This window comes from Aedes aegypti, chromosome 2 (genome assembly GCF_002204515.2).
Source record: "Aedes aegypti strain LVP_AGWG chromosome 2, AaegL5.0 Primary Assembly, whole genome shotgun sequence".
Taxonomy (NCBI): domain Eukaryota; kingdom Metazoa; phylum Arthropoda; class Insecta; order Diptera; family Culicidae; genus Aedes; species Aedes aegypti.
The window spans coordinates 238,423,108-238,527,466 of record NC_035108.1 but is presented as its reverse complement, the minus strand read 5'-3'; the positions used below and the strand labels follow the sequence as shown (position 1 = coordinate 238,527,466).

General features: G+C 38.1%; 4 protein-coding genes and 2 long non-coding RNA genes across 15 annotated transcripts; 4 read left to right on the top strand and 2 right to left on the bottom strand.

Moving 5' to 3' along the window:
* Nucleotides 1-3,018: 3,018 nt before the first annotated feature.
* LOC5564196 (caspase) lies at nt 3,019-4,610 on the bottom strand. Of its 5 annotated transcripts, none has more exons than XM_021844534.1 (3): nt 4,408-4,610; nt 3,904-4,207; nt 3,019-3,829 (listed from the first exon to the last, which is right to left on the bottom strand). In XM_021844534.1, the coding sequence occupies exons 2-3, from the start codon at nt 4,202-4,204 to the stop codon at nt 3,303-3,305; spliced, it is 828 nt and encodes a 275-aa protein (XP_021700226.1). In that variant the 5' UTR covers nt 4,205-4,207; nt 4,408-4,610; the 3' UTR covers nt 3,019-3,302. The 5 variants fall into 5 exon arrangements, with proteins under 5 accessions (XP_021700226.1, XP_021700228.1, XP_021700227.1 ...); XM_021844536.1 differs by having other exon boundaries at nt 4,456-4,610; XM_021844535.1 differs by having other exon boundaries at nt 4,452-4,609.
* Nucleotides 4,611-30,965: 26,355 nt separating this feature from the next.
* On the top strand, nt 30,966-62,914 carry LOC110674005. 6 transcript variants are annotated; one of them, XM_021844528.1, is made up of 6 exons: nt 30,966-31,091; nt 31,194-31,564; nt 45,020-45,350; nt 45,418-45,533; nt 45,796-46,314; nt 51,852-54,267. In XM_021844528.1, exons 2-6 carry the CDS (start codon nt 31,328-31,330, stop codon nt 52,092-52,094), a joined length of 1,446 nt encoding a protein of 481 aa, XP_021700220.1. In that variant the 5' UTR covers nt 30,966-31,091; nt 31,194-31,327; the 3' UTR covers nt 52,095-54,267. The 6 variants fall into 6 exon arrangements, with proteins under 6 accessions (XP_021700220.1, XP_021700225.1, XP_021700224.1 ...); XM_021844533.1 differs by lacking the exon at nt 30,966-31,091 and adding an exon at nt 62,286-62,914 and having other exon boundaries at nt 31,098-31,564; nt 52,437-52,596; XM_021844532.1 differs by lacking the exon at nt 30,966-31,091 and adding an exon at nt 57,293-57,649 and having other exon boundaries at nt 31,098-31,564; nt 52,437-52,596.
* On the bottom strand, nt 62,529-62,867 carry LOC110675168. Its single transcript, XM_021839555.1, has one exon. It carries the CDS (start codon nt 62,865-62,867, stop codon nt 62,529-62,531), a length of 339 nt encoding a protein of 112 aa, XP_021695247.1.
* Nucleotides 62,915-67,204: 4,290 nt separating the features above from the next.
* LOC110675588 lies at nt 67,205-68,002 on the top strand. Its single transcript, XR_002499632.1, has 2 exons — nt 67,205-67,630; nt 67,693-68,002. It is a non-coding gene; the product is annotated as an uncharacterized LOC110675588 (long non-coding RNA).
* A 7,340-nt stretch (nt 68,003-75,342) lies between these two features.
* On the top strand, nt 75,343-76,168 carry LOC110675587. Its single transcript, XR_002499631.1, has 2 exons — nt 75,343-75,744; nt 75,806-76,168. It is a non-coding gene; the product is annotated as an uncharacterized LOC110675587 (long non-coding RNA).
* A 477-nt stretch (nt 76,169-76,645) lies between these two features.
* Nucleotides 76,646-88,254, top strand: LOC5564195 (coiled-coil domain-containing protein 47). The gene is made up of 4 exons (XM_001648485.2): nt 76,646-76,827; nt 77,837-78,732; nt 87,413-87,757; nt 87,822-88,254. Exons 2-4 carry the CDS (start codon nt 77,857-77,859, stop codon nt 88,056-88,058), a joined length of 1,458 nt encoding a protein of 485 aa, XP_001648535.1. The 5' UTR covers nt 76,646-76,827; nt 77,837-77,856; the 3' UTR covers nt 88,059-88,254.
* Nucleotides 88,255-104,359: the final 16,105 nt, after the last annotated feature.

The window sequence follows — 104,359 nt, the reverse complement described above, 5'->3', positions numbered from 1 at the left end:
ACAAAAATATTCAAATTTTCGTGGATGGGCTTGAGTTACCTTCACAAGATTGATTAGGATTTTGCTTAAAATCTAAAAAATAAGCACATTCGTTGAAACTGTACCGTATTCGTCCAACGTTTTGCTTGAAGTTTTAAGATCCTATCCACCGAACTATTAATAGAGTCAACATTGATATGATACATTTACAAAATCTAAATAAATTAGGTAATATCGAATGACGTCTATGAACAGAACACTTCAATAACTACTCGAAGTGTAATGAAAATTTTCTTAAGAAAGCTTAAGACGCATGTGTACTTCAGAAAGCAATTTATTTATCGGTTGATAGGGTTTAAACATTTTAGCATGTCGAAAATATATTTTGTATTTTGAATATCGCTTTATCGGTCATAAGTGAACCATATTACTGGTTTTAATTGGAATAAATAGAAATAACAGAGAACAAAATTATCGAATCAATCTTACCGATGATGAATATGTCAAAAAAGGTTCATTTTGTAAAACATAGGAGATCCACAAACAAATTAAAAATATCGAAGACAATAGTTCCTAAGTTTTAAAATGTCATTTCATTCAACAGTACCGTCGATGGGGTGACAATGGGTTAGAGATTAGATGAATTTCAGGAATCCTCACTACATAATTATATGATATTGTACAAATGATTTTTGTACTGATATACTTTGGAATCATATCCCTAATTTATAGTTATTGTGCCCTTGAAGCTGTTTTACCTAGAGAACTGTCCATCATATGTGAGTGTACCAGCTTTTAGTTTACATCTGTGAAATAGACAATTTATCTTTTGAAGATAGCTTCAAACTGAACAACTAGCATGTAACGCCAAGAGGCACAATCGGAAAACAGTTCTGTCTGATCGTACGGTCACAAAGCCCTCAAAGTTTATATTGACACATCTATTGAGTTGTTCAGTAACCCAATCCGCATGGTTTCAAATTAATTAACTCATTACGCATGGTAAAGATGGATGAATTATGAGTGAAACTATAAAAAAAATCTACGTACTCAGATGGGATTCGAATCTACGACTCTTGTATGCTAGACAAGTGATTTATCAACTAAGGGGTCTATTTTGTAATTCGAGCGAATTCACGTGACTCGTCTGTAGTCATTGTCGATCAAAGTAAGCATGCATATTACAGATGTCACCCGTCGACTCCCATAGTAATCCAGTCACATAGAGTGACAACTGTCGATAAACTCGATTGACAGAGCCAAGTCGAGCGAAATTTTTGGTCGACAGTGACTCCAGTCGAGTCGTTTTTGATCGACTCGACTTATAAAATAGGGCCCTAAGTCACTTGGTATAACAGGCAAACAGTTTAAACACTAAAGGGTCAAACACAATGCAACGGCATTACGACAAGAACGGCAAAACTGCAACACCGATTTGAATGACATATCAATGTTTTGATCAATTTCGATTAAGGGGTATATTTTGTAAATCGAGTAGATTCATGTGACTCGTCTGTAGCCACTGTCGATCGAAGTAAGCATATATATTTCAGATATCCCACATCGACTCCCAGTAATCCTGTCACATAAAGTAACAACTGTCGAAAAACTCGAGTGACAGAGCTGAGTCAAGCAAATTTTTTGGTCGACAGTGACTCCAGTTGAGTCATTTTGATCGACTCGACTTATATAATAGGGCCCTAAATTAGATTCAACATGGGCTTGACAAGTAGAGTGTAGATCATGATGGGCTTGTCGTTGTACCGTGATGCCGTTCACATTGTGTTTGTGGCTTAAGGGATCTATTTTGTAAATCGAGTGGATTCATGTGACTCGTGACGGATTAATTAGTTTTTTTTCTTAACATTTTGTCAATGTGATGAAATAATAACCGAATAAGTTTAGTACCGTAATCCGGGGTAACATTGATCATTTTTTTTTTTTTAATATTTCTCAAATATTTCGTTGGAAAATGCAAAAGTTGCCAATTTTATATTTTTAAAACAAGTACTGCCATCCATAGCTCGTGACTGTATACTGTATTTTGTTTTTTGAAAGATTTAAACATGTTTAAAAAAATGTTTTGAGCGACTTTTTGATTTAACTGATATAAGGTAACATTAATCATCTATGTGAACAACGTTCGGTAATATTATTATTATTTATTAAGGAGGTTTTAACTACAAAGTCATTCGCCTCCAGATTCGGTAATATTGAAAATATCGTTAGTTACTTAAATCATGGCCACTGAAGCCAAATATGAAGGCCAAACGCTTACAAGTCATTTACTTTTTGAGTTATTTTAAAATTAAATACACTTCGAACCAAGGAATACGCCTAAATGTAGGCAATTGCCTACGGGAATTCTGCATTCTTAACAGAAATTCGTTAATGTTGCCTAATTGAGTATACTTATGAAAGTTTTAACAACGTTTTTGGCGATGCCATTTTTAGTTAGAATCGCAGTTTTCTTGTTCATATCGTTTGCAGAACTTATGTGAGACAAGAATCTTCAGTAGTATCATCCTTAAACAATGAAATCATTGTTGCGAAAAGTTGACAAATTTACGCATAAGGTAAACGCAATTTTTGCAAAAATCTTCACTTTCATTAGCTCATGTATATGAGAAAGCGATGTGCCATTCATGATTTGGAAATGTTCCACCAATAAATGATGATACGAACTTTTTACGAGATGAGTCATTCCGATCAATGTTACCCCGCTGATCAATGATACCCCGTATTACGGTACCTTAAGATAAGTAGATGAAAGAACCTCGTAACATCCCACTTATTAAAAAATGACTTTCCATAATAAGTATCGAAAAACGAAGTATAGTTAAATTTTAAAAAGTTTTTTTTCATGGAAGTTTTCTTCTTTTCCCTTCTGGCGTTACGTCCCACCCGGGCCCGAACATGCTACTTTGTGTTCTTTCGAGCATCTCTACATTTTTTACTGATAACTTTCATTATCAATTGAATTGTTTAGACTTAGAAACCCGGGAAGTTCGGCATCCAATTTATTTTAAACGAAACAGATTTGGTAGAAACTCAATTATATATTGATTAAATAAAACAAATTATTGTTAACATAAAAATGAAAACTTGTATTTAGTACAATGGTAACCAATACTGGTAGTGTATAGCAATTAGTAAACATGATTATTCGTATGACTGTTGCACTTATCTTTGGGATGGAAACTAAGCGATTTTAAAATGATTTTGAATGCATTCTGGAGTGTACTAAATTTGTTTCTTCTATCATTAGATCTCATGATAATGTCGTTTGGCAAAGCCTTGAAACTTCGTTAGCACCTTAATAGTTAAACATTGTTGAACAGCAACAGCCTAGTTAACATAGACACCACGCAGGGAGTTTGCTTCTTCATGTGGTGATCTGGATGAACAGGAGCGTATGACTCATATCCATAAGCTACCTTCTGTACTACAAAAGTTAGCAGTGTTAGCATATCGTATCGTTGTCCGTTTTCATTCAGTTCGTTGCACAACTCTCGGATGAACCAGGAACCGTTCTTGGTGTTACGGAACGACATGTAGCCCGGAATTGTGGCAAAAGCAAACAGGAAGTCGGCATTCGTTGGGATGCTGTATCTTGCAACGCCGTCTTTTTCAACTTTGACACCAGAATCGAGGTCGTTTCCTCGACATGCTTGAATGATGAAGATTTTAGGCTTTCCTACTAACGTCCGACACCGATCCCCCGTAAACTGCGTCCAAATACTCGATATCTGATAAGGGCAGTCGTGAGCGTATATTACTTCGCCTTCATCCCCATGCGATAGAACAGCTACTAGCAGGCAGTCACTGTTGGAATGGTCCATTAAAGAAACTAAAAACATATATGTGTTACTAACAGGTATTCAAATATGCCTTATCATATGTACTGATTTCAAGCATACAAACCTTTCTCTATGACAAGGAGAATGTCTTTCAGTCGGTAATCCTTGTACAAAGTTACATCAAAATGCAATCGCTTCAGCGACTCCACCAACATTTCACAATCCACATCACTTCCATCTCTGTTCGGAAGATTTACGTTTTTCACAGCGAAAACTGAATGTGCAAATATGATGGCTTTGCCGCGGTGCTTATGATTCATCGGATAATAAGCGGAATAGCGTTCAATTGTGTAAGCTGGCGCCACGGTGGGTATCATTTGCTGCGGCGAATTGACTTCTTTACGACCAAACATAATCTTTTTCATAGTCTGTAAACCGAATAAATGCGAAACTATATTAATCCAGCGTCCAACATGATTATGCACCTCAAAAATTAGACAAAGAACTTTCACTGACTCCAAGAAGCGGTCAATGCGCACAAGTGCGTGTCCTTTCGTGACACAATTCAGCAAGTAACAAGTATCAAGTTCATTGACCATTGGAAGTATACCTATATTATGAATCATACCTTGAAAATAGTAAAAGATAATCGTTAAAAATGTTTGCAAGTACCTACGAAATTTATTAAACCACTATAAATTAATGAGGTAGAATCGGAATCAGTCTTATTAGATGGTTATCCGGCAAATATCACTACCGAAGTGAAGAATGTGACTCGTGCAAACATGAATGTGAATGAAACTATCTTGAATGACTTCATCTCTATATCTATATACATAAGTTTGGTAAAGTCCGTCAAAACAGAGAGAAACATGCAAGCATGTGTGCGATGATGACTAGTCGATACACATAAACCTAAAACATTGTTGTAAATCTTAGTTGAGGTATGGTGTATGCTTGCCAGGGACATGACAAAGTAGTCAAATAAGAAACATTAGCACTCTTCCTCATATTCATATTGGTACCCACTGCCTATGGGTGGCCCATTTCGCATAAAGGCTTTTCAAAGAGACCAAGCAGAAAAAAAACAAGACATAAATCAAACATGAACTACGGAATAAGGGACCGTTCAAATATTACGTAACGCAACAGGGGGAGGGAGGGGGTCTTACATAGTGTTACGGTCTATACAAAAATTTAAAATTTTCCATACAAAAGCTGTTACGTGACAAATTTTGCGTTATGTAATATTTGAATAAACCCTAAAAACTATCATGGTCGCAAAGAATATTTCTAGAAAACAGCAAAAAAGACAGGTGAATCAAATGACCAAAATAGTTATCAAATATTGACCAAATAGAGATTAAATAGTGACTAAAAAGTTACTTTAAAATTACAAGTTTTAGTTTGAAAAATGATTAGTATAAAAATACGTTCCATGGATATAAACCAATCTACATATTGCATATGAAGTTTATATATTAAGTTAAATATATTAATCTACATATCTACATATAAAGTTTAAATTGTTGTAATTTTTAAGTATTTTTCAACTTTTTTCTTTCCGCGGTGATACTCGGTTGCCATGAATAAATTATAATGAGAAAATAGGTTACCCAATTATAACATGTATGAAGCACAATGCAGGGAAAAATGGTGCTGATTTTAGCTGGTAGAGAACTCATAGTATTTCCAAAATCATGAAATTCGACAAATATTCAGTTCATGAGGAACATAATAGCATAATTTCATTGACTCGTTACAAACCGAAACAGATAAATACTGTGCATTAGTAATTAACTGAGCGTTGCAATAATCAATGCAAATAAAAAAAATCATCATTGATTAACTCTCAAACCCCCCACGTCTAACTTTTCCTTAAAATGAACTTTGAAAATTCATAGCTTGGTCAGTTATGGAACGATTTTGGATCTTTTGGTCTCAGACAAACCGCATATTCTACAATTTATCAATTTATTATGTTCCAGAAGAAATGGGATTGGCCACTTGGTTCCGGAGTTATTTCGGATTCAAATGGGGTTATATTCGTTCCGGAAGTGATGGTTCACGTAGATTTTTCAAGATTAGCGGTAAGAAAATTATTCATTGGGTACTTTCTGTAAGTAAAAAGCTGCCAGAAGGTCCAATGACATTGACTCTCATTGATTCTGGCCATTTCGGATACCCGGTCACCTGGCACCGGTTTCTGAATATACCCAAAAAGGACATTTTCTGAAGCTTAAAGATTAGTACCGTGCGACGGCTCAAAATTTGTAATTTTTGATCCTGAACATCACAGATGTAATGCCAAAGACCAATATGTATAGAAACACATTATGGTTATGCACTTAAAATGCTAGTAAAGAAGAAAAGAATACTTAAACTGTATTGCTTCATCTAAAATTAATTTGGAATTTCCAACCAATTGTTTTCCAAATCCTCTGATTTTTTCCTCAAAATAAACAAATTAATTATTTCACTGATTCCTCTATAAAGTCTGACAGATATTCCGTTCGGCATCCCATCTTAAAGTATTTATCGAAAATGTCGCAAGCAAATATACTTTCAAAAACTTTTTTTATTGGAAATGTTTTCAAAATCACTTGGGTTTTAGGACAAGGTTGATGTATCCTTCAACAGTCAAGAATTGCCCTGGCTCCGTCCCCAACTGAAGAGTGCGATAATATGAATACATACTTAAAAGTTTTGCTTTAGTAGAAACGAAATAAAGACGTTGTATGGAGTTCAAACTAGGTATGTACTTGTTTTAGCACTTATTTCGATCCCTCAGTGCCCAAGATTCACAGTACACTTTTCTTAGCTCTCTAGATTCTGCCCTAGTACCTCAAGCGTCATAACGTGAACTTCACGGGACATGATCAAATTTATTTTGTTTCTTATATTGACCTCGTCATATATTTTTACATATACTTTCAGCATTGAACTCAAACTCGATTGCATTTCATATATCATAGCAAACAACCGTTAGTTTGGTCCTACTTCTAAAGGAAGGTATTACGTCCAGCAATATATAGCAATCTTTCAAAACATTCGAACTCTCTGTATAAAAAGTTAAAATAAAGGGTCAAAGTTAAAAGGAAGGACATCCCTCTAGAAGTTCAACCGTTTATACTGGACGATCCCATATACGAAAAAGATGTTGGTTTTCTGATCCTGATTTTAGTCTGTTTTAGAGTACATACTCTTCCCTAGCTTTGATATTGAAGTTTTCTTGGGTAAGCTTTCTATTTTAAGCCCACTTTTAATTTGTACAAGAATAACTCACCTTAGTACATTTATGCGTTTATCGTTTTAACCTTCCATATAAAATTAGGCTTAAACTATCGATTTGTTTTAGAACCACATTCATTGATTGGATTCTGATATTTAATTCTATTACGAACGTATATGAATAAACAATCTCAAAGTCTCTTACAGCCTTAAAACATGAATACTGTACATTACATGTGAGAAAAGGGTATTTTCTTGATAAATGTGTAATGTTTCTCTGCTATTTGTAATCTTGTCTAGGAAAATTATTTTGATTTTGGCGTGGATTCGTTTTCCTAAATTAAAAATTGCATATCTTGTTGTCAGTGTTGAGTACAGTACCCGTTTGATTTTGGCAACACAATTTCTTATTGTTACAAAAATATTTTTGGTAATGAACGAGACGCCATCGCCAAAATCTATAGACAACAGTCGCACAAGACACGCACATTAACAACAACAAAACGCAACCCCTGTAAGTTACACAAAGCACTTCTAAATATTTGAACGTAATTAGAACAAATTAAAGAAATTACAGATGAAGTTGAAATATGCACCGAAATGTTGGAAAGTAGATACAAAAGGCGTTTTAGCTGCTTCGCAAGACTGAAAGAGCCGAAAAACATATTATAATTAGTTTAGTTCGTTATTCATTACTAAATGCAAATAAATTATCTTTTGGTATCACTGAAATGTTTATACAAAAAAAATGTATCATGGGTTATTCCCCAATCTTGTTAATCTCAATACTTATTTGGGTCTTTTTAAGGCTTAACATGTTCAAAATAGGTAAATTTAATCCGTGGTCATTATTACGCTGATAAAAGTATGAGTAAAAACAACTGTTCGATTTGGACACGGCTGGATATTAGCAGCAGGTTTTTTTTTTGAATGCTGCCCAAACAAAACGGGCGCTATACGTATATAAAAACGTATAAAGCCTCTTTTATATGATGTTGAAAAAATAAAATGTTGAGAGAAATTTCTAAAAATGTTCGCTACAAATTCTCTCGACTATTTCATCCTACATTTCCTTTGTGAAGTTTTCGGGAATTTGTTCGCCATGCCGATCGTGGATCGACCGAGAATTGAACCCAGACACCTTCACCATGGCTTTGTTTTGTAGCCGCGGACTCTAACCACTCGGCTAAGGAAGGCCCAGATATCGAAACTTGATTTTTTATTGAAAAAACTTTGATTTTTTTAAATTGTAATGAGCAAAAAACGTGCGCATAACATAGATATCACTATCATTCCACATTTTTTGGCACATTAACATAGATTACGGCACAGAGATTTATACGATGTTTAGTCAAAAATACAAAAATATTAAGTGCAAATAACTTTCATTCATGGTACAATAATTTTTAAGCATATATGTACTCAAACTTCAATAACATTTTAAGGGGGAACTTACTTACTACAGCGTGTCCATTCAAAATCAGTTTTCCAATTCCCGGATTTTTCCCGGATGCCCAAAAAAATTAAAAACAGATGACAAATTGATCGACTTGATATTTTCGTTTTTTTTATACAAAAAGGACAAATTTGGAGAACTTGATCTAAATTTTTCATGAATTATAAAAAAAAAATAAAATAATGTCAGAAGTTTTGAACAACAAGATTTAAAAAAATGGTGCAATATCTAAACATTCTCCTAAAATTCAAACGAAATTCAGAAAGATTTTCAAATTATAGAAACAAAGTTCAGCTCTGTGTATCTAAACATAGACTATATTTCTACAAAATCTGTACATCTAAACTGGGACTATATTTCCGCAAAAGGGCAGAGTTCAATAGCCAACCATTTAAAATGCCTTCGTAATTATGCATTGGACATGGCCCATGGATGGTTTCTGGAGAAATTCTTGATCTGGTGAAACTTATGTTGGATCTAATGTGAGATCTTTTTAACAGAAACGATATCTCAAATACATGTGTTTTCAATTGTCGGTGAACCGCGAACGAATGGCAATGCTGCCAGCTTTATTCATTTTTTAATCAGTCATACAATACAAATTCAAAGTAATAATATTTGGGTAAAATTCAGTATCATAACACCTTCCTCTGCTTTAAGATGACTCTCACCACATAACTCAATCGTCCAACTGGTAGTCATCCAGCCGCAATGGTCGTCTGACCATCCGCTTCGGCCGGTTGGTTGGCTCTGCACGCACTGTTGATGGAGGATGTTGCTCAGCATACGATGACTGGCTTGGAGAGGGGCTGAGGTGGACTGTCGGAGTGCTTTGACACCCTTCAGCAGGCTCAAACTTGATCGAAGGCAACCTATTGGCGTTTGGTGTGCTTGAAACCTGTTGATCTCGTCGACTGGCCGCACTGAGGAAGCTGTCAGCAGTTGATTCATCCTGACGGTCGTTGTTGCTGCTTAACTCTGGAGAATCCTGGTAGCCACAGAATGCCGACGTATTTGCATCCCGCACATACTTCCTATTTCGACGATAGACTGCCTCTCCTACTTGTATTTGATAATCTCGATCGTTCAGAACCTCCGCTACTCTTCCACGAGTCCATTGCGTAGTAGTTTCCGGCTTTAACTGTACATACACTTCCTGTCCACGCTGTAGTTTTGGCAACTCCTGTGCTGCACGATCATGGTAGAATTTGGACTTCACCTTCCTTGCTTCTATGTTGTCTCTGATCCGATCAGCATCAACAGGGTTCACTTGTAGCTGGTGTTGCGGAACTGGAAATATTCCTCGAGTTTTCCTGCCCATCAGCTTCTGCGTTGGAGTGTAACCATCGGACTGCGGTGTGTTGCGCCATTCCAGTAGAGCTAGCCATACATCCTTTCCTTCCTCTAACGCCTTCTTGATGAGATTTTTACCGATTTTGACCGCGGATTCTGCCTTGCCGTTTGCTTCATGGTGGTACGGAGCACTAGTCGAATGTTGAATGCCGTACTCCGCCATCAGTGTCTTCCATTCTTCGCTTGTGAACTGTTTCGCAGAATCTGTGATCACCTGGCGAGGAATTCCAAAACGGCTAAAGTTTCGCTTCGAGCAGTCAATCAGCGACTTCGTTGCTTGATTTTTGATTACATCGATCTCGAAAAAGTTCGAAAAGTGGTCTACCGTAATCAGAACGTTGAGCTTTTTGTCTGCATGCGAAATCTCTGCCAGGTCCATCGACACAATCTCATAGGGAAAAGATGGGATCCGTACGCTTTGCATTGGTTCACTGGCTTGACTCGATTTGAACTTGTTGCACGCCTCGCACTTCTTGACGTAGTTGCGGATGTGATCATTCATGTTCGGCCAGTACACCACCGAACGCGCTTTCCGTAGTGTAGCTTGCTCACCTTGGTGACTGTAGTGCAGTAGATTTAACGCTTTCATTCGACATTTGGCCGGAACCAGCAACCTTTCACCTCGCAAAATCACACCATCCTGCATCACTAGTTCGTTATGGAACGGGAAGTAAGGCTTCGCACAATCCAGCACCGTATTTTTCTCTTTCGGCCATCCATTTACTATGTAGTCCTTCAACTGTGCACAAACCTCGTCCTGCTCCGTTTCCTTCTTGATATGCTGCAACAGTTCGTCCTGTATCTCGATGTGCTCCAGAGTGCTGACCTCCTCAATCGCCTTCCACAACGCGTCCATTTCCTCTGCATCCGGTGTCTGATCAACGTTCACGTTCCGAGAGAGAGTGTCAGCCAGTATCAGCTTGCTCCCTTTCACGTAATTTACTTGCAGATTATACCGTTGGAGACTTAGGACCATCCTCTGGATACGTTTTGGTGCTGACGATATCGGCTTCTTGAAGATAGAGAGCAGCGGTAGATGATCCGTCTCTACCATCACTTGTCGGCTTCCAAAAATATACTGGTCGAACCTCTTGCAGGCGAACAAAATTGCCAGAGTTTCTTTCTCTATCTGGGCATATTTTTGTTCGGTTTTGGTCAGCATACGAGAAGCGAACAAAATCGGCTGACCGGTTTGCATTAGGACAGCTCCTAGAGCATAGCTACTCGCATCACATTGGATCGTCGTCTCGATACCAGGGTTGAAAAATTTGAGGGACGTAATCTGCGCAATCTGGTTTTTCAAAACCTCAAATGCTTCCCTACGACGCTTTCCCCAAGACCACGAATCTTCTGCTAGAGCCTCCCGGAGATCCACACTCATTTCCGAAAGCTTCGGAATGAATTTGGACATGTAGTTCGCGAGACCAAGAAAGCGTTGCAATTCCGCCGCATTGCTAGGCTGGGGCATTTTACTAATAGCAGTTGTCTTACCTGGATCTGGTTTCAAACCATCCTTCGAGAGCACATGTCCGAAAAACTGAACTTCGGATTGGTTCAACCTCATCTTCGTCCGATTCAGCTTGATTCCGGTCTGTCTGCAGCGTTCCAATAGAGCAACCAGATTGTTGTTGTGGTTCTCTATCGCCTGTTGCTCGTTCTCTCCTGTACCGAAACACAGTATGTCATCCGCAAGTACTTCGATTCCTTTTAGTCCTTGCAGCGCTTGGAACAGCTTCTGTTGGAAGATTTCTGGCGAGCACGATAGTCCGAAGGGCAGCCGCTTCCAGACATATCGGCCAAACGGTGTCCAAAACGCCGTCAGCATGCTGCTCCTCTCATTCAGCTCGACATGCCAGAAACCGTTGCGCACGTCGAACGTAGAGAAAACCTTCGCATTGTGTAAATCTGGCAAAATTTCTTCCAACGTCGTCATTTGAAATCTGGGACGTTTGATCACTTGATTGAGTTCCACAGGATCAAGGCAAATGCTCACTTTCTCTTTTCTCACCACAACCACAATGTTACTCGTCCATTCGGTAGGTTGGTCCACTTTTGCTATGATTCCTCTTCTTTCAAGGTCGTTCAGTTCACACTCAAGTTTTTCTCTCAATAGCACTGGCACTCTTCTTGGTTCTTGTTGTTTCGGCATAGCGTCATTCATTTTTATGTCCACTTTTCCTTCCAGCTTTCCATCACCGCTAAACAAATTCGCATATCTCTTCACGATTTCTTCCACTTCCTTATTCTTCACCTCTTTCTTCTCGCACTTACTTTCTTCAGCATCGCGTTCGCACGTATTGATGTCATGTATGCTCACTATTCCTAGTGCCTTGCACGTTTTGAGGCCTAGGAGCGGCATTTGCAGCACTTCCGGTAGAAGATCCACCACTTGAAACGCAACTTTGAACCGCTTATCTTTGCTCTGGTGCCTGAGGACAACTAATCCAATCGCTGGTACCATATTACCCCCGAAACCCTTCAGTTTGGTAACACTGGCCTCGAGCTTTACCGCTTTACCCACTAGCTTCTCTAGCTGATACCGAGTAATTACGTTACAGGACGCACCTGTATCCACTTGACACTGCACTGCCTTCGGATCGGCTTTTCCGTACGAAAATTTCACATCGACAGCGATCTTTTTTTCAACAACATTCACAGTCTCAATCGTAGAAATATACTCTGACTCATCACTACTGTCACTTTGTTCTTCGACTGTCTTCACTTTGGCCGTACGCTTTTGCTTCCCATAGACCACTTTCCGCTCAATCTGTTCTTCATCCCTCTTGGAGCGGCACACTTTCGCGAAATGATTAAGCTTCCCGCAGATTCTACACTTTGCATTGTTGGCCGGACAGCTGTCGCGATCACCCAGCTTATGGTCTTTTCGTCCACAAAATTTGCAAGACCATTTTTCACTACGCGCACTTTCCATTCGTACTTTCGCAATGATTTCGGAGTTTGCTTCAGCCCCAAGTGGTTCCTCTTTCACACAAATAGCCGCCATACGGTTTTCCACCAGCTTTTGTGAGCGACACACATCAATCGCATCAACCAATGTCAGATTCCGCGTTTTCAGTAGCACTTTTCTCGCCTCATCGGATTGAATGCCAATCACAATCCGATCCCTGATCAACGAATCCTTCAAGTTCCCAAAATTGCACGTATCGGCTAATTTTCGCAATCTGCTCACAAATTGATTTATGTCTTCACTGTCACTTTGTTTTGCCGAATTGAAAACAAATCGCTCGTATGTTTCATTTGTTTGCGGTAAACAATAACCTTCCAGCGCCGTGAGTATTGCCGCCGTCGTCACCTGGTCCGCCTCGGGTAGCAATGTGTTAAGCACCTTCACCGCATCTAACCCCAAAAAGTTTTTCAACAAAGCCACTTTCACTTGATCAGGTTTCGTTTCGATTTCTGCAGCTAGCACAAAAATGTCCCACGACTGTCGAAAATCACGAAACTCTTCCGCCAAATGCTCACTACCCACATTCAAGGGATTTGGTGGACGCACACCCAATACACTCATGTTTCCTGCTGGTATTTGTGCTGCTGGTAGGACGGGTCCTGCTGGCAGTTGTGGTAGTGCCGCTACTTGATTTTCAGCCATCAATCAACACCACTACTAATGCATGAACCACTGCGCTTCTTCCCGAAAACCTCGTGCCGACGCCGATCCCTTCTCCCAGTGCTTTCTAACCAGCGAGAGGCCGCACCTCCGAGTTTCCGATATCTTCCGATTCCGTCGCGAATTCCGCTTCCGGGTAACCACTTTTTCCGATTAGATTCCGACTTTTCCACGCAAAAATACCGAAAAAAGATTAACCACTTCTGACACCATGTTTTCAATTGTCGGTGAACCGCGAACGAATGGCAATGCTGCCAGCTTTATTCATTTTTTAATCAGTCATACAATACAAATTCAAAGTAATAATATTTGGGTAAAATTCAGTATCATAACAACATGTTTTTGTTCACCTATCAAGCTGACTGAAACTTTAGCCAATCTTCCAAGCAATTTAAGATTTTATCATTTTTAACAAAAATCTGGCCAAGAGTATCTAAAGGATCTTGCTACTTATTTATCCATAAAAGATCTCACCATGAATTTTGGAATGGACTTACAAGAAATTGGTTGGAGATGATTGAATAAAAATCGCTGTGAATTTGAGAAATCCATACAAAATCTCGTCATGGGCCTCAAGGGCTAGTCAAACTAGTAATCAAGGCCAGGCTGCATCAAGAATCAATATCATGAACAATCCCAGAAATCCATCAAATGGAATTCTTAATTAATCTGTCTAGGATGTCAGTAGATTTCGAAAAAAAATATGCAAAATATATTGTTTAGCTTAGCTATTTCCGACCTCTACGAATTTACTACGAATTTTAAGCAATATCAGCCAATGATCTTTTCTTGAATCCACTAAAAATCTTATTTGCCATCTACTAATAACCATTTCAATGAATAATTTTCAAGAAACTGATCAATTATCGGTTCGGTTCCCGTTAGTATTTCAGCTAAGATCTCATAAAATTGAAAAATTGCCATGAATCTAAATGGAAATCCAACAAGCATCTCGTTAAAACCCTTGCCGGGAATCCCATAAGGCTCAAGTAAAAATAGAGCAAATGTCAAAAGTGAAAACCCATTTTTCGCCGTTAAAATCGACAAATCGAAAAAAAAATAAAAACACGCGTTTCGTGTGGCAGGTACGATGATACTCTATGCCCTGGAAACCCAACAAACATTTTTGTTGAACAAGAGCTGAACAAATCATTCTTTAGCTTATTTTAATTTAATGAATTATTGTTCAGTCCAGGAAATTTCCATTATACGAAACGATGCTGAGCCAACCGGGAACCGAATCCATACACCTTCAGCATGGCTTTGGCGCGGACTCTAGCCATTGCCCCCATCATGCACTGTTATCCAGACCTTGGGGTTAAAGTCCCTCTCAATCAAACAACAACAGCACTGTTATCCCCCCGATATAATCAGAGCTGTAGGACTTTTGGTCCCAAAATGCTACCTCGAAGAACACCAGCTCTTACAGGAAGTCTTTCAGACCTGGAGTTCTGATAATTAAGCTGAAGTGTACGATTTGACAGATAAGTTTGAATTATTCTAACAATGTATGTTGGAAAATTAAAGTTCTTTAATTTTACAATCAAACCTTCATGTCAAACACTGTCAAATGCTTTTTCTATGTCTAGAAGAGCAAGACCAGTAGAATAGCCTTCAGATTTGTTGAAACGGATCAAATTTGTTACACGTAAAAGTTGATAAGAGGTCGAATGTCCATGGCGGAATCCGAACTGTTCATTGGCAAAAATTGAATTTTCATTGATGTGGACCATCATTCTATTCAAAATGACCTTTTCAAAAAGTTTACTGATGGAGGAAAGCAAACTGATTGGACGATAGCTAGAAGCTTCTGCAGGATTTTTGCCTGGTTATAAAATTTAAACAACCTTAGCATTTTTCAATTTGTCAGGAAAATATGCTAATTGAAAACATTTGTTAAATATATCAACTAAGAATGATAAGCTTCTTTCTGGAAGTTTCTTGATGAGGATGTAGAAAATTCCATCACCGCCAGGAGCTTTTATATTTTTGATTTTTTTTTAATAATAGTTCTCACTTCCTCCAAATAAGTCTCCCAGGATTTTTCGAAAACGCTCTTGATTGAGAATATTTTCGAAGTCCTGAGTAACTTGATTTTCATTTGGACTAGTAAGTCCTAAATTAAAAATGTGCGCGCTTTCAAACTGCATAGCAAATTTTTGAGCTTTTTCACAATTAGTTAGTAATAATTTATTTTCTTCTTTCAATGGCTTCTTAGGCTTTTTCAAAATTTTAGATAAATTCCAAAAAGGCTTAGGACCAGGGTCCAATTGAGAAATCTTATTTTCAAAATTTTTGTTTCTTAATTGAGAAAAACGTTTCTTGATTTCTTTCTGCAAGTCCTTATAATTTTCATAGCAGGATCGCGAGTGCATTGAAATTGCCTTCTCCTCACGTTTTTAAGACGGATCAAGAGTTTAAGATCATCGTCTATAAACACGGATTCAAATTTTACATCACTTTTCGGAATTGCAATGCTCCTGGCTTCAACAATGGAATTTGTTAAAGTTTCAAGAGCATTGTCAATATCAAGTTTTGTTTGTAAAGAAATGTTAATATCAAGATTAGAGTCAATATATGTTTCATATATATTCCAGTCGGCTCGAAAATAATTAAAAGTTGAGCTGATTGGATTGAAAATCGCTTCATGGGATATTTGAAATGTAACAGGGACATGATCAGAATCAAAATCAGCATGAGTAATTAATTGGCTTCAAAGATGACTAGAGTCGGTTAAGACCAAATCAATCGTAGATGGATTTCTAGAAGCTTAGCTTAGCTTAGCTTAGACTGACTACACATATCAATGGTTGCTATTCCGTGATTGACCGAAGTCAGTGAAAATGCACAAAGAATCAACTAGAAGTTCGGCTGGGATTGGCCATAATCTTCTTCAATGTGCATTATTCAGTGCCTCTATTTGAACAAGGTCAATAACGGCGCCGGCCACGTCCTTGCAGTCAGGTGGGATTGGGGGAAGGAATGTTAGTGTGTAACCTTTGCTATTTGGAGACCGTGTTTGCCTCTGCATCTCCACAAAGGTTACTGGGAGGGATGTTTGTTAATGGGAAGGATCGTTGAGTCACAGGATTCACTTTGATAAGCGATTAGACCATGATAAACAATGATTTGTGAGATATATACATGCTTATACGTAAATATAATATTTTCATTTGATATGAACAATTTCTATGTAGAGGAAAATTACGCCGACACTTGAGGTGACGAACCATTCAAAGTTTGTTGAACAAATACCTAAATGTAACATTCCTACTGCTGTCAGGACGAAAGCATGTGTTATTATATTTTACTCATTTGAAAAGAAACAAAAAACTCGATTGGTTGGGACATCATAGAACACTCTTATTCTTATGCCGACACTTACAGTGGCGAACCATCCAAAGTTTGTTGAATAAAGTGAACCTTTAGCAAGTCTACACTTGTAGTGTCGAACCATTCAAAGTTTTTTTAATTACAAAAATAAAGGTATATAAGAGGTGTTCTGAAAAAAAAATGTTAAACATAAATAAATCATGAATCAGAGTTTGTGTCGACACTCACAGTGACGAACCATCCATAGTTTGTTGAAAAATCATATTTACATCCCACCATTGTAACGATTAAATGTGCAGTCATACATATTTTATAGATTATAAATAGTAGCATGAAACGAGCTCACCAATTGATCCGTTATCCTTGACTGAGCAGCCACAATCCACTTTCAGCTTCACTCGTTTGCTTGGCTATAAAAAAGCACTCAGAAAAAAAATAGGCGCGCGACCCGAAAAGGAAAAAAAACGGACGACTGCTCGGGCTTTCTTGACGCACTGCCCAGGAGCAAGCGTCAAGGTCGAAGAATCAAAAAGAACGAACCGATCGCGGCACTTTTTAACGTCCTCCAACCGAACTCACCGATCACGCCACTCTTTCACTTACGAGACCGACACGCGACATGTTTGATCCTGCCCTCGTCGCTCGCCCCGGCAAAAGCAAGCGTCAAGGTCGAAAGATCAAACAAAACTAACCGATCGCGGCACTTCTTTACTTACTCCAACCGAACTCACCGATCACGCCACTTTTGCACTTACGAGACCGACGCGCGACATGTTTGATCCTGCCCTCGTCGCTCGCCCCGGCAAAAGCAAGCGTCAAGGTCGAAATATCAAACAAAACTCTCAATCGTAGATGGATTTCTAGAAGAGGAAAAACACGTAGGGCTATCATGATATTGAGAAGGGAAGGAATGTTTCTTATGATATGCGACATTCTTCATAATTTGGTATGTTTGTTTGTGTGTATGGATGTATATTATGTTTGTTTGTACCTACGGAATTTTTGTACTATAAATGCTGTCCCCCGTGGTATATTTACTTGTTTTTTGTACTATAAATGATTTCTGTACTAAAAAATTGGGGTGGGTAATGTCTGTTACATTACCGCGGGGTTCACGTAGAACTACTATGGACACAACTTCGATCAATTATGGGTCAGACTTTTACAACAGTGCGGTAGCTTTTTGCAGATGATAAATATAATGTTTTATGATAGATGATAGGTGCTGTGATTGTGAGTGTTCAATTACGTTATGGTTTAACCCTTTGGGGCCTGATTTTTTCCAAAAAACTATTATACAGTTTTTTGTACGCCTTTCAATAGTTTTGGTGCTCAAAATGCTAAACATTAGAAGAAATGATGACAAATATTTTTTTGGGAGGTGCTAGGTCTTCCAAACTGCTCTTGAGTTCATAACTTGAAGTCTATGCTTGTAATAACAACCTTGTTCATCATACAAGGTGATGAACTGTAATCTACCGTATATTCTGAACCTTCTGAGTGTTCAGCAAATATTATCAGATCATTTCGAATGTTCTAGATTATCTAACTTGTCGGGATGTTCAGTACATAAGATCTACAACGCGATGAGAGTCAGGATTTAGTGGTAATAAATTAATAACCACGAAACGAAGCACTTCCGAAACATGGTGTATTTGACAAAGTATCCAGTATCTATTGGGAAGCATCCATAAATTATGTCACGTAAAAATATACTATTTTCAACCCCCCTGCTTTTCACCTTTTGTTTGAGAACAATTTGTGAAAACGACAGTAGAGTCTAAATGCGTAAACGAGTAGAAAAAAGAAAGAAAGTATGGGTTTACATGCAAAAAACGGTTGATTCACAGGTTGTGCAGAATCTCATGGCCGGGGTTGAGGCCAAGGTGCGGGCATTTACGTATGGACTGTTAATAAAATACGAGTAAAATGGTAAAATGAAGTTTAATAGTTATTTCTCAATCCCTGAAGTTTTGATGGCAATCGGATGAAAACTCGAATTTTGCGAATCAACTCTATTTAGCGAAAAAAAAACACTGCCACAAGGGCAGATTTGAAGTTCTGAGCTCCAGGATAGTTTGGAAAAGTTTTTGAGATTCTCAGAGGTCAATAGATTCCGTTTGAGTTGAAAATATTATTATTTGCAGCGTTGCCAGATCTACGGAATTGAACACTTTCTACGAAAGCTACGGAAAATTCTCATTATTCTACGGTAATTTACGGATTTTTCCAACGGAACTCTACGGAATTGCAATGCCGGGGATCTCTCCCCCCGCTTATCACTTTTCGTCTACGGAATGATTTCCAAAGAAATCTGGCATCGCTGATTATTTCTAGCGCAAGCAACTACTGCTGTAAATTTCGAGAATTGAGCTTCGGGATAGTCTAAACGTCGTAGAATATCCCAGAACATGAAAAGGCATGTGAAGCAGCATTTTTCTTGACATAATAGGTATGTATTACCAAGTACGAACATCAATTGTATTTACAAAAGGCATTTTAAGCTACTTTTATACTAATTATTCTATTTGTCAGACTTCTGCATGTTCAGGATGTTCTAGGTTGCCAAGTAGGACATTAAGGCATACACCTAAAATTTTTCCCTGACAGGGAAGTATATTTGCAAGAACTTTTCCGAAGACAGTAAATTTTATTCATTGGTTCTTTTTATACAGCCATTTTCCGACTGCGGTCATAAATGACCGTGCCGGCCCCAAAGGGAAAACTTTGATCATTTTAGCGAGAAAAGTTACTGGAACAGGGTAGACTTGAAGTTCTGAACTCCAGGGTAAATTGGAGGGCCTGGAATATCACCAACGTTCCTTGAAATAGCCAATTGGTCTGTGAGAAGGTTCAGTGAATATGGTAGATTATATAACTTCACTCAGATTAGAAGGAAATATTACTGGAAAAATAGTAGACCTGAAGTTCTGAAGTCCTGGGGAAATTTTGAAGGATCTGCAATACCTCAATCGTTCCTTGAAACAGCATATTGATCCATGAGAAGGTTCAGTCAACATAGTAGATTATATAACTTCACTCAGTTTAGAAAGAAAAATTACTGGAACAAGGGAAGACCTGTAGTTCTGAACTCCAGGGTAATTTGGAGGGCCTGGAATACTCCAAACGTTCCTTGAAATATTTTTTTGATTCGTGAGAAAGCTCAGTGAACATTAAATAACTTCATCGTTTAGTAAGAAAAATTACTAGAACAATTTAGATCTGAATTTCTGAACTCCGGGGTAATCTGGGTGGCTCGGAATACCCCAAACGTTCCTTGAAACAGCTAATTGATCCGTGAGAAAATTCAGTGAACATGTTAGATTTTATAACTTCACGCAGTTTAGCGAGATAAATTACTTGAACAAGTGCAGACCTGAAGTTCTGGACTCCAGGGTAATTTGGAGGGCCTGGAATATCCCAAACGTTCCTTGAAAGAGCTTATTGATCCATGAGATGGTTTAGTGAGCATGTTAGATTATATAACTTCACTCAGTTTAGTGAGATAAATTACTGAAACAAATGTAAACCTGAAGTTACGAACACTAGGGTAATTTGGAGGGCCTAGAATACCCCAAACGTTCCTTGAATTAGCCTATTGATCCGTGACAAGGTTCAGTAAACTTGGCAAGTTATATATCTTTACTCAGTTTAGCAAGAAAAAATACTGGAATAAGCGTAGACCTGAAGTTCTGAACTCCAGGGTAATTTGGAGCACCTATAATATCCCAAAAGTTCCTTGAAACAGCCTATTGATGCATGAAAAGGTTTAGTGAACAGGAAAGATTTTATAAATTCACTCAGTTTAGCGAGATAAATTTCTGGAATAAGTGTAGCCCTGAAGTTCTGAGCTCCAGGGTTATTTGGAGGGCCCGGACAAACGTTCTTTAAAACATCCTATTGATACGTGCGAAAGTTCAGTGAACATGGTAGATTATATAACTTCACCCAGTTTTGCAAGAAATACTACTGGAATAAATGTAGACATGAAATTCAGATTTCCAGGGTAATCTGGAGGGCCTGGAATACCTCAAACGTTTCTTGAAGTAGCCTTTTGATCCGTGACAAGGTTCAGTAAACATTGTAGATTATATAACTTCACTCAGTTTAGCGAGAATAACTACTGGAACAAGTGTAGACCTGAAGTTCTGAACTCCAGGGTGATTTGGAGGGCCTGGAATATCCCAAACGTTCCTTGAAATAGCTCTTGAGATTCTCAGAGGTTGGTAGATTCTATTTGAATTTGTAATGTTATTGTTTTTAACCCAAACAATTACTGTTACGGTTGTAGATTTCAAAGAGTGTGCTTCAGGACAGTTTGGACGTCCTAGAACATCCCAGGACATAGCAAAGCAAGTGAAATAGTGTTTTCGTTGAAAGAGTAATTCTGTATTATCTAGCCTGATCATCATTTATGTTCACAAACAGCATTTCACGCTTCGTATGTACTTATAGTTCAATTTTCCAAACTTCAGGATGTTCAGGATGTTCTAGGTTGTCAATTAGGTCATAAAGGCATATACTTCATATTTTTCTCTGATAAAAGAGTATATTTGGGACAACTTTGCCGAAGACAGTATATACATTTGTTTATTGGTTCTTTTTTTACAGCCTTTTTTGTACTGCGGTCATATATGACCGCGCCGGCCCCAAAGGGTTAAGGGGGATCTGTCATTTGGTTTGGAAGCTTTTTCAGAGTTTCGGATTTCAAAGTAAAATAAATGTACAATGAATGAGGAAAAGTCCTCTCTTTTGTTCATGTCAAATAGTGTCTGAAGACCCTCCCCCTGTTGATTATCGACAATAAACTATTGAAAATAAGCGTCAATCGAACGTCAAAACGGACGGAACGTTCAGACAGCGACAAAACACGTAATCGAAAATAGCGCGAAAGCATTAAGGTGAAGATGCATCGAAGCCAAACCTCGAATTTTCAGGAGCACAAATCTAGAGAACCAGACAACCGTTCGTGCTGAAAATCTAATCGATTGGTCACCACCAGCGAGTGACCAGTGAGTAGTATTTTCAATAAAAACGGTTGTCTGGTTTTCTAGATTTGTGCTCCTGAAAATTCGAGGTTTGGCTTCGATGCATCTTCACGTTAACCAATGGCGTGCGAGTATCATACGGAGCGACGAGGCAACAAAGCGAGAACCCCACCACTCGCCAGCGGTGAATGAAACTGGAGCAAATAAAACCAGTGGTTGTTCTGCTCCCAGCTCATTCACAAAACGAACGGCGTCACGAACAGATCATCTGGAGCAGCAAGGAAGAGCGCGTGAAAGCCACAGCAGTGTGCGAGTAGTGAACGGAACTAGAGAGCAACGAAGCGAAAGCAACAACTGAAAATCATTCAGTGGACGGATTAGTAGTCAGCGCCAACCGTCGACCTGTTGGAAAGTAACGCCAGCGAAATATACACCATCTGCCTCTCCTTACCATTCATATTCTTGTACTTGATGAATTCAATGAAATGGTTTGGTTTGGCGATGGAGCAAAGAGTTGTTAAGAATGATTTCACTTAACAAAGAGTTGTTGATAAATATTCCAATTAATAAGAGTTGTTTTGAAAAAGTTCACTTTTAGCAGAATTTTCTTCGGAAAATTTTTGCTTTACCAAAGAGTTGTTAATGAAATTACTGCAGCATAGGGTCGAGTTTCTCCTCACGAATATTTCCGGCCAGGACCAGTCATGGAGGACAATCCATCCCGAGCACTACGGCCCCCGCGGCCACTACCGGCAACAATCGGACATTTCGACATAATCTGCAGAGTACTTGTTCAGATATACACTTTCGTTGGTGATTCTCCGTTTTATCATGGCAACCAACTGATAACATTCCGTAGTGCTATTCATCTGTGACAGCATCCAAGCTCAATCGGCACTTTTCAGCGCCAACATACGTTCATAAAAGAGTTTATTGAATAATATTTCCTGATTTATCCATAATGATCTAAATCTCCCGGTATAATACCAAACCTGAATTGGTTCACATAATTTACCCCACATAATCACATGAATTTGAGAATTTACCCGTGTACGCTGCTACAGCGCCTTCAGACCGTAATAACATCATAGTGCTTAGCATTGTATGGTATTTCCAATATCGTCGTTGATTTATCATAATGGAGAAACACTTCCTTAATTCTCAAGTACGGAAATTGGAAAATGTATTAAAATTGCGACAGATTTTAAATACTGTTCAATAAATTGTTGCTTGACCAATTGTAATGAGCAACTATTGATCTGAATTGATTTGTCTACATGTTGTCTATTGCATTGATCTGGAAAATAGGCTATATGAAATTGATGTCTTGGCAAGGGATGTACAAGATGAGCATTATGCTGTTATTGCATCCCGACGGCACTGCAGCAGCGTTCTCGGAACATCCTCAAATTGTCGTATTGTAGATTATTCGTGATCAGATATTGTATGATGCTACGAGATGAATTAAGAGATTATAGCAAGTATGTGGTAAGTACATTAGGAAATATTACTAGCTATACTGTGTTTATCACGAGAAGTTCTTACTATCTCGAAAGTGTAAATGAAATGAACCGAATCCTGTTGTTGTTATGGAGGGATTTTAACCCGAAGGTCATTCGTCCCTTAAATGAACCGAATCTGTCGAAGATAGTATGTTTTACATAATTTTAATTGCAGACGATGCTCCTCCCTTTCGTATTTTTAGCCTTCTTCTAATTGACCAATCTAGGATAAGGTACATGAAGTTGATGTCTTGGTTAGGGATTTACATATCTTGGAAAATTCACATGCGCGTTCGTATGGACACTAAAAATATGAATATTATTTTAATAGCTTACAATAAATTAAAATCACGCATGTTTTGCTTTCGTGCAAATTTTAAATATTTCTGATCAATGTTCAATGTGCTCTGATTTATATACATGTAGAAAAATTTCAGATCAGTAGTTGCTCATTACAATTGGTCAAGAAACAGTTTATTGAACAGTATTTAAAATCTGTCACAATTTTAATACATTTTCCAATTTCCGTACTCGAGAGTTCAGGAAGTGTTCCTCCATTATGATAAATCAACGACGCTGTTGGAAATACCATACAATGCTAAGCACTATGATGTTATTACGGTCTGACGGCGCTGCAGCGGTAAATTCTCAAATTCATGTAATTATGTGGGGTAAATTATGTGAACCAAATCAAGTTTTGTAGAATACCGCGATATTCAGATCATTATAGATAAATCAGTAAATATCATCCAATAAACCCTTTTATGAACGTATGTTGGCGCTGAAAAGGGCCGATTGAGCTTGGATGCTGTCACAGATGAATAGCACTACGGGATGTTATCAGTTGGTTGCCATGATAAAACGGAGAATCACCAAAGAAAGTGTATATCTGAACAAGTACTCTGCTTATATGACAAACCAGCTGAATATTTCATTCGTGCACAACAGCGGATCACAGGGATTTTGTTGAAATCTGGAAACGTAGCTCAATCTTGAAATCTTGAGCGATTTCACAAGCCAGACGCTCGATAAGCAGGCTGCTCTATTCAGCCACTCAGGGAGCTCTGGTATTGATGCCTAGCGGGTTTGTTTCTTGACTGCACTACCGATGCTGAGTTTACCACGAGTCGAAATCTAGAAGCGCGGATCGGTCAACCTAGAAATCTTGAGCGATTTCACAAACCAGATGCTGGATTGGCAGCTTGAAGATTAACAGCTCAGCAGGTTTCTAGCAGCGAAGTACTTCTCGCTAAGCAAGTTCGGAGGAGCTCATACCAGCTCGAAAGCGGAATTGGAATGAAACTGAATCCCACGAAGGAAGCATGTTTTATAACCTTAGAATAACAGAGGATGCTCCTCCCTTTTGTGCTGTTCGCTTTCTGATCGACCAATATGGGAAATGGGTATGTGCCAATAATGTGTTGGGCTTAGAATTACTTGAAAATTGCGGAGAATGCTAATGCGTGAGAAATTGGTCGAACATGAATTGCTGGAAGGGTTGACATTAACTAAATATTCAATACGAGCTATTGATAATCAATAGTTTTCTTTATTATGAAGGTAAATTTCTGATCCATGGGTACCAAAATTATTACAATTGTTCAATGAGATTGTCTTTTCAAAAGCATTCTTAATATGTCGCAATTTTATTAGGGAGACTTACGGCTTCGGCACCATTCGACTATTATCGGCAACCTAATTTCAAACGCCAAATACACAGTATTTTTCTATCAAAACACATCAGTGGAAACATTCAGTCTGCCCGCTTCCCGCTGGCGAGATTTCCGAGACGATATCGCCGGAGATGTCAATAATTCAAATGAGCACACCTCAAAATGCGACTGATTTGGAGCTGCCGAATAGATTCACCAGCAGTTGTTATGGGAAAGTTGCCGAACAGAATGAGGATGCTGACAATATTCACACTGACAAGAGAGGTTCGCAGAGTTGTAAAAACGTTTCCAAAAGCATTTTGACAAGTCTGTCGGTGTGAATCGATAGAGGATTGAGCAACGCGTAAAATGTAAATAGACAAACACGGAATTTGTCTGCTGATGTCCGAGAAAATTCCAAAAGAAGCACGGCATCTGCTTAAGTTGCCGAGAATACGTAAGTTCCCCTACATGTGATAATTTTCCTAATCAAAGTGTTCCCATAAAATATGGAACATCAAAGACGCTGTTGGAAATGCCACTCTATTTTACAATCGTTGTGAAATGTTGAGCACTCACCCCGACGGCACTGCAGCAGCGCCCGCGATTACAGTCTCAAATTGTTGAGTCATAAATTATTCATGACAAATGAAATTTTGTATGAAGCTGTGAAATTGATTTAGGAATATAAGAAGTCATAAATAAAGTCGGAAATATTTCTCTTTCAACTCTTTTCCACTAGCGGGATGTTATCAGTTGATTGCCATGGTCAAACGGAGAATCCTCAACTCAAATGTATAAATTTGAGCAAGTTATTTGCTTATACGACGAACCGAAAGTTTCGTGGCGTGGATGGCGCACAACGGTAGCACCGGGCTTAAGTCGAAATCTGATGATGGCGGCGATGATGATGGCTGGGTAAACGCAAACAAGCGGTGAACCACAAAGCGAGAATGATTCGCCCGACCGTGACCGTGTTCACAGTTCGACCGAAAATTCTTCTGTGGACTGCTTCCTCTTCTTCTTCTTCTTCTTGGCGGCGGCAGCGTTGATGACTTTGGCTTCGGACGCATCTTCTCTCGTTCGCTCGACAGTTTGATTTGAGCGAAGTAAGACAAATGGGGAGGTCCTTCGCTATCGATGTCTGTGCCTGAGAAGCACGCCCGGTCAGAGCAAGCCGACCTGCTGCCTACTGAGATGCGATCCAAGCGGAGAGTGAAAATCAAATGGCGTCAACTTTTCTCTACACAAGGAAAACGGAACGTATGAGGTACATAAGAATTTATTATGGAATAACGACATAAGAAGTATTTTGTTCTTCATTCGAGAATCTTATAACATTCCACAACAGACTTATATGAAATAACACTCATTACATAGACAGATATAATTTCATAAGAAACTCTTTTTGGTTATCAAACGCATTGATTATTGGCTTTCATAAGACAATCTAATGGAGTACGATTTTCTTAACAATATCATACGAAAATCTTATGAATTACGTGGAGCGATTCTAATAACAAAATATTCACGATTGAGATACATTAGCGCGCGTATGACAATGATTAGTAACACTTGTGAAAAACAGTCGACTTTCTATCAAAAACCACGTAAGAATTTCATACGAATTTCTTTTGGAATAAAGACATAAGAAGCATCTAATGAGACTCATAAGAAAAACTTGTGAACTTCCATCGATCATTGCGTTCATAATATAAACGGGACACTCTTATGAAGGATCATAGATATCAATTATGGAATTCTTTAGGACCATTATGTATTTAGAGAATCGCTCTTTGAATTTAGGAAAATAAAGATATTCATAAGATCTCTAATGATAACGACAAGAATTTCTAGTGAATATCGGACGTTTTGCGTTTCATAAGAATCTTATGAAAGAGAGAAAACCAGTCCAAAAATCAATTCACAAGCGTTCTCTTATGAAATTCGTACGCAATTTCTGGCTCAGTGATAGCGCCAGTGTTTTTTTGAGTGATTTTTCCAATTACGCGTTGAAAAGCAGTAACAGTTTGACTAAAATGAATTTTTTGACGATTTTTTAAGATTGACATAACTAAACATATTGAAGGAACAGCTTCATTGTATCTTCAGCAAAGTTGTAGATTTTGACGAGATGAATAAGTTTGCTAAAGACAGTTTTTGTGTAGGGTTATCAGATTCTGAGATAAAAAAAAATTGAATTTTTCGTCGAAAATTACACTTTAGTCAAACCGTTATTACTTATAAACTCGTGATTGGAAAAAAATATTCAAAAATATATGTTAAAATTCAAGATATATCTGATTCTCTGTGAAAGTTTCATTCAAATCGGTCCATAAATAACTAAGATCTAACTTACCAAAGTTGGTCATTTTGTATGGAAAATCGAAAAAGTTGCAAATGCATGTGAATAAGTTGGGGCCTTCCTTAGCCGAATGGTTAGAGTCCGCGGCTACAAAGCAAAGCCATGCTGAAGGTGTCTGGGTTCGATTCCCGGTCGGTCCAGGATCTTTTCGTAATGGGAATTTTCTTGACTTCCCTGGGCATAGAGTATAATCGTACCTGCCACACGATATACGAATGCAAAAATGGAAACTTTGGCAAAGAAAGCTCTCAGTTAATAACTGTGGAAGTGCTCATAAGAACACTAAGCTGAGAAGCAGGCTCTGTCCCAGTGAGGACGTTAATGCCAAGAAGAAGAAGAAGATGTGAATAAGTTCTCTGTTTATTCGACAAACCAGCTGAATATTTCATGGGTGCACAACAGTAACAAGGTATCGGATCACAGGGATTTAGTTGAAATCTGGAAACGTAGCTCAATCTTGAAATCTTGAGCGATTTCACAAACCAGATTCTGGATTAACAGCTCAGCAGGATTCTAGCAGCGAGGTACTTTTCGCTAAGAAAGTTCGGAGGAGCTCTTACCAGCTCGAAAGCGGAAGTGGAATGAAACTGAATTCGACGAAGGCAGCATGTTTTATAACCTTAGAATAACAGAGGATGCTCCTCCCTTTTGTGCTGTTCGCTTTCTGATCAACCAATCTGGGAAATGGGTATGTGCCAATAATGTGTTGGGCTTGGAATTACTTGAAAATTGCGGAGAATGCTAATACGTGAGAATTTGGTCGAACATGAATTGTTGGAATGATTGACATCCCTTAAATATTCAATACGAGCTATTGATAATCAATAGTTTTCTTTATTATGAACGTAAATTTCTGATCCATGGGTGCCAAAATTATTACAATTGTTCAATGAGATTGTCTTTTCAAAGGCATTCGAAATATGGCGCAATTTTGTTACATGTGATAATTTTCCTAATCAAAGTGTTCCCGTAAAATATGGAACATAAAAGGCGCTGTTGGAACTGCCACTCTATTTTAAAATCGTTGTGAAATATTGAGCACTCACCCCGACGGCACTAAAGCAGCGTCCGCGAGTACAATCTCAAATTGTTGAGTCATAAATTATTCATGACTAATGAAATTTTGTATGAAGCTGTGAAATGTATTTGGGAATATAAGAAGTCATAAATAAAGTAGGAAATATTTCTCTTTTAACTCTTTTCCACAAATTTGATGGCTCTGAAGAGAACCGAGGGCTCATTCATTTATTTCATAACGCTGAAATTGGTCATTTCGGACACCCACCCACCCCCTTGTAACGCTTTTTGTATGAATGTTATTCAATTTTTGTATGAGCCGTAACATGGTTAGGACACCCACCCACCCCCTTTAGCGTTATGAAATTTGTGAATGGGCCCCGATGGCTTAGTTAGCTTCGATGTTGTTACAGATAAATAACACTGCTCGGACCAGCAAAACTCAGGGGGCTTCTGGCATTTGTTCCTAACGGGATTGCTTCTTGACCACCAATGCTGATTTTATCATGAGTCGAAATCTTGAAGCGCGGGTCAACAGCTCCTCGGACGATGAAATTTGAGGCGGCAATGACGATGGCTGGGTGAACGCATACAAGCGGTGAATCGCAAAGCGAGAATGACTCGCCCGAACGTGTTCACAGTTCGACCGCAAATTCTCCTGTGGACTGCTTCCTCTTCTTCTTCTTGGCGGTGGCAGCGGTGATGGCTTTAGCTTCGGACGGCATCTTCTCTCGCTCGCTCGACAGTTTGATTTGAGCGAAGCAAGACAAACGGGGGCGTCCTTCGCTATCGATGTCTGTGCCTGAGAAGCACGCCCGGTCAGCCGATCTGTCGCCTGCTGAGATGCGAGCCAATCGGAGAGTGAAAAGCAAATGACGTCAAATTTTCTCTATCCACCCCTATTTATAGATTTGCTTGAAATCAACGTTCTCTTTTAAAACAGTTATTAAACTATTTGGACAGGTATTTGGGATTCAGTAAGTAAACGACATGAAGCTTTGATGTCTTGTCTTTCGATTGAGGTGCTAATCAAGAAATTTCGTTAAGCCAGCGAAAAGTTATAAACGTTTAAAATATTTCATGCCAACGTAACGCTCTTGTTTTTGAAATTCCAATTTCACTCCTGTATAGAGAAGAAAGACGTAGTTCTACGTCAAAAGTATGTCTACCGTAGGCTCAGAAGGGAGAGTTCCCAGACTGATGAACATATTATTTTAATATTTATTTGCAGGATATAAAAAAGTTAGACTTCCATTGTTACTATAGACCTAAGAATCTTCTGCATCTCCACAGTTGTCATGGAAAGTATATCGTGTTAGTGGGATAAGGTAAGTATCTGGGAGTCACATGTGGTTGGTAATGCGATCCACGATATATTCGCGTCTAAAAGGATTTGCGATATTATTCGATAAACGCATTGTACGTCGAACAGTGTTCAACGCTCTCCCCCGCAAACAAATCTGTCCTGGGAAAAAAGATCTAGGGTTTCAATGCTAGTAATGGACCCCTTAGTAGCTGAAATTCATTCTAGACGCTTTTCCGCAATGATATCTCAGACGCATATACGTTTTGTGGAGTCTAACAACAAATTCAATGTCTTTACTTCATAATACGTCTATGAAACGTACAAAATCATTCGATTTTTCCAGCGAAATATGCATTTGAAAAACTGTTGTCCGAATGCCTATTATGGACCCTCCCGGGGTCCATGATAGGATTGTTTACAAATTTGACGTTGCGTATTATGGACCCTCCATTTGATTCCCATGTAATCCGGCTCGCTACCGACGAGCCTATTATGGACCCACCTGGAAATGCGTATTATGGACCCTCTTGTGTGGTTTCATTTACAAAACTGTTCAAATATCTGTATTTATGCGTCTCAAACCAAATATTTTGCCTGAAACTGTTGACTAACAATGTAATCGAAGTTCCCCCGGTGGATTTTCATAGGAATAAAGTTGCTTTGAGTGTTAATTTTATGTTTCTCTGTAGGGGGTCCATAATACGCAAAGGGTCCATAACCGGCATCGACTCCCTATTTTTTTTCAAAAATAACAACTACATCATTAAAATTTATCAACATTCCCAAAATTTTCAGGTATACAGTAGAAGTAGCGGTCCCTTCACAAATATTTTGGGTTTACATATAACTATTCTTTAAAACTTTGTTCCCTTGCTATGTCGTCATAATAAGCTTCGACTGTATTTTAGATTATTTTTAACCCATTCTTATCCTCTAGACCCACTGTTAAAGGATAAGAAATTGATCGGCGGCTTTGAAATTTTCAGTTTCCATCATCATGACATTAGCTATTAAATTTCAAATGGCTTCACATAACCGCTCAAATTTCGAGTGATGACAGTGCTTAAGCACTAAATATGCAATCTACGAAATGTTCTAGTGTAGGCGAAACGCAACAAAAATGTTAGACAAACATGGTTCCGATGTTCGAATTGGACAGTCTCTATTGTATTGGCCAACATCTATGTTATACACATAATTCATTCACTGAGCAACGGACGATTGTCCAGCCCAATTCACCTGTGATATCTCTGCCCGGCACGTTTACACCTTCCTTCTGTTCTTTAAACATATTCTTGCTGGTGTAGTATGTACTCAGGTTGTTATATCGATGTTTCTTTTCTCCAGGAGCCAGTATTAGCTGGTAGCAGGTTGTATAAATGTATATGTAATTTTGATTCATAAAACAGTTCATTCTCTGTCTACTTAGGAGAGTTTCCGCTCTCGTCGTGATGAGTTTTTATGCTAGCTTTATTCCGCAAGTAAGTGTCAGATATCAAACAGGTAGAAGACTGACTCTCCATCCACGTATACAAATTAAATCCAATTAGCATACAAAACTAATTTTGTCGCACTTGTCTCAGGTGAACGCAGAAAGAAAGACGTGAAAAGAGTGTTAAAGTGCCTTGCCCAACTCGAGATTACGTGGATTTAAATGTAGAATCATTAACGCGATAGCTCGATAAGTTTGAATAAGTGCGTTGTAAGGTTGGAAGTGATGGATTCGAATAGGAGTACAGATAAAACTGACCGCAGTGCGATGACTAATGGTGACCACCAGCAAAACAATGCCGCAGCAATACCCACAGCGATGGAGTCCGAAAACAAGGCCGCTACCACCATTCAAGAGACCTCGCTTTCAGTGACGAATAACTTGAGCGGGACAGCAGATAAGGAAACACCCAAGACTACCAATTGGGTCAAGTTTGATGATGAAGATAATGGCGGTAAAAAGGTACTTTTTATCAAATGAAAATGTTATTTAGTGGCTTCGATTGATGTAAAACAGCCATTTAAGCTTCAGTAATTTTCCTTACATCTGCGATAAAACTTTAAAATCCATTTCAACTTTAACTTTTTTATTCAATACAAAATTTATATACCTATCTCTATAATGTTTCAGTATATTATTTCAATGCCCCAAGTTCGTTAGCTCCGGCATTTGATAGACGACGAACGTATTCAAAATAAATACGCAAAGCATACATTCCAAATCCGAGGCCAATGGAATTTCTGTATGGATGTAGTTGTTATTGCACCTTCTAATCACCTATAAAGTGCCACAGATAGGGTTGAAGTATGCATTTGCATAGAGGCTGCTGCTTACCGACAGGCCTGATAAACGACGAGCAAATTGTTTAGTCGTCACGTGTTACCATTTTTCCGCTTCATTTAGATTCATCAATGAATCAAAGTGGACGGCTAGCGGGCTGAGCTTGTTAGTGTTGTTTGTAACTATAGTCGTAGCTGCTGGAGTACTTCAACATGATTTACAATAGGCAGACAAGCAGAAATAGGTTACCTGGCGACATAGTTTACAGCAATGGTTTTCTGTACACCGCACATTTTTTTTCTTAGAATTGATTACAATAGTTATTGCAAACATTTCAATAAAATCACAATACAGTCGACTCTCTACAACTCGATATATTCTCTAACTCGATGGATTTTTCGGTCCCGTCGATGGTGGTGAGAATGGGTAAAGAAGGATATGTACGAATTGTTTAATGAATAATTATCGCAATTTAATTCAAATAAACTTCTAATTTTGTGTGTATGTTCTTTGATGGTACACTAACAATGCTCTAAAAATAATGAAAAATAATAATTCATTACGGCACTACAAGGGAATAAAAATTAATCAATCTCACCCCATAGATGGAGTGACATTGGGTCATTGTAATTGCTTTATGCTTGAAGAAATTGCTCTAGAATCTTTTGGGGAATTCCCCTAGGATTTCTCCTCAAATTCCTTTCGATTTCTTCCAAAACCCCTCTGGGATTGTTCTGGAATTCTTTCTGATATCTCTTTAAATTCTTCTGGAAACCCCACTATTCTTGAAGATATCACTCTGCGATTAGATATTTTTTTGAGGGTCTTCCAAAGATTTTCTAGGGCTCAAATAGAAATTCTTCTGGAATTCCACCGAACTCTGAGATTCTTCCGAAAATGTTTCTAAGATTTTACCGGTAATGCTCATAGGATTCTTACGAAAATGCCTTTGAACTCTAACGAAAATCATCTGAGAAACTTTCGGAAATGCTTTTGGAATACTTTAGAAAATCCTTCTGGAATTCTTCTAAAAAACCTCTGTAATTTTCTGCATCAATATTCTTATAACATTATACTTCTGGGACTCTTCCTAAAATCCTGTTGAAATTCTCCCGGATATTTTTTGAGGAATCTTCCAGAAAACCTTATGGGATTTTTTCGGAAATCTGTCTGAGGATCCTCTGAATACTTCCTACTAGATTTTTTTTTCGAAGATTCTTTCATAAGTTCTTCCAAAATTACTTCTAGGATGCTTCTGGGCATTCCTCCTGGATTTTTCAAGAAATTTTCTGTGATTATTCTTTCGAGTATCTCCCTAGGATTCATCCGGAAATCCTGCTGGAATGCTTTATACTATCTTTGAAAGATACTTCCAGATTTTTTTCTCTGGGTTTATTCCTGCTCTTCCGTAAAAGTTTTTGAGGTTCATCCGGAAATACCAAATCATCCAGATATCATTCACGGATGCTACCGGAAGTTTTAATGAGACTCTACCGTGAATCGTTCTGATATTCTTACGGTAATAACATTGGGATTCTTCAGACAATAATTCTTTGACACTTCCGAATATATTTCATGAATTCTTCTAAATCTTTCTGGTAATGTTTTTGGGATTGTAGAAAGATTTCCGGATGAATTCTGGGAGAATTTGCGAAAGAATCACAGAGAGATGTCTGATTCAACTTTGGGGGAATTCATGGAAAAATTACTTATGGATTTCCGTAAAAATCTGAAAGAGTCCCCAGAAGTTATTCAGGAGGAATACCTGTAAGATTTTTTAGGAAATTCCCAGGTTTTTTTTTAAGATTTCACTAAGACATTCGGAAAAAATCCTGAAAATTTTTAGGAATAATTCCAGAGCGATGTTCGAAAGATTTACGGAAGAACAAATAAAATTTTCGGAACTGTTTCAGGGAAACATTTATAAGAGTATTAGAAACATTCCGTAAGAACCTCAGTGATATTTTTTAAGAGTCCCGGATGGCTGTCCGGATGTTTTTTTTTAATTAACTGATAAATCACACAAAAAAAATCAAGAACATTTCCCGAAGAATCACAAAATCAGAATTCCAAACGGATATTCGAAAACTTCCATGAAAGATTTCTGAAAAAACTAAAGCAGGATTCCATTAGAATTGAAGAAGAATTTATAGAACAGGGCCGGGAGTATTTCCGAACAATTTCTGATGAGTATTCAGATGAATTTCTGAGAAAATTTTTGAAAAAATTCGGATGGATTTCCATAAAACAGATTGTTAAATAAATTCGCGAGAGATATCTGGAAGAATTTCCGGACAGGATTTCCGAAAGTATTCCATAGGGATTTGCGGAAGAATTCCAAGAATTTGAACGAAATAATCTGACAGTGAAAGAACAGATTTGTTATTATAGTTTCAGACGGATTTCCGGGAGAATCCCAGAAGAATCGGAATAATCCTGAGAGAATCTAAGAAATATTCAAAAAAGTCTCAGGGACATTCATGAAAGTCAGATTCAAAAAATCAGATGGTATAATGTAATAATTTTGGATGGAATTCCGGAAGAAATCCTGAGGGATTTTTGTAAGGAACCCGAAAGATTTCTGGAAAAAATCTTCGAAAGATATTCAGAAGAATGACAGATCTTTTTAAAGAATTCCATCCCTCTGAAAAGGAATCATAGAAACATTTTCTGCAGAATTCCAGGGAAATTTTACGGTTGAAATGCAGAAGACTTCCATAAAAATCCAAGACGACTTTGCGGGATAATCCAAGAGAAAGTCTTCCTGGTACTTTTTTTCGGAAGAATCACAGAGCGATCAGAGAGATAACTATAATAATTTCAGAAAGATTTCCGAAGGAAACTAAGAATACCTTCCGAGAGATTTTTGGAAGAATCCCAGAAGGGTTTTTCTGAAGAACCCCACAGGGATTCTTGGAAGATTCTCCGAAAGATTTGCTGTAGAATCATAAATAAATTGCAAAGGGAATCCCAGAAGCATTTCCAGAATAATTGGACGGATGAAAGTACCATATCTTCTCTTATGGCAGTTGATAAAAACTTTTGTCTATAAGCGTCTTTTCATGGGTTTTTACTATCAAACAAATTTGCTTTATTAAAACAAATTCGACAGATAATTCCTTTGCTTTAAGAGACAGAGAGGTGCGATATTCAGCAAATATTTTATGATCTGTAACAGTTATCTGCGCCATTTTGCGCCGAAGGCAGTTATAGGGGCCTAAACTACCCCTTACTTTGTTACAACAACAGATAGCGTGATGATATGTTCATCAAAAACATAAATTTTTTCATGACAAACAACTTTGTAGAAAACTTAAAAAATGTTAAAAATCTTGGAAAAAAGTTGTGATAAAAATATGATTTTTAAGGGCCATTTACATACAACGGCATATATCTCAAAAAGTATAAGAGATAGAAAAATCGTGTCTTCGACAAAGTTGTTTCAAAATGCCAATTCTACAACTTTGCCGAAGACACCATATGCCTATCTAAATGTTTAAAAAAAAATAGTTATTCTATCTCACTGCTAGGTGGATTGATCACAAATCTTTGTGCGTCAAAAAATGCGCTTCAATATACCAAGAAACTTCTCCGAACAAACTATATCGCTAAAATCAAAGGTTTTGGCGCTATTCAAAAAGCGCATGAAAACGAGAAAATAAAACACAGTGTAATCTCATCCCCTAGATCAGACAATAATTCCTTGACTCTTCCGAATATATTTCATGAATTCTTCTAAACATCTTTCTGGTAATGTTTTTGGGATTGTAGAAGGATTTCCGGAAGAATTCTGGGAGGATTTGTGAAAGAATCACAGAGAGATTTCTGAATGAACTTTGAGGGGATTTCTGGAAAAAATACTTATGGAGTTGTGTTTGATCCTTCGACCTGGTTGCTTGCTCCTGCGGGGGCGGGCGACTAGGGCAGGATCAAACATGTCGCGCGTCGGTCGAATGAAAGTGAAAAAAGGCGTGATCCGTTAGTTGTGTTTGATCCTTCGACCTGGTTGCTTGCTCCTGCGGGGGCGGGCGACTAGGGCAGGATCAAACATGTCGCGCGTCGGTCGAATGAAAGTGAAAAGTGGCGTGATCCGTTAGTTGTGTTTGATCCTTCGACCTGGTTGCTTGCTCCTGCGGGGGCGGGCGACTAGGGCAGGATCAAACATGTCGCGCGTCGGTCGAATGAAAGTGAAAAAAGTGGCGTGATCCGTTAGTTGTGTTTGATCCTTCGACCTGGATGCTTGCTCCTGCGGGGGCGGGCGACTAGGGCAGGATCAAACATGTCGCGCGTCGGTCGAATGAAAGTGAAAAGTGGCGTGATCCGTTAGTTGTGTTTGATCCTTCGACCTGGTTGCTTGCTCCTGCGGGGGCGGGCGACTAGGGCAGGATCAAACATGTCGCGCGTCGGTCGAATGAAAGTGAAAAGTGGCGTGATCCGTTAGTTGTGTTTGATCCTTCGACCTGGTTGCTTGCTCCTGCGGGGGCGGGCGACTAGGGCAGGATCAAACATGTCGCGCGTCGGTCGAATGAAAGTGAAAAAAGGCGTGATCCGTTAGTTGTGTTTGATCCTTCGACCTGGTTGCTTGCTCCTGCGGGGGCGGGCGACTAGGGCAGGATCAAACATGTCGCGCGTCGGTCGAATGAAAGTGAAAAGTGGCGTGATCCGTTAGTTGTGTTTGATCCTTCGACCTGGTTGCTTGCTCCTGCGGGGACGGGCGACTAGGGCAGGATCAAACATGTCGCGCGTCGGTCGAATGAAAGTGAAAAGTGGCGTGATCCGTTAGTTGTGTTTGATCCTTCGACCTGGTTGCTTGCTCCTGCGGGGGCGGGCGACTAGGGCAGGATCAAACATGTCGCGCGTCGGTCGAATGAAAGTGAAAAGTGGCGTGATCCGTTAGTTGTGTTTGATCCTTCGACCTGGTTGCTTGCTCCTGCGGGGGCGGGCGACTAGGGCAGGATCAAACATGTCGCGCGTCGGTCGAATGAAAGTGAAAAGTGGCGTGATCCGTTAGTTGTGTTTGATCCTTCGATCTGGATGCTTGCTCCTGCGGGGGCGGGCGACTAGGGCAGGATCAAACATGTCGCGCGTCGGTCGAATGAAAGTGAAAAAAGTGGCGTGATCCGTTAGTTGTGTTTGATCCTTCGACCTGGATGCTTGCTCCTGCGGGGGCGGGCGACTAGGGCAGGATCAAACATGTCGCGCGTCGGTCGAATGAAAGTGAAAAGTGGCGTGATCCGTTAGTTGTGTTTGATCCTTCGACCTGGTTGCTTGCTCCTGCGGGGGCGGGCGACTAGGGCAGGATCAAACATGTCGCGCGTCGGTCGAATGAAAGTGAAAAGTGGCGTGATCCGTTAGTTGTGTTTGATCCTTCGACCTGGTTGCTTGCTCCTGCGGGGGCGGGCGACTAGGGCAGGATCAAACATGTCGCGCGTCGGTCGAATGAAAGTGAAAAAAGGCGTGATCCGTTAGTTGTGTTTGATCCTTCGACCTGGTTGCTTGCTCCTGCGGGGACGGGCGACTAGGGCAGGATCAAACATGTCGCGCGTCGGTCGAATGAAAGTGAAAAGTGGCGTGATCCGTTAGTTGTGTTTGATCCTTCGATCTGGATGCTTGCTCCTGCGGGGGCGGGCGACTAGGGCAGGATCAAACATGTCGCGCGTCGGTCGAATGAAAGTGAAAAGTGGCGTGATCCGTTAGTTGTGTTTGATCCTTCGACCTGGATGCTTGCTCCTGCGGGGGCGGGCGACTAGGGCAGGATCAAACATGTCGCGCGTCGGTCGAATGAAAGTGAAAAAAGTGGCTTGATCCGTTAGTTGTGTTTGATCCTTCGACCTGGTTGCTTGCTCCTGCGGGGGCGGGCGACTAGGGCAGGATCAAACATGTCGCGCGTCGGTCGAATGAAAGTGAAAAGTGGCGTGATCCGTTAGTTGTGTTTGATCCTTCGATCTGGATGCTTGCTCCTGCGGGGGCGGGCGACTAGGGCAGGATCAAACATGTCGCGCGTCGGTCGAATGAAAGTGAAAAAAGTGGCGTGATCCGTTAGTTGTGTTTGATCCTTCGACCTGGTTGCTTGCTCCTGCGGGGGCGGGCGACTAGGGCAGGATCAAACATGTCGCGCGTCGGTCGAATGAAAGTGAAAAAAGGCGTGATCCGTTAGTTGTGTTTGATCCTTCGACCTGGTTGCTTGCTCCTGCGGGGGCGGGCGACTAGGGCAGGATCAAACATGTCGCGCGTCGGTCGAATGAAAGTGAAAAGTGGCGTGATCCGTTAGTTGTGTTTGATCCTTCGACCTGGTTGCTTGCTCCTGCGGGGGCGGGCGACTAGGGCAGGATCAAACATGTCGCGCGTCGGTCGAATGAAAGTGAAAAGTGGCGTGATCCGTTAGTTGTGTTTGATCCTTCGACCTGGTTGCTTGCTCCTGCGGGGGCGGGCGACTAGGGCAGGATCAAACATGTCGCGCGTCGGTCGAATGAAAGTGAAAAAAGGCGTGATCCGTTAGTTGTGTTTGATCCTTCGACCTGGTTGCTTGCTCCTGCGGGGACGGGCGACTAGGGCAGGATCAAACATGTCGCGCGTCGGTCGGATGAAAGTGAAAAAAGGCGTGATCCGTTAGTTGTGTTTGATCCTTCGACCTGGTTGCTTGCTCCTGCGGGGGCGGGCGACTAGGGCAGGATCAAACATGTCGCGCGTCGGTCGAATGAAAGTGAAAAGTGGCGTGATCCGTTAGTTGTGTTTGATCCTTCGACCTGGTTGCTTGCTCCTGCGGGGCGGGCGACTGGGGCAGGATCAAACATGTCGCGCGTCGTTCGCTTACCACGGTGGAATAGTATCGCGGATCGCGTTAGTAGTGTTTGATCCTTTGATCTTGTCGCTTGCTCCTGTGGGGCGAGCGACGAACACTTGTTCGGCGTTCAATGGTGAGTAATATCGCGAATCCGGTTAGGCGCATTCATTTCCAATTATATGTTTATCGTTTACCAAAACGAATCCTTTACCCAAACCTTTCCCATATCCAAACTCCCAGTGTCTACTTGTGGAAGTGCAGAGGACTCCTCGGCTTCCATAAAGCAAGTAACACGTCAACATTTCCCTCCCATCCCCAAATTGACCTGCATTCGGACGCAGCCGGCGCCGTTATTGTTTGTTATAATAATGAGAGCACCAGTACTTACACATTGAGGATGCTACTGATCCCGAGTAGTGTCTGTTGGTTCCCTGTGTAAGTACAGCTGTTCTTGCAATAACGGAGTAGCATCTGCGGGCGGTCAATCATGCTCATGCTCATGCTCATTTCTGGAAAAAATACTTATGGATTTCCGTAAAAATCTCAAAGAGTCCCATGAGGATTTATGGAAGAATTACAAATAGGTTTTTGGATGTATTTCATAGTGATAACCAAAAGAATCCCAGAAGTTATTCCGGAGGAATACTTGTAAATTTTATTTAGGAAATTCCCAGGGTTTTTGAAAGATTTCACAAAGACATCTGGAAGAATTCCTGAAAATTTTCCGGAATAATTCCAGAGCGATGTTCGAAAGATTTACGAAAGAACAAATGAAATTTCCGGAACTGTTTCAGGGTAACTTTTATAACAGTATTAGAAACATTCCGTTAAAATCCCAGTGATATTTTTTAAGAGTCCCGGATGGCTGTCCGGATGTTTTTTTAATGAACTGATTAATCACAGAAAAAAAATCAAGAACATTTCCCAAAGAATCACAAAAAGATTGTATCAGAATATCAAAATTCCAAACGGATATTCGAAAACTTCCATGAAGGATTTCTGAAAAAAAAAACTAAAGCAGGATTCCGTTAGAATTGAAGAAGAATTTCTAGAACAGGGCCAGGAGTATTTCCGAACAATTTCTGATGAGTGTTCAGAAGAATTTCTGAGAAAATTTTTGAAAAAAATCGGATGGATTTCCATAAAACAGATTGTTAAATAAATCCGCGAGAGATATCTGGAAGAATTTCCGGACAGGATTTCCGAAAGTATTCCATAGGGGTTTGCGGAAGAATTCCAAGAATTTGAACGAAATAATCTGACAGTGAAAGAAAAGATTTTAGTTTCAGACGGATTTCCGGGAGAGACCCAGAAGAACCGGAATAATCCTGAGAGAATCTAAGAAATATCCAAAAAAGGCCCAAGTACATTCATGAAAGAATTATTGATAGTTTTCTGGAAAAAAATCAGATGGTATAATGTAATAATTTTGGATGGATTTCCGGAAAAAAATCTTCAAAAGATATTCAGAAGAATCACGGGCCTTTTTAAAGAATTCCATCCCTCTGAAAAGGAATCATAGAAATATTTTCTGCTTAAATTCCAGGGAAATTTTACGGATGAAATGCGGAAGACTTCCATAAAAATCCAAGACGAATTTGCGGGATAATCCAAGAGAAAGTCTTCCTGGTACTTTTTACGGAATAATCACAGAGCGATCAGAGAGATAACTATAATAATTTCAAAAAGATTTCCGAAAGAAACTAAGAAGACGTTCCGAGATATTTTTGGAAGAATCCCAGAAGGGTTTTTCTGAAGAACGCCACAGGGATTCTTGGAAGATTCTCCGAAAGACTTGCTGTAGTATCATAAATAAATTGCAAGAGGAATCCCCGAAGCATTTCCCGAATAATCCAAAAAGGATTTTTGGACGGATCAGCTCGAGATAGGTGTATGAATGAGCAACAGAGGGATTTCCTGGTAAATTTCAGAAAGGATTTCGTATAAAGGATTCCATGAGGATTATTGGAAGAACTTCAGAGATTTTTGGGATCCCAGTGAAATTTACGGAAGAATTGATGAGGGATTCCAGGAAGAATCTCAGAAAGATTTTCCGAAAAATCCCAGGAGAATTTTCAAAACATCTTGAAGAATCCTAAAGTGATTCAATTCATAATCTCAAATGATTTCCCCGAAGAATCACAGAAAAAATGAAAGAAGATTCAAAAATAGTCACTAATGCATAAACTTTAATGTGCATGCGCTCGAGAAATGAATCATTCAATGAATCCTATGCAACAAATTATCGGCGCTATCCGTCAAATTCACTCACCAAAACCATTTTGGTGAATATAACAACACAGTTCCAGTGTTAAAACTAAAACCCCTATGGTGTTTTTGTCGACTAAGCGAACGTCAAACATGATCTCAAGTGTCAAGGTTCGTTTATGGACCCAATTTTTTAAACATTATATAGCCGTTATTGAGGCGGAAAAAAACTCTTAAGTAGTTGCAGTAACATGCTCTTTTGTGTTATTGAATAAAAACAAGATTTCATTAAAAGTTTTAGGACCCAATTCAAACGAACACGTCTCCAAATGCGACTGATTTGGAGCTGCAGAAGAGATTCACCAGCAGTTCTTATGGGAAAGCTGCCGAAGAGAATGAGGCTGCCGACAATAGTCAAACTGACAAAAGATGTTCGAAGCGTTGTAAACACGTTTCCAAAAAGCTTTTAACAGCTGTCGGTGTGAATCGGCGGATTGAGCAGCGCATAAATGTAATAAGACAAACACGTAAATTTTTTACTGATGTCCGAAAAAATTACAAAACAACTGCGGCATCGGCTTAGACTGCCGAGAATACGTAAATTCCCCTATTAGTTTTAGAAATATCAGCGTTATTAGCTGGAATATTTTATGTATTATATTTTTACGTTTTGACCCAATCTCACCCCCTAGACCCATTGTCACCCCCATCGACGGTCTCTTAAAATTTCCATACACAGTGCTCTCCGTAACTCGATATCTCTACTAGTCGATGTCACATGAGGTAAATTTCTTTCCATAGCTCTATAGGGTGCAGAACCATTTGGGCACTTCCATGATTCACTTTGGCATGGGGGGTTTTTCTCGACCGAACTGTTTGAAACTTTGCAATAAAGAGCGCTTCAGTACGACGCATATAAGGGCCAAAAATTTGCTCTGTAGCTTCAAAAAAAAACCCACTGCCGAAGTGAATCAAAAGTGCCAAGAATAGGATCCGGCTCCCTATCTATTGAAAAGTCCTGCTTATTCGGAGAAATTTCGACTAATTCTTGTTTAGAGGTAAATAAATACTTGCAAGTTGGAATGAAAGTCAAAAAACATGAAAACTGAGTGAACTCACCACAACTCGAAATCGAAGGGGTGAGTTTGAGACATGGAATAAATTTTTAATGAATGCTAGATTTGAAAAAAAAACTCCGTTAATGGACCAATGCACAAGTTCACTAATTTGACGTTTGAGTGATGCCGTATTCACTTGTTGCCATGGGCACATATATAACATGGCTCCACTTAAACGTCAAATAGTGAACTCGTGCATTGGTCCATACCTGAGACGAGACTCGCGAAGACGGTTTTCTTTTTCTGTGATTGTTGAGTTTTTTTCTTATTCCACTTTGTGTTTATACCAATTATGTGCATGCTGTTCAAATCCTCACATGAACCTCTCAGCAAAAAATGATTGAGTTTGCATCACATCGAATCATAAATAGCCTTCTTCTTCTTTCTGGCGTTACGTCCCAACTGGGACAAAGCCTGCTTCTCAGATTAGTGTTCTTATGAGCACTTCCACAGTTATTAACTGAGAGCTTTCTTTGCCGATTGACCATTTATGCATGTGTATATCGTGTGGCAGGTACGAAGATACTCTATGCCCTGGGAATCGAGAAAATTTCCTTTTACGAAAAGATCCTCGACCAGCGGGATTCGAACCCACGACCCTCAGCATGGTCATGCTGAATAGCTGCGCGTTTACCGCTACGGCTATCTGGGCCCCGTAGCCGTTTGAGTGAAATTTCATGCCAGCAAACGTAGCATACATTAGAAATAATTAATCTTCTGCTTACTGCAACTTTGGAAAAAACTTCTCCGCCGACTGAGGTTCTTAATAACAGTTTACTTAGAACACAATACTTTTCACTTTTTCAGCCATAAAAACGGTGGGCTGCATTTGACGTTTCGTGAGAGGGGAATCTGGGCTGCATATGACGTTGATATTTTTCCACTTCGCGAGTCTCTCTCAGGTCCATACTAGGAAAATAATAAACAAACAGAAGTCATTTCGTGACTCCATGTTGTTTTGAATCAATTGAAACTAGTCTAGTAACCTTTGATAATGGGCATATCAACACACAGAGAGAAAATAGCGAACAAAATCAACATCGAGATATGGAGATATCGATACCTATGAAGAGGATATCGTGATATGGAGAGAGAAATAGTATGCGGAATGAAGGGACCGTCTAAATCATCGACATATAGAGAGATATCGAGATGTGGAGAGTCGACTGTATTGGTTGTCAGTAAACATAACGTAATTCTATGAGATGAACCAGCCTAGGACTGATAAACTCAATAATTTCAAGTATTTCGTAAACAATTTCAAATAACAGTTTTCAAAATACTATGACCAAAATAATATTGCTTTCTTACAGAAGTTCATAAATGTTTTGGAAATACAGAAATTTGTTCCTCTGATTTTTTATTTTTTTTTTATTTTTTTGAGTCGGTATATTCTACAAATCGATAATTATATAAGTCAGGTCCCTTGAATATTGAATACAGTCGACGTAGTAGATCAATGAAGTATGCTCTACTTTCTGGACCAAATTCTGAATTCTGGATTTTCTGGACCACATTCTGAAGAAATTCCTCTGAGCATACATTAAAAAACACTTGTACTATCCATGCAGAAGTTCCTAAGTATGCCAAACAGGAATCTCAGGAGAAATATTTGAAATTCCTGAAGCATTCCTTTGCATATAAGAAAAATATCATTAAAAACTTGTACAATAGTCTCTGAAGGTTTCTCTGGAACATTTGAAATGTTTTATAGACATGCTTTAAAATAGTGACCAAGGCTCTGAAAAGCGACTTGCTACCTGAGAATTGCACTTTTTTGTATCTGTTGTAAGTATTGGACTGTGCACATAAAATTTAGTTTTATACGATGTAGTAAAACCATAACACAGCGTAACAAAAATGGCATTTTTGCTTGTCTCAAGGATCAAATTATGTGTCTCTAGTAGATTTTGGGTCGCTGAATTTGATGCCGTTCTCAGAATTGTTCCAGCACGTCACCATTTTTAGCTACAGGTCGCCAAAGTTGTATAAAACACAGGTTTTATTAATGTTTGCATGAAATTTAAAGTATAATTTATCAAACTTTTTTGTGATTCAATACACCAAGCATGCAAAATAGGACTTGAACTTTCAATTTAGATATAATTTGATTGTAAATTTTACCATTATATTCAGTTTAAATCGATTTTTTCAACATGCTTGCGTTGCCCATAACTGCATATTTGTCACATTCGATATTTTTGACGATTTCGAGTTAATACCGTGGAACATCATCAAATCATCAATACTTTCGACTAGCTTAATAAAATCTGTGAGATTGTTCTAGAAAGTTCGGAAAAAATACCAAGTTGTTTTGTCACATTGCTTAATATAACCGCATAACAGTCACATTGGAATTATACATGGGCCTCGTAATGTTGTGGCAAATAAATTTCTATCAGAATTATTTTCTGACTATTCAACCAATATGTGAGTTGAACTATACAAAATTTCAGCTTCATATAAGCATTGTTGAGTTCTCGGTAATTTTTTTGAAATTTTGGGGCCTTCCTATACTGACGAGAAATTCACACTTGGTGCTCCATTTACTCAATGCCTACTTTTGTCGAATGTTACAAATATGCAGTTATGGGCAGTGCAGTCTTGATATAAAATTCTTCGTTTCTCTTATATGGCATAAGACAATACTTTTCAGAACCACCAAAAAAATAACATTTTACCAGCGGAGGAATTATGAACTTTGTTGAAAAGTATTGTTTAACACATGAAGTTTGAATTTTGTGACAAATTAAGCAAATAAAATGCCATACAAGTTGGAAAACTTGCATGCAAGTTGGCTGAAATCGTCAAATTTAGCATTTTTAACAGTCAATATCTCAAAAACTAGACGTGCTGTGATATTTTTGAAAACGGCAATGGATTCAGCAACCCCAATTGAGTAAATAGTGGTATTTCGATGCTTGAGACAAAAACGTGTTCCGCAGTGTAATTGAACAATGTAACATTACACAAACCTATGAAACATGTAATAATTTAAATCGTATGGTTGTCATAATATTGTTTCAGGAATCTTCCGATCCCTTGGCACCACCTTCTACTTATAAGGCCACTGCAGCAACATCACCTGCCAAGGACGATATAACACCAGCAGTTCTGCCCACGGAATCCGTTCATGTCAATTTAGATGCCAGGATACCAAGCACACCGAAACAAGGCAGCCAAAGGAGTAGTGCTGCTCCACCATCAGCTCCGGCAAGCCTAGCACCAACGGCCAGCATCAACAAGACATCACAACCAGCAGTGATCGACATTCCGAAACAGTCCGTCAATGTTGTTCAACCGATCCAGTCAATGCGCACAATTGAACTCTCAACCGGTCGCGTTCGGGAAGGTTTCGGTAAGCGATTTGCCAATGTACATATAATAATAGACATAATCACCTGAACGATTCCATTCAACTTTAGCAAACGGCGATGTCATCGTTACATTGTTACCAACCAATACTCGCTGGCCTTGGATAACACCGGCTGTATTCCGCCCAGAGCTCGTACCAGAGGAACTAATGGCCCAAGGGTTAACGGTAAGTAATAAACAGCTTCCATACATTTCGAAAACCTAAGTCTTCCTATCATTTTTTTTTTAATTTTCTGAAGGTGAAATCTAGACAAACGAGAGAAACAGACAGCGATTTTAGCTGAAAACGTCCAATCGATCAAGTTTTCAGCTTGAACCATTGTCTGGTTCTCTAGATTGGTGCTCTTGAAGGTTGGAGGGGTGGCTTCGATGCACATTCACCTTAAAATTGTCCATGTCGATTGAACATCGTGTTGTTTCTTTTTCAGCTCACCGTCGAGGAATACGTGCACGCCATGGAAACTCTTGTGAATGACTATCGGTTCACTATGTACAACATATGTTACAAACGAGTCTTGGTTGTGTGGATCCTGTTTGCCTTCGTTGTTTTGTTGGGACTGCTATTCTCTGGCCTATATGGAATTACACTGTTCTCGCTGGGAGTTGGTTGGCTTTTCCTTAACGCTGCCGCTATTTTCTTGTGTATGTGGGTGAAGTTACGCCTTGCCCGTGGACTCGAACGATGCATGGCTCGAGTGAACAAACAATTGATACGACATAAAATCCTGCTGGCATTGGATGACCGAGGACACATTTCTTGTCACAAGGTTAACCTTTGCTTCATGTACTTTGAACCATCGCAGTGCATCAGCTATCTGAACGAGTTTATCGAAAGGAGCGAACAGAACGGAAACACCATCGAGCCTGGATGGGAGAGTCGATTGGATGTGGCTACAAATGATATCGTGATTCAAGGAGCCAACACTACTCGCCTGTCGAGAAAGCAGGTAAGTGTCTTGGCGTTTTGCATGACTGGAAAATATATGTGTACAGAGAATGATTTATGATTTTGTAAAGAGTGTTAGTCTGAATTTGGATTTTTGCTCAGTTGCCACAAACGAACTACACTTAGGATGATGGACCTTTTGCGTGAATTTTAAAGGTGTAGCTACCTATATGAAAACTTTCCATTATATCGCTAAACGTTACAGCGATTACCGATACAATCTTATTTAGCCAAATATGAAAACCTTTGTTGTAGCTAAATGCACCCAAATACGTCCAGTACGAGACATTATGAAGTACGCATTAACCATTTATCACACAAAATTGCTAAGTTTGAAGTACGATCGTTGCCAAGCACGGACTTCAGAATAAATATAGGATACATACAAGCTCAAGTTATCCATGAGGATATCTATCTATCTAACCCGACGCCAGGCGGAAAAAGCTCTTAAGAAACGCGAATATCCTACCAGAAGCTCAACACATGAAACCTTTGTGGGATCATGAACCGAAATGTTCAGGGATAAGTTTTTTTTACAAGGATATCTGCAAACAGACTCCTGAGCAGTCTTGGGAACTGTGACCACAATTCACCACAGTTCATCGATTCTGCCATTCCACCAAAACACAAAGCAGCAGCAGCATCAATACCATCAGGCGTTGCGCTGCCAACGGTTCACACACTGCTTGACTGTTTTTGTCTCTCCACTATGACCATTTTCGGGCAGCCATTCCAAGCTGAATGATTGAAAAAAGTGTTAAATCATTCAATCGCTAATATTTCGCTTGTGTTTTCAACTAATTGAAACCTATTAGCTCTAACAGAAAGACCACAATCATTCCGTTACGATACATATAAACAAGTTCAATTTCATACTGCCTTTAACGAGCAAAAATGCAAAACCCCGAAAACCGCAAAAATCGTGTCACCACTGTGCTCGAGTCATTTCGCATTCGGGGTTGAAAAACGTTAGGAAGAAGAAGATTACATTTTTTGAAGAGCCGTGACATTTTTTGTTTTGAATCGTCATGGTTTGCTTTGGATTTTGATGGTCGTGTAGAAAGATGTAAATGTAGAGGCGGTAAATGTTTGCTCCAGTACTTTTCTCATCCCTGCTCCTGAGAATAACTCATGGAGTGTGGGGATGCCGCACCACCGACGACCCATTAAAACCAGCCCATGCATTGTACGTGAGCAATTCTCGTTGAAGTGGTCAAGTGGTGTACAGTGCACCGGCATTACCCTTGGCCTCAGACCCTGAACTCCCCGTAACCACCTTACGGTATTTCTTCAGGGAAAGGCCAGTGCATATAGCACCTAATACATGTAGCAGAAGTTGCCTAGGCAAACTGCTTCTCGTAGCCGACTTCAACAATGTTACAAGGGACCCGCCTCGGCAGGCCTGCAGAGAATTAGACAACTCTTGGTAGGTGCTGCAAACACATTTGGTATTAGCGATGGCCTTTAGTTGAGTTCCTGTTGCCAACCTCTGGGCGTTGCCTCTTTACACGCGTTGCGGACTCTTCTGGTATCTCTTAAGTTGAAGCATTGAACATCTTCCTTGATGATGAGCCCGATGGGCGTCATCCCGGCTATGGTGCACACGACTTCTTTAGAAACCGTTCGGTATGTGCTTGCTACTCTTAATCACATGATCCTATACGTATTTTCAAACCGCTTTAGGTTTCTGCTCGTTCTAAGCGCTTTTGACCACATTGGTTCTCAGTACCTTAGTATGGATAGCGCCACGCTTTCCAGGAGCTTGCGTTTGCTGGCAATTACAGCAGAGTTGTTAGACATCATCCTAAAGAGCGCCGCTAAAGCCGTAGATGCCCTTTAGCAGGCATATTAAACGTGGCTAGGGAAGCTGAGCTTGTCATTACCCAATAATTACCCCAATATCCCTTAGGTATCGCTTGGACTTTATGGTGCAATCACCTACCGAGATAAGCGCCCGTTGCCCGTTGCACCGCCATTTCAGTCTTGTAACGGGCCAGTCCTAGTTTCCTAGACTTCATCCATTCCTCAACTATGAAGATAGAGTACGCTGCTGTTAACTCTGCTTCCTCCATCGATTCGCCATAGACCACTAGGGTGATATCGTCGGCAAAGCCAACAATCTTAATACCTTGAGGTACTCCAGCGGTAATTCGAACGCTTTTCTGCTCCTCTTCTATGTCATGCAATATAATCCTACCATCAAAATAGCTTTCTAGAAGCTTACACAGCTGCACCGGTACCTTGAGGCGATGAAGTGCGTGGGCTAACTCAACCCAGCTTGCGCTGTTGAACGCATTCTTCACATCCAGAGTGACAACCGCGCAGTAACGGATGCCGCTCCTGTTATGCTCGATTGCCATCTCAGCTGTCTGAACGACCGACTGGATAGCGTCCAGAGTAGGTTTACTTTTCTTGAATCCAAACTGGTTGTTGGACAGGCCGTCCGCACTTTCCGTATACGCACACTTAGATTTTTTTTCACAAGCTCGGTTGTGCGAATCTCGGATTTTCAATTTCAACCGAGACTCAGCTAACAAGTTGTCAGGTTACTTAGCAACGAAGCACGATCAACTGATACTCGGCTTTTATTTACTGGGATCTCATAAAATTTGTTTGGCTGTGCAAATCTCGGTTAAAATTAGCCGAGATTCGGCTTTCTAAATTACACTGAGAGGCAAAATAAAGTGCCCACCTTACCAGTTTTCGCACTTCTCTCATTGATTTGGTTCAAATTAAAGTTAACACACTTAAATCCTCTTTGATATTTTATTTTTGATATTCTTTTAAAGTTGCACTTACGAAATTTTGATAAAAAAAAGAATTTTACTCAAAGAAACAGAAAATCAATTTGTATTGAAAAAAAAGTAGTGACAAAAATAAGTGCCCACTTCCTTCTTGGCCCCAGAAGAGATGATTTAAGAAAAATAAAAAGCAATTTAATAGTTAATGTGTCCTCCTTTGGCCTTAAGGACTTGCTGGAGGCGCTTCGGCATGCTTTTCACCAGGTTTTGTAGGTGTTGTGGATCTAGTTCTTCCCAGGCGCGCTCCAAGGCTTCAAAATAATTATTTTTGTTGGTAACACCAGTTTTTTCAACCCTGGCATCGAGAATCGCCCACAAATTCTCGATGGGGTTGAGGTCTGGGCTTTGTGGAGGCCATTCCAGCGGTTTAATCCGACAAGACCGGAAGAAAGACTTGGTCTTCTTTCAAGTATGCTTCGGGTCGTTGTTCTAGAGAAATATGAATTTCTCTTCAAGGCCCGTCTGGATCAGCAAAACCTCCAGATTTTCCCGCAAGATGTTAATGTAGGAATCTGCCGTCATTATTCCGTCGATTTTCACGAGGCTCCCTACTCCACTCCATGAAAAACACCCCCAGACCATCACATTTCCTCCTTCATGCTTCATGTGGCGCTCTGCACCACACACGAGCCCGCTGCTTTCGGTTAGACAGCTCGAGCTTCAGGAGCGCCACATCCAAGGAACGGTGACGCATGGAGGTGTGATGTGATGAAATGTGATGGTCTGGGGCTGTTTTTCATGGAGTGGAGTAGGAAGCCTCGTGAAAATCGACGGAATAATGACGGCAGATTCCTACATTAACATCTTGCGGGAAAATCTGGAGGTTTCGCTGATCCAGACGGGCCTTGAAGAGAAATTCATATTTCTCTAGAACAACGACCCGAAGCATACTTGAAAGAAGACCAAGTCTTTCTTCCGGTCTTGTCGGATTAAACCGCTGGAATGACCTCCACAAAGCCCAGACCTCAACCCCATCGAGAATTTGTGGGCGATTCTCGATGCCAGGGTTGAAAAAACTGGTGTTACCAACAAAAATAATTATTTTGAAGCCTTGGAACGCGCCTGGGAAGACCTAGATCTACAACACCTACAAAACCTGGTGAAAAGCATGCCGAAGAGCCTCCAGCAAGTCCTTAAGGCCAAAGGAGGACACATTAACTATTAAATTGCTTTTTATTTTTCTTAAATCATCTTTTCTGGGGCCAAGAAGGAAGTGGGCACTTATTTTTGTCACTACTTTGTTTCCAATACAAATTGATTTTCTTTTTCTTTGAGTAAAATTCTTTTTTTATCAAAATTTCGTAAGTGCAACTTTAAAAGAACATCAAAAATAATATATTACAAAAGATTTAGGTGTGTTAACTTTAATTTGAACCAAATCAATGAGAGAAATTCGAAAACTGGTCAGGTGGGCACTTTATTTTGCCTATCAGTGTAAGTGTGCAGCACTAGTCTGTTGTGGATCAACCTATCAAACAACTTGCCCGTCCTATCTTGTAGACAGGTCTATACGCCGACGAATCACTTGGTGGTTTCCCCGCCTTTAGTAGTGCACCAATTTCTGTAGCTTCCATATCCAGGCTTCTTCCTTGCTCTTGACTTATCCTCTTTCTCCCCTTTTTAATGATCAACTACAAAAGAGAAGCGATTTTACCCACACACAAACTGAGCGTATTTGATCTGTGGGATGAAGAGTTTACACTTTTGTCTTTGCATATTTTCATTCCCACAGTGGTAAAGAGTTTGTTTTGGCAACCTCAGTGCTTAAAAGATAAAGAAAATATTTTCTCCCTTTCTCAGTTAGGGGGAGAGCATTTTTTCCCATTTCTCAGTTCGGGGAAGAGCATTTCCAGACAGCTCTTCGTTGTCTCTTTGTAGCTCTTTGCCCAAAAGGGCAAAGAGGAAAGCAAAATCATGCTCTTGCATTGACGGAGAAACTAACCTCAGTTCATCCCAAAAGCAATGATGATGGGTTTGCAGAGCTTCACAGTAAGCTAGAGCTGTCAAATGGAAGATGTGCGTTTGGGTAGAGGCAACGTTTCTCTCCTCTCTCTCAGCCACTGATTATTCAACCAACATCGAATGCAGACTCATAATTGTTGTGAGCGTACGAGGTCGCTCCATCTATCAGATCAAGATGAGCAAAATAAAGCCTGCATACATCCAAGATTCCTTGATTTATGCAGCGTTGCATCGCAGATCTGAACATGTTCGGATCCGCATTGCCTGCTACTTTTAGGGCAACATTCGGGATACCGTCGATTGCCAGCTCTTCGTTCGTCGCTTTTGACCCTACAATGGGATAAGGTTGAGAGTATCTTAACGGATGGACGCGAGATACTCTGGCAGTTAAAAGATGGAAGCAAGACAGGCGCGATTGGTACAGGCACAAAGAGTCAAGACAGTAAACAATTCCGTTCATTCGAATTTCGCAGGGAACTACAAATAACGATAGGGCGATAGACTTTCGTGCCTGCTGTTCAATATTGTGCTTGAAGGCGTTATGCGGAGACCCGTGCTTAACTATCGAGGTACGATTTTGCGTCAATGCGTACTTCATTCTGTTTATGAACCAGATTTTGTACAAATCAAAAGTCGAGGGAGGAATGTACTTGGTTTGTGTATTTTTTTAATAACTGAGCAAAAATCCAAAAATTCAGATAATAGGAATATTTGGTTTATTCATTAAGGTTTGAATCTAATAGTCAACTTCCATGTAACATAATGCAACCTTTAGGGCAGAGCAGAAGAAATTTTCCTACGTTATCTGCAGCGTTGGGGTAAGGATTACCTTCGGAGGCGCCTGGACTGGACCATTGAAGAAAACGGCATCGTGTCCTCACCTAGACACATTCCAACTGCTTACTGCCCTTGTCAATATGCGGAAGAAATTCTTTTACATAAAAAACCAAAAGACGACCCTCGAGTTTGTTGTGCATCACTTCGTCAGCGAGTACAAAGACTAGGATTTCAATTTTGAAACCTCGGACAGAAAAAGAATGAAAGTCATCAAGCGCCAAACAGAACAATTTTCGAAGTAAATTGAACTAAAGTGAAGCATACTGTACAATTTAAGAAAAACTTACTAACATTTAGTACAAACGTGTTAACATACAGTGCCTCAAAATGATAATTTATAAATCTAACAAATATCGAATATCGGTGGAGGGTGATACACATTCTGTAGATAACTTACCAAAATCTACTTATAAAGTAGAATATGAATAAGCCAATAATTAGGAAATTTACATATACAAACTTAAATCATTGCCATCAAGCCCAAAATATACCAACAAAAAGAAATTAACATGCTTTGTTACAGGAACGAGGACTGCTGCTGTTGCTGCGTTACGCCTCTAGGTGGGGTAACGAGACGATGCGTGGATTGCTTGATGTAACGTCCGTCGAACCTGCTCGTCACTGTCGTCAGTTTCAGTGTCCTTGTCAGTATATTGAATTCCACCTCAAGTGCAAACCTCAAGGCAAGTCGTTATTCTGTGCTAGTGTTTTCTCTCGGTGATGGATGCACAAAACGGACATAACACTATTTGAATTTTACCGCAAAAAACTATCTCTGATCTTTTTTTCTTTTACTCTCCCTTCTGAGGAATGATTTTCTTTATTTCCACCCCATATTTATGTACTTAATTTTTTGTGTTTAAAAATACACTTTTTTTTATTGATACTGAACAATGATAATATTGAATTAAAACCTACAGAGTGAATAATAATTTTAATCAGTATTTGATCATAATAGATGCCATTCTATATGATTTTTTCTTTCCAGTGTACATATTTCCTGAGGTAGGGAGAGTGTAACAATTATGACCACAGTGGTTCCCTATTTGAAAAATGTGTTAGTTCAATAACTTTCACATTTTAAATTTCTTTTATGAAATAGGCAACCCCTATGGCTATAACTGGTACATCTACCCTAAAAGAAGAAACATTAATCTTTATTTGGTCAATACTACACTTGAAATTCATTGAACATAAAAATACAAAATAGCATCCCTTTTATATAACCATAATGTTAATGATAGACATTATTACTCATCCATAAGAAAATTAAGAAAAAGACGATTGCTATCCAGAGCATATATGCAAAGTAAAATATCAAAGTGTTATGTCCGTTTATATCTGGTTATGTAGTTAGTTTGGCTTGGTGGTAGAAGGTTTGCCATGGTTTTGTAACGTGATTTTGCACATTGGATACACTGCGTAAGGTGCCTTGGTGTTTCACTAAAAACATATTAACTAATTTTATAATACATAACAAAGTGTTTTAGTGAGCTGAACTGAAGCACATTTGGACCAACAGAGGATTCAATAAATCTTAGTATCTAGAATAAAAGATAGAAAAGTTATTTTATCTAATGTATTTAAAACAAAATCGAAAAATCAGCTTCACTATAGCATAAACGTACTTCAAACATCACGGTTTAAAACTATTTAACGTACTTAAAGAAACCATTCGTGTCTTAACTACAAACTATATGAACACAGTACGCTTCACTATAAAATTACAATTGTTTGTGGATAACTTGTATCCAAAAACGCCCATGGTAGTTCAATGTTAGTCGATCTACGTATAATATGCAGTGGAGAAAATTAGTAACATGAATTTTAAGATTTGTAGAAGTGAGCTCATATAAATACATAATGTAATATAATTGGTACCCATGAATATATAAAATAAAAAACGATAATAAAATACAATCGGAACAATAGAATTGAATTTTAATCCTCCATTTAGCTTTTCAAAAAAAAAAAAAAGAAGATACTAATAGAATACTCTCATACTTTTGAATTTTAGACTTATGAGGAGAATCTCATTAACTCTTAAAATTTTCCAAATCCACTGTGTCTTATACAAGCAGTAGAATGAATCAACCGAAATGTTTTGTGAACTGTAGACTTTTAGCATTATATGCTCGACTATTTCCAGAGTACTTAATGGAAACAAGATTCCGTCCAAAAATATTATGACTGTATCATCAGTACACAGCTGCTCATTAATGAAATATGTTAATTTGTTGAATATGTTCGAATTTAAAAAAAATATATGTATGTTTCATAGTTAATAGTTAGTATCAATTGAACTGTAGTATATATCCAGTTATAACGTTATAGTTCTTGATAAGTCCATTTAACGGCAAAACAGTCGCTAATAAAACACTATTGTTTATTATAAACTCACGTGTACAATTAATTCCGAAAACGCACATCCTTCCATTATCAGCACCACTGCTAATATAACTGAATTACATTTCTGTTCATTTCGCCCAACAACTTTCCTCTTCCTAACACGGATTCTGTCGCTATAAAGGGTTGTTTGCTTCATTTTATATCTATTGAAATAATATCAATTTTTCGGGTTATTAACTGTTTAGAATGGCAACACTTTTTTACATATTTTACTCTTTCGACAACAACCAAGGCAATAATAATAACTTTAAACCCATCACGTTTTACTAAAAATGCTGCCGTAAATCGCATTTCAAAGTTTTTATTTGTATAAATTTACAACTTTTATGCGATTCACAGTAGATAAGCAGTTTTTTTTTGTTGGATAAAGTTCTTTACTTACATAATCTCACACACTCTATCGAAAGGTTCTTTTTTTTGTTTTTCAATTTTGAAGAATTTAATTGTTGTTAGCTGTTGCATTTTTTTTCAAATTTAAGACAAGGAAAATCGTTTTGTTATAGATTTATGTTCATAACTAGGGCTGTGGCGATATCGATAAATCATACTTAAACCAAACTGGGTCATACTTAACATAAAAAAGTGATACGATAATCGATTAACTGGAATTTTATAGTGAAGATGAACCAGTATTCGTCACCCCTGATTACATACCGTTTTACGACACACATAGGCATTCCTACACTTTTTTTTTCAATTTTGTTACATAAATTGTTTAGTGTCTATTAAAACATTTCGAAATAACGTGGTAACATTCTTAAAACCTCAAAATTTTGTTACAAAAATAATAGGAAAAAAACATTTTCTTTAAAAGATTAGCTCTTTTGTACTAGATTTCGGCATGGTGTTTCTGAATTCGCCACCCTCCATAATAAATTAATGTAGGTAATGAATTCAGTAACCGAAATTAAAAACATTGCTAATACTGGTACATGTGATCCAGTATTCACCACCCTAATTTTCAATAGAAAAACAATGATATTTTTTCTGAGGGTGGCGAAAACTGGAACACCTACCATATCTTTGATGATTGGTTGGATAATTTATTTATGGCTTTTTAAATACTCGATCAAAATTGTGAACCATGATATTTGTACTTTATTCTTCCAACATCAAGCAAGGTTGATTGATAGGTTATTAATTCAGAACTTTTTTTTAGTAAAACTCTAATGCTTGGGTGAAAACAATCAGGGAACTGTAGATTAATACTTGCTTTAGATCTACACGACCCCGTGTTGATTTCTAACGAAGTTTACCATTAAAAATATTCTACTATTCTTGTAGGTTTCCTACGTAGTTTCACCTTCGGAGTCCAGCCAAGCATTTCTGGTTCACATTCTGCTGCATATTAAAAGTTCAATAAAGTATTTCTTTCAAAGGCAGATGTATAATATTTTTAAATTCTTGGAACGAATTCCCTGGGTGCTAATATTATGCATTTAAGTTTTATGATGATTCGGAACTAGTTATTGTTAAATGGAACATGTTTGATTCACAGTTACTGCCAAAGGAGGGGGCCAACGTTTTTATGATCACGCAGGTTGGTGAAACTCACAGCACAGCAAATAATTTCATATTTTGGATAAACTTATTAATGATTTTCATAAAAACAAAAACATTACATACAAACAAAATTAATCAAAATTAGGTGCCGACATGGCGTTTCCTCCGATAAGCAATGCTTCACTCCGATTTATGGGCACTAATCTCGCGAAGGCAACATCCAACAACAGTGAATTTTTTATTTTTGTTTTGTGCACTAGAAGAAAGCTTAAAATAAGAAGATTAGGAACGTTCGCCTAATATTTCTCCAGTTTAGTGACTTTGAAAACGTGAGTAGGGACACAAATCGGCCATTGTGACGGCCATCTGAGATGTTTCACTTTAAGCAAATGTGAATATTGGTGAGTTTCCGCGTGCTTTTTTATTTGTGCATGATTTTTGTTCCTTTAAGCTAAGTATGCTGTTTCGCTCAAGAAAAGTAAAGAAATTTCTTGATTGAATGGGTAAAGAAATTTCCTACAGAGAGCCCCATTTGAAATGACATTTCTTCTCAACTGCGTACTGCGATCAGAAAAATGTGCTTTTCTGGACCATTTCTTGGAAGAAATTTCCCACGCATCGAGATAGGCGATTCCTTTTCTTGTCAGTAGCAAACCAACCTTTACCTTGAAAAATCATTTTTAGACCCATTTTCATGAAAGTAGTACGTTTTCTGCACCAAATTCAAATTATATCTCAGAAACAGGTATATATAAAGTTAAACTTTCTTCAGTGGAGTTTGCAACAGGGACAATGCCAGTATAGTATATACTGGTTAGTTGGAGATTTCGCCGTATGATGGCGCTAGCTCAGAAAATGTTACTGTATGAAGCTCATATGTTAGTTATTATGTTAAATATATATCTCAAGATACTGAAAATTCGGAAGACTTATCAGTTCAGCAAAGTTGCACATTGAATCAAGTATCAAGTGCATAGTACGCTGCATGTCTGCTTAAATCAACAAACTGTCACTTGGAGGAAGTTGATGTTCACTAGCGCCTCCTAGTTAAAGAATACCGAACTAACCAAGAATGCAGCAGTCCTAAACGGTTTCGATGCTTAAAAACTATTTTTGGGGGTCCAGAAAAGTAGGGGGACAGCACCCAATACCGCCTGTAACTTCGATTGAGATGCTTTGACCACATGGTTTATGGACCACTCCTTCTGATTTTGTGCGGAACAATTGAAAAAAATAAAACTTTTTTAGGGTCCTTCCGTTACACTTTACTACACTATAAAATGTTGTGTAGACTGGCACAAAGCATGTACTTATATAAATTATAATTAATAACTATCAAATACAACATTTATTAATCTATTAAATTGTGGTGCTTGCTAATAACAAATTAGAGTATGGAAATTATTTACCTGGGACTTGTAAAGTGTCTTATCGGAGCGTTGTGTTTTCTGTCGGATTGTCTTATAGGCTACCCCTGCAGTTGTTGTGCGACCCTAACCGACCCACATTTTCAATACGCATACTGACCCCGGCTATTGGACACATGTATCGAGTGTATGATAACATCCAAGAACATCGTGTGTAGTTGGTGTGCATCTAGGATCAAATGCTACTTTTGTAATAAATAAAATGAATCATTAGTATAGAGTGAATATATAAAATAAAACAGGTAAATGTGTTCCGTTTTCGGGCACAATAATCATAGTATTTAATATTGACTTTCAAGCTTTACTATTAGGGTGTAATCGTATATCTTGTAGAATTATTTATCCATATCTATAAATAAAAAAAAAGGCTTTTGTATTTCACGATTTAATTTTGAAATAAAAAAAAACTCTTACAACAAAATACTCTTGTCGGAAACTTGAAGAAGTGCTCATAGAACACTAAGCTGAGAAGCAAGCTCAGTCCCAGTTGAGAAAGTACCTAGGCCAGAAAGGAAAGGAAATCGAAGTTTGTTTTATAATTTGGAATTTTTACACTTGCACTGTGAAATCCGAGATATTTTAGCATTGATAATGAAAGCGAGTAATTGCCTCGTAGGATAAATTTACGACTTTTGCTGTAAAATTCATCATTCTGCAACTTGTTCCATAAATTACTATTTTGCAATTTCTAATCGTAATAGGCAGTTTTTCATCACGCCAATCTGTCATGAAACGGCCTACTTTCCTACACTGAAGTATGCTGTGCGGGAATAGTCATTACGCAACTGAAACCAGTGCTCGGCAAGCCTCGTAGGATAAATTTACGACTCGTGCTGTAAAAATCATCATTCTGTAACTTGTTCCGTAAACTACTATAACTTTCGCATTCAGTTTGCTTAACTGATTAACAGAAAATGTTATTTCGTTTAGTATGTTGTAGGTTCCGCACTATCAAAATTAACCGTGTTACGGTACTCGTTTTAACCCGTAGGCTGCGGGGCTGACAAACGAAATTCAAACTGCTCGTATTTGAGCATAACTCCACATTCTTTAAAGAAATTTTGAGGATTGCTCCACTATCAGTTGTAGTTTCATAAGTGATGGGAAGGTATAGCTCCGGAGTATTGTGGACAAAGCTATTCCAGAACATCTCTGGGTCAGGTAGGGTAAAAATCACATAAACTTCCTTTTAGAACCCATTTATCATTTGGAAATGAAATGTTTTTATACCAAACGTGAACAGATACGTCATTTGTAATAAGTTACGAAGGATCAGGATATTTTAAAAACTTATAATTAACCTAGAGTAAGACTAAGGCCTCTAGAATATTCTGAAATTTTGCCATAATCAACACAGGATAATAAGTTATTTTTAGCGATTGATGTCTACGTTTGTTGGTTTACAATACTCACTAAGCCTTAACATACGTGTCCACAAATGTTGACAAGATTTTGGATATTGGAAGTCATCCAAATCGTCCTGGAATTCAGGTCATTATGGGTTAGTATAGACTGTAGTAGATTTGGTAGATCATAGGGTCCTGAATTCGACAATTTTGATAACTTCCAATATCCAATATCTTGTCAAAATTTGTGGACACGTCTGTTAAGGCTTAGTGAGAGCTGTAAACGTAGACATCAATCGCTAAAAAATAACTTATCAACCTGTTTTGATTATGGCAATATTTCAGAATATTCTGGAGGCCTTAATCTTATTCTACGTTAATTCTATTTTTTAAATACTCTGGTCCTTCGTAACTCAATACAAAGGTTTATTCTTATTTTGTTTGAAAACATTTTGTTTCTAAATGATAAATGAGTTCTAAAAGGAAGTTTATTTGATTTTTACCCTACCTGACCCAGAGGTTTTTAGGAATTCTTTGTCCACAATTCTCAGGAGCTATACTGCCCTGAATCGCAAGTCAGTCCCATCTGCATTTTCGTCAAAATTGAGTTCAGTTCAGTTTTCAGCATATCTTGCAATGCTCTTTTAGCTGCACTAATGATATAATAAGATTTGTTCGGTAAAATAAGGAAAAAACAGCAGGTCAAATTGTCCTACAAAGTAACCGCATATCAGTCCCACTACAGATTTCCACACAGTGTAACACAAAAATAAACCGTGTTTTGATCATCTTTATATTTTTCTCGTAAATATATCGTAGTGCTAAGCAAATTGTAAAAGTTGCACTAAGATTTGAACATGTTCCAATCCTCTGAATTTTTCTGAATATTCGTATAGAAAACAAGTTTCAATTCAGAAATTTCACAACCCATTTTTCCTACTTTTGCAGATGGGACTGACTTGCGATTCACGGCAGTATACTTTCCCATCACTTATGAAACTACAACTAATAGTGAAGCATTTTCAAATGGAAATACAGTTAACTCTCCCTTACTCGATATTCCGTATCTCGATATCGAGTTAGAGAACCATAGTAGAAGTTGGTTTTCATGGCTAACTCGATGGTCCCTTGGAACGCAGTTGCACTGCTTTTGTGTTCTGTAACTCGATACCTCCCTAACTCGATGGTCCCTTCAATATCGAGTAAGGGAGAGATGACTGTATTAAAAGATAGCTTAGCTTAGCTTAGCTTAGACTGACTACACATATCAATGGTTGCTATTCCGTGATTGACCGAAGTCAGTGAAAATGCACAAAGAATCAACTAGAAGTTTGGCTGGGATTGGCCATAATCTTCTTCAATGTGCATAATTCAGTGCCTCTATTTATACAGGGTCAATAACGGCGCCGGCCACGTCCTTGCAGTCAGGTGGGATTGGGGGAAGGAATGTTAGTGTGTAACCTTTGCTATTTGGAGACCGTGTTTGCCTCTGCATCTCCACAAAGGTTACTGGGAGGGATGTTTGTTAATGGGAAGGATCGTTGGGTCACAGGATTCGCTTTGATAAGCGATTAGACCATGATAAATAATGATTTGTGAGATATATACATCCTTTTTTGTAAATGTAGTATTTTCATTTGATATGAACAATTTCTATGTAGTGGAAAATTATGCCGACACTTGAGGTGACGAACGAACCATTCAAAGTTTGTTGAACAAATACCTAAATGTAACATTCCTACAGCTGTCAGGACGAAAGCATGTGTTATTATATTTTACTTATTTGAAAAGAAACAAAAAACTTGATTGGTTGAAACATCAAAGAACACTCTTATTCTTATGTCGACACTTACAGTGGCGAACCATCCAAAGTTTGTTGAATAAAGTGAACTTTTCGCAAGTCTACACTTGTAGTGTCGAACCATTCAAAGTTTTTTTTTTTTATTACAAAAATAATGGTAAAAAGGGGTGTTCTGAAAATAAAAAAAATGTGAAACATAAATAATTCATGAATCAGAGTTTGTGTCGACACTCACAGTGACGAACAATTCATAGTTTGTTGAAAATTCTTATTAACGTCCCACAATTGTAACGATTAAATGTGCAGTCATACCTATTTTATAGATTAGAAATAGTAGCATGAAACGAGCTCACCAATTGATCCTTTATCCTTCACTGTGCAGCCACAATCCACTCTCAGCCTTACTCGTTTGCTCGGCTATATAAAAGCACACAGAAAAAAAAGGCGCGCGACCCGAAAAGGAAAAAAAACTTGGCTTTCTTGACGCAGAGATGACTGTATTAAAAGATATCCAAAAAACTTATCAATGATTGATGTTACTCCGGATAACAGTACAAAAAATCGTAACTTGTGTGAATTCCTTCCATGAAGCACACAATACCATGAACATTAGACTGATGCATCCTCTCAAAGTTTGAAATGATTTGAAAGATGTTTGGCTTTGCACAGGCCATTTGAAGTTTAAATGAAAATAACTACGGAAAAGGCCAACATTTTTTCTTCTTCTTCTTGGCATTTACGTCCTCACTGGGACAGAGCCTGCTTCTCAGCTCAGTGTTCTTATGAGCACTTCCACAGTTATTAACTGAGAGCTTTCTTTGCCTAAGTTGCCATTGTTGCATTCGTATATCGTGTGGCAGGTACGATGATACTTTATGCCCAGGGAAGTCAAGGAAATTTCCATTACGAAAAGATCCTGGACCGACCGGGAAACGAACCCAGACACCTTCAGCATGGCTTTGCTATGTAGCCGCGGACTCTAACCACTCGGCTAAGGAAGGCCCCAACAGCCAACGTTTTGTGTTCAGCCCTTTATGACGTCGTCATATAATTCAGCGGAAAAGTTCACTTTTTCAACTTTTGGAGAATGATTTCCAACATAATTTACACCGTTTAGGTATAGGGGAGCAAAAACTTCAAAACTTGCTTCAGTCTAATGAATAAATCCCTTGAGGAAATGCAGAGTGACCTGTTAAAAAAAATCCTGTGTGAATCAAAAGTGCAATTTCTGGATATTTATATATTATTATATTTATATAATATTGGACCAAAATTTTTTGGAGCGATTCCTGGCTTTACAAGTTTTTTCGTAAAAAATACGAAGCTTTTGACATTCATTATTTTGGCAACCGATGTTGCATTTCTTAATCAAAAATACATTAGGCCCCTATTACATAAAAAACTTCCTACGTAATTGTAATTGTAATTTATTAAACGTACGATATCCTGTTAGTTATACAACTATTAATCGGGACAAGGAAAGCAATACGTCAATAATTATTTTATACATTACGCTGCTGTAGACCATATTCAGCGAGGTAAGATGAAACATGATCTCCAAAATGTTCATGTTCTTGTTTGCCATGGATGCATGATTTTTACACGAAGATCACACCACATTCTCAAGTTATTCGTAAGATTGACACCATCAGACCTTCTTTTCAATTCGATCGATGATAATTCCTACTAACTGAATTTATTCTCAACTACATATAAGGCACAACGAAGTCAACACATTAGTTTTACTAATCTCCAGGTGAACGGAACTGCATTGCAAAATCTCATGACTAAAATGCAAACGCACTGCTTTTACTTCGATAGTTTTGTTGTGTGTTATAGTTTATTTAATTTGGCATCAAATGTTCAAAATTATTGGAATTTTGCAGGCTATCCGTGCAAATGGCTAGCGCCAATCGTTGGTCATGTGTACCCTTATAACTAAGACTAAAACCAATGTATTTTACTCAAGAAGTATTAATTATATTTACAAACTTTTAATGTTACCAATACCATTTAATGTGCTAAAATATGAAAAATAATAAATCTGTAAAAATAAACATCATGGAAACAATTCAACTGTACACAAATTAATTTAATCCGAAACAGCCTTCCTACTACTACTACAGATTTCAGCTTTTAATAGTAAGTCTAATTTTCTCCAGATCTTCGTCAATCTGTCGCTGAATGTTGTCTCTTGCTTCCTGCAGTTCATTTTGCGTGGCCAGAAGTTTCTTCTTCAGATTCTCGATGTCGATTTTCATGTTGTGAAACTGATCGTGATCTTCCAGGTAGGTTTCGAACACCTTCCACCAATCCTCGATATCGGGCTCTTCTGCGTTGCTGGTGTCGAAGGAGCGTATTTTCTCTAATGGCTTATGTTCCACGCAGAACGTTTCCAAGTCTTCCATTATTTGCTCGACCGAGGGAGGAACGGGTTGCGGTGAGAGTTTATTCGATTTTTTGAACATTCTGCTGTTTTAAATTGAAACAAGTAATGTTATTTGCGGGGAGAAAATGATAGCGATACTGTAAGTATTTTGAAATTTTGATGAATGACGTCTAGAATATGCACTTGCACCTTGCGATGAAAAATGCAAAATGCCATGCGCTACAGCTACAATAAATTCCTACGCTATTAGAGATCCTACAAAAAGAGATTAGCTGAAGCGGTTTTGAAGTAGAATCGTGGAAGAGTAGGGGAAGACGGGGTAAGACCGCCCGCCTAAGCAATTTAATTCATATGTCAAAATCACGAACCAATGAATCCTTCTCCGACGTAGCATGTCGTTTTTCAAAGCCTTAGGCATGATCAAAAAATATCACAGGTGTTGTGTTTGTAAACATTTATTAATTTCTTGAAGTCTGAAAAAGTGATGTCTCATCTCATTTTTAGCGACGGGGTAAAACCGCCCACCCACGGGGTAAAAGCGACCACCACGATTTTCGTACACACTTTTGTGAAAAAATATATCAGTTCCCTGTGATTCTAAAGAGTACAATGTTCTATGAACTCTACATTGATTAACATGAATATTGAATCATTTTTAGGGTTAATTTATTAAAAAAAATAGCTTAGTTATATACTTACAATCACCTTGACTACTTCGATAGCGTTATCCATAATCGAGAAAACGAGAAGATGACAAATTTACGCACGAACACAACTTAATTTTCGCCAATATCTCAATTCTTATAAGAATATTATTACGGTTGTTAAGAAAATTTTCCAGTTTGCGGTAGCCGCAGAGTTCTACCGCAGCTGTCAAAGTTCTACCGCAGGCTTTGGAATCATTCTATCATTGAAGCAAAAAATTCAATCATAGTATGCTTGAAAGGGAAAACGCTATGTAAAATAGCAACAAACAACAATCATCAAGAGGGTATCCAAGGTATCATAGAAGCCTACTGATGATTGAGCAGCATAAATCAGTGATGTGATTGCTGCGGTAGCTTTTCGTTGAACCGTAAAACGGAAAGTTTTGCCTAAAATTGCAATAATATAAGTGCACATGCATTAAAAATGTTCCACCGATAAATGTTGATTCGTTTTTTTTACGAGGAGGGTCATTCCGATTAATGTTGCCAATGATAAATGGTTATTCCGTCGAATGCTTTTTTTATGTCTAGAAGAGCAAGACCAGTAGAATAGTCTTCAGATTTGTTGGAACGGATCAAATTTGTTACACGTAAAAGTTGATGAGTGGTCGAATATCCATGTCGGAATCCGAACTGTTCATTGGCAAAAATTGAATTTTCGTTGATGTGGGCCATCATTCTGTTCAAAATGACCTTTTCAAAAAGTTTACTGATGGAGGAAAGCAAACTGATTGGACGATAGCTAGAAGCTTCTGCAGGATTTTTGTCTGGTTTTAAAATTGGAACAACCTTAGCATTTTTCCATTTGTCAGGAAAATATGCTAATTGAATACATTTGTTAAATATATCAACTAAAGAATGGGAAAGGATAGTTGATTGAACACCTACTTAAGAAAGATGCAGAGAACTCTACGACCTCGCATAGGTATTAGGTACGGGATGTTGTGGAGTGTTGATGGAATAGGATACGTTCGGTAAACGTTCTGGCCGACAAATACTTAATATTTACGCATTGTTATTAGAGATGTAGCGTGAAGCACTATTCGGCTTTCGGCCGTATACCGAATAGTTGAGAAATTATTATTCGGCCAAACGAATATTCGGCCGAATAATGACTCAATGTTCAGCCGAATAAAACCCTTAATTTCTGTCGAATAACACCTAGTTTTTAATAGGTATAGCTTCCACGGTGAAGAATTGATCGGAATGATCGTTTTAAGCTTTTGAAACCGTGTGAAGAAAAAACAAAAATCAAAAGTTCTGAGGATTTATATTTATAAAGTAAGGGATTTGTATTTTATTGATTGCAGTTTTGATCCATTTAACTTTTTTAGGAACTAAGTTCATATGTCGCTTTATTTCTCATCCGGCTTCTGGAAGTGCTTCATATTAATTGGAGCAAATACATCGCATAGGGCCGGTGTTCCCTTAGTAGACAGTCCCCTATATTCGCACTAGTAACTTTTTACGACCGTTTTCCTATAAATCGTTACAACATATTTTTTGACATGAAGATCAGGAGCTATTTATCTAAGTACCATTGATTCACAGCTCGATTTTGTTCAAAAATGATTTTTTGCTTAACATTCTAGCTCTCTTGCACCTATAGTACACCTATTGTTCCTATAGTAGAGAAACTTTGTTTTTTTTTTTTTTGAATAAACTAAATGAAGAATTAAGACCTTTTTGGAATTAATCGACAGCCATTCTATAAAGTAAAAATATAAGTTTTTTTTAAATACGATTTTAATTTTTTTTTGCTTTGCCTACGCCGTAATGCTATTGGAACAGGAACTACAGCTACAATAAATTCCTACGCTATTAGAGATCCTACAAAAAGAGATTAGCTGAAGCGGTTTTGAAGTAGAATCGTGGAAGAGTAGGGGAAGACGGGGTAAGACCGCCCGCCTAAGCAATTTAATTCATATGTCAAAATCACGAACCAATGAATCCTTCTCCGACGTAGCATGTCGTTTTTCAAAGCCTTAGGCATGATCAAAAAATATCACAGGTGTTGTGTTTGTAAACATTTATTAATTTCTTGAAGTCTGAAAAAGTGATGTCTCATCTCATTTTTAGCGACGGGGTAAAACCGCCCACCCACGGGGTAAAAGCGACCACCACGATTTTCGTACACACTTTTGTGAAAAAATATATCAGTTCCCTGTGATTCTAAAGAGTACAATGTTCTATGAACTCTACATTGATTAACATGAATATTGAATCATTTTTAGGGTTAATTTATTAAAAAAATAGCTTAGTTATATACTTACAATCACCTTGACTACTTCGATAGCGTTATCCATAATCGAGAAAACGAGAAGATGACAAATTTACGCACGAACACAACTTAATTTTCGCCAATATCTCAATTCTTATAAGAATATTATTACGGTTGTTAAGAAAATTTTCCAGTTTGCGGTAGCCGCAGAGTTCTACCGCAGCTGTCAAAGTTCTACCGCAGGCTTTGGAATCATTCTATCATTGAAGCAAAAAATTCAATCATAGTATGCTTGAAAGGGAAAACGCTATGTAAAATAGCAACAAACAACAATCATCAAGAGGGTATCCAAGGTATCATAGAAGCCTACTGATGATTGAGCAGCATAAATCAGTGATGTGATTGCTGCGGTAGCTTTTCGTTGAACCGTAAAACGGAAAGTTTTGCCTAAAATTGCAATATTCGGTCACTATTCGGCCGAATAACAGATTTCATTATTCGGCAGACCGAATATTCGGCAAAATCAAAATAATCGAGATATTCGACCCGAATATTCGGTACATCTCTAAATGTGATCATGCACTGCTGGTCAGAACAAACTCACCAAATTCTTTTTTCGAAACTCCTCTGCAATCAGTCGCTCCTCTAATAATGAACAAAAGCGTGAGCCGTAACTCAGCACTGCCCCTCAAAATGCACGCACCGCACGAAAAATCGACAAAAAACTTTGATTTTTGAATCAACACGCTTAACACATACATGAGATAAAAAAACGAATTCAATTGCTGAAGCCATCATAGAGAACTCTCGAGCAAAACGCAAGCAAATCGAATAAAAGTAAAGGAAAAACAAGACTCCACAACCCGCATAGAAAAACACAATTCGCCGTCAGGCGTTGCAGAATTCGCTCTCATTTGAGAATGAAGCACGATCAAAGCAAGCAAAGAAAAACATCCCATCTGTTGCGGTCCACGATCGTCATTGTATCGCAAGGTGTAACAAGTCTGATAAATGGAAGCAGCGAGCGAGAGCCCCAACGAGAGAGCGATGATAAAATCCATTTTTCTCGCTTGTTTACCGTTGGGGATAGGTGTTTTTCTTTACTGGCACGATAAACAATCCACGAACTTCCAATAACAACAGTGTCCCCCAGGCTTGGAGCATGTTTAGAGTGGTTTTATCATGCACTACTATCCCCCCAATCTGCTCAAACTTGTAGCAGAATACGATAAACAGTCTCTCATAATGTGCAGCATATTATGATAGTTACAGAGAGCGATACGTGAGAGATTCTCTCAATTTTCTCAGGATTCAATCCCTGTTCGCCGTACATTCCATACAGTAACATTCTTTCAACTGTTATGGTTAATGTTTCACAAACAGTAGCTTTCTTGTTGTACAATAATAAATCTGATGCTTTAGATTATAAAAAATCATTTGAGTAATGCATATCAAATTGTAACAGTATCTAATTTTGTCGTGGCATTGTGAAACTATATGGGGGTTTAAATTCGTGCGAAATAGTTGAAGTATAAGGCCACGGTTTGCCGAATGGTAGAGGCACGCTTAAAAGTAACCAATTAGTAGTGTATGTTTCGTACAAAGATATAATAATTTTTCATAACAATTTGGTCGTAAAAGAGTTTTATTTTAGATAAAAAAATACGGTAAAATTGATTATGTTCGATACATTTGATTAAAATCGTGAAAACAAAAAAAATATTTCAAATATGTTGTGCAACTTCAACAATCGTAGTGATGTTTTTTAAGCGTGTATGCATTTGTGCAATTGAAAAAAAAAAACAAAACAAAACAAAAATCACTAAGTTGCGTATTTCTAATCGAAGTTTTGATTGCCTGTAAAAGTATATGTTTCCCGAAATTTAATTGTGATCTGGTTAAACTATAGCGCTGGTGAGTAAATCTTTTAAAAGTTCTATAAAACTGCGACCTATGCAATGTTGTGTTTTCAACAGGATCGCGATACTCGAGCAAGCTGTTGGATGCAAAATGAAGCTAGCCTACCGCTTTCGCTGCCTCCACCAGCAACTAGAGTTAGACGAGGAACAGATTCGAGAACAAACAGTGACATAAATCATGCTAAAAAGTACGATCCAGCCTACAAAGCAGCAGCAAAGCTACAACTTCACTTCGCCACATAACCGGTATTAGAAATTATGCAGTGCTAAGAATGCGAAATATTTACAGTTGCATTGAACAGCACACTTTTTGTAGTGAGGATAATTTGTTTGATAATAAAACATGATTTATTGGAGGACAGTGAGATTTCATAATTTTTATCAAGATTTGAGAAATTTTGCGATGCAACAATGCAACCCCCGCCATATTTTTTTTTAGGAAACTGTCCAACTGTTCCTGAACTGTTCGCCATAGTGTTAGACACCGAAATTCTGGATGGTATATCAACCATTTCCATTAACATATTTCGAAAAATTTGTTCGAGAAAATCGACGTTTTTAAATGGTAACATAACTTAACCGCCTATTTCCCACATTGTAATTTTCCCAATTACCATTTAACAAACTGTAAAAACTGTTCGGGGTACTGTCGTTTTATTGTTACTTTGGATTATTTGTGGAATTGTGTGGTTATTGTCGGAAATAGTTGTGGATGTTCTGGGGAATGGTATCAATATGATTCATAATTATGCGGGAAATCATCTTCAGATATGATCTCCGAAAAAAAAAAAAACACTTTTATCACTTTGAAAACATTTGCGCATGGCATAGCACTTTTATCACAGAACATTTGCACGTGGCATAGCACCATACGCCGAATCTAATTTTCACCAGCCGAATTGAGATAAAAAACAAAAGTGCGAACGAGATAAACGTGACACAAATAATGATAAAAAAAATACAATCAAGCCTTTATGCCAAACACTGTCGAATGCCTTTTCTATGTCTAGAAGAGCAAGACCAGTAGAATAGCCTTTAGATTTGTTGGAATGAATCAAATTATAAAAGTTGATGAGTAGTCGAATATCCATGTCGGAATTTTCGAAAACCTTCTCTTGATTGGGAATGTTTTGGAACGCCTGAGAAACTTGGTTTTCAGTTGGACTAGTAAGTCCTAAATTAAAATTGTGCATGCTTTCAAACTGCATAGCAAGTTTTGAAGCTTTTTCGCAATTGGTTAGTAATAATTTGTTTTCCTCTTTCAAGGCCGGAATTGACTTCTGAGGTTTTATCAAAATTTTAGATAATTTCCAAAAGGGCTTAGAGCCAGGGTCCAATTGAGAAATTTTATTTTCAAAAATTTTTGTTGCTAATTGAGACAATCGTTTTTTAATTTCTTTTTTTTTCGAGTGCGAGGAAATTGCCTTCTCATTTTTAAGACGGATCAAGAGTTTAAGATCATCGTCTATAGTCACGGATTCGAATTTTACTTCACACTTTAGAATTGCAATGCCTCTTGCTTCAACAATGAAATTTGTTAATGTTTCGAGAGCATTGTTAATAGCATGTTTTTTTTTTGTAAAGAAATGATAACATCAAGATTACTATCAATGTATGTTTCATATGTATTTCAATCGGCTCGAAAATAATTGAATTTGGAGCTGATAGGTTTGAGAATCGCTTCATGTTATATTTGAAATGTAACAGGGACAAAATCAGCATGAGTAATCATTTTTTAATTATGATTCATGGTTTACGGCTTAACCAGCCGAGTGGAGGTATAACAACTACCGAAAAACTAAACATTACATATACTTTGCAACTGGATTAATTGGGCAAATTGATGTGAAATTTGCGAAAAAGTTACACATCTTCTCGGTGAGAATCGAACTCACGACTCCCTGTTCACTAAATAGGGCGCGTTACCCCTACATCACGAGAGAACTCAGGGACGCAGAAGTTAACATGAATTCGATTTCAGCTCATTAATCACGTGATTCTCTTTCGCAAAGCGCACCAGTTGGCTTCAAAAGTGGCTAGAGTCGATTAAGGCCCAATCAACCGTAGAAGGGTTTCTAGAAGAGGAAAAACAAGTAGGGCTATCAAGTTATTCAAAGTATCGAACGCTATCAAACCTTTTTTTTTAATTCGGTCGATGATAATTCCTACTAACTAAATTTACAACAACATATAAAGCACGATGAAGTCACTAATCTCCAGGTGAACGGAACTGCATTGCAAAATATCATGACTAAAATGCAAACGCACTGCTTTTACTTCGATAGTTTTGTTGTGTGTTGTAGTTAATTGTATTTGGCATCAAATGTTCAAAATTATTGGAATTTTGCAGACTATCGGTGCAAATGGCTAGCGCCAATCGTTGGTCGGTACACAACTAAGATCGTTGGTCGATACTAAGAACTAAGACCAATGTGTTTTATTTCAGAAGTATTAACTATATTTACAAACTTTTAATGTTACCAATATCACATAAAGTGCTGAAATATGAAAAATCATAAATCTGTAAAAATAAACATCATGGAAACGATTCAACTGTACATAAATTAATTTAATCCGAATCAGCATTCCCCCCATCTACAGATTTCAGCTTTTTATAGTTAGTATTTTGTTTCTTCTTATCGTTGTATGATGAGAAACATTATAGTTAGGCTTATTTTCTCCATATATTCGTCAATCTGTCGCTGAATGTTGTCTCTTGCTTCTTGCAGTTCATTTTGTGTGGCCAGAAGTTTCATCTTCAGATTCGCGATGTCGATTTTCATGTTGTGAAACTGATCGTGATCTTCCAGGTAGGTTTCGAACACCTTCCACCAATCCTCGATATCGGGCTCTTCTGCGTTGCTGGTGTCGAAGGAGCGTATTTTCCCTAATGGCTTATGTTCTACGCAGATCGTTTTCAAGTCTTCCATTATTCGCTCGATCGAGGGAGGAACGTGTTGCGTTGAGAGTTCGTTCAAGTTTTTGAACATTCTGCTGTTTTAAATTGAAACATGTATTGTTATTCGCGGGGAGAAAATAATATCGATACTATAAGTATTTTGCAATTTTGATGAATGACAACTAGAATATGCACTTGCAGCTTGCGATGAAAAATGCAAAATGTCGTGCGCGACAGCTACAATAAATTTCAACGCGATTAGAGATCCTACAAAACGAGATCCGCTGAAGCTAACTGGCGAAGAATGGTGGAAGAATATGAATAATTATGAGCAATTTCTTCTTCTTCTACTTCTTGGAATTACGTCCTCTTTGGTACAGAGCCTGCTTCTCAGCTTAGTGTTCTCATGAGCACTTCCACAGTTATTAACTGAGAGCTTTCTTTGTCAGAGCTGCCATTTTCGCATTCGTAGGTATATCGTGTGGCAGGTACGATTAGCAATTTATCGTAAGTAAAGAAAACTATTCGAATAATTTTTCCCTCTATGGACGAAAACTAACAAGGTTTTAACTGTAGTGTTCAATGAATTCTTTCAAACATAAATAATTTCAAGTTTAATCAAAACTCGATCACAATTTCCAACAAAAATGTTAGAGAGCCGGATCCTATTCTTGGCATTTTTGATTCACTTCGGCAGAAGGGTTTTTTGAAAGCTACTGAGCTCATATTATGCCAAAATACGCGTCGTATTAAAGTGTTTCTCATTGCAAAGTTTCAGACGATTCGGCCGAGAAAACCCCCCATACTAAAGTGAATCCTGGAAGTGCCCAAGTAGCTCTGCACCCTATGGGTAGTATAAAATTTCATATGATTTTTATTTGAATCTTTCGATTTTTATTAGAATACTTCTCTTTAAAAACTTTTGACTTATGCACCGATGCACGAGTTCAACATTTGACGTTTGAGCGGTGCCGTGTTATTTACGTTCCATTCCATTCTCTATACCTGAAACCATTTACTTTACCATTTACATCGTTTTAATAGAATTTATCGTCAATCTGCTTTATTATCAATTCTAGGTCGCATTCGACTCAGTAACGGAAATCTAGCTGTGGCAGGTAATATCATAGACTTAAAAAGAAGACGGTAATATTGTGTGGACTGCGAAGTGCGGATTCATAAGTGCGAAAATGCAAATAACAGTGCGGGATTGCATCGAATCATGTTGGTGTCTTCAGAGCACTTATTTGTTGGACTGTGAGGAATAACGCCGCTGAAGACACCGACTCGATTTCACGCACTTTTATTAGAATTTCCGCACTTGTAAAAACTTCTGCGATAGTCCAGTGGTGAAAGAAATGCGTAATATCCCAAGTAACATCATTGCATATTATCAATCCCAATGCCAATTTGGTAAATTAAGTCAGTTGTAAATATTTCTAATTATAACAAAGGTAACAATTATATACTAGTTGAAAACAGTTTGGCCAACTTTTTATATTGAATTTTTAAATTAAAAATTTCAAAACAAGATTTCTTCTATGTTTTTTTTTAATTGACCCTGAGCACAGTGTAAATATTTTTTATAGACTTCTATACCATTGAGTGATGATTTTTCAAAATTTGAGCTTGATCTGTTTTGTTTTCGATTTTTGACAGCATCGTAAGTGCGGGAAAGTCAGCAGAATTGGATTGCTTCAAATTCATCAACTATGGTGCACTTAACAAACTTCAAACAGCTGTATCTCAACGAAATCACAACCGATTTAGGCTCATTAGGCGTTCATTTGAAGGCGTAATCTTAAGCCTTAGACTTGGCTAAAATAACATAAATTTCAACACATTACGTTATTTGTAGCAAAAAATGTTGTTTGCAATCTTCCTCCAAAATTTTGATAAATTTTCAAAACTTCGTTCGTTTTATGTGAAGTGTTTCGAGAAAATGAGTCACTCACTATGAACTAGCAAATCATCCATCCAACATTAGAAAGTGTTCAATAGTTTTTCTTGCCCCTAGAGGTGAAAATTCCATTTTCATTTTTTATTATAATAGGGAAAGTGTACCAGTTATGGCCATAGTGGTTCCCTATTTGGCCATATGCAAAATTTGGAGAACTTTTATATTTTTAATCTTTTTGAATGTTTTAACATCAAGATTTATTCTTTAATTTACTGCTAAAACACAAAAGATTTTTCAAAATGTAAAGGCATTCAAAATATCACGTATGGCGAAATAGGGAACCACTATGGCCATAACTGGTACACCTACCCTATATCTATTTCATCATTCAAATCTGTATAATGTATCACAACTCGTTTTAAACTTTATTGAAATTACTACAAGGAACTTAAATATGTATCTCTAATTTAGGTTTATACACAAGTTCTGTATAATATTTTTTTGTAATAAAAGCCTTTTTATTCGATTGGATCAAAGATCTTAATTTTAATAAATTTCACTAGAAAATCCAATTTTTAATTCTACAGTTATTTCCAACGGGATGATATCAGGTATCCAAAATAGTAAATAGATTACCATTATCAAGCAACTTGGGACGTATTTGAGTTTTTTTCCGACCTTTGTATGAAAGGCCGCCACTGTGCAGAGGTGCAAAATGACCTTGTATCGATGGACATTTTTTTTCATAATAACGGCCTGTCGGGGCACCGTGACATAATCAACGTATAATAAAATACAGTCAACTCTCCCTTACTCGATATTTCGATACCGAATTAGATAACCATAATAAAAGTTGGTTTTCATGGCTACCTCGATGGTCCCTAGGATTGTAGTTGCAGTGGTTTTGTGTTCTGTAACTCGATACCTTCCTAACTCGATGGTCTCTTCGATATCGAGTTATGGAGAGTTGACTGTAAACAGTAATCATTCAAATTTTGAAATTTTAGCTCCCCTATGCTTAAACGATTTAGATTTTGAAGAGATTTGGTTGTACACACGTCATTTGAAGTTTATATGGAGATTACTGATTACTATGGAAAACGCCAACCTTTTGTGTTCAGCCCTCTATCTCTATTATATGGAAAAGTGAACAAAATCTTCCCATATAAATTCCTTCTAGCTGTGACTTTAACTAAGACCGTATTTTGATTGAATGTCATGATAAATTGTTATTCATCATTATAAAGTGGGTTTGCATGTAGAATGCTTCACCAGCTGTTCGTCAGACAGGAAGAAAAGTAATCCAGGCTACTATATTCTACAGCAAAAAGGCTCTGGAAATAATAGAATGATCATGTTAGCTTGATTATATTGCTGTTTGCGTTTGACGTGCAAACCTTGGCTAACTTGGTTTCAAATGCGGTAACACAAAGCAATCAAAGGATACTTAGCAACCATGATCCAAAGCACCGCTAACCTAGCAAAGAAATCCAAACTTTGACTTCGCTTTCCTTGTGAAAAATCTTACCGCGTTAGGTATTACCGCATTTGATATTTGCGTTTCAAACGCACACAGCAATACTTTGTTACTAATATCGTCGCGCCGACACCAAACCGGATCGTGCCAGTGAGACTCGCATTTTGAAATCAGTTTTTTAGTGTGACGCTGCATTCTTACGATGTTTATGAACACAAATATTAGTCGCGAAAGTTTTTCCCTATTTCTACCGGATTCATAATAATAATAAATTATCCTTACGTTCCATCAAAATGTGGTCTCCGGCAAAGCTGTAGCCGGGAAGATTTCACATGAGAAGAGTTTGTTAATTTTTCCATAGATTATTATGACGAGCAGTTAAAGATCTGAATACAAAAGGTTTGTCTTTTCCACAGTAATTTCGATACCAACTTCAAATGGCGTGTGCACAACCAAATCACTTCAAATTTCGGTAGAATGATTTTCGTCATAATTGGGTCCTAAAATGTTTAATGAAATCTCGTTTTTATTTTATGACACGAAAGAGCATGTTACTGCAACTATTCTAGCAATTTTTTCCGCTCAAATAACGGCTACATCATATTTAAACTTAAATTTGAAAATTGGGTCCATAAATGAACCTTGACACTTTTGGTCATGTTTGACGTTCGCTTAATCGACAAAAACACCACAGGGCTTTTAGTTTTAACACTGGGGTTGTTCCTATCTGACATTTCGGAAGGGACACGGAAAGCAAAATACACCCAAAATTTGAGTTTAAGCCAAAGAGTGTGACAAAATCTTAAACAATGTTTTTTGGACTTCAACAAAAGAAAAACATTAAAAAATTGAGTAAACATGTGTTTTTGGCCTAAACTTAAGCGTTTGGTTTGGGTGAGGACCACCTGGGAAGCTGGCAAAGCGCCAGCATGCTACCTTGGTGGACCCCCCTAAGCGTGTCATCGATGTTCGTTGCTGCATGGCTACGCAGCTAACCTGGAGGATGCGATGTGCAATAGCCCCTCTCCGAAGCAATGCCTTCTTGGTGGTCCCGGAGAGACGAAGGGTTTGGCGGCAATGGAAATGGTTTAGTGGGTCGGGGGTGTAGTCCTGTTTACTGCTTGCATGTAGTAAATGGTCCCCAACCCCACACGGCGTCTGTTGAGCAGATTATCCCCCCATTGCTTAGAAGAAAAAAAAAAAAAAGCTTTTGGCATTAAAATTAGGACAGGCTTTTAGGACCCTATTGACACCGTTTGAGCATAGGGGAGCGAAAACATCAAAGTTAGCATCAGTCTAGTATGTTATTCGCACAGTTGAAAACCGGAATTTTCTACACGCGAATAACGGATTTTTTCCATACCCATCCGCTGTCCAGCGCACTATGCCCGACGTTAGGTTCAACGCATAGATTTGAAGAAAAATCGGTTTTCACGTGTCGATGATTCCGGCTTTCAACTATGGAGACTTGAAACAGTACACTGAAATAAATCCATAAAGCTAATCTATCAGAAAAATCTAATAAGGTCAATTGTTCGCTCGACATATTCGTTTCAAATTTCATCCAATGCATTTCATATGCAAAACAGTTAGGATGCAACTATCGCTTTATAATCATTACAAACCTACGTTCTGGTTGACGTTATATGCGCGTCTGATATGCAGCACATGTCGAGTTATGAGCATAGCATATAACTTACACTGGCTTCTTAAAATTGTACATCCTATATGGATGATTGTCGTGTAGGTAGTATCGTGTTTGCATTTCAGGCAATGTTGCGAAAAAGAACAGTCACATCAACGCTCAGCTCATGTTTTAAATTGGATTTCTTGGTAAGTAAACCACTTTAACTAAGATTATTATAATCTGAAATAATGAAATCTTATTCCATAGATTAGATCCATCAATCTGGAGTCAACAAACTACTGAAAGGAACGCAGTGAAGCATCAATCCGCGAATATATCTTGGCAACTATTTCATGTTTTTTATCTTGGCAAGTTATCTAAAAATAACTAACTAAACTAACCCTTAATTATTGAAAAATCTTTCCTTTTATAGAACATCAATTCGACAACAAATTATTATAACAGACAGGACGCCAAAAGCCATTGGAAAAATGTCCATCCTGCAAAATTCCAAGCTTCCATAATAATTTGAAGATTCAATTCAATCAAAAAGAGGGCCTTTACTAATTTTGTTTATATATTTATAATGGAATAAGTAAATAAAAGTTTGGTAAACTTTTAACTTTTAAATCTGTTTTGATTATATTATTATTACATTCCAGGTAAGCTCCCCAACATAAATCATATGAAGAATAAAATAAAAAGAATAAGGATTCCACTTACGACCAAATAATTTTGCTCTTTGATTTCCATTGTGAAAGCATATAAGTTCCTCCACCGATCTACGCTGATAGGAATCGTATTCATCTCATATAATGATAACATGACAGCTAATAGAGCACACTATATGCATTGCATATAACATATAGTCGATGATTTCGGTCTTCGATAAATCTTATATGAATTTCTAATAGTGCAAAATTATATGCCTACCATATAACATCGACCTGGGAAGTAGGCTCAGTGTAGTTGGAATGCGTAAATTTTCAATGGCGCTTACGTGAATTATGCGAATATAGACATAAGAAACATCGAAAATCACAGATCACGGAGCAGGTAGGCCGCGAGGCCGTACTAATCACGTGGTCTAAAGTGAAATGTCATCATGATGGAAAATAACACTGTCAGATGCGTTGTTCGCTGAGCAAAAGCACGGATCGATAAGTCATCGATTTAAAATCAAATTATTCCTATATTTCGAAGCTGCAAAAGTACAAAGATCGAAAATTGTGTTAACTATAGGGCAATAGTGCCGTCTGTGGTTAAATTTGCTGAGTGAATCCCTCGAGGTAAGTGAAAATATATCTTTGAATGCTTCTAACCTTCGGAGCACATTACCTGCTCTTGTCGGTATCCAACCCCAAATATGGGCCACAATTGTCTTGAGCGAAATTCAAGATGACAGTGACATAAGACGGGCGACCTTGAAAATAAGCTGCTGCATTACTTGTCTGTATTACATCTTGTAGGTATTACAACTTCCAACAAGAAGAATTGTCCTTCTTTTAATTACCGCTATTTTTTTTCAAAAGTTGCACTTGTAAAGTGATTATCGACATCATAGTTTTTAAACGTTTTCATCAATGATTTTTTCTTCTTTTTAATCATGGCTGTTCTTTAGCGATGCATTTTTTAAATAATTGTCAGTTAATAGTCTAATGCCCATTCCAGACTATGTTGATCATCAATTGATATAACGCTTTGAAAGAGGGCGTAGAGGTCTCTAACATTAAACATGTGAAAACGAAATCAAGTACCAGTATTAGGGGATGGTACACAAATTATGTCACCGCTAAATTTCGACTTTTTCGACCCCCTCCACCCCCTTTGTCACGTGTTTTGTATGAGTCCTTCCAAATTTTGTAAGGCTTGTGTATTGGACCGATTTGAATTAAATTTTCATAGCACGTCAGAAATAACTTGCATTTGAAAGTATTTTTTTTTTTCAATCACGAGCTCAAAAGTAATAACAATTTGATTTAAGTGAAATTTTTGAAGAAGAAATATAAACGATTTATTTGAAAATAGGAAAGCCCTAAACAAAAACTGTCTTCAGCAACCTAGACCATCTCGTTCAAATATACAACTTTGTTGAAAATATCATTAGTCTATTTTTAAATTTTTTCGAATTATATCAATTATTAAAATTTGTCAAAAATTCACTCTAGTCAATTCTTTATTGCTTTTGAACTCGGATCTAAGCCATTTTGTATGGAAAATTGAAAAATTGGCAAGTGTATTGTCCAATACTGTATGTCAGTCAATGCGAGCACCTAATAATCAGTCTTCTACTTTCAGGATTTCACGGCTTTGGCGAAATGAAACTGCATGTTGCGTTTCTGATAGCGGCATCATTATGCTTGCTCCATAAACCATTCGCTGTAGCGGACAATTTCGAAGAGAATGATTTTGCTGAATTTGAGGATTTCGACGAGGATGAGTTTATTGTGGGAAATGCAGCCGGCGACCAACAATCAGCTGGTAGTGTCGACTCCAATGCTAATGTAGGGAAATCCAATCTCAATGCCAATGCAGCTCAAGACGATGCTAATGATTTTGCTGAAATTGATGATAGTGAAGATGATGCCGTGGTGGAAGACGAGGAGAATGAATTTGAGCACTTCCAAGATGAGGAGGAGTTTGAAGGTTTTCCCGGTACGATGAATGACCAGGATGAAGTTAAATTGGCCGATACAAAAAAATCCGAACCTAAGTTGACCATGGCCAAGGTACCAATGCACTTTAGGACGCACTGGGATTCATATTGGTTGGAGATGCTGATGCTAGCCGGTTTGTTGGCCTATTTCGCAAACTATTTGTTTGGCAACAAGAAGAACTCATCCATTGCCAATCTGTGGCTAACGACCCACAAGACCTTACTGGAGGACAATTTTGTACTGGTCGGCGACGATGGTAAAAAAGAAACCGAAACTTCCACTCTAAGCTTTATCAAGGAAAGTGAAAGCATTTACACGCTCTGGTGCAGTGGACGAACCTGCTGCGAAGGAATGTTGGTGGAGCTGAAAATGATCAAACGACAGGATCTCGTTTCGCTGATTGCCGGAATAATGAAACCCGTTCAGGATCAGTTACATATCAAGGTTGAGATGTCTCCGGATTCCATGGACAATTTCGTCTTTTGCATCGCATCCAAAAAGCAAGCTACAAAGATGTTCAAAGAAATGAACGATTTGGTAAGTTGAATGAAATTATTCGAATTGTTACACAACGGATTGGAATGTCTCCACCGATGCACTATGACCCAGAAAGCAGACTTACTCGAAAAGATACAGTGAGAGCATTAGAATGAAACTTTAGAACTATTTTCTACAAAGTTCGGCGGTACAAGGTCGGCGGTGATATAGATCATGGTTGCTAAGTATTCTTGATTACTTTGTGTTAAATTCCATTGTTGAAGCCAGGAGCTTGTTTGGATTGGATCAAGGAATATTCCCCATCCTTGTTCTTGAAAGCAGTCCGAATGAGATTATCAAAAAGAAACATAAATGTTGCTAGTATCCAATCTACGAAATATACCGTAACTACGCTAACGCTAACGCTAACGCTAATTCCATTGTTGAAGCCAGGAGCATTGCAATTCCAAAATGTGAAGTAAAATTTGAATCCGTGATTATAGACGATGATCTTAAACTCTTGATCCGTCTTAAAAACGTGAGGAGAAGGCAATTTCAACGCACTCGTGATCCTGCTTTGAAAATTATATGGCAGGATTTGCAGAAAGAAATCAAGAAACGTTTTGCAGATTTAAGAAACAAAAATTTTGAAAATAAAATTCCTTCCCCTTGGTTATGCGACCTTGCCGCGATGGGAGGGCATAATCCATTAGTTCATATGATGGAAACCAAAGGCGTAACCTGTAGTGGTGGTATCACATTTTGGCATTTTTTGCTTTAAGCCGCGTCATAATTCATATGGCATAGACGCAATAATATCTCGGATGTGATCCAACGGAAATTCTGCGTCATTGATAGAATTGATGCCCATTTCAAATCATTAATCTATTCGAAGTGGACATTAATACTATTGGTAACGTTCAGTTTGCCTTTTGCTAACCAGAATGATCCGTAGCCACTCTTACTATTAGCTAGCTAGATACATCGTTATCATATACGACGTAGGGAATACTTAGGAACTCTTAGGAAAATCACTAGTAGATTCACTGAGTAGAAATAAGTGGCGACAATCTTATTTTAATATGGTTTTTACATTGCCGTAATAAGAAATACCTCTTTTGTAACAGCGGTATAAATAATCTAATTCCAGCTTCATTTTCGCAAAATTTACAAGTAGAAAGTAGGCGTTGTGAAGCATTGCATTTGCCACTGAAAAGTGAATCTTGTAGGAGACTGTAATAGAAGCCTAAGGTAACTTTACTCTTCAATATTCACTATAAAAATGACTATGGAAAGTAAGACGCTGAAATCGATCATAAGAGGAAATTCGAAAAATTGTTGAACAGACAAGGAAAGCGATTTTTTTTTAAGGATATATGAACGTAATGACCTATAAATACTTTTAACAACAAAAAATGAATTTAACTAGAACTACTACTAAACGGCCTAATTTTGTTAAGACTTGACGACAATTGACGTTTAAGACTCTAATCTTACGTTTAAGACAGGAGAAAACAGAATAGCCACGGTGTCTCTGGTAGAACAACATTAATATAAAAAAATCAGTATCGCTCAAACATCTACCAAGTGAAAGCTTAGGCTTTCCCCTTTCATTTGAGACCGGTTTGGAAATGTTCTATCGGGGGGTCCTGAACGTTTCTTTCAAAACAGTACGATGCCGTTTTTTTCATTACTGATTCTTAAATTATGGTCCACACAGTCATTTTCTCTCATGCTTATCTAGGTAGCCATGAGAAATTTTGCTACGAATAGTTAACCAATTAATAAAAAGAACTTAGCATTATACCATTTTTTTAATCCAATTATTTAATCCAAATTTAATTCCAAGTAAATACGGTCAATGCGGTTAACAAATGCTCACTATTGTACATTACTATAGCTCGAAGAAACTGTCAATCATACGCTTCGGAGTTCTCCGAAACCTTAACACGATTCCAAGCAACTTAAAAATCAAAATGCACGGTTTCACTGGCTTGTATTTGCTCAATCCACTTCCTGTGATTTTACAAAACTCTGGGATATTATAGCGCAATATATGAAACTTCGAGCTTTTGCGTAAGCCTGCTTCAATTCACGTTTTCTAAAAGTTCTCAACCTTTTCTGCAAAATCATCAACAACTTTCATGTACCTGATCAAATTGATCAAGCGCCTGAAATACATTTTTTCATTGAAAAGAGTTAATTTAGAGAATAGTAAGATAACTTACAGTTGCTAGCAGGCTTAGATCCCCATTCACATAAAAACATTCCGATTTTTCAATAGCTTCTGACAGTTTGGGCTGGTGAATCCATATTTGCTATGGCGTTGGCAACTGCTGATCCTCACGAGTGATAAAACGAATTAATTTTAAGGTCATTTTTATGAATCACATAATCAAACTGCTGATCTTTACCAATGAATAGATCAATAGATTCTACTTTTTTGTAGATAGCATTTACAACTCCTAGCGTTATATGCAAGGACGGTGGTGAGCAAAGATTAACTATTTGTACGCCGGGTGATACATTGCGCAGTGGCTCGTCAGTACAATTGAAGAACTCGCCAGTTTATAGTCCGAGCCAAGACTTTTCCATTTCGTGGACATCTCGCGTGATGTGACCAAGGGTTCGTCGATGTCCAGCTACATTGTAGAGATCTTTTTTTATTGCGCGGTGCAGTATGAGCAAGAAAATGTTGAACTATGTTCCATTATTCCGCAAAGCAGATTAACAATCTTCAAATCTCCAGCAACGAAGCACTTGAAATTGTTCAAATGCAACAGTGTCGTCCAGATTTTCTCAATATTGCCATATTTTTCTAGAACGCCAGGAGCAACAGCATTTTTACGCCAGTATCCTTACATCGGCCTTGACTCCTGGTGACGTCAGAACTATGTTCGATAAACGACATGGTAACCTTAAAGGACCCTCCTCCTCCTCCATCGACACCAATTTTGCAGAACGAACTGCCCATGTCAACCCCCCTTTTGGACGTCACATAATCAACCAACCCCTGAACGTTATTAAAGTATATTACAGGTTTTATTACCGTTTCTGCTTTCTCGAATATATGAAAGTGTAGATGTGCTACCTAATAAAAACCCTGTTAAGTCTGCTGATTTTGAAAGCGATGTTTGGGGCGATTCCAACATCCAAACCCCTGATAATAATTGGCCCTCTCCATCTGTCGGTTTGTGTCTCATATATTGGGAAAACGCGGATCCGCCATCGCGAGCAGTCTGAATGATGCTGACCAAGTTGCGTTGCGTTGTAGCATTCGTGCAAATATGACGCATGCCTTTGTGCTTCTCTGAGTAGCAAATCGAACACAAGTTCAATTGGAACTTCCTTTTTGCATTATCGGTAGTACTGGGTCTACCACGTTTTCCTTTTAGTTTTGGTGAGATTGTTGTTCTCGCAGAATTACATATTTCACACAAACATATGTTATTGCTTCGAGTGAAAAGTTTCAAATTGTGTTTATATTTGTACAGAGCTATATTCAAAGGTTTATTTTGGTTGCTGCACGAATATACCTCAAACGTGCGAGCTCGACATATTTTTGTAGGATAATACCAAGCTTTAAAAAAGTGGTTGCAGACACTGCTTCTTCAAACACAGTACGCAAACCTTTGAACGATTATCCTTGTGACTTTGTGCAAAATTGTGATATATTTATTTCAATTATTAACTGACATGTTGACACAATCAATAAAAGTATAAACTTATCACGCGACACAAGCACCAATTCTTTGCTGTACAACCTTAGAACACGACAACTCAAGCAACACTGCCGAAACAAAAACAAGTTTGTATCATGGACATATTTGTCATGGCCTTCTACGTTTCGATTGAGTTGTCATCATATCGTCCCCTTAATGCTACAATTAGATAAGAAGGTGATGGTTAATCGCAGAGAATATAATTGGAAAATAAATTTTAACTTGTGTATTGCGAATTAAACGCTTCTGAGCTGTGGATATTTATTTCTAATTAAGTCTTATTGGGGCAAACGCTCCCTAATTAGTAGAGGTAGCTCCAATAGTGGAGATAGTGTGTTTTGACATGTTTCGCATTAATAAATGATAAGGTGATATTTTTCTATGATGCGCGATATAAAAATGATGCAAGTAAACGAATAATATCTATGGAATTTAACCGTAAAACTATTTAAAACAATTATTTTGCTTAAAAATTTGGCTCCTTTGCACCTATAGTGGTGCAACAGTACCCATAGGGGAGGGTCCCATAAGAAATCAATGGTTTGTGCCACTAAAGGAAAATTAAAATCATTCTTAAAACATACCTCCACTAAAGGAACAGTGTTCCTATTATTGGTGCAAGGATTTTTGCAGGGAAATTTCAAATGAAACTTGGTTGTTATACATTTGAATGGTAGAAGGATTGGAAATCTATCTATGATACGTTAAAATCGTATATTTCATGATTTTATCACCATGTTTTAGCAGTTTTCCCTTAGGTGCACCACTAATGGTACATTTGCCCTAATCTAATTAATCGAATTGACATCTTGAAGTCAAAAATTTCAAATTAAGATTCAAATTATCAGTGCGATACTGATTTTTTTATATTAATGTTTTCTACCAGAGACACCGTGAGCACTTGAATGACAAATTAATCTAAACCATTTCGATTAGACAGTATTAGTAATGACACTACTACACTACTATTTCAAACAAATTCTGATGGAGCTGCTGATTTTCACAATGCTTCCTTTTCTCAGAAGCAAGGGAATATAGGTACTTTTCAAAAACTACCACGTCACAATACTAATAAAAAAACAGTGTTCATGTGGGCGCCATTGCCTAGTCCGTCTGAGTATTGGTCCTGGTAGAGGGGAAACTTGGCAAAAGCCAGACCGAGGGTTCAGCCTTGACAAGTTAAGCTGTCAGGCAGCTCCAACTGAAAACCATACAAAAAAAATTGAAAATAAAATTTCTCAATTGGACCCTGGCTCTAAGCCCTTTTGGAAATTATCTAAAATCTTGAAAAAAACCTCAGAAGCCAATACCGGCATTGAAAGATGAAAACAAATTATTACTAACTAATTGCGAAAAAGCTCAAAAACTTGCTATGCAGTTTGAAAGTGCGCACAATTTTAATTTAGGACTTACTAGTCCAATTGAAAATCAAGTTACTCAGGACTTTGAAAATATTCTCAATCAAGAGAACGTTTTCGAAAAGAGACTGATTTGGAAAAAGTGAGAACTATTATTAAAAAAATCAAAAATATGAAAGCTCCTGGCGATGATGGAATTTTCTACATCCTCATCAAGAAACTTCCAGAAAGTAGCTTATCATTTTTAGTTGATATATTCAACAAATGTTTTCAATTAGCATATTTTCCTGACAAATGGAAAAATGCTAAGGTTGTTCCAATTTTAAAACCAGACAAAAATCCAGCATAAGCTTCTAGCTATCGTCCAATCAGTTTGCTTTTCTCCATCAGTAAACTTTTTGAAAATGTCATTTTGAACAGAATGATGGCCCACATCAACGAAAACTCAATTTTTGCCAATGAACAACTCGGATTCCGCCATGGACATTCGACCACTCATCAACTTTTACGTGTAACAAATTTGATCCGTTCCAACAAAACTGAAGGCTACTCTACTGGTCTTGCCCTTCTAGACAAAGAAAAAGCATTCGACAGTGTTTGGCATGAAGGTTTGATCGTAAAATTGAAAAACTTTAATTTTCCAACATACATTGTTAGAATAATTCAAAGTTATCTGTCAAATCGTACACTTCAGGTTAATTATCAGAACTCCAGATCTGGAAGACTTCCTGTAAGAGCTGGTGTTCCCCAAGGCAGCATTTTGGGACCAATATTATACAATATTTTCACATCTGACTTACCTGAGTTACCTCAGGGATGTCAAAAATCTTTGTTTGCGGAGGACACAGGCCTCTCCGCCAAAGGACGAAGCCTGCGTGTCATCTGTAGTCGATTGCAAAAAAGTTTGGATATTTTTTCTTCATACTTGCAAAAATGGAAGATTTCTCCTAATGCTTCCAAAACTCAACTAATAATTTTCCCACATAAACCAAAAGCTCTTTATTTGAAACCTTCAAGTAGACATGTTGTTACGATGAGAGGGGTTCTAATAAATTGGTCAGATGAAGTTAAGTATCTAGGGCTCATGCTAGATAAGAATTAAACTTTCAAAAATCACATTGAGGGCATTCAAGCCAAATGTAACAAATATGTAAAATGTCTCTATCCACTTATTAATAGAAAATCAAAACTTAGTCTTAAGAACAAGCTTTTGATATTCAAACAAATTTTCAGGCCAGCCATGTTGTATGCTGTACCAATATGGACTAGCTGTTGTAATACCAGGAAGGAAGCTCTGCAGAGAATTCAAAATAAAATTTTGAAAATGATTCTGAGGCTTCCTCCCTGGTATAGTACCAATGAGTTACATTGAATATCCAATGTTGAAACATTGGAACAAATGTCAAATAAAATAATCAATAACTTCAGGCAAAAATCGTTTCAATCTTCTATTGCCACGATTAATGCGTTATATGTTTAGGTTAAGTTAGGTTAAGTAAATTGAAAACTTTTTTTTTCTCTTATAAGCAGGTGAAATCAACTCACCTGTAAAAAATCTGAACTGCTACGGCAAATGAAATGTAATATGTTGTTAACAAAATGTTAATAAAATCTTAGATTTGTTTTACCAAATTAGGATGATAGTGTTGTTTAATAACACAGAACACCTAGATATAAGAAATAATGAATGTAATGTTTGAAATGATACTAAAAAAAATTACTTTGTGTTACCGCATTTGAAGCCAAGTTCGACCAGATTTGCACGTCAAATGCAAACAGCAATATTTTCCATACAAAATGACCAAATTTGGTGACTTGGATCTTGGCTCTTATCCAATAGGAATAGCGATAAAGAGCCGCCAGTACCACCCTTAAAGAAAACTTGTTTAAAAAAATTCGAAAAAAAATCTGATCTTACTTTGAATTGGTTCCATCAACATTCTCGTTGAAATATCTCGTTGTCCATTTTTTTTCTCTTCTTCTTTCTGACATTACGTTTCAACTGGGACAGAACCTGCTTCTCAGCTGTTTTTGCGATTGTTGCATCTGTATATCATATGGCAGGTACGAGCGTATGCTATGACCAGGAGTCAAGAAAATTACTTTAACGCAAACCGGTGGGAATCAAACCAACGAACCTCAGCTTGGTTTTGCTGAATAGTTGCGTGTTTACCACTACGGCCATCTATGCCTCCATTTATTTGTTCATAGAATAGATTTAAGATTTAGAAATTCCTCCATTTCGAACACCTTGAAGAATTTATCCAGAAATTTCTCAAGAAAGTCCTCCAGGGATTTGCCATGTGATGCTTCCAGGCAGTTTTCTAGGATTCGCTACAAGATTTTTATACGAAACTTCTTAAATATTTCCACCAGCATCTCCAATTATCTGAGAAATCTCCAGGACTTCCGTTCATAAGTTCTTCGAGAATTCAACCAGTATTGAATTACACACAAAACAAACAAACAAAACAGCTCATGCAAAATTTGAAAAATATTCAAACAAAATGTGTTACGAACGGGTGGGTGTCGAAAATTACCATTTTTGGCGTTATGAAAGATGTGAATGAACTCTTAATATTTTTTTATAAATTTTCATGCCCCATGATACGAGAATTCTCTATTCATTTTTATACAGATTTATATCAATATTTTGAACAAATCTGTGAAAAACTTTGGCATTATTGAAGCAAATTTTAATAGGGCAAAAGCCCCGTTTTTGGTTATACACTGTTTAACATAGCCAATCAACATAAAACCATGAACCATCAGCATGATTGATTAATCATTTCGTCCAAAAAACTCGGTATCTTAACCAATTTAAACATCAAGAGGGCTTGAACATAATCATGAATCAGTTTAAATTACATCGAACTGTCAATTGCTGATCTAACGCAAAGCTAAAATGCATAGATAGCGTTCTTCTAGAATAGGAATTAGTGCATCTTAAAATTTCTAGTAATAACTTTGGAAGAAAAATTACCACAACCATTTAACTGACAAGATGACACAGGGTACCGTAAATATTCATTTCAATTTGAAAAACTTTCGTAGCCTTACCCCACTTTTGACCGGCAATAGGTCTGTTGAGATGATTAATTGAATATTTTGAATCAATTATCAAAAGATAACAATCTTTTCTCATTTGTCTCACGAGTAACTTTGTAAACAACCACAAAAGTCAATGTTCAGTTTAAAAAACCAATGATTTTTATCTGTTTTATATTGGTAGAACTCGTTTGGATATTGAAACACAGTAAATGAAATTCTCTGATTTTCCCTGACTTTCCAGGTCAAAATGTAATTCCCTGACATTCCCTGACTTTCCAGTTTTTTCCAAGTAGTCTACACCCTGTTTGTAGATAACAAAAAAAAGTAATAATAATAATTTCATTGAATGAAATGCAGAAATTTTCTATAAAAATGTTGATTATCTTTATTTTGATTAACACCATACCCTTTGTATGGTGTTAATCAAAATTAAGATGGTCAACATTTTCAAACAATGTTGTAGAAGATTAAGGTTGTCTAAAGTTTCATTCTAAAGCTCTAAATGGCGTAAACGCATATTTTCGCTTAAATCTGCTTGTTGGACCACTGTGTAATGGTTCCTAAATGAAAGTCAATCAATACTTATAATCTATATTCTTATTATTTCAGAGCAAATTTTGCACTCTAGTCAACAAAACTGAGGAAAAGTACAACATACCTGGTTACTCATTGTTATCGGAGATCGCCGAGGCATCTTCCAGCTTGTTAGATAGTAGACTGATAGCAGCTTTGAATAAGTATTCACACCTAATAGAGTATATACATGTGTCGGACCAGTTTAGTGGCCCGGTTCAGCAGGAAGATCCCAACACCTTGAAGCAACCCGAAGTTAAGCGTATTTTACATTGCGGCTTCAACATGCCAGCAAAGATCGATATGGAAGAGATGAAACCGCTTTTGGTTCTTGTATTTTATCTCATGGAACGTATCAAGCGCTTCCGCCTTTCGAAAGAGGTAACTTGGTCTATTTTCTAGTTACAGTACTGTTTTTGTTAACTTGTTCACCTCATCTTTACAGGGCAAATCAAAGTCTGACAAAAACCGAGCTCGCGTCGAGGAGGAATTCATGAAAAATACTCATGCCGCCCGCGCCGAGGCTGCTGCACAAAGACGCGAAGAGAAGCGTAAGGCCGAAAAGGAGAAGGTCCTGGCCAACGATGACCCGGAGAAGCAAAGACGTTGGGAGGAGAAGGAGCGAAAACGTCTGGAGAAAAAGCGTCCCAAGATGAAACAGTTGTCAATCAAGGCACTTTAAAGAGACGATCAAACGTGTCAAGAGATTCGATTTGCAGTTTTCTGCCCGATTATCTCAAACATAAAACCTCACACATTGTTAAGCTAGTGAATAACATAATTATTCGTCGGTAGAAAAATCTATGAATCATTTTCTTGAGGTTAGTAGCAAAGAAGTTTGTGGACAAAAATAAAGGAGTTTTCTTTGCCCTGTAAACCAAATATGTTTTTTTTTATATATATTCTTGCTATTATTCAGTAGCTATCGGACATTCTGAGTTTCAATATTATGCATCTCTCGGGCACCGAGCCTCGCAGCTAATATGTGAATAGTGCGCTGTGTTCATAAAAATCGTAAGAATGCAGCGCCACACTAAAACACTGATTTTAAAATGCGGCGAGTTGAGGCGTGCCACAAGACATTGGTCTTAACCTTTACAGTCCTTGGTACCGACATCAAAGTTTTATAATTCTATAGTTTCGATCGAATTTGAGTCTCACTGTCGCGATCCGGTTTGGTGGCAGTGCGACAATAAGAAGACGTAACCTACTCCCGGCGCTTTTAATTGTTTTTGGCAGTGAAGCTTTTGAACGCTACTCTGTCCATAAACACATATCCGTATCACAAGCAAACAATTTCCGTTACGAAAAAAACCTGGACCGCCTGAAAATCGAACCCAGGCGTTTTCAGCATGGTTTTGTAGCTACGGACGTTACTACTAACTAGGCTAAGAAAGACCGCTCCATTCTCAACAGATCAGTCCGATAGTCAACTAACTGGTTGAACAGTAAAACTATTGATGAATAATCAATTCACTGCGCATGAGCATTGATGACCGTACAATTCGTAGTTGCTACTCCGTGATTGACCAATATAATCGAAATTGCACAAAAAACCAACAGAAGGAGCTTGGGAGTAGCTTACCATCTACAATGTATGATTTCTAGAATTCCACATATTATTAAGTCAATAACGGCGCCGGCCATGTCATTACGGTCATCGGGGAAGGGAAGGAATGTTAGTGTGGCATTAGACTGGCCCTAAAACAAAAAAGTTGTGTAACTCAATGGTGCACCCTCTATATATGTGCCTTAGGGTAAGAAAAAAGCTCTCCCAAAATTTCAACTCATTTGGTTGCTCCCCCAGCTGGCGCATTCAATTTGAAGTTTGTATGGAATATTCGTTTCAAATATATTGAAAATTGACCCTATGTCACTGTTTCGTTCGATATACTAGTTAATCGCGTTCAATTGAGCCCAGAATGACAAGTTCACTAGTTAATACCCTAATGAACATAGTTGCAGAAGGTTATATCTGAATTTAAGCTCATTTTAATTAACCTCGTGGTCCTGACCTGTTGTTGAAAGTTAGGCTTAGATCAGCACTCCCGTACAATCACTTATATGCAAGCGCTTTGTGCAGCTGCTCGCCCTGCGTCATAGGTGGCCATGATGCGCTTAGTGGCTACCACCCAGCTATGTTGAAGAAATACTAAGCAGTATTGTATGCTCTGGACAGCAAGTTAATTTGCTCCAAACTGACTTGCGTAAATTGACTCGCAATAAGTCAAAATTTTTTGTCATTGGTTACTTTAATGCCAAACATCGGTCATGGAATAATTCTCAAAGTAATTCCAACGGCAGAATTTTATTTGATGAGTGCTCTTCAGGATATTTCTCAATTCAATACCCTGATAGCCCCACATGTTTTTCCTCTTCTAGAAATCCATCTACGATTGATTTGGTCTTAACCGACTCTAGTCATCTTTGTAGCCAATTAGTTACTCATGCTGATTTTGATTCTGATCATGTCCCTGTTACATTTCAAATATCCCAAGAAGCGATTCTCAATCCTATCAGCTCCACTTTCAATTATTTACGAGCCGACTGGAATATATATAAAACGTATGTTGACTCTAATCTTGATGTTAACATTTCTTTAGAAACTAAACTTGATATTGACAATGCTCTTGAAACTTTAACAAATTCCATTGTTGAAGCCCGGAGCATTGCAATTCCAAAATGTGAAGTAAAATTTGAATCCGTGATTATAGACGATGATCTTAAACTCTTGATCCGTCTTTTTTTTTTTTTTTTTTTTAATTTCTTTATTAGTATCATTCTAAACATTACATTAATTATTTCTTATATCTAGGTGTTCTGTGTTATTAGACAACACTATCATCCTAATTTGGTAAAACAAATCTAAGATTTTATTAACATTTTGTTAACAACATATTACATTTCATTTGCCGTAGCAGTTCAGATTTTTTACAGGTGAGTTGATTTCACCTGCTTATAAGAGAAAAAAAACGCTTTAAATATACTTAACCTAACTTAACCTAAACATATAACGCATTAATCGTGGCAATAGAAGATTGTAACGATTTTTGCCTGAAATTATTGATTATTTTATTTGACATTTGTTCCAACGTTTCAACATTGGATATTCTATGTAACTCATTGGTACTATACCAGGGAGGAAGCCTCAGAATCATTTTCAAAATTTTATTTTGAATTCTCTGCAGAGCTTTCTTCCTGGTATTACAACAGCTAGTCCATATTGGTACAGCATACAACATGGCTGGCCTGAAAATTTGTTTGAATATCAAAAGCTTGTTCTTAAGACAAAGTTTTGATTTTCTATTAATAAGGGGATAGAGACATTTTACATATTTGTTACATTTGGCTTGAATGCCCTCAATGTGATTTTTGAAAGTTAAATTCTTATCTAGCATGAGCCCTAGATACTTAACTTCATCTGACCAATTTATTGGAATCCCTTTCATCGTGACAACATGTCTACTTGAAGGTTTCAAATAAAGAGCTTTTGGTTTATGTGGGAATATTATTAATTGAGTTTTGGAAGCATTAGGAGAAATCTTCCATTTTTGCAAGTATGAAGAAAAAATATCCAAACTTTTTTGCAATCGACTACAGATGACACGCAGGCTTCGTCCTTTGGCGGAGAGGCCTGTGTCATCCGCAAACAAAGATTTTTGACATCCCTGAGGTAACTCAGGTAAGTCAGATGTGAAAATATTGTATAATATTGGTCCCAAAATGCTGCCTTGGGGAACACCAGCTCTTACAGGAAGTCTTTCAGATCTGGAGTTCTGATAATTAACCTGAAGTGTACGATTTGACAGATAACTTTGAATTATTCTAACAATGTATGTTGGAAAATTAAAGTTTTTCAATTTTACAATCAAACCTTCATGCCAAACACTGTCGAATGCTTTTTCTATGTCTAGAAGAGCAAGACCAGTAGAGTAGCCTTCAGATTTGTTGGAACGGATCAAATTTGTTACACGTAAAAGTTGATGAGTGGTCGAATGTCCATGGCGGAATCCGAACTGTTCATTGGCAAAAATTGAATTTTCGTTGATGTGGGCCATCATTCTGTTCAAAATAACCTTTTCAAAAAGTTTACTGATGGAGGAAAGCAAACTGATTGGACGATAGCTAGAAGCTTCTGCAGGATTTTTGTCTGGTTTTAAAATTGGAACAACCTTAGCATTTTTCCATTTGTCAGGAAAATATGCTAATTGAAAACATTTGTTGAATATATCAACTAAAAATGATAAGCTACTTTCTGGAAGTTTCTTGATGAGGATGTAGAAAATTCCATCATCGCCAGGAGCTTTCATATTTTTGAATTTTTTAATAATAGTTCTCACTTCTTCCAAATCAGTCTCCCAGGCATTTTCGAAAACGTTCTCTTGATTGAGAATATTTTCGAAGTCCTGAGTAACTTCATTTTCAATTGGACTAGTAAGTCCTAAATTAAAATTGTGCGCACTTTCAAACTGCATAGCAAGTTTTTGAGCTTTTTCGCAATTAGTTAGTAATAATTTGTTTTCCTCTTTCAATGCCGGTATTGGCTTCTGAGGTTTTTTCAAGATTTTAGATAATTTCCAAAAGGGCTTAGAGCCAGGGTCCAATTGAGAAATTTTATTTTCAAAATTTTTGTTTCTTAATTGAGCAAAACGTTTCTTGATTTCTTTCTGCAAATCCTGCCATATAATTTTCATAGCAGGATCGCGAGTGCGTTGAAATTGCCTTCTCCTCACGTTTTTAAGACGGATCAAGAGTTTAAGATCATCGTCTATAATCACGGATTCAAATTTTACTTCACATTTTGGAATTGCAATGTTCCTGGCTTCAACAATGGAATTTGTTAAAGTTTCAAGAGCATTGTCAATATCAATTTTAGTTTCTAAAGAAATGTTAACATCAAGATTAGAGTCAACATACGTTTCATATATATTCCAGTCGGCTCGTAAATAATTGAAAGTGGAGCTGATAGGATTGAGAATCGCTTCATGCGATATTTGAAATGTAACAGGGACATGATCAGAATCAAAATCAGCATGAGTAACTAATTGGCTACAAAGATGACTAGAGTCGGTTAAGACCAAGTCAATCGTAGATGGATTTCTAGAAGAGGAAAAACATGTAGGGCTATCAGGGTATTGAATTGAGAAATATCCTGAAGAGCACTCATCAAATAAAATTCTGCCGTTGGAATTACTTTGAGAATTATTCCATGACCGATGTTTGGCATTAAAGTCACCAATGACAAAAAATTTTGACTTATTGCGAGTCAATTTTCGCAAGTCAGTTTGGAGCAAATTAACTTGCTGTCCAGAGCATTGAAAAGGCAAATAGGCAGCTATGAAAGTATATTTACCAAACTGTGTATCAACAGAAACACCTAAAGTTTCAAAAACTTTAGTTTCAAATGATGAAAACAATTGATGTTTTATACGCCTATGAATGATGATTGCAACTCCCCCACATGCCCCATCAAGTCGATCATTACGATAAACAAAAAAGTTAGGATCTCTTTTGAGTTTAGATCCAGGTTTTAAATACGTTTCGGTAATAACTGCTATATGCACGTTATTAACCGTAAGAAAATTAAACAGCTCGTCCTCTTTACCATTCAGAGAACGAGCATTCCAATTTAAAATATTTAATTTATTATTTGGATCCATTAGAAAAACGTAATCCAATAACAATTTGATTTGTAAATTTTACACCTACTTGGACTGCTTCAGTCATAGTGGTGGCTTTGAACATTGCATCAATCATTAGATTCAATTGTTCAGTTAGAAAATTAAAATCAGAGGCAGACATGTCATGTGATTTCCCATTAGAATTTCCGGTAGACGAAGAAGCGGAATTACCTGTGGCGGTAGGGTTTTTTCCATTTGATTTGAAACAAGTAGAATGGGTACCCATGGATCGAACAGGGGAGGAGTTCGAATTTCCTGCTACGATATCGGCAAAGGATTTACCGTGGGTAGATACATTCGAAATTGAAAGATTCGAACGGCTACCCGACGGATTAAAATTTGTTTGTGAATGAGCATGATTATGATCTTCCTGGTGGGTATGATTCCTAATCAAGCGATCGTTAACTGAAAAATGAGCATTGTTCGATACTCTACCAGGCAAATTCCGGAAACGACCGTTATCGTAACGGATATTATCCTTCATCTGCCTGGCACGAGCCTCAACGACTCTTTTGCGTGAAATGCATTCCCAAAAGTTAGCTTTGTGAGGGCCCTTGCAATTGGCACATTCAAACTTTCTGGTATCTTCTTTCACAGGACAGTCGTCCTTAGCGTGAGAAGAACCTCCGCAAATCATGCATTTAGCATCCATGCGACAATTTTTTGTACCATGACCCCACTTTTGGCACCGACGGCACTGAGTGGGGTTCTGGTAATTTCCTCCAGGTTTCTGGAAATGTTCCCACGTCACACGGACATCGAACATAAGTTTAGCTTTTTCTAAAGCTTTAATATTATTTAGTTCTTTTTTGTTAAAGTGAACTAAATAATATTCTTGAGAAAGCCCTTTCCGAACAATGCCAGATTGGGTTCTCTTTTTCATAATGATTACTTGAACTGGGGAAAATCCAAGTAAATCATTTATTCCATTTTTGATCTCTTCAGGTGACTTATAGTCACTTGAGAGACCTTTCAAGACGACTTTGAACAAACGTTCAGTTTTGTCGTCATAAGTAAAAAATTTGTGCTTCTTCTCTTCAAGATATCTGAGAAGAAGTTCGCGATCTTTAAGAGTTTCCGGCAAAACGCGACAGTCTCCTTTCTTTGCGATTTGGAAGGAAACCTTGATTCCCCTAATGGAGTTCAAGATCTCCTGCCTAAATCCACCAAATTCGGAACAACTGACCACGATAGGCGGTACTCTTTGCTTCCTCACTTGAATCAAAGAGTTTGGGCTAGAGGCTGCTTCGATTTGGTGTTCGGAAAATTTGTCTAGAGCATCGAACTGATTGCTCATTTCGATACAATTATTCATTTCACCCTTGGCAGAAAGTTCGCATTCCGGGGAAGCGTCCTTTCTTCCATTCTTGCCACGTGTAGTGACAGTTTTAAAACCCACTTTTTTGGAAGGAAGTAGTGAATTCAGAGATTCACCCTTCCTTTTGTTAGTTGTTGATACCATGTTTAGTTAATAAACGAGAAAGACGTGACCTTCGAGAGGTTTTTTCCCTAGACGGTGTCCAAGAAGGATTACCACCGCTAGCTTTCGCCAACGGGTCCAACGAAAAATCGAAGGCACGGGTCCAAACAAGGATCGTAAAGGGATCAATAGTAGAAAAAATAGTACTGAAAAGTACTGTTTAAGTAGCACTGAAAAGTACCGTTTTTAATTTTAGCACTGAAAAGTACTGTTTGTGTAGCACTGAAAAGTACTGTTTTATTGCTTTAGGTAGTTTTTAAGAAAACTTCCAAGAGCAGAGAGAATTCGTGTACGCACAGCACGAAGGTACGATGCGCACTGACTTGATCCGTCTTAAAAACGTGAGGAGAAGGCAATTTCAACGCACTCGTGATCCTGCTATGAAAATTATATGGCAGGATTTGCAGAAAGAAATCAAGAAACGTTTTGCTCAATTAAGAAACAAAAATTTTGAAAATAAAATTTCTCAATTGGACCCTGGCTCTAAGCCCTTTTGGAAATTATCTAAAATCTTGAAAAAGCCTCAGAAGCCAATACCGGCATTGAAAGAGGAAAACAAATTATTACTAACTAATTGCGAAAAAGCTCAAAAACTTGCTATGCAGTTTGAAAGTGCGCACAATTTTAATTTAGGACTTACTAGTCCAATTGAAAATGAAGTTACTCAGGAGTTCGAAAATATTCTCAATCAAGAGAACGTTTTCGAAAATGCCTGGGAGACTGATTTGGAAGAAGTGAGAACTATTATTAAAAAATTCAAAAACATGAAAGCTCCTGGCGATGATGGAATTTTCTACATCCTCATCAAGAAAATTCCAGAAAGTAGCTTATCATTTCTAGTTGATATATTTAACAAATGTTTTCAATTAGCATATTTTCCTGACAAATGGAAAAATGCTAAGGTTGTTCCAATTTTAAAACCAGACAAAAATCCTGCAGAAGCTTCTAGCTATCGTCCAATCAGTTTGCTTTCCTCCATCAGTAAACTTTTTGAAAAGGTTATTTTGAACAGAATGATGGCCCACATCAACGAAAATTCAATTTTTGCCAATGAACAGTTCGGATTCCGCCATGGACATTCGACCACTCATCAACTTTTACGTGTAACAAATTTGATCCGTTCCAACAAATCTGAAGGCTATTCTACTGGTCTTGCTCTTCTAGACATAGAAAAAGCATTCGACAGTGTTTGGCATGAAGGTTTGATTGTAAAATTAAAAAACTTTAATTTTCCAACATACATTGTTAGAATAATTCTAAGTTATCTGTGAAATCGTACACTTCAGGTTAATTATCAGAACTCCAGATCTGAAAGACTTCCTGTAAGAGCTGGTGTTCCTCAAGGCAGCATTTTGGGACCAATATTATACAATATTTTCACATCTGACTTACCTGAGTTACCTCAGGGATGTCAAAAATCTTTGTTTGCGGATGACACAGGCCTCTCCGCCAAAGGACGAAGCCTGCGTGTCATCTGTAGTCGATTGCAAAAAAGTTTGGATATTTTTTCTTCATACTTGCAAAAATGGAAGATTTCTCCTAATGCTTCCAAAACTCAACTAATAATATTCCCACACAAACCAAAAGCTCTTTATTTGAAACCTTCAAGTAGACATGTTGTCACGATGAGAGGGGTTCCAATAAATTGGTCAGATGAAGTTAAGTATCTAGGGCTCATGCTAGATAAGAATTTAACTTTCAAAAATCACATTGAGGGCATTCAAGCCAAATGTAATAAATATGTAAAATGTCTCTATCCCCTTATTAATAGAAAATCAAAACTTTGTCTTAAGAACAAGCTTTTGATATTCAAACAAATTTTCAGGCCAGCCATGTTGTATGCTGTACCAATATGGACTAGCTGTTGTAATACCAGGAAGAAAGCTCTGCAGAGAATTCAAAATAAAATTTTGAAAATGATTCTGAAACTTCCTCCCTGGTATAGTACCAATGAGTTACATTGAATATCCAATGTTGAAATATTGGAACAAATGTCAATTAAAATAATAAATAATTTCAGGCAAAAATCGTTACAATCTTCTATTGCCACGATTAATGCGTTATATGTTTAGGTTATGTTAGGTTAAGTATATTCAAAGCGTTTTTTTTTCTCTTATAAGCAGGTGAAATCAACTCACCTGTAAAAAATCTGAACTGCTACGGCAAATGAAATGTAATATGTTTGTTAACAAAATGTTAATTAAATCTTAAATTTGTTTTACCAAATTAGGATGATAGTGTTGTCTTATCACACAGAACACCTAGATATAAGAAATGAATGTAATGTTTGGAATGATACTAATAAAGAAATTAAAAAAAAAAAAAAAAAAACTAAGCAGTATTGCAAATCTACTTCAGACAGATGAAACACCAACTTTCTCAATTTTAATCATGATACAACCTTCTACAATATTGTTCGTTATAGTATAAAGTAGTGTTTTGACATTCTGGGTTCATTTGAACGCGATCAACAATTTTCCTGACCCAGACAAGATATGATGTGATGTTTCCTATATGTTTGAGCTGAAAATTCCATTCCTAACTTTTTCAAATTCAAATGCGCCAGCTCATGGAACGACCAAATGCGCTGAAATTTTCAAGAAGTCTTCCTCTAACCCTAAAGAATAATGCCCCGTGGAGTTATACAACTTTATTTTTCTCCCATACTGAGTTGGGCCAGTCTAGTGTGACATACATTGTTACTGAAGATCGAGTATTCCATTGCATCTTCGTGGTTGTCACGGGAAGGAGTTTTTGTTAGAGGGAAAGATTCAGCAGCTATACAATTTGGATTCACTTTGGTAAGTGATGCGATTCATGTAACCTCGTGTAACCAGTTATCTGGATAGAAAGTTTTTTTTGCCGGCTGCTTGGGCACGTCAGGAGTTAATCATCAATATTAATCTCCTTTTCCCGAGCAGCCTAGATAGCCGCGTAGTGTCGGTAGCGGTTGTTTCAATTGGCTAAGAATTAACACTACGGACTGCCTGTTCCGGTGGTAAAAGTCCACCTCACAGGTGACCCCTAATTTATGGTGTGATGCGTACCGTGCTTAGGAATGAATGGTTAGGGGGGTCTAAATAAAACCTAACCGCAAACGGAGCCTGTGGGGTACCAGGACGCCCTCCACAATATTGAGTCCTTCCTGTGCTACCCGGAGCAGTGGTGCAGGTGACCTTGTGTTTCTCCGAGATAATCGGCTGCCGTTCTTCAGTCTCTATCCTGAGGCTTAATAAGGGTGGGATTATGAATATGTTTACATTTAATTTAAATTATCACCTATATGGATTCGCATTATGCGTTTTACACAGTGTATTCTGTGCTCTTTCGCCTTTGGCGACCTTAAATAGATACCGATCTGTTTTTTTCGTTGCTGGTCTTTTTCGTGCTGAGATTGCAAAAAGCTTAATCCTGCCTAGTTTGGGTAGTGGCTACGGTTAGGTTAGCTCAGATCAATCTTCAGCATAAAAGAACAGCAACGATCAATCTTTGCAAACTCATGCAAAATGGTGCAGCCCAAGTGGCGCTAGTTCAAGAACCCTACTTCCGTAGAGGGAACTTCTATCTAGGTAACCTTGTGGACCCAGTTTTTGCTACTTTCAGCAAACTTGAAATGGCAAACTCGCGGTCCATGTCCCGCGCATGCGTGCTCGTTAATAAAGCAATCGTTACTACACTCATTTCTGAGTTAACTACAAAAGATGTATGTGCTGTCACAATCGATGTTTCTGTTGGTGACCTCAACAGGAAATACGTTTATTGTTCGGTATATTTACCACATGATGAACCATCCCCAACGGATGAATTCAAACGAGTTGTCGTACACTGCGTAACAAAAGGCCTTCCGCTGATTGTGGGAAGTGATGCCAATGCTCATCACATCATCTGGGGCAGCTCAGATATCAATTTGAGAGGCTCCAGTCTGATGGAATAGTTAAGTAGTACAGACCTTGGATTACTTAACATAGGCAGTCGCCCAACCTTCATGGTTTCTAATAGAGAAGAAGTGTTAGACATAACGCTCTGCTCGAATAGAATCAGTCACGAGTTGACGAATTGGCATGTATCAGATGAGGAATCATTATCTGATCATCGCTAGGGGAAGACGGGGTAAGAGCGCCCGCCGGGGTAAAACGGACCACCTTCAGTTTGGCATGAAAATGGCAATTTTCTTAAAAGTTCATCAAGCACTTTCCATAAACACAAGATTTTTGACATTCCGGAGTGTTTAGTGTGATATTTAAATCAAATTTTTCATAACAAATGTCAAAAACAAAGTTTCTGCTCGTCGATATTGAATTTGATCTAAATTTAACAGAGGCTTACTTAAGGATTTCGGAAGGGATTTTTTTGAAAAAAACATAACAAATTACCCGTCCATGCTTTAACAGAAATGTGAAATATGCTTCGGTGAAGTGAAATATGAATTGTAAATACTAAGCTTTGAAATAAGGCCATAGTTGTGAAAATTGCGCAAGCGGGGTAAAACCGACCACTGTTGACGGGGTAAGACCGCCACCCCTAATTTATCAAATAACTGTGTAAACCATTTTCAAAGTTTTAACTACGTTGTACATTACTGTTCAAGTGAAATTAAATCAGTTTTGTGAAAAATACAAGCCAAATCCGCATATTTTTTTTCCAAAATATGGGTATTTCAAGGTAATAATAAGTATACATTTAAGTTTTTTTAAATAATTAACCCTAAAAATAATTCAATATTCACGTTAATCAATGTAGAACTCATAAAACATTATACTTTTATGAATCACAGGGAACTGATACATTTTTTTCGCAAAATTGTGTACGAAAATCGTGGTGGTCGCTCTTACCCCGTGGGTGGGCGGTTTTACCCCGTCGCTAAAAATAATCGTGATAAGACATAACTTTTTAAAAGCTTCAAGAAACAAATATATTTTAGAAATACAACACCTGTGATATTTTTTGATCATGCATAAGGCTTCAAAAAACGACATGCTGCGTCGAAAAAGGATTTATTGATTCTTGATTTTGACATATGAATTAAATTGCTTAGGCGGGCGGTATTACCCCGTCTTCCCCTACATCTTCTTTGAACAATCAAATGTAACTGCGCAGACTTTGCGTTTTAGGAATCCCCGCTCAACAAACTGGGAACTCTATATTGAATTGGTTGCGACCAAATTTCATGGATATTCTCCGTCCATTGAAAATCCAAGTGATCTGGATGATGCCGTTGATACTACAACATCCTACATTATGGAAGCTTTTGAAGAAGCATGTCCTCTGCGGACTGTAAAGACTACAAGAGGGACCCCATGGTGGAATTCCGATCTGACTAGACTCAGGAAACAATGTAGAAGGAGTTGGAACAGACGCCGTTCAGCTGGATCAGAGTCGTTCAAGTCGCCTCGCAAGGCCTACAAGAAGGCTCTTCGTTTTGCTGAACGATTCGGCTGGAAAAACCTTCGTACAAATGTTTCCAGTTTGAGTGAAGTCAGTCGGCTGAACAAAATCCTTGCAAAATCTAAGGATTTCCAGGTGAACGAAATTCGCTTACCTAATGGTGACTTTACTTCTTCCGATGAAGAAGTTTTAGAATGTTTATTCAATATACACTTCCCCGAATGTGTGGACATAGCATCTACGGATGAACCAAATGTCTTTTCATGTAGTTACGAGTCTCTGGCCTCGGCTCGCAGTATCGTAACTACTGAATCGATTCAATGGGCACTTAATAGTTTTGCTCCTTTCAAATCTCCAGGAGCGGATGGGATTTATCCTGTTCTGCTCCAAAAGGGGTTCAAGTTTATCAAACATGTTTTGAAAAAACTACTTGTAAGCAGCTTTGCTACCGGGTACATTCCCAGATCCTGGCGTGATATTACTGTAAAATTTATCCCGAAAGGAGGACGTGCGTCGTATGAAGAAGCGAAGAGTTTTAGACCAATCAGTCTGACCTCTTTTCTTCTGAAATGTCTGGAACGCATTATCGATCATCACATCCGTGATGTTTATTTGGCAAACATGCCTCTTCATGTGAATCAACATGCCTACCAATCTGGAAAGTCCACTGTGACTCTTTTACACAAAGTTGTATACGATATCGAGAAAGCATTCGCTCATAAGCAATCCTGCTTGGGTGTTTTCTTGGATATTGAGGGTGCCTTTGATAACGTGTCTTTCGATGCCATATTGGAAGCCGCACGAAACCATGGGCTACCTACAATGATTACCAATTGGATTCATCAAATGCTCAAAAACCGACATCTCTTCTCGACATTGCGTCAAGCAGCGATTCGAAAATTGAATGTTTGCGGATGCCCCCAAGCCCCCAAGGGGAGTCTTGTCACCACTTTTGTGGAATCTCGTAGCAGATACGCTATTGAGGCAACTCAATAATTGCGGTTTTCCAACTTATAGATTTGCCGACGACTATCTAGCTCTGATAGTTGGTATGTGCATAAGCACCCTATTCGACCTGATGCAAAGTGCTCTTCAGGTAGTCGAGAGTTGGTGTCGCCAATATGGCCTTTCGGTTAACCCGAATAAAACATCTATTGTTCTTTTTACGGAAAGACGAAACCGCGATGGAATTCGACCTTTATGTCTTTTTGGCACTGAGATTAATTTGACTGATCAAGTAAAGTATGTCGGAGTCATTCTAGATTCCAAACTTTCATGGACACCTCACATTGATTTTAGAGTCAAAAAAGCTTGCATGGCCTTCGGTCAATGCCGGCGAACCTTTGGTAAAACTTGGGGCCTCAAACCCAAATATATCAAATGGATTTACACAACAGTTGTTCGACCAATACTGGCATATGGATGTCTTGTGTGGTGGCAAAAGGGCGAAGTGAGAACAATCCAATCAAAATTGGGCCATCTCCAAAGGATGTGCTTGATGGCGATGTCTGGTGCGTTCTCTACGACTCCCACAGCAGCGCTCGAGGCCCTTTTCGACGTTGCGCCACTACACATATATCTTAAACAAGAAGCACATTCTTGCTCTTACCGTTTATGGGTACTGGATCTACTGGAGAAAAATCCAGTGAATCGTAGATCTACGCACACACTTCGTTGCTTCCACTTTTGGTGAATTGGGACAAAATTGTCCTTGCTCCAAGTGATCTCACAATTGCTTGTCACTTTCCTTACAGGACATTTACCACACAATTCCCTTCACGGGAAGAGTGGACGTCTGGCTATTTGGAAAGAAGTATATCAAACAATATAGTATGTTACACTGATGGCTCCCTTCTTGAAGGTAGAGCTGGTGCAGGAGTATATTCTCGTGAGCTAAGGCTGAATCAGTTTTACTCACTTGGTAGAAACTGCACCGTTTTCCAGGCGGAAATATTTGCTCTTATGTGTGGAGTGCAATCAGCATTCAACAGCGCGTAATGGGTAGTCATATACTTCTGTTCAGATAGTCAGGCTCAGGGATTGAATCCGTAGAAAATTGAGAGAATCTCTCACGTATCGCTCTCTGTAACTATCATAACATGCTGCACATTATGAGAGACTGTTTATCGTATACTGCTACAAGTTTGATCAGATTGGGGGGATAGTAGTGCATGATAAAACCCCTCTAAACATGCTCCAAGCCTGGGGGACACTGTTGTTATTGGAAGTTCGTGGATTGTTTATCGTGCCAGTAAAGAAAAACACCTATCCCCAACGGTAAACAAGCGAGAAAAAGGGATTTTATCATCGCACTCTCGTTGGGGCTCTCGCTCGCTGCTTCCATTTTTCAGACTTGTTACACCTTGCGATACAATGACGATCGTGGACCGCAACAGATGGGATGTTTTTCTTTGCTTGCTTTGATCGTGCTTCATTCTCAAATGAGAGCGAATTCTGCAACGCCTGGTCAGGCTGCTATAAAAGCACTCGCTTCGGCCAACTCAAGGTCGAAGCTTGTTATCGCATGTCGAACTCAAATTGAGGAACTGAATTCAGTCAACTCTGTAAACCTTGTATGGGTACCTGGCCATTCTTCCATCGCTGGAAATGAATTGGCTGATGAGCTAGCTCGCGATGGAGCATCGCATGACTTCATTGGCCCTGAGCCTGCTATTCCAATTTCGAAGTGCTGGGTGAAGCTTCAGATAAACTCTTGGGCGGCAACTCAGCACAAGCAATATTGGAATAGTTTGGAGTCATGTCGTCAAACAAAATTGTACATTACTGAGCCATCTCCAAGGGTGGCGAAGTATTTAACAAATCTGTCAAAGCAGAATTGCAGTCTCTTGGTCAGATCATTGACAGGCCACTGCCGACTCAACTATCACATGGCAAATATTCAGCGTGCTGACTCATTTGTGTGTGATAGTTGTGACTCCGATTATGGAACTTCATATCACCTGATATGTAACTGTCCAGTTTTTGCGCAAATGCGATTCCAATTGCTTGGTAAACACTTATTAAGTGGAACTGAATTCAGAAGCCTGAATCTTCAGGACATTCTGTTATTCTTAACCCGCTGTGGTAATGAGCTATAGGCTCTCTTTACGTTCATGCGTTTTGCAGTGCCCTTTTTAGGGCGCTGTTCGAACCCATTGTGGTATGGAGCTACATGCTCTCATTTCGCTTATGCGATCTTCCCTCTTCAAGGGACCCCGCTCCTATTTCCTCCTATCTTTCCTTTCCCTTTCCTCTCCCATCGGGTAGATGATGAAATAGGCTCAAATATGGCGATGCCACAAATCTCCCAACTGGTGGGGAACGTGCCTTTGGAGCCGGCCTTCTGATACCTGATACTGAAGATCGAGTATTCCACTGCATCTTCGTGGTTGTCACGGGAAGGAGTTTTTGTTAGAGGGAAAGATTCAGCAGGTATACAATTTGGATTCACTTTGGTAAGTGATGCGATTCATGTAACCTCGTGTAACCAGTTATCTGGATAAAAAGTTTTCTTCTATTCTATTCTTCTGAGCAAAAATATGTCGACACCTCTGGTGACAAATCATTCAAAGAGTTTGTTAAGTTCGGTAAGTAATTCGATTAATGAACATTGTAACACGCCAGCCTGCGCGTTTCGGGGTTTAAAGTAAGGTGGCTTACGCGCCACTCCTTTCGGAGACCACCTACCAGTTTAGGGCTTGCCCGGCCGTAGAGACCCCCAGGGATTGGGTCTAAGTACTCCCGATCAGAGATATTTACGAGTCGGCTGACGTCCAACTTTGGGAAGAACAATTAAAGGGGAAAGGGACAGGATCGCAAATTACGTGAAACATATGAACGAAACGACAACGCAAAACTAACTCGCTAAAATTCTTATCACTGGCCGACCTGACCAATCATCGATCTAGCACGCGGAAAAATAGGGAGCATCAGTGGTTGTTTCGGGGAACCGCCCCAGTAAAGTAAAATAAGTTACAAACAAAAAAAACTACGACCGAATTAACATGCAAAATCTTTACGCAAACATTTATTGACGACTCTTCACTATTCGACTCTCAACAACATAAATTAACTATAAATTTCGCCTACATTTATTCTTCCCACAATACTCTTCAACATATATACAGCGGTCCTATAACACTTCCCCGAATACCATTACCCCGAAAACCATCTCCCCGAAAACCAGTACCCCGAAAACCATTACCCCGAATGCATCGTTACCCCGAATGACACATTACCCCGAAAACCATTACCCCGAATGGCAAATTACCCCGAAAACCAGTTCCCCGAATGCGACACTTCCCCGTAAGTCAGTGATGCACATCAAGAAATTCTTCAAAGACGCTCGCGAATTTGAGCCTAAGATTCCAGCTTTCTCATTCTATGTACGACAAGCGAGGTTTTCCTGGCAGTGTTAAAATAATTGTCGGCGTAATA

Coding starts and splice junctions, on each gene's coding strand:
- LOC110675168 (XM_021839555.1), bottom strand. CDS start 62,867: ATGTTCAAAAAATCGAATAAACTCTCACCGCAACCCGTTCCTCCCTCG.
- LOC5564196 (XM_001648487.3), bottom strand. CDS start 4,378: ATGGTCAATGAACTTGATACTTGTTACTTGCTGAATTGTGTCACGAAA. Junction 3,830..3,903: donor TCTCCTTGTCATAGAGAAAG/GTTTGTATGCTT, acceptor ATATGTTTTTAG/TTTCTTTAATGGACCATTCC.
- LOC110674005 (XM_021844528.1), top strand. CDS start 31,328: ATGGATTCGAATAGGAGTACAGATAAAACTGACCGCAGTGCGATGACT. Junction 31,565..45,019: donor AAGATAATGGCGGTAAAAAG/GTACTTTTTATC, acceptor ATATTGTTTCAG/GAATCTTCCGATCCCTTGGC. Junction 46,315..51,851: donor CTCGCCTGTCGAGAAAGCAG/GTAAGTGTCTTG, acceptor TGCAACCTTTAG/GGCAGAGCAGAAGAAATTTT.
- LOC5564195 (XM_001648485.2), top strand. CDS start 77,857: ATGAAACTGCATGTTGCGTTTCTGATAGCGGCATCATTATGCTTGCTC. Junction 78,733..87,412: donor TCAAAGAAATGAACGATTTG/GTAAGTTGAATG, acceptor TTATTATTTCAG/AGCAAATTTTGCACTCTAGT. Junction 87,758..87,821: donor GCTTCCGCCTTTCGAAAGAG/GTAACTTGGTCT, acceptor TCATCTTTACAG/GGCAAATCAAAGTCTGACAA.